Source organism: Ranitomeya imitator, chromosome 4 (genome assembly GCF_032444005.1).
Source record: "Ranitomeya imitator isolate aRanImi1 chromosome 4, aRanImi1.pri, whole genome shotgun sequence".
Classification (NCBI taxonomy): domain Eukaryota; kingdom Metazoa; phylum Chordata; class Amphibia; order Anura; family Dendrobatidae; genus Ranitomeya; species Ranitomeya imitator.
Window position 1 is genome coordinate 335,419,440 of NC_091285.1, and position 144,179 is coordinate 335,563,618.

The following is a 144,179-nucleotide window of genomic DNA, read 5'->3' on the forward strand; positions in this document are numbered from 1 at the left end:
GATTCGGATGGAGGGGAAGTGGAGGTGAGTATCTGGCAGCGGTGGTAATGATGGCGGCGGCAGCGCTGGTGATGATGGCGGCGGCGATCGTGGTGAGGGCAGCGAGCAGACACCTCGCTGTTCAGCTTCCACGGACGACATGAAGCTGGACAGCAAGGCAGTCATGGTTTTCTCCGCCCCTCCACATCTGAATGGAGAGCTAGCGTCACATGCACTCTAGCTCCAATCAGATCTGGGGTGGTGACAAAGTGGTCACCAGGGCGATCGTAGCCAAGGGGGAGCAAAGCCATCCCCCGGGCTAAAGTACAAGTCCTCCTGTTCCTGCAGATCGAGTGAAATTTCAGTTAACCCTTTCACCCGACCTGCAGGAACGCTCTCCTGCCATGACGCCACATAGGCGTCACAGGTCGGATTGGCACTGACTTTCATGATGCCTACATGGTGTCACAGGTAGGGAAGGGGTTAAGTTTCTCTATTTTACTGCTCCAGAAAAAAAGTAAAAACAAACTTTTCCACTCTTTTTATTTTTCTATTAGACGATGGAAAACTGTTGCAATAAAAAGTGAAATTGGAAGAATCACCGCTTTTATGATCAAAATTTTACCACACAAGATGGAGTCTCTCAGTCACCAAAAGTTTAACTTACGTTCTATGCACAATCCACACTTCTCCCAGCTCTCCTTACCTTCCAAGTCCTTATTAAATAATACTCCCAGTACTTTGATAGCACCCCTCACACTTTACCCCTCCATTTTAACCGCGTCATCCCCAAAACATTTAAAACTACATTTATTCCAATTCACTCGAAAGCCAGATGCACCACAGAAAAGCTCCAAAACCAACTTAACCCTACTCATAGACACAACACTTTCACTCACAGCCACAACATCATCCATATATCCAAGAACTTTCACATGCTTCCCACCACTCCCAGGTACCAACAAACCTTGCACCATTTTATCACGTTTCACCAAGCACAACAAAGGTTCAATCACACATACAAACAAGACGGGGACATGGGACATCCCTGCCTTACACCAGACATAATATTCACTTCCTCACTTAACCACCCATTATCAAGAAACTCACTTGATACACCATCATACAAAGACATTATCCCATTCACAAATTTTTTAGGAAATCTCATTCTCTCGGGGCAGTACCCCGAAACATAGTGTCAGCAAATAGAGATTCTGGTTATTGGCTATTATCCTAAGTCATGTGACAAGGCTCGTTAAAGGGTCGACATTGACTTGTAGGATTGTTAACTTCCAATAGGTGGCACTAGAGTTCTGGTTCTCTTCCTCTCTGAAGAGACAATATGTATCATTAGCATATTTCCCAGAGGAGCATTGCGGCTTTAAGTCTCCTCATCTCGGCATGCTTAGCATGTCAATCTCCGCAAGGAGAAATGATACTTCTTGGATATCGGTCGGAAGCCTCTCACACAGACAAACCAGATCTCCTCTTTGCACTGGCAAGGAGCAGTACCCCAATACACAGTATCTGCAAATTGAGATTCTGGTTTGGCTATTATTCTAAGTCATGTGATAAGGCTCGTTAAATGGTCGACATTGACTTGTAGGATTGCTACCTTCCAATACGTGTCACTAGAGTTCTAGTTCTCTTCCTCTCTGAAGAGACAATTTGCATAATTGGCAGAACTTTAAGTAAAAGCACATGCAAGACCCTATCAACTGCTTTCTCAAAATCAATTGTCAGAACCATACACTTCTGTTTCCTTCCCATGCAGTCTCCAATAAAATCCCTTAATAACAATAAGTTATCACTCATACTCCTTCCAGGCACAGCAACACTACCAATCACCTCACGCATGTGATTCACCAACAATTTGCTATAGATATTGTAATCTGAGTTCAGCAACGTTATAGGTCTCCAATTCTCTAAGCAGTGTCTCTCACCTTTCTTATACACAAGTACAATCACACCCCTCTTTCATTGATTCAAACAACCAGGGCTGCCACTAGAAATTTCAGGGCCCCAAACTGGCAAATTTTTCGGAGCCCCCTTGAGACTCCGCCCAGGCTCCACCCCTCAAACTGTCCACAGTCCCACCGCTCTCTCTTGGAAAAACTCCACTTCTCACCTATCACACATTAAGGCTATGTGCACACGTTGCGGATTAGGCTTAGGAATTTCTGGTGTGGATTCTGCCTCTCCTGTCAGAAAACGCACCTGTGGTTCCGCAGTGTTTTTTGTGCGGTTCCCCAGCATTTTTTGTGCATTTTTGCTGCGGTTTTCTTGCGGATTTGCTGCGGTTTTTACCCCTGCGGTTTTCTATAATGGAATGGGTACAAAAACGCTGCAGATTCACAAAAAAGAAGTGACATGCTACTTATTTTAAACGCAGCGTTTCCTCAGCGGATTTTCCGCAAAGTGTGCACAACATTTTTTTTTCTCATTGATTTACATTGTACTGTAAATCAATTGCGGATCTGCAGCGTTTCTGCACCTCAAAAAATGCTGCGGATCCGCAGAGAATCCGCAACGTGTGCACATACCCTAACAGATCCCATCACCAGATCACACATATAGCCGGCAGCTTTTGTTTTGGCCAAAGGATTTTTTAAGCCGCCACCATAACACGGTAGATACTTTTGGCCGGGCCCTACTCTGCTGTAACCTATTAAATATTTGCTAAGTTATGCAATACAATTTAGGTATATTTTTATTTATTTTTCAATATTTAAAATGACCAATAATATCGCATACAAGAAACAAATACTGCTACACCATGTCAAGACCACATATTACCGCCACAGTGATCGAATAGCATCACATACAAGGAATAAATACCACAACACCATGACCAGACACCATATTATTACCACATAGTGACCAAATAGCACATACAAGGGACAAATACCAACGCACCATGACCAGACCACATATTACCACCAGTGACCGAATAATATCACATACAAGGAACAAATACCACCGCACCATGACCAGACCACATATTAATTTACCACCACAAAGTGACCGAATACTAAAATACTGCTCAGTAATAAAAAAAAACACAATACCATCACCATATGTGCCATTATACACAGGAGATCTGTACTTAGTATGCAGTGTCTGTGTACAGGTAGTACAGTGATCACTGGTGATATTATACACAGGAGCTCTGTATATAATGTATAAGTAATACAGTGATCACTGGTGACATTATACACAGGAGCTCTGTATATACTATACAGTGAACCCAAAAAGAGACAGCACTATAAGGAACCAAGTAAAATGAAGTCAATTTTTATTAAGGTATAAGTACAAAAAACAGTAAAAACCAGTTTAAAACCAGACAAGGGAGAAGAACAGGAAAAGACAATGATCACCAAACTCAGGCAGTGTGGTATCCACAGGTAGTAACTATGTTAAAGACTATTATAATGGAGTAACATCTAAAGCATATCATAACACCGCAAACTGGCCCCAGTGCAAGAGTACATACCATCTAGGGGTTAAATAATGACAGTGCAGTGTATTGCCCATAACCTTGCACCGCAAAGCCAGTGGTGATGACAGCCAAAAGATATATAGCCAAAGAATTAGTATGTCATATTACCTGAGGGGGAGACCACACTGCCAGGAACCCCAACGCGCGTTTCGGCGCGGTGCCTTCTTCCGGGGATGTTCTATATACTATACAGTGTATAGTGTCAGTGTATAGGTAACACTGACTCACCAATGACATCTCTAGGTGAAGTCCTTCATCTTTCAACTTTCATCTAAAACAGACCGCCATGACTTCTTCCAGCCAGGACTTGTCTCTGCAGCAAATAACACAGTTATCTCGAGCTCCACTTGCAGAACACATTACTTAATTTTTCCCAACTTCTACATTACACCAAATGAAGAAAAAAAGGCGACATAGTATCAGTGTACACAATAACAGGACCGCCCCCCCCCCCCCATTTAAAACAGTATATTCAAAAAAATAAATAAATACGTCACTTCAGTAATAATATCCCTTAATTAGCCACTATGGTAATAATATCCCCCATCCTGGCCCCTGTGTGTCTCATTCCTGGCTCTAGCCATATGTTCTCGCATCCTGCCCTCATGAGTATCCATTCTGCCCCATATGATCTCCCCATCCTGCCCCATATGATTGCCCCATATGGTCTCCCATCCTGCCCCATATGATTTCCCCATCCTGCCCCATCTGTCTCCATCTTATCCATCCTGCCCCATGATCCTGCACGATCTGTCTCCAATCCTGCCTCCAGTGTCTCCAATCATGCCCCTATGTCTTTCATTCTGCCCCCAGTGTCTCCAGCTTATCTGCCCCCAGTGTCTCCAGCATTTCTGCCCCTGTGTCTCCAGCATTTCTGCCCCCAGTGTCTCCAGCATTTCTGCCCCAGTGTGTCCAGCATCTCTGCCCCAGTGTGTCCAGCATCTCTGCCCCAGTGTGTCCAGCATCTCTGCCCCAGTGTGTCCAGCATCTCTGCCCCAGTGTGTCCAGCATCTCTGCCCCTGTGTGTCCAGCATTTCTGCCCCATTGTGTCCACCATTTCTGGCTCAGTGTGTCCAGTATTTCTGCCCCAGCGTGCCCAGCATTTCTGCCCTAGTGTGTCCTGCATCTCTGGCCCAGTGTGTCCAGATTCTCTGCCCCAGTGTGTCCAGATTCTCTGCCCCCAGTGTCCAGTATGTCTGCCCCAGTATGTCCAGCATCTCTGCCCCTGTGTGTCCAGCATCTCTGCCTCAGTGTGTCCAGCATCTCTGCCCCAGTGTGTCCAGCATTTCTGCCCCAGTGTGTCCTGCATCTCTGCCCCAGTGTGTCCAGATTCTCTGCCCCAGTATGTCCAGATTCTCTGCCCCAGTATGTCCAGATTATCTGCCCCAGTGAGTCCAGACTTTCTGCACCTAATGTCCAGCATCTCTGCCCCAATGTGTCCAGCATCTCTGCCCCATTGTGTCCAGCATCTCTGCCCCAGTGTGTCCAGCATTTCTGCCCCAGTGTGTCCAGCATTTCTGCCCCAGTGTGTCCAGCATCTCTGCCCCTGTGTGTCCAGCATCTCTGCCCCAGTGTGTCCAGCATCTCTGCCCCAGTGTGTCCAGCATCTCTGCACCTGTGTTTGCAGCATCTCTGCCCCAGTGTGTCGAGCATCTCTGCCCCAGTGTGTCGAGCATCTCTGCCCCAGTGTGTCGAGCATCTCTGCCCCAGTGTGTCCAGCATCTCTGCCCCAGTGTGTCCAGCATTTCTGCCCCTGTGTGTCCAGATTATCTGCCCCAATGTCCAGCATCTCCACCCCAGTGTGTCCAGCATCTCTGCCCCTGTGTGTCCATCATCTCTGCCCCAGTGTGTCCAGCCTTTCTGCCCCAGTGTGTCCAACATTTCTGCCCCAGTGTGCCCAGTATCTCTGCCCCAGTGTGTCCAGCATTTTTGCCCCAGTGTGTCCATCATTCTGCCCCAGTGTGTCCAGCATTTTGGCCCCAGTGTGTCCAGCATTTCGGCCCCAGTGTGTCTTGCATCTCTGCCCCAGTGTGTCCAGCATGTCTGCCCCCAAAGTCCAGCATCTCTGCCCCCAATGTCCAGCATCTCTGCCCCAGTGTGTTCAGCATTTCTGCCCCAGTGTGTCCTGCATCTCAGCCCCAGTGTGTCCAGCATCTCTGCCCCCAATGTCCATCATCTCTGCCCCAATGTGTCCAGATTCTCTGCCCCAGTGTGTCCAGATTCTCTGCCCCAGTGTGTCCAGATTCTCAGCCCGTGTGTCCAGCATCTCTGCCCCTAATGTCCAGCATCTCTGCCCCCAATGTCCATCATCTCTGCCCCAATGTCCAGCATCTCTGCCCCAATGTGTCCAGATTCTCTGCCCCAGTGTGTCCAGATTCTCTGCCCCAGTGTGTCTAGCATCTCTGCCCCTGTGTGTCCATCATCTCTGCCCCAGTGTGTCCAGCCTTTCTGCCCCAGTGTGTCCAACATTTCTGCCCCAGTGTGCCCAGTATCTCTGCCCCAGTGTGTCCAGCATTTTTGCCCCAGTGTGTCCATCATTCTGCCCCAGTGTGTCCAGCATTTTGGCCCCAGTGTGTCCAGCATTTCGGCCCCAGTGTGTCTTGCATCTCTGCCCCAGTGTGTCCAGCATGTCTGCCCCCAAAGTCCAGCATCTCTGCCACCAATGTCCAGCATCTCTGCCCCAGTGTGTTCAGCATTTTTGCCCCAGTGTGTCCTGCATCTCAGCCCCAGTGTGTCCAGCATCTCTGCCCCAGTGTGTCCAGCATCTCTGCCCCCAATGTCCATCATCTCTGCCCCAATGTCAAGCATCTCTGCCCCAATGTGTCCAGATTCTCTGCCCCAGTGTGTCCAGATTCTCTGCCCCAGTGTGTCCAGATTCTCTGCCCCTGTGTGTCCAGCATATCTGCCCCTGTGTGTCCAGCATATCTGCCCCTGTGTGTCCAGCATCTCTGCCCCTGTGTGTCCAGCATCTCTGCCCCTGTGTGTCCAGCATTTCTGCCCCAGTGTCCAGCATTTCTGCCCCAGTGTGTCCAGCATCTCTGCTCCAGTGTGTCCAGCATCTCTGCTCCAGTGTGTCCAGCATTTCTGCCCCAGTGTGTCCAGCATTTCTGCCTCAGTGTGCCCAGCATCTCTGCCCCAGTGTGTCCAGCATTTTTGCCACAGTGTGTCCATCATTCTGCCCCAGTGTGTCCAGCATTTTGGCCCCAGTGTGTCCAGCATTTCGGCCCCAGTGTGTCCTGCATCTCTGCCCCAGTGTGTCCAGCATCTCTGCCCCAAAGTCCAGCATCTCTGCCCCCACTGTCCAGCATCTCTGCCCCAGTGTGTTCAGCATTTCTGCCCCAGTGTGTCCAGCATTTCTGCCCCAGTGTGTCCAGCATTCTGCCCCAGTGTCTCCAACATTTCTGCCCCAGTGTGTCCAGCATTTCTGCCCCAGTGTGTCCAGCATCTCTGCTCCAGTGTGTCCAGCATTTCTGCCCCAGTGTGTCCAGCATTTCTGCCCCAGTGTGTCCAGAATTCTGACCCAGTGTGTCCAGCATTCTGCCCCAATGTGTCCAGCATTCTGTCCCAGTGTGTCCAGCATTTCTGCCCCAGTGTTTCCAACATTTCTACCCCAGTGTGTCCAGCATTTCTGTCCCAGTGTGCCCAACATCTCTGCCCCAGTGTGTCCAGCATTTCTACCCCAGTGTTTCCAGCATTCTGCCCCAGTGTGTCCAGCATTTCTGCCCCAGTGTGTCCAGCATTTCTGCCTCAGTGTGTCCTGCACCTCTGCCCCAGTGTGTCCAGCATCTTTGGCCCAGTGTGTCCAGATTCTCTGCCCCAGTGTGTCCAGCGTCTCTGGCCCAGTGTGTCCAGATTCTCTGCCCCAGTGTGTCTAGATTATCTGCCCCAGTGTGTCCAGCATCTCTGCCCCAGTGTGTCCAGCATTTCTGCCCCAGTGTGTCCAGATTCTCTGCCCCAGTGTTTCCAGATTCTCTGCCCCAGTGTGTCCAGCATCTCTGCCCCTGTGTGTCCAGCATCTCTGCCCCCAGTGTGTCCAGATTTTCTGCCCCTAATGTCCAGCATCTCTGACCCAGTGTATCCAGCATCTCTGCCCCAGTGTGTCCAGCATCTCTGCCCCAGTGTGTCCAGCATCTCTGCCCCAGTGTGTCCAGCATCTCTGCCCCAGTGTGTCCAGCTTCTCTGCCCCAGTGTGTCCAGCATCTCTGCCCCCACTGTCCATCATCTCTGCCCCAGTGTGTCCAGCATCTCTGCCCCCAATGTCCAGCATCTCTGCCCCAGTGTGTCCAGCATTTCTGCCCCAGTATGTCCAGCATCTCTGCCCCAGTGTGTGCAGCATCTCTGCCACAGTGTGTCCTCCATTCTGCCCCAGGGCCCCCTGGATCGCCGCTCTCAAAAAAAACCATGAGTTATTACCTGGTCGCGCTCCTGTGGCGGGCGAAGCTCACTCCCTCCACGCAGGTGAAGCGCGCACTCACCGGCAGCTGACAATGACATCAGACTCCGGAGAAGTGTGCGCTGTGGCTCAAGTCAGCTGCCAGCCTCCCATTGGCTGGCGGCTGTTAACTATTGAAGTGCCGGCCCACACGTCAATAGCGTGCCGCAGCGCCTGTAGGGGAGCCCAGTGAGCAGATGAGACGGCCGATGTGGGCCCCCTCTGCCCATCGGGCCCCATACACCAGTCAGGGCAGTAATGCCCTGATGGCGGCCCTGCACACAACTTACTGCTCTCCCACATATACTTACATATCTCAGTCAAATCAGCACCCAGAAAATCCCATGCTTTCACATAGAATTCTACCAGCAATCTGTCTTTACCTGGTGCCTTATTCTTTTTGGCACTCTTCATAACGTAAAATATCACATTCCCCACTATCTAACTTGTTTTCTAACCCATTCAACACTTCTGAAACAAGACCAGAATCAATCCATTTTTTATCATATAACTTACCATAGAACCTATTCACCTCCTTTATCACATTCTCACCTGACACACGCAAACCGTTCCTATCTAGGACTTTATTCATATCAAACTTTCTCCCCTTCATTTTCTTAGAAAAGAACCTTTTACACTTTTCATCTTTCTCAAAATGTTCTATTTTGGTGCGATAGATGATTTCTTTCCCTTTTACATCCATAACACGCTTTAATTCATTCTTGGTCCAGTGTGTCCAGCATTTCTGCCCCAGTGTGTCCAGCATTTCTGCCCCAGTGTGTCCAGACTTTCTGCACCTAATGTCCAGCATCTCTGCCCCAATGTGTCCAGCATCTCTGCCCCATTGTGTCCAGCATCTCTGCCCCAGTGTGTCCAGCATTTCTGCCCCAGTGTGTCCAGCATTTCTGCCCCAGTGTGTCCAGCATCTCTGCCCCTGTGTGTCCAGCATCTCTGCCCCTGTGTGTCCAGCATCTCTGCCCCAGTGTGTCCAGCATCTCTGCCCCAGTGTGTCCAGCATCTCTGCACCTGTGTTTGCAGCATCTCTGCCCCAGTGTGTCCAGCATCTCTGCACCTGTGTTTGCAGCATCTCTGCCCCAGTGTGTCCAGATTCTCTGCCCCAGTATGTCCAGATTCTCTGCCCCAGTATGTCCAGATTATCTGCCCCAGTGAGTCCAGACTTTCTGCACCTAATGTCCAGCATCTCTGCCCCAATGTGTCCAGCATCTCTGCCCCATTGTGTCCAGCATCTCTGCCCCAGTGTGTCCAGCATTTCTGCCCCAGTGTGTCCAGCATTTCTGCCCCAGTGTGTCCAGCATCTCTGCCCCTGTGTGTCCAGCATCTCTGCCCCAGTGTGTCCAGCATCTCTGCCCCAGTGTGTCCAGCATCTCTGCACCTGTGTTTGCAGCATCTCTGCCCCAGTGTGTCGAGCATCTCTGCCCCAGTGTGTCGAGCATCTCTGCCCCAGTGTGTCCAGCATCTCTGCCCCAGTGTGTCCAGCATCTCTGCCCCAGTGTGTCCAGCATTTCTGCCCCTGTGTGTCCAGATTATCTGCCCCAATGTCCAGCATCTCCACCCCAGTGTGTCCAGCATCTCTGCCCCTGTGTGTCCATCATCTCTGCCCCAGTGTGTCCAGCCTTTCTGCCCCAGTGTGTCCAACATTTCTGCCCCAGTGTGCCCAGTATCTCTGCCCCAGTGTGTCCAGCATTTTTGCCCCAGTGTGTCCATCATTCTGCCCCAGTGTGTCCAGCATTTTGGCCCCAGTGTGTCCAGCATTTCGGCCCCAGTGTGTCTTGCATCTCTGCCCCAGTGTGTCCAGCATGTCTGCCCCCAAAGTCCAGCATCTCTGCCCCCAATGTCCAGCATCTCTGCCCCAGTGTGTTCAGCATTTCTGCCCCAGTGTGTCCTGCATCTCAGCCCCAGTGTGTCCAGCATCTCTGCCCCCAATGTCCATCATCTCTGCCCCAATGTGTCCAGATTCTCTGCCCCAGTGTGTCCAGATTCTCTGCCCCAGTGTGTCCAGATTCTCAGCCCGTGTGTCCAGCATCTCTGCCCCTAATGTCCAGCATCTCTGCCCCCAATGTCCATCATCTCTGCCCCAATGTCCAGCATCTCTGCCCCAATGTGTCCAGATTCTCTGCCCCAGTGTGTCCAGATTCTCTGCCCCAGTGTGTCTAGCATCTCTGCCCCTGTGTGTCCATCATCTCTGCCCCAGTGTGTCCAGCCTTTCTGCCCCAGTGTGTACAAAATTTCTGCCCCAGTGTGCCCAGTATCTCTGCCCCAGTGTGTCCAGCATTTTTGCCCCAGTGTGTCCATCATTCTGCCCCAGTGTGTCCAGCATTTTGGCCCCAGTGTGTCCAGCATTTCGGCCCCAGTGTGTCTTGCATCTCTGCCCCAGTGTGTCCAGCATGTCTGCCCCCAAAGTCCAGCATCTCTGCCACCAATGTCCAGCATCTCTGCCCCAGTGTGTTCAGCATTTTTGCCCCAGTGTGTCCTGCATCTCAGCCCCAGTGTGTCCAGCATCTCTGCCCCAGTGTGTCCAGCATCTCTGCCCCCAATGTCCATCATCTCTGCCCCAATGTCAAGCATCTCTGCCCCAATGTGTCCAGATTCTCTGCCCCAGTGTGTCCAGATTCTCTGCCCCAGTGTGTCCAGATTCTCTGCCCCTGTGTGTCCAGCATATCTGCCCCTGTGTGTCCAGCATATCTGCCCCTGTGTGTCCAGCATCTCTGCCCCTGTGTGTCCAGCATCTCTGCCCCTGTGTGTCCAGCATTTCTGCCCCAGTGTCCAGCATTTCTGCCCCAGTGTGTCCAGCATCTCTGCTCCAGTGTGTCCAGCATCTCTGCTCCAGTGTGTCCAGCATTTCTGCCCCAGTGTGTCCAGCATTTCTGCCTCAGTGTGCCCAGCATCTCTGCCCCAGTGTGTCCAGCATTTTTGCCACAGTGTGTCCATCATTCTGCCCCAGTGTGTCCAGCATTTTGGCCCCAGTGTGTCCAGCATTTCGGCCCCAGTGTGTCCTGCATCTCTGCCCCAGTGTGTCCAGCATCTCTGCCCCAAAGTCCAGCATCTCTGCCCCCACTGTCCAGCATCTCTGCCCCAGTGTGTTCAGCATTTCTGCCCCAGTGTGTCCAGCATTTCTGCCCCAGTGTGTCCAGCATTCTGCCCCAGTGTCTCCAACATTTCTGCCCCAGTGTGTCCAGCATTTCTGCCCCAGTGTGTCCAGCATCTCTGCTCCAGTGTGTCCAGCATTTCTGCCCCAGTGTGTCCAGAATTCTGACCCAGTGTGTCCAGCATTCTGCCCCAATGTGTCCAGCATTCTGTCCCAGTGTGTCCAGCATTTCTGCCCCAGTGTTTCCAACATTTCTACCCCAGTGTGTCCAGCATTTCTGTCCCAGTGTGCCCAACATCTCTGCCCCAGTGTGTCCAGCATTTCTACCCCAGTGTTTCCAGCATTCTGCCCCAGTGTGTCCAGCATTTCTGCCCCAGTGTGTCCAGCATTTCTGCCTCAGTGTGTCCTGCACCTCTGCCCCAGTGTGTCCAGCATCTTTGGCCCAGTGTGTCCAGATTCTCTGCCCCAGTGTGTCCAGCGTCTCTGGCCCAGTGTGTCCAGATTCTCTGCCCCAGTGTGTCTAGATTATCTGCCCCAGTGTGTCCAGCATCTCTGCCCCAGTGTGTCCAGCATTTCTGCCCCAGTGTGTCCAGATTCTCTGCCCCAGTGTTTCCAGATTCTCTGCCCCAGTGTGTCCAGCATCTCTGCCCCTGTGTGTCCAGCATCTCTGCCCCCAGTGTGTCCAGATTTTCTGCCCCTAATGTCCAGCATCTCTGACCCAGTGTATCCAGCATCTCTGCCCCAGTGTGTCCAGCATCTCTGCCCCAGTGTGTCCAGCATCTCTGCCCCAGTGTGTCCAGCATCTCTGCCCCAGTGTGTCCAGCTTCTCTGCCCCAGTGTGTCCAGCATCTCTGCCCCCACTGTCCATCATCTCTGCCCCAGTGTGTCCAGCATCTCTGCCCCCAATGTCCAGCATCTCTGCCCCAGTGTGTCCAGCATTTCTGCCCCAGTATGTCCAGCATCTCTGCCCCAGTGTGTGCAGCATCTCTGCCACAGTGTGTCCTCCATTCTGCCCCAGGGCCCCCTGGATCGCCGCTCTCAAAAAAAACCATGAGTTATTACCTGGTCGCGCTCCTGTGGCGGGCGAAGCTCACTCCCTCCACGCAGGTGAAGCGCGCACTCACCGGCAGCTGACAATGACATCAGACTCCGGAGAAGTGTGCGCTGTGGCTCAAGTCAGCTGCCAGCCTCCCATTGGCTGGCGGCTGTTAACTATTGAAGTGCCGGCCCACACGTCAATAGCGTGCCGCAGCGCCTGTAGGGGAGCCCAGTGAGCAGATGAGACGGCCGATGTGGGCCCCCTCTGCCCATCGGGCCCCATACACCAGTCAGGGCAGTAATGCCCTGATGGCGGCCCTGCACACAACTTACTGCTCTCCCACATATACTTACATATCTCAGTCAAATCAGCACCCAGAAAATCCCATGCTTTCACATAGAATTCTACCAGCAATCTGTCTTTACCTGGTGCCTTATTCTTTTTGGCACTCTTCATAACGTAAAATATCACATTCCCCACTATCTAACTTGTTTTCTAACCCATTCAACACTTCTGAAACAAGACCAGAATCAATCCATTTTTTATCATATAACTTACCATAGAACCTATTCACCTCCTTTATCACATTCTCACCTGACACACGCAAACCGTTCCTATCTAGGACTTTATTCATATCAAACTTTCTCCCCTTCATTTTCTTAGAAAAGAACCTTTTACACTTTTCATCTTTCTCAAAATGTTCTATTTTGGTGCGATAGATGATTTCTTTCCCTTTTACATCCATAACACGCTTTAATTCATTCTTGGTCCAGTGTGTCCAGCATTTCTGCCCCAGTGTGTCCAGCATTTCTGCCCCAGTGTGTCCAGACTTTCTGCACCTAATGTCCAGCATCTCTGCCCCAATGTGTCCAGCATCTCTGCCCCATTGTGTCCAGCATCTCTGCCCCAGTGTGTCCAGCATTTCTGCCCCAGTGTGTCCAGCATTTCTGCCCCTGTGTGTCCAGCATCTCTGCCCCTGTGTGTCCAGCATCTCTGCCCCTGTGTGTCCAGCATCTCTGCCCCAGTGTGTCCAGCATCTCTGCCCCAGTGTGTCCAGCATCTCTGCACCTGTGTTTGCAGCATCTCTGCCCCAGTGTGTCCAGCATCTCTGCACCTGTGTTTGCAGCATCTCTGCCCCAGTGTGTCCAGATTCTCTGCCCCAGTATGTCCAGATTCTCTGCCCCAGTATGTCCAGATTATCTGCCCCAGTGAGTCCAGACTTTCTGCACCTAATGTCCAGCATCTCTGCCCCAATGTGTCCAGCATCTCTGCCCCATTGTGTCCAGCATCTCTGCCCCAGTGTGTCCAGCATTTCTGCCCCAGTGTGTCCAGCATTTCTGCCCCAGTGTGTCCAGCATCTCTGCCCCTGTGTGTCCAGCATCTCTGCCCCAGTGTGTCCAGCATCTCTGCCCCAGTGTGTCCAGCATCTCTGCACCTGTGTTTGCAGCATCTCTGCCCCAGTGTGTCGAGCATCTCTGCCCCAGTGTGTCGAGCATCTCTGCCCCAGTGTGTCCAGCATCTCTGCCCCAGTGTGTCCAGCATCTCTGCCCCAGTGTGTCCAGCATTTCTGCCCCTGTGTGTCCAGATTATCTGCCCCAATGTCCAGCATCTCCACCCCAGTGTGTCCAGCATCTCTGCCCCTGTGTGTCCATCATCTCTGCCCCAGTGTGTCCAGCCTTTCTGCCCCAGTGTGTCCAACATTTCTGCCCCAGTGTGCCCAGTATCTCTGCCCCAGTGTGTCCAGCATTTTTGCCCCAGTGTGTCCATCATTCTGCCCCAGTGTGTCCAGCATTTTGGCCCCAGTGTGTCCAGCATTTCGGCCCCAGTGTGTCTTGCATCTCTGCCCCAGTGTGTCCAGCATGTCTGCCCCCAAAGTCCAGCATCTCTGCCCCCAATGTCCAGCATCTCTGCCCCAGTGTGTTCAGCATTTCTGCCCCAGTGTGTCCTGCATCTCAGCCCCAGTGTGTCCAGCATCTCTGCCCCCAATGTCCATCATCTCTGCCCCAATGTGTCCAGATTCTCTGCCCCAGTGTGTCCAGATTCTCTGCCCCAGTGTGTCCAGATTCTCAGCCCGTGTGTCCAGCATCTCTGCCCCTAATGTCCAGCATCTCTGCCCCCAATGTCCATCATCTCTGCCCCAATGTCCAGCATCTCTGCCCCAATGTGTCCAGATTCTCTGCCCCAGTGTGTCCAGATTCTCTGCCCCAGTGTGTCTAGCATCTCTGCCCCTGTGTGTCCATCATCTCTGCCCCAGTGTGTCCAGCCTTTCTGCCCCAGTGTGTCCAACATTTCTGCCCCAGTGTGCCCAGTATCTCTGCCCCAGTGTGTCCAGCATTTTTGCCCCAGTGTGTCCATCATTCTGCCCCAGTGTGTCCAGCATTTTGGCCCCAGTGTGTCCAGCATTTCGGCCCCAGTGTGTCTTGCATCTCTGCCCCAGTGTGTCCAGCATGTCTGCCCCCAAAGTCCAGCATCTCTGCCACCAATGTCCAGCATCTCTGCCCCAGTGTGTTCAGCATTTTTGCCCCAGTGTGTCCTGCATCTCAGCCCCAGTGTGTCCAGCATCTCTGCCCCAGTGTGTCCAGCATCTCTGCCCCCAATGTCCATCATCTCTGCCCCAATGTCAAGCATCTCTGCCCCAATGTGTCCAGATTCTCTGCCCCAGTGTGTCCAGATTCTCTGCCCCAGTGTGTCCAGATTCTCTGCCCCTGTGTGTCCAGCATATCTGCCCCTGTGTGTCCAGCATATCTGCCCCTGTGTGTCCAGCATATCTGCCCCTGTGTGTCCAGCATCTCTGCCCCTGTGTGTCCAGCATCTCTGCCCCTGTGTGTCCAGCATTTCTGCCCCAGTGTCCAGCATTTCTGCCCCAGTGTGTCCAGCATCTCTGCTCCAGTGTGTCCAGCATCTCTGCTCCAGTGTGTCCAGCATTTCTGCCCCAGTGTGTCCAGCATTTCTGCCTCAGTGTGCCCAGCATCTCTGCCCCAGTGTGTCCAGCATTTTTGCCACAGTGTGTCCATCATTCTGCCCCAGTGTGTCCAGCATTTTGGCCCCAGTGTGTCCAGCATTTCGGCCCCAGTGTGTCCTGCATCTCTGCCCCAGTGTGTCCAGCATCTCTGCCCCAAAGTCCAGCATCTCTGCCCCCACTGTCCAGCATCTCTGCCCCAGTGTGTTCAGCATTTCTGCCCCAGTGTGTCCAGCATTTCTGCCCCAGTGTGTCCAGCATTCTGCCCCAGTGTCTCCAACATTTCTGCCCCAGTGTGTCCAGCATTTCTGCCCCAGTGTGTCCAGCATCTCTGCTCCAGTGTGTCCAGCATTTCTGCCCCAGTGTGTCCAGAATTCTGACCCAGTGTGTCCAGCATTCTGCCCCAATGTGTCCAGCACTCTGTCCAGTGTGTCCAGCATTCTGTCCCAGTGTGTCCAGCATTTCTGCCCCAGTGTTTCCAACATTTCTACCCCAGTGTGTCCAGCATTTCTGTCCCAGTGTGCCCAACATCTCTGCCCCAGTGTGTCCAGCATTTCTACCCCAGTGTTTCCAGCATTCTGCCCCAGTGTGTCCAGCATTTCTGCCCCAGTGTGTCCAGCATTTCTGCCTCAGTGTGTCCTGCACCTCTGCCCCAGTGTGTCCAGCATCTTTGGCCCAGTGTGTCCAGATTCTCTGCCCCAGTGTGTCCAGCGTCTCTGGCCCAGTGTGTCCAGATTCTCTGCCCCAGTGTGTCTAGATTATCTGCCCCAGTGTGTCCAGCATCTCTGCCCCAGTGTGTCCAGCATTTCTGCCCCAGTGTGTCCAGATTCTCTGCCCCAGTGTTTCCAGATTCTCTGCCCCAGTGTGTCCAGCATCTCTGCCCCTGTGTGTCCAGCATCTCTGCCCCCAGTGTGTCCAGATTTTCTGCCCCTAATGTCCAGCATCTCTGACCCAGTGTATCCAGCATCTCTGCCCCAGTGTGTCCAGCATCTCTGCTCCAGTGTGTCCAGCATCTCTGCCCCAGTGTGTCCAGCATCTCTGCCCCAGTGTGTCCAGCTTCTCTGCCCCAGTGTGTCCAGCATCTCTGCCCCCAATGTCCATCATCTCTGCCCCAGTGTGTCCAGCATCTCTGCCCCCAATGTCCAGCATCTCTGCCCCAGTGTGTCCAGCATTTCTGCCCCAGTATGTCCAGCATCTCTGCCCCAGTGTGTGCAGCATCTCTGCCACAGTGTGTCCTCCATTCTGCCCCAGGGCCCCCTGGATCGCCGCTCTCAAAAAAAACCATGAGTTATTACCTGGTCGCGCTCCTGTGGCGGGCGAAGCTCACTCCCTCCACGCAGGTGAAGCGCGCACTCACCGGCAGCTGACAATGACATCAGACTCCGGAGAAGTGTGCGCTGTGGCTCAAGTCAGCTGCCAGCCTCCCATTGGCTGGCGGCTGTTAACTATTGAAGTGCCGGCCCACACGTCAATAGCGTGCCGCAGCGCCTGTAGGGGAGCCCAGTGAGCAGATGAGACGGCCGATGTGGGCCCCCTCTGCCCATCGGGCCCCATACACCAGTCAGGGCAGTAATGCCCTGATGGCGGCCCTGCACACAACTTACTGCTCTCCCACATATACTTACATATCTCAGTCAAATCAGCACCCAGAAAATCCCATGCTTTCACATAGAATTCTACCAGCAATCTGTCTTTACCTGGTGCCTTATTCTTTTTGGCACTCTTCATAACGTAAAATATCACATTCCCCACTATCTAACTTGTTTTCTAATCCATTCAACACTTCTGAAACAAGACCAGAATCAATCCATTTTTTATCATATAACTTACCATAGAACCTATTCACCTCCTTTATCACATTCTCACCTGACACACGCAAACCGTTCCTATCTAGGACTTTATTCATATCAAACTTTCTCCCCTTCATTTTCTTAGAAAAGAACCTTTTACACTTTTCATCTTTCTCAAAATGTTCTATTTTGGTGCGATAGATGATTTCTTTCCCTTTTACATCCATAACACGCTTTAATTCATTCTTGGTCCAGTGTGTCCAGCATTTCTGCCCCAGTGTGTCCAGCATTTCTGCCCCAGTGTGTCCTGCATCTCTGCCCCAGTGAGTCCAGCATCTCTGGCCCAGTGTGTCCAGCATCTCTGGCCCAGTGTGTCCAGCATCTCTGGCCCAGTGTGTCCAGATTCTCTGCCCCAGTGTGTCTAGATTATCTGCCCCAGTGTGTCCAGCATCTCTACCCCAGTGTGTCCAGCATCTCTGGCCCAGTGTGTCCAGATTCTCTGCCCCAGTGTGTCTAGATTATCTTCCCCAGTGTGTCCAGCATCTCTGCCCCAGTGTGTCCAGCATTTCTGCCCCACTGTGTCCAGCATCTCTGCCCCAGTGTGTCCAGATTCTCTGCCCCAGTGTGTCCAGTATCTCTGCCCCTGTGTGTCCAGCATCTCTGCCCCAGTGTCCAGATTTTCTGCCCCTAATGTCCAGCATCTCTGCCCCAGTGTGTCCAGCATCTCTGCCCCAGTGTGTCCAGCATCTCTGCCCCAGTGTGTCCAGCATTTCTGCCCCAGTGTGTCCAGCATTTCTGCCCTAGTGTGTCCAGAATCTCTGCCCCAGTGTGTCCAGCATTCTGCCCCGGGGCCCCTTAGATTGCCGCTCTCAAAAAACCCCACGAGTTCTTACCTGGCCGCGCTCCTGCGGCGGGCGAAGCTCACTCCCTCCACGCAGGTGAAGCGCGCACTCGCCGGCAGCTGACAATGACATCAGACGCCGGAGAAGTGTGCACTGCGGCTCAAGTCAGCTGCCAGCCTCCCATTGGCTGGCGGCTGTTAACTATTGACGTGTCGGCCCACACGTCAATAGCGTGCCGCAGCGCCTGTAGGGGAGCCCGGTGAGCAGATGAGACGGCCGATGTGGGCCCCCTCTGCCCACCGGGCCCCATACGCCAGTCAGGGCAGTAATGCTCTGATGGCGGCCCTGCACACAACTTACCGCTCTCCCACATATACTTACATATCTCAGTCAAATCAGCACCCAAAAAATCCCATGCTTTCACATAGAATTCTACCAGCAATCTGTCTTTACCTGGTGCATTATTCTTTTTGGCACTCTTCATAACGTAAAATATCACATTCCCCACTATCTAACTTGTTTTCTAACCCATTCAACACTTCTGAAACAAGACCAGAATCAATCCATTTTTTATCATATAACTTACCATAGAACCTATTCACCTCCTTTATCACATTCTCACCTGACACACACAAACCGTTCCCTCTTACATACTCTCCACTCTTTATACTTTATTTTTAATTCATTCATCATATCCTCATCTTTTAACAATCTTAAATTCAGCTTCCAAACCCCACCTCCATACACACGGTCATCAACTGCACTAAACACGCCTCCCAAACATTCATGATCAGAAAAGGGTACAGGATTTTGTTCAAAATTCATACACAACATATTTTTGGAAAACAATATTTTATCTATCCTGGATGCAATACCATCCTTATCAGCATGGTATGTTGGTGGTGGTGGGATGCCAAATTTCAGAGCAGCAGCATCTAGAAGGGAAAAAAACAGAAATAAGATTGGATAACTTTTCACCAGTTATGTCACAATTCCCTTCTATGATGCAATTAAAGTCTCCAACTAACACTGTAGGCATTTTGCCCAGAAGAAACAAACTTAACTTTCCCAAAAGAGCCAGCCCCTTCTTTTTTCTGTCATTTCCCGATAGACAGTACACAATAATTCTAGCCTGCCAACCCCTATAGCTAACATATGCAATTATACATCTACCCACCTCTACCACTATGTAGTTACTAATCTCCTTGTTACCCAATAATATCCCTACCCCATCATTCCTATTAACACATGAGCTGGACCATGCATGGTGTCTGTAAGGCCAGTCCTTATCGCTTGGAGGCTCCACAATCTCACATTCCTGAAGACAAAAGATATGAGCATTCATCTGTTTGATATAATCTAAGATGATTACCCTCCTGGATTCGGATCTAATTAGCCTGACATTCAAGGACGCAATGCCCCAACAAGCTGGGGAAGCCATAACATGATGGTGTTATTTTCATGATGATATACAGGCCACTTCTGCTTCAGCCGTTTTTGCCTTTCATCTGGAACTGCAATACCCTGAAACTGTTTACGTCTGCGGGAATGCCTAAAAAAGCATTGGTGTCAGGAGAAAAAACATTCTGAGGGTAACTACATTCACTCACCGGACTTAAACAATCTTCTACGGCGTCTGCCCAATCCATTCTGAGCTTCTTACAGGAAGTTCCAGGCTCCTTGTCCTCAGAGGGCCTCGTAAAAGTGAGGTCACCTTGATCTCCACAACTAGCCAACTCCTCCTCAATGGCTATTAAAGATAAACAGGGGGAACTACCCAGAGAACCATCCAACTCCATCACTCCACAAACATCAGACTGATGAGGGAGCTCACATTCAACTTCAGCAAGTTCCAAAACTGCCACCTCTGGGCTGGGAGACTCCATTTGGGGCAGGGCCTCCTCATGTGCAGCCATGATTTAAGGTTCCTCAATAACATCAATATAACAGCCTGTAACCTGTGGAACAGCAACAGGGGGCACAGCTGCCCCACCTGAGACCTCAGCGTAAGACCTAGGACTAATTCTGGCCTTACTGCCTCAATACTTATGGCCCTCCTCACCACAAGCATTACACATAGCAGGATTTGTGCAGTATTTTACCATATGGCCAAAACCATTGCAATTCCTGCAAGTTGGCATCTCCCCGCAACTATCCTGGGTATGCCCTAAATTTTTACACCTCCTGCAGTACATCGGGGCATCCCGGAATAAAATCAAAATACTATTTTTCCCAATCGAAAAATTAAGAGGGGGTAATGGATGCCTCCCGGGCCTTTGGGATCCATCCCATATTTCACAAAAAATTTGTACTTCCAGGTCCAGAGCCCTTCTCTATTCAGGACACTGTTGGAGTACTGAACATAAATGCAATGTCTCTTCAAAAGTAATATCATCCAGGAAAACAAAAGGGTTGTGCATGAAAACTACAAGTGGGATATCATCACACTAGTACAGTAAAGATAAGACCTTCCAGCAAAGGAATTGCAATTCCATTTTTCAGAGCAGTTAACAAATTCTGGCAAACAGCCATAGAAAATAGCACCAGTACATACCGGCCTTCCCTCCTGAACTCCTTTAGGCATATTATATCAGACTTCCGAATCTTCAGGATGTCATAAAACACCATGTTGACCAAATATCCCCAGAGAAAAATACAACTTATCTTCAGCGATGTCAATCCTGAATCCATTTTTGACCCGGGTATCTCTGGTTCCAGAGAATTGGAGTTAGACTCCCATCGTCCACAGCTCATAGGATCTCCTACCCAAATCCTCCTGCTATCTCCCAAAAGCAGCGACCGGCTTAAGCCACTGAACTGGCGATGCCGGAAGGCCAAGAGACAGTACTCAAGGTATTCAGAAGACTTTGCTCCTTGTCAGTGCAAAGTGTGAGATCTGGTTTGGCTGTATGAGAGGCATCTGACTGGGATCCAAGAAGTATAATTTCTCCTTGCAGAGAGTGACATGTTAAGCATGCCGAGATGAGGAGACTTAAAGCTGCAATGCTCCTCTGGGAAATATGCAAATTGTCTCTTCAGAGAGGAAGAGGACTAGAACTCTAGTGCCACCTATTGGACATAGCGATCCGAAAAGTTAATGTCATCCCTTTAACGAGCCTTGTCACATAACTTATGATAAAAGCCAAAAGAGAATCTCAATTTTCAGACACTGTGTTTCGGGGTACGGCCCATCGTCAGTGCAAAGTGAGAGAAAAAAGCCAAACCAGAATCTCAATTTGACTTTTAGGATTGCTACTTCCAATAGGTGGCACTAGAGTTCTAGAGCTCTTCCTCTCTAAAGAGACAATTTGCATATTTCCTAGAGGATAATTGCGGCTTTAAGTCTCCTCATCTCGGCATGCCTAACATGTCACTCTCCGCAAGGAGAAATTATACTTCTTGGATCCCTACAGGAAAGATGATAACTTATAGATCAGTGGTGGTCTGTCTCATTGTACCATTGGAAGAATTTGAAACTTCTATCCCCAATGGGGAACTTTTGTCCCCTTTAGAATGCAGTGGCGATGTCCATGCTCAACTGCCGCTCTATTCATTTTTTATGGGGCTGCTGGAAAAAGTCAAGTGCAGCCCTAGACACAATGAATGGAGTGGTGATCCATCAGGGGATAAACATTCCATGATCTTCTGATCGGTGTAGATCCCAGTGGATAGGTGATAACTTATCTTGGAAGGAGAACCCCTTTAAAAAAGTATTAAAGCTATTTTTTAACAAACTAGAGATTTATTACTAATAGTGGCTAAGTAATATTGGTCGAACAGCATATTATACAATTAATTTAAATTTAAATGAGCTATCTAGAACTGTATTGGAAAAATGTTTCAAGACGGTGTTTTGCATTTAACAAAAATACAGTTTCTATAATATGATAGAAGACTAGAGTGTCCGATTATAATAGATGAAAGGCTCCAATAAAGTTTCAATGTCTTTATATAGACCGGATTATGCTTGTTACAGTCTTAGCTTTAAATAAACCTTGTCATCATATGTGATGAATTGTAATAAATATTATGTGATCAAGTTTCTATATTTGTAACAAGGTTTAACATTCTTTCCAGGATAATTTACTATTCAGTCTTTTCATCCCAGCAGGAATCATTTTATTAACATGTTGTATCTTGTTCGCAAAGGAAACGTGATTACCTTTTGTGAAGCGATTGTGGAATTTCAATATGCATTGTGGCTCTTAAAGGGAGTCTGTCATCCCCAAAACCCGATTCTAACTATGTATGCAGTACTAAAGGGATTGTTGACTTAATTCGTTCGATTTAGGCAATTATCCAATCATACTCCCTAGAAATATAATATATATATATAATATACTGCCAAAGCGAGGGTGAGACCTATGATATTTAGCAGTAAATAAAAACATTCCTGAGAATTCAAGAACATTTTAGGTAAATGTTCTCCTTTTTTAAGAATTAAAAAAGTGAAATCTATACTGCAGATAGGATGTTTATGGAGTGCTAAAGCCCCTATAGTACTGAAGCAGTAATTTAAAATTGGTTTTTGGGGTAACGGACTCCCTTTAAGAAATTCTACCTATTCAATCGCTGGTGTTATTGTGATGCAAACCAGTGTTAGGAGTCCTCTGTTCCCCATATCTAGATTTATTTCTCATGAGAGCATGCTCATTAAATACTTCAATAGAATTTAGAAGGGTCTGAGTCAGTATATTGGACCTAATGGTTACCTGCCCAACAAGAACTAGAAGTCTGGTTTTAGGCCTAATGGCAACTACGAAAATTGTAAAGTTTTTTTTCTTTTTAATATAGATAGTAATCTGAGAATTAAAAAATAAATTCATAAAATACATTTAACATAAAATCTGATTCTTAATATTGGTCATTTTCTGATGACACCTCGCTTGCTTTGAATAATTGTTTTTGACACAACCCCAATAATTGGATTGGAAATACAAAATGAAATTCCTACATCCAAGGCTGAAAGTGTTGGCACCCTTGAAATTGTTCCAGAAAGTGAAGTCTTTTTGTCTGAAAATATTCGCAATTACATCTTTTCTTATACACATTTATTTCCTTTGTGTGTATTGGAACAACACAAAAAAACATAGAGAAAGGCAAATTGGACATTTCACATAAAAGACCAAAAATGGGTATGACTAAATTGTTGGCACCCTCAACTTAATAGAATTAAAACACAGAAAGTACCAAATGATAACTAGAGATATATTATATAACTATTTCACATAAATCATATATCAGTCCCAGGTACTCTGTGCAATTGTGTGATTACCATCACCACGTGGAGTAAATAATCCCAGGCACCCTGATTACAGACACACCAGAGTCCAGCACCACACAAGGAATAATAATTAAAAATTTGCCTTTATTACATAATTCAAAAATGGCAACAAATATTCATAAAAATATATATCATATAAAATCACAAATTAGTACGTACCATAGGACAATGAAAGAATGTTAAGATAACAGCGTACCTAATATTGCATCAATAGGTCCCCACCAAAATAAACACAGTGCAATATAACATACAAGATTCACACAATAAAAGTTGAAAAATTATCTAAATGTTATAAGAATTACATAAATCTAAAAAGGTTCAAGTGTATGACTAGCAAATTTAAGCCTTAATACAAAGTGCTATGTGCCAAAAAAGAATCAAAATAAACTACATATGCTCCTACAAGTGCTTGCTTGTTCCACAGATACTGAAACTCAACAGGTGCTAAGTGCTATGCAAATGGGCAGCTATCATAGGCCTAATGATAAAGTGCTATGTGCGAAAAATGCTGCTAGAAGTGCTGGTGTACACCAACAAATCTCAGCCTGCCAAACTAAGTGTGCAAAGTGCTATATATATGGTCAGCAAACAGAAAAACCAAACAATGAAGTGCTAAGTGCAAGGAGTAACAAATGCACATATGAGTACATATATGCACCCTGTGGCAGAGTGTACATAGAGTGCACAGAGGGGACCTATAGTAATAGTATTAATACCGGTATATACCTTGGGTAGCTGTGTCCGATGGTAACGCACCCCGACGCGTGTTTCGGATAATTCCTTCGTCAGGGGAAGGTTAATATTTGGTTAATATTTGGTTGCACACACTTTGGAATATATAACTGCAATAAATCGCTTCCTATATTTGAAGGATGTCTTCTCCCAAAAGCAATTTTTAGATCTCTCCACAGGTGTTCAATAGGATTTAGATCAGGATTCATTCCTGGCCCCTTCAGAAATTTTCAGTGTTTTGTTTCCATCCGTTTCTGGTTGCTTCCTGAAGTATGTTTGGGGTGGTGGAAAACCCATGACATAGGACACAAACCCAGCTTTCTGATACTGGGTACTTCATTGCCACTCAAAATCCTTTGGTAATCTTTAGATTTCATGATGCTTTGTACACAGTCAAGGCACCCAATACGAGAGGCAGCAAAACAACCCCAAAACATCTTTAAACTTCCAAAATATTTTACTTTAGGTATGATGTACTTTACTTTAGGTACTTTCTAGGCCTCAGTTTTCAGTAAACAGGGAATGTTGTGCTTTACCAAAATGCTCTATCTTTGTATCATCTGTCCAAAAGATGCTTTCCCAGAAGGATTTTGGCTTACTCATGTACATTTTGGCAAACTGCAGTCTCCTACGTCTCCTGTCATAGCTGTCATGCTGCTGCAGTGCAGGTAGGTGCAGGCTTCAGTAGATGGCAGTAGAGAGGAAGCAGGTCTGCACCTAACGGAGCTAACCTGCAGTGCAACAGAGAGGCTACCACAGGTGGCAGCAGCATAGTCAAAACAAGTAGGGTCAAATCCTAGACTGTAGCGCAGTACCAAAGCAAAAAGCAAACTCGAAGTCAGAGACAAGCCAGGGGGTCAGTAACTGGATCGGATAAGCCAAAAGCCAATGACAGAAGCAGGTCAGGATACACGCTAAGTCAAACCGGATTGTCTGCACACTAAAGGGAAACACTGAGTCAAGATGGGAACAAGAGAAAACAGATCCCAAATATGCATTTTCAGACCGCAAATACAGTAGGACAAATCGGAGCAATCAGAGTCAGCTTACAGCAGCACTAAGCAGAAACTATAACTGACATGATATGCAGGACACAGCGGCGGCTAAATATCAAACCTGAGACCAGACTGAGACTGAGAAAAGTTAACCTCTGACATGATCAGAGAAAATGGAAGACAGGACTCAAAACCTGGTCTGGGTCATGACAATAGCGTTTAACTTTATTCAAATGTCTATGGATAGTTCACACAATTTTCACTATATCCAACAAATATTCCTTCCATGGATCTGTTTTGAAGTTTGGAACGTTTTTCTGTTGGAATGAATATGAAAACTTTACATCCAAAAACTTTTAAATGATTGACACTTGGTTTCATACCTTGCCACAGTTCATATGGAGTTTTTGTCAGTTTTCTGGAAAAAAGTCGGTTCTGTAGATAAGTAGCTGTCATTGCTGCCTCACCCCAATATTTCTCTGGTAGTTTGGAATCTGTCAGCATACATCTTATCATCTCTGTTAGAGTTCTGTTTTTCCTTTCTGCTACTCCATTTTGTTCAGGTGTGTATGGAACCGTTTTCTGGTGTTCTATCCCATTTTGTCTTAAGTAGTCTTCTATTCTGTGACTTGTAAATTCACCTCCATTATCACTTCTGATGACAATTGGCTTCCTTTGAAATTTGTTACTTGATCTTGTTACATAGTCTACAAGTTTATCAAAAACTTCACTTTTGTTTTTAATTAAGTATGTGACTGTGTATCTTGAGTAATCGTCTATAAAAGTCAACATGTATCTATTGCCTCCTGATGTAGTCACTTTCATGGGTCCACATACGTCAGTATGCACCAAATCAAGTGGTCTTTCGCTTTTCATCTCACTTTCTTTTGGAATAGATATCCTTGTGGCTTTGGATTTTATACAACAATCACATCTTATGGTAATTGAGCAATCTGATATCTTTAAATCTTTTGTCAATTCTTTTCTCTGTAGTTCCCTTATTCTGTCAGGGTGTCTATGTCCTAGACGTCTATGCCACATGTGAATACAGTTTTTGTGATCATGTGTACATACCTTCATCTGTTCCTTTGGTGTGTCAAAATGATATAATTGTTCATCTGCCTTGACTTTGGTTATCACCTTGTTTCCTGCAATAATTGCACACTCATTGTCTTTGAATTTCACTGTAAGTCCTTTTGCGGTTAAACGTTTCACAGATAATAATCCGCCTTCCAATTTTGGAACATACAACACATCTTGTACAAGTATCTTTGAATCTTGTCCGAACTTGTTTGAACAATTTAGCATACCTTGTCCGATACCTTCTGCGGTTATTTTGCTTCCATCTGCGAGATAAATGGCTTCTTTCTTATCTAAATCAAGATCAGTAAAGAAATTCTTGTCACTTGTCATATGACTCGTTGCTCCTGAATCAATAAACCAACCAAGTGATGATTTCTTGTCTGTTACTTTAAATGTGCCATTCCAATTATTCTCACATGAATCGGAAATTGTGTTTTTTACTTTCTCTGTATGCTTTTTATGTTGTAATTTTTGTTGTTCTGCTTTCCATATGGTACAGTCTTTCTTTAAATGACCTTTTTTCTTACATCTGAAGCATTCTCTTGTCTCTTTATTATAGGGTTTTTTTAATTCTGTAGCTTTAAGAGCGTTTTCACTGTCCTTTTCAGTAGAAGAATCATTTCTTTGTTCTTTTCTTCTCTGATATTCATCTATTAGTCTTGTTTTCACAAAATCTAATGTAATGTCAGTTTCTGGTCTCGTTTCAAGGGCATTTATCAAGGCTGTATACGAATCTGGTAAACTGCACAACAATATAGCTGCTACATGACTTTCTTTAACATCTTCACCAATAGATCTTAGCTGTGATATCACTTCCATCATTGAGAATATGTGCTTCTGCATATCGTCATTTGCACTCAATCTCATACTGTACAGCTTTCTTAATAAAAATAACTTGTGATTCAAGCTAGGTCTTTCATACAGTTTTCTTAATGCTTCCCACATTCCCTTAGCTGTTTCTTCATTTCTTATATGTATTAATTGAGCATCATCCACTAATAAGCTAATGGTGGCTCTCGCTTTTATATCCTTCTTATCCCATGTCTGATTATCTTGATCTGGTCTTGCTGTAACAATTACTTCCCATAGATCATCCTTAGATAACAACATCTCTACTTTGAATTTCCATAACTGATAATTTTCACTATTCAGTTTAGCTACTGTAAATTTCAGTTCTGTGTTACTCATCATCTTTATGTAGTCTTACTTGTTTAGAGAGTTGTACTGAAGATATTCTCCTGTATGTCTGCCTGTGAATTCTCTGCAATTATATCCAGCTCCTGGGATGCTGAATTCCTCTGTCACTCTGTATCTGGATTTAGTTCCTTCTGTTTACAGAGCTTATCTGTGTGCTCCGTTATCTGGGCTATAAACCAGGATCCTTCTGCCTTAGCTTGTAGTGCAGACCTGTAGTGTCTGGGGTGCCTGGGTTTATCTGGGGTGCCTGGGATGTCTGGGGTTATCTGGGGTGCCTGGGGTTATCTGGGGTGCCTGGGCCCATAACCTGTTGCAGAGTGCGTCTTCTTGCAGTCACCGCTGTACTTAGGAGAGCTTCAATCAGCAAGATATCTTGAGTAAACAGTATTTACTTCATACTGGATAAACATGAGATACAATTCAGTGTCACACAGTCCGTGCACTGAAGACAACACATTCATGAAGAAAAGCAAAACCGAAAGTAAGAAAACAAAACAACCACTGAGAGCTTCCCTCCCCACATTACAGCAAGTATATGACTTTACACACTATCGCCATCTGCTGTCTGGTTAGTATAAAGTCCTCCTTTCACTTATAATAAGTCCTAATCTGTTGCATATGCCAACACTTATAGCACCCTCAGGTGGGTAAAAATGCCTCAGAGGAGAAGCACCAGCTCAGCCCTCAGGAAGAAATATTGAGAATTACCAGAGGGACAGCCTGAGAAGGAATAAATTGATAAGACAAGTATCCCACAAAGATCTGCCTGTCTGCATGTCAACCTTCAACTGTGAGTGTAAATTTGACCACCAATTGCCTACTATTTGTATACAGTCACTTACCCCATTATCTTTACTAAAGAGACAGTTCTTTTCAAGTTAATATTGCTTCTTACGGTACCGTCACACAGTGGCATTTTGATCGCTACTACGGCACAATTTGTGACGTTCCAGCGATATATCCGTGACGTTCCAGCGATCTCGCTGTGTCTGACACGCTCCTGCGATCAGGGACCCCTCTGAGAATCGTACGTCGTAGCAGATCGTTTGAAACTTTCTTTCGTCGTCTAGTGTCCCGCTGTGGCGGCATGATCGCATGGTGTGACAAAGGTGTGCACGATATTGTATACGATGTGCGCATAGTAACCAACGGCTTCTACATCGCACATACGTCATGAAATTATTGCTCCAGCGTCATACATTGCAAAGTGTGACAGCAGTCTACGACGCTGGAGCGATATTGTTACAATGCTGGAGCGTCACGGATCGTGCCGTTGTAGCGATCAAAATGCCACTGTGTGACGGTACCCTTAGAGACTAGGGATTAGCAGCATGAACAACCATCACCACCATCATACTCTACTTAAAGAGGCAGTTATTGTGCAAATCATCGTTCTCCAAATTCCACTCTCTGCTGTGTGCATATTTGGGATAGTTATCAGCCCTGTGTCCAGAAGCCTATCTCCAACTGTCCAATACACACCTGGTGTTGTATCGCCCAGAGCGGGGCAGCGTTGAATTCCGGGGGTCACGGGGATGGCAGCCGTGCCCAGTGCCTGTGCTCTGGGGCAGTGAAATTTGGATTAAAAATAAAAAGATAAAAAGGAAAACAAAAATTAAAATGAACAGTTTGTGACGCCAGTTGGAGTGTTCAGCTGTAAGATGCCGGCACTGCAGGTGATCCCTGGGGAGTAGGTGATGATGGCAGTGCAGGTGTTTAACCCCCTCCAACTAGGGCTGAGCCCCAGGGATAGTGATGGAAGTAGATGGTGCAGAGTAATAAGGCAGAAGACAGGGAAAGTCACGTTACCATTTACTGAAGTGCAGATGCAGTTTCAGAGGATGGAATACAACTCTCACCAGGTGTACAGTCTGCTCTGCACGATGGGAATTATCTCACTCTGCTGTGATTCAGTATAAATTTCCTGCTGCTCTAATCCCTTCTGGAACAAAGGTTTCCTGGAGTCTAAAACTTCCAGTACAGCCACCTACTCACTGTGTTTTCTCCCCCGGCAGCCCGCAGCGTGAATCCTATGTGAAGCACCTGTTTGTTCTTGCACAATCCCTCACTGATAGAGTTGGGCAACTTTTACATTTTTAGGATCGAGTTGGGTTTCGCGAAACCCGACTTTGTCAAAAGTCAGGTCGGGTGACATCGGCCGATTATTACGAAAAGTCGGGGATCGGCCGAAACACGAAACCCAATGCAAGTCAATGGGGAATCAAAGTCGTCAGTGAGTGGAGGACAGGAAAACACCTACAGTGCCCATTTTAATGCCAAAAACATCAATTCTTGTTACTTATGCTTGTCAATCTTAATTTACCTTATAATAATAGTTAGTCATTGAAAATTGGGGGTCATTTGGCTAAAGTTGTGGGGGGGTAGGGCTGGTTCAAGTTTTTCGTGGGCCCAGGAAACGCGGACTACGTCACGGTGGTGGAGCAGGGAGAGGTAAGTATTTAAACTTTGCAAGTGCTGTGATCCTGAGCAATCAGGGGGGGGGGGCACTCATTCGCATTGGCAAACTGGCACAGGGCCCCCCAAAGTATGGCGGTGTGTTTGACGGTGGGGGCGCCTCCCACCAGCAGAGACACTTTTGCGTACTATGAGGGGCCCTGTGCCAGTGACGTCGCCAACGAGTATGCCCCCCCACCTGATGAAGGAACCTGCACTTTCATCTGCACCTTCCTCTTTGTCCCCGTGTAAAGTGGTATAGTATGCGGGAAGGGAACCTGACTTTCAGCAGGGTCAGATTCTGGCTGTGTAGAATGCAAGGGGAATGTAGTGGTCTGGGTCAATGTACCAGCAGACTCATCTAGCAGTGGCTGGGCAATGGGCAGGATAAGAAGGAAACACAGTTAGTAGGCCCAAATAATAAAGTAGGCTAAATGCAGTTCAAAAGTGGTAACAGGAGTAAACAGGCGGCATTGCTTTGTTCAGTGGAGAACAACTGTAATGAGTGGCAGACACAGTTAGTAGGCCCAAATACAAAAGTAGACTAAATGCAGTTCAAAATTGGTAAAAGGACTAAACAGGCGCCATTACTTTTTTCAGTGAAGGACAACTGTAATGAGTGGCGCAGACACAGTTTGTAGGCCCACAATAAAAAAGTAGGCTAAATGCAGTTCAAAATTGGTAACAGGACTAAACAGGCGGCATTGCTTTGTTAATTGGAGGACAACTGTAATGAGTGGCGCAGACACGGTTAGTAGGCCCAAATACAAAAGTAGGCTAAATGCAGTTCAAAATTGCTAGCAGGACTAAACAGGTGGCATAGCTAGGTACTGGGGTGGGCTCCTTTGCTGAGTAGCAGACAGTGGTAGTAGGCGCAAAGTATTAACTGGTCTAAATGGAGGCCAGGGCCCCTGTATATTTTAACTATAATCTATCATTTCAACAAATTTGTATTGGCAGTGCCAATGAAGGATTTAACAGCACAGACTACACAGTGGTGGAGCAGGGAGAGGTAAGTATTGCAAGTGGTAGAGCACTGTTCGAGCTGGGGGGGAACACTCTCTCGTGGGCGGCGGTACTGGCACAGGGCCCCTCGTATTACGACGGTGTGTCTGACATTGGTTGTGCACCACCACCGTCAGAGACACTTCATTGTACCATAAGGGACCCTGTGCCACTGTCGTCGCTCAAGAGTGGGCGCACCCACCCAGGGCCGGCTCCAGGTTTTTGTGGGCCCCGGGCGAAAGAGTCTCAGTGGGCCCCCCTTTAACACATACCACGATTCATGATCGCATATAAACACAGCCATGTAGTATATAACTGTTGTGAATTCTGCTCTTGGGTTCCCTCCAGTGGTTGTAGGTGGGAATGCAGTTGTCTCTGAGTCGCAGTCTTGGCCAGGTGTATCGGATGATTACAATTCTGACTGGGATATTTGGGTGTGCAGGATCCTTTAGCCCTTGCCAGTTGTCAATGTTCCTTGTGAAGTGTTGGATCACTTTCTGGCTTCTCCTGCTTGCTGCCAAATTCAGCAAAGATAAGTGTTTGGTTTTTGGATCTGTGGCACACTGCTGTGTGCTTGTTTCAGTTTTATTCCTGCTCTGATTGTAGGATTCACTGGAGTTGCACATTTACGCTCCTACATCTTTTAGTTAGATGTAGGAAGTTTTTGTATATTCTGCTATGGATGTTTTTGAAGGGTTTTAATACTGACCGCACAGAACTCTGTCCTATCCTGTCCTATCTAGCTAGAGTGGCCTCCTGTGCTAAATCCTGTTTTTCTGCCTATGTATGTTTTTTCCTCTCCGACTCACCGCCAATATTTGTGGGGGGCTGTCTATCCTTTGGGGATTTTCTCTGAGGCAAGATAGTATTCCTATTTCCATCTTTAGGGGTATTTAGTCCTCCGGCTGTGACGAGGTGTCTAGGTGTGTTAGGTACACTCCACGGCTACTTCTAGTTGCGGTATTAAGTTCAGGATTGCGGTCAGTATAGTGGCCACCTTCTCCAGTGAAAGTTCTCATGCAGCTCCAAGGTCACCGGATCATAACAGTACAACTGGCCAACAGTGAGTTAAATGCATCTCAGAAGAAGGGAAGGAAGCTCTTGAGCTATTTTTTTTTCTCCAGTCTGTTTTGTGTTCTCTTCCCTCTTAATATCTGGGTGGCTGAGGAGCCTGGTGCAAGCATGAATGTTCAGGAATTAGCTTCTCGTGTAGACCAGCTTGCTGCTAGGGTGCAAGGTATCCTGATTATATCGTTCAGACTCCTGCTTTAGAACCGAAGATTCCTACTCCTGATTTGTTTTCTGGTGACAGGTCTAAATTTTTGAGTTTTAAAAACAACTGTAAACTGTTTTTTGACCTGAGACCTTGATTCTCTGGTGATTCCATTCAGCAGGTAAAAATCGTAATCTCCCTGCTGCGTGGCGACCCGCAGGATTGGGCGTTTTCCCTGGAATCTGGGAATCCAGCTTTGCTTAATATTGACTCCTTTTTTCAGGCTTTAGGACTATTATATGATGAACCTAATTCTGTGGATCAAGCTGAGAAGACCTTGTTGGCCCTGTCTCAGGGTCAAGAGGCGGCAGAATTGTATTGTCAGAAATTCAGAAAATGGTCTGTGTTGACTAAATGGAATAATGATGCTTTGGTGGCAGTTTTCAGAAGGGGGCTTTCTGAATCCGTTAAAGATGTTATGGTGGGGTTTCCCACGCCTTCCGGTCTGAGTGATTCTATGTCTCTGGCCATTCAGATTGACCGACGCCTGCGGGAGCGCAGAACTGTGCGCGCTGTGGCGTTATCCTCAGAGCAAATTTCTGAGCCTATGCAATGTGATAGAATTCTGTCTAGAACGGAACAACAAGGTTTCAGATGTCAAAATAGGTTGTGTTATTATTGTGGCGACGCTTCTCATGTCATTTCTGTCTGCCCTAAGCGGACAAAGAGGATCGCCAGTTCAATTACCATCAGTACTGTACAACCTAAATTTCTGTTATCTGTGTCCTTGATCTGCTCATTGTCATCATTTTCTGTCATGGCGTTTGTGGATTCAGGCGCCACTTTGAATTTAATGGATTTTGAGTTTGCCAAGCATTGTGGTTTTCCCTTGCAGTCTTTGCAGAACCCTATTCCTTTAAGGGGCATTGATGCTACACCCTTGGCTAAAAATAAGCCCCAGTTTTGGACACAGGTGACCATGCACATGGCACCAGCCCATCAGGAAGATTGTCGATTTCTGGTGTTGCATAACTTGCATGATGTTATCGTGCTGGGTTTTCCATGGTTGCAGGTACATAATCCTGTGTTGGACTGGAAGTCCATGTCTGTGACTAGTTGGGGTTGTCAGGGGGTTCATAATGATGTTCCTTTGATGTCAATCTCCTCTTCTTCACCTTCTGAAATTCCAGAGTTTTTGTCTGATTTTCAGGATGTATTCGATGAGCTCAAGTCCAGTTTCCTTCCACCGCACAGGGACTGCGATTGTGCTATTGACTTGATTCCAGGCTGTAAGTTTCCTAAGGGTCGACTTTTTAATCTATCTGTGCCTGAACATACCTCCATGCGGAGCTATATTAAGGAGTCTTTGGAGAAAGGGCATATTCGGCCATTTTCTTCACCGTTGGGAGCGGGGTTCTTTTTTGTTGCTAAAAAAAATGGTTCCTTGAGACCCTGTATAGATTATCGCCTCTTGAATAAAATCACGGTCAAGTTTCAATACCCTTTACCTTTGCTTTCCGATTTGTTTGCTAGGATTAAGGGAGCTAGTTGGATTACCAAGATTGACCTTCGAGGGGCATATAATCTTGTTCGTATTAAGCAGGGTGATGAATGGAAAACTGCGTTTAACACGCCCGAAGGCCAGTTTGAATACCTTGTGATGCCATTCGGACTCTCTAATGCTCCATCTGTTTTTCAGTCCTTCATGCATGATATCTTCCGGACTTATCTTGATAAATTCTTGATTGTATATTTGGACGATATTTTGATTTTTTCCGATGATTGGGAGTCTCATGTGCAACAGGTCAGGATGGTATTTCAGATCCTTCGTGACAATGCCCTGTTTGTGAAAGGGTCTAAGTGTCTCTTTGGGGTGCAGAAAGTCTCTTTTTTGGGCTTCATTTTTTCTCCTTCGTCTATAGAGATGGATCCGGTTAAGGTTCAGGCCATTCATGATTGGATTCAGCCCACATCCGTGAAGAGCCTTCAGAAATTTTTGGGTTTTGCAAATTTTTATCGCCGTTTCATTGCTAATTTTTTCAGCGTGGTTAAACCCTTGACCAATTTGACGAAGAAAGGCGCTGATGTGGCGAATTGGTCCTCTGCGGCTGTCTCTGTCTTTCAGGAGCTTAAACGTCGATTTACTTCTGCTCCTGTGTTGCACCAACCGGATGTTTCTCTTCTGTTTCAGTTTGAGGTTGACGCTTCTGAGATTGGGGCAGGGGCCGTTTTGTCTCAGAGGGATCCTGTTGGTTCCTTAATGAAACCGTGTGCCTTCTTTTCCCGTAAGTTTTCACCTGCTGAACGCAATTATGATGTCGGCAATCGGGAGTTGTTGGCTATGAAGTAGGCGTTTGAGGAGTGGCGACATTGGCTTGAGGGAGCTAAGCACCGTATTGTGGTCTTGACCGATCATAAGAATTTGATTTACCTCGAGTCTGCTAAACGGCTGAATCCTATACAGGCTCGATGGTCCTTGTTTTTTTCCCGTTTTGATTTCGTGGTCTCGTACCTTCCGGGTTCTAAGAATATTAAGGCTGATGCCCTCTCTAGTTTTTTGCCTGATTCTCCTGAGGTCTTAGAGCCGGTAGGTATTCTGAAAGAGGGGGTGGTCCTTTCTGCCATTTCCCCTGATTTACGACGGGTTCTTCAGGAATTTCAGACTGACAAACCTGACTGCTGTCCTGTGGGGAAATTGTTTGTTCCTGACAGATGGACTTGTACAGTGATTTCTGAGGTTCACTGTTCCATGTTGGCCGGTCATCCTGGCATTTTTGGTACCAGAGATTTGGTTGGTAGGTCCTTTTGGTGGTCTTCATTGTCACTTGATGTGCGTTCTTTTGTGCAGTCCTGTGGGACTTGTGCGCGGGCCAAGCCTTGTTGTTCCCGTGCTAGTGGGTTGCTTTTGCCATTGCCAGTCCCTGAGAGGCCCTGGACGCATATTTTGATGGATTTTATTTCTGATCTTCCGGTCTCCCAGAAGATGTCTGTTATCTGGGTTGTTTGTGACCGGTTCTCTAAGATGGTTCATTTGGTGCCCTTACCTAAATTGCCTTCCTCTTCAGATTTGGCTCCGTTGTTCTTTCAGCATGTGGTTCGTTTGCATGGCATTCCGGAGAATATTATGTCCAACAGAGGTTCCCAGTTTGTTTCTAGGTTTTGGCGGGCCTTTTGTGCTAGGTTGGGCATTGATTTGTCTTTTTCTTCTGCATTTCATCCTCAGACAAATGACTCGGATCGAGCGAACTAATCAGACCTTGGAGACTTATTTGAGATGCTTTGTGTCTGCTGATCAGGGTGATTGGGTGGCCTTCTTGTCATTGGCCGAGTTTGCCCTTAATAATCTGGCTAGTTCTGCTACCTTGGTTTCGCCTTTCTTTTGTAATTTTGGTTTTCATCCTCGTTTTTCTTCTGGGCAGGTTGAGCCTTCTGACTGTCCTGGTGTGGATTCTGTGGTGGACAGGTTGCAGCAGATTTGGGCTCATGTGGTGGACAAGTTGGTGTTGTCTCAAGAGGAGGCTCAACGCTTTGCTAATCGTCGTGGGTTTGTTGGTTCCCGGCTTCGGGTTGGGGATCTGGTCTGGTTGTCTTCACGTCATGTTCCTATGAAGGTTTCTTCTCCTAAGTTTAAGCCTCGGTTTATTGGTCCTTACAGGATTTCTGAGATTATTAATCCGGTGTCTTTTCGACTGGCGCTTCCGGCCTCTTTTGCTATCCATAATGTCTTCCATAGATCTTTGTTGCTGAAATATGTGGAGCCCGTTGTTCCCTCTGTTGATCCTCCGGCCCCTGTGTTGGTTGATGGGGAGTTGGAATATGTTGTTGAGAAGATTTTGGATTCCCGTTTTTCGAGGCGGAAGCTTCAGTACCTGGTCAAATGGAAGGGTTATGGCCAGGAGGATAATTCTTGGGTTTTTGCCTCTGATGTCCATGCTGCTGATTTGGTCCGTGCCTTTCATCTGGCTCGTCCTGATCGTCCTGGGGGCCCTGGTGAGGGTTCGGTGACCCCTCCTCAAGATGGGGGTACTGTTGTGAATTCTGCTCTTGGGTTCCCTCCAGTGGTTGTAGGTGGGAATGCAGTTGTCTCTGAGTCGCAGTCTTGGCCAGGTGTATCGGATGATTACAATTCTGACTGGGATATTTGGGTGTGCAGGATCCTTTAGCCCTTGCCAGTTGTCAATGTTCCTTGTGAAGTGTTGGATCACTTTCTGGCTTCTCCTGCTTGCTGCCAAATTCAGCAAAGATAAGTGTTTGGTTTTTGTATCTGTGGCACACTGCTGTGTGCTTGTTTCAGTTTTATTCCTGCTCTGATTGTAGGATTCACTGGAGTTGCACATTTACGCTCCTACATCTTTTAGTTAGATGTAGGAAGTTTTTGTATATTCTGCTATGGATGTTTTTGAAGGGTTTTAATACTGACCGCACAGAACTCTGTCCTATCCTGTCCTATCTAGCTAGAGTGGCCTCCTGTGCTAAATCCTGTTTTTCTGCCTATGTATGTTTTTTCCTCTCCGACTCACCGCCAATATTTGTGAGGGGCTGTCTATCCTTTGGGGATTTTCTCTGAGGCAAGATAGTATTCCTATTTCCATCTTTAGGGGTATTTAGTCCTCCGGCTGTGACGAGGTGTCTAGGTGTGTTAGGTACACTCCACGGCTACTTCTAGTTGTGGTGTTAAGTTCAGGATTGTGGTCAGTATAGTGGCCACCTTCTCCAGTGAAAGTTCTCATGCAGCTCCAAGGTCACCGGATCATAACATATAACACAGCCCACGTAGTATATAGCACAGCCACGTAGCATATAACACAGCCATGTAGTATATAACAGCCCACGTAGCATATAACACAGCCACGTAGTATATAGCACAGCCCACGTATCATATAACAGCCCATATAGTATATAGCACAGCCACATAGTATATAACACGGCCTACGTAGTTTATAGGACAGCCATGTAGTATACAGCACAGCCCACATAGTAGTATACAGCACTACCCACACAGTAGCATATAGCACAGCCCACACAGTAGTATGTAGCACAGCCCACACAGTAGTATATAGCACAGCCCACACAATAGTATATAGCACAGCCCACACAGTAGTATATAGCACAGCCCACACAGTAGTATACAGCACTGCCCACATAGTAGTATACAGCACTGCCCACATAGTAGTATATAGCACAGCCACACAGTAGTATACAGCACTGCCCACATAGTAGTATACAGCACTGCCCACGTAGTATATAGCAGCCCACATAGTATATAACACTGCCATCGTAGTATATAACACTGCCCACGTAGTATTTAACGCAGCCCACGTAGTATATAGCAGCCCACGTAGTATATAGCAGCCCAGCCGACATAGTATATAGCAGCCCATGTAGTATATAGCAGCCAACGTAGTATATAGCAGCCCAGCCCACGTAGTATATAGCAGCCCATGTAGTATATAGCAGCCAACGTAGCATATAGCAGCCCATGTAGTATATAGCACAGCCCACGTAGTATATAGCAGCCCACGTAGTATATAGCAGCCCAGCCCACATAGTATATAGCAGCCCATGTAGTATATAGCAGCCAACGTAGTATATAGCAGCCAATGTAGCATATAGCAGCCCACGTAGCATATAGCACAGCCAGCATACTATATAGCAGCCCAGCCCACGTAGTATATAGCAGCGCAGCCCATGTAGTATATAGCAGCCCACGTAGTATATAGCAGCCCACGTAGTATATAGCAGCCCAGCCCATGTAGTATATGGCAGCCCAGCCCATGTAGTATATAGCAGTCCACGTAGTATATAGCAGCCCAGCCCACGTAGTATATAGCAGCCCAGCCCACGTAGTATATAGCACCCCACGTAGTATATAGCAGCCCGCGTAGTATATAGCAGCCCAGCCCACGTAGTATATAGCAGCCCAGCCCACGTAGTATATAGCAGCCCAGCCCACGTAGTATATAGCACCCCACGTAGTATATAGCAGCCCGCGTAGTATATAGCAGCCCAGCCCACGTAGTATATAGCAGCCCAGCCCACATAGTATATAGCAGCCCAGCCCATGTAGTATATAGCAGCCCATGTAGTATATAGCAGCCCACGTAGTATATAGCAGCCCAGCCCACGTAGTATATAGCAGCCCAGCCCACGTAGTATATAGCAGCCCAGCTGCCCATTTAGTATATAGCAGCCAACGTAGTATATAGCAGCCCACGTAGTATATAACACAGCCCAGCCAGTATATAAGAGCCCATGCCTTGTCCTCCCAGCCAGGCTCTGCATCCCCCCGCAATCCTTTGTTCCAGCCAGGTGGCAGGTGCTGCACACTTCTTGCTTGGGGACGCTCAGCTCATTCTCTGGGCACTGGATGGTCAGAAGTCATTCTGCTCTGCTCTGCGTATCCATGGCGATGGTTTGTGGGCGGCCCTCCAGCAGCTGCAAAAGTCCCAGAGCTCCGTGCTGCCTCCTCTCTTCAATCGTGCACCTCGGACCGCAGATGCCTGCCTCAGGGGCCGCATGCAGGCAGCTTGCCCCTAACGCCAGCCCTGAATGGGCCCCCCTGTCTTGCCAGGGCCCCAGCATTTGCCTGGGTACGCCTGGTGCTGACGCCAGCCCTGCACCCACCTGTCCAGGCAAACGGTACTCGCACGGGTGCTTGCGCCAGGTGGTGACCACGGCCCTGTGGGGGGAGTCAGCCCATTAAGGGAGGTATAAAAATGGCCTATGGTGGACATACAACAGCTGCAAAATGCGGAATTGGAAAAGTCAGTAAGAGGAGGCCAAAAGCAAGACATTTTTCAGGCAAGCTACATGTTAGCAGTAGAAGGTGGGGCAAAATAATTTGAAATCCAAGATTGGTTCATTTTAATGAAGGTTAGATCATCAACTTTCTGGGTAGCCAGACGTGTCCTTTTTTCAGTCAATATTGAACCAGCAGCACTGAAGACTCTTTCTGATAGCACACTAGAAGCAGGGCAAGCAAGCTCCTGTAATGCATATTCTGTCAATTCAGGCCAGGTGTCCATTTTAGATGCCTAGTAATCAAAGGGGAATGACCTGTGAGGGAGAACATCGGTAAGGGAGGAAAAGTAGTTCATAACCATACTGGACAAATGCTGTCTCCTGCCACTTTGAATCGATGCAGCACTACCTGTCGTGTCAGCGGTCATTGTGAAATCACTCCACTACCTGGTCATAAAACTCTTCTGTCCAACGCCACTTCAGATTTGTGCACCTCTAACACCTCTGCCATGTTGTCCCCTACGGCTCGTGTGAGAACCATCACCGCCGCTTTGTGCTGGGAATGCCTGAACCAAACGGTCTACAAGACTTGCTTGTTTGGTAGCCAATATTTGCTCAAGGTTGTCATGTGGCATGATATTTTGTAATTTTCCTTTATATCGTGGATCCAGGAGGCAGGCCAACCAGTAATCGTCATCGGTCATCATTTTGATAATGCGGGGGTCCCTTTTTAGGATACGCAATGCGGGGGTCCCTTTTTAGGATATGCAAGGCATACTCAGCCATGTGGGCCAATGTTCCAGGTGTCAATTCACTGCTTGTGCTGGGTTGTATAGCACTTTCTGGCAAATCAATATCACTTGTGTCCCGCAAAAACCCTGTACCTGACCTTGCAACGCCACTAGTTTCTATTGCCCCCTGTGAAGCATAATCCTCCCATAAATATTCATCCCCATCATCCTCCTCCTCCTTCTCTTCGTCCGCCATCTCATCCAGGAGAGTTCCCTGAGCAGACAATGGCTGACTTTCATCAAGGTTTCCCTCCTCCTCAGCTGCAGACGCCAGCTCCATAATGTGCATCAAACTTTGCATCAGCAGATGCATTAGTGGAATACTCATGCTTATGATGGCATCGTCTGCACTTACCAGCCGTGTGCATTCCTCAAAACACTGAAGGACTTGACAGAGGTCTTGGATCTTCGACCACTGCACACCAGACAACTCCATGTCTGCCATCCAACTGCCTGCCCGTGTATGTGTATCCTCCCACAAATTAATTACAGCACGCCTCTGTTCGTACAGCCTCTGAACCATGTACAGTGTGGAGTTCCACCTTGTTGCAACGTCAATAATTAGGCGGTGCTGGGGAAGATTCAGCGATCGCTGATGGTTCAGCATACGGCTGGAGTGTACGGGCGACCGGCGGATGTGCGAGCAAAGTCTTCGCACCTTCAGGAGCAGGGCTGGTAACTCCAGATAATTTTTGAGGAAGCACTGCACCACCAGGTTCAAGGTGTGAGCCAGGCAAGGTATGTGTTTAAGTTCTGAAAGGGCTATGGCAGCCATAAAATTCCTTCCGTTATCACTGACTACCTTGCCTGCCTCAAGATGTACACTGCCCAACCATGACTGAGTTTGTTGCTGCAAGTACTCAGCCAGTACTTCCGCGGTGTGTCTGTCACCCAAACACTTCATTTCTAACACAGCCTGCTGACGCTTACCACTAGCTGTTCGATAATGGGACACCTCGTGTGCAACACTGGCAGCTGCGGATGGAGTGTTCGTGTGACTGCGCTCTGTGGACGAGCTTTCGCTTCTGGAGGAGAAGGGGTGTCGAACGCCTATAGCCAACTGTTTCCTAGACCGTGGGCTAGGCAGAACTGTCCCACTATGGCTGTCCACTGTGGACCCTGCATCCACCACATTAACCCAGTGTGCCGTGATGGACACGTAACGTCCCTGGCCATGCCTACTGGTCCATGCATCTGTTGTGAGGTGCACCTTTCTACTGACTGATTGCTTCAGTGCATGGACAATGCGGTCTTTGACATGCTGGTGGAGGGCTGGGATGGCTTTTCTCGCAAAGAAGTGTCGACTGGGTAGGTCATAGCGTGGTACTGCATAGGCCATCAGGGCTTTGAAAGCTTTGCTTTCAACCAACCGATAGGGCATCATCTCTAACGAGATTAGTCTGGCAATGTGGGCATTCAAACCCTGTGTATGCGGATGAGAAGATGAGTACTTTATTTTCCTAACGAGAGTCTCTTGTAGGGTGAGCTGGACTGCAGAGGTGCATATGGTGGAACTAGCGGTGGTGGTGGTGACCATGGCAGATTGAGAGAGGGTTAGTGATGGTATTCTCGATGTTGGCCTACATACAGTGTTTCCTACCAATAATCTTGTGATTCCCTGACTGCTTTGGCCTTGCAACGATACCTCCACATTTGCTGCTGGTGGTGTCCTAACCGGTGGGCTTACAGTGAGGGAAGCAATGAAGTGTTGCTGACTACCTTCATTCTGAGCAGGTGCACCAACAGAACGGGACGTTTGGTAGTTAGTCCAGGCTTTCAAGTGCATGCTGGTTAAATTTCTACGCATGCATGTTGTATTTAAATTTTGAAGATTCTTCCCTCCGCTAAAAGTCTTTGAGCATTTCTTACAGATAACTTTTGACTGATCATTCGGATCTTGGATAAAAAATTTCCACACTGCACTCTTCCTACTATGGATTACCTTTTCAGGCATTGCACGCTGTGCTACTTTCACTGGATGGCCATGCTGTCCTAAAACTGTTTTTGTTTTTGACAAACGTTTTTGGCCTGATACGGGCCTGCCAGATGACAGCTGTTGCGATGTAGATGGCTGCTGCGGATCATCCTCCTTCGCTTCTGAGCTACTGGCAGCGGCACCCTCTTCCCCCAATGGCTGCCAATCTGGGTTAACAACTGTGTCATCTATCACCTCCTCTTCAATGTCATGTGCACCTTCCTCTGTGTCACCATGTAAGGTGCTGTAGCGTTCGGGATGGGGCACCATAGTCTCATCAGGGTCAGATTCTGGCTCCGTACACTGCGAGGGCAATGTAGTGATCTGAGTCAATGGAACAGCATTATAATCTAGCTGTGGCTGTGCATCAGTGCAGTCTGATTCATCTTGCAATGGGCAGTTAACAATTTCCCGTTCTAACCCAGGCACAGTATGTGTAAAGAGCTCCATGGAGTAACCTGTAGTGTCGCCTGACGCATCCTTCACTTTTGGTTTGGGTGAAGGACACAAGGAAACGTCTTGCTCCTGACCGGGAGCATCCACTGACGACTCAATGCTTTTATATTTGGAACTTTCTGAAGAGGAGGCGAAAGAGCAAGAGGCTGAGTCAGCAAGGAAAGCCAAAACTTTTTCCTGCTGCTCCGGCTTTAAAAGCCGTTTTCCTACTCCCAGAAAAGGGAGCCTTCGAGGCCTTGTGTAGCCAGACGATGATGCTGACTCAACACCTCCAGCCTTAGGTGCTATTGGGCTTTTGCCACTACCACCAGATGCACCGCCACCACCATCAGTACCAGCTCGCAACCACCGTCCACGGCCTCTTCCACCTGACTTCCTCATTTTTTGGAAAATCTAACCAAAATAACAACCGTTATATGGTACTGTAAAACATGGTAGAAGGTGTATATAAACGTGTTGAGATTTTAAATCTCCCTTTTTGGGGGGGAGACTGAACAAAAAATCAGGCCCTGTGCAAAAAACAACACAATGTAAGTGGTTGAAAGTGGCTGGCTGATATACGACAAACTAACAGGACAGAAGTATATCCACTTTGTGAGAATTTGAATCTCACTTTTTTGGGGGGAGACTGAACCAAAACTCAGGCCCAGTGTAAAGCAACACAATTTAAGTGGCAGAAAGTGGCTGGAAGATATATGAAAAAATACAAGGACTGTAGTACAATTTCAATCTCCCTACAATGATCTCAGGAAAAGTATGGCAGCAATAAACAGGACTGCTGCACACAAAAGTGTGGACAAATAAACAAGATAACTGTGCAGAAAGGAGCAACAGGATTTGTGCTTTGAAAAAAGCAGTTGGTTTGCACAGCGGCGTGCAAACAGCAATGCAGCTATCAGGGAGCCTTATAAGGCAGACTAATAAGCTACAGAGCTGATGTGCAAACATATAGCCTCCACTGTCCCTGAAAACAAATGGTGGTGTTGGACAGTGGAAATCGCTACAGCACAAGCAGTTCCAGGGCTTAATCTTCCCTCCCTAACTAGATCTCTTCTTCTGATGAAGCTGCGGCAACCTCTCCCTATGCTACGATTGGCAGAAGTAAGATGGCGGTCGGCGTGCACGCCCCTTTATAGCCCATGTGACACCGCATAAATCAAGCCAATCACTGTCATGCCCTTCTCTAAGATGGTGTGTTATGATCTGGTGGTTTAGGAGCAACATGGGACGAGCTCTGAAGGAAGTGGTACCTGTACTGACCGCAGTCCCTAAGCTCAACACAACACTAGAAGTAGCCGTGGGATGCTCCTGTCACTCCCTAGGCACCTCGTCACAGCCTGAGAACTAACTACCCCTAAAGATAGAAACAGGAAAACTATCTTGCCTCAGAGAAAATCCCCAAAGGATAGATAGCCCCCCACAAGTAATGACTGTGAGTGGAGAGGGAAAAGACATACACAGAATGAAACCAGGATGAGCACAGGAGGCCAGTCTAGCTAGATAGATAGGACAGGATGGAATACTGTGCGGTCAGTATAAAACACTACAAAAAATCCACACAGAGTTTACAAAAATCTCCACACCTGACTAAAGGTGTGGAGGGTAAATCTGCTTCCCAGAGCTTCCAGCATCACTGAATTAATTCATACTGACAAGCTGGACAAACATAGAAAGCACAGAACGGATAAGTCCACAACCTGTGGACAGAAAAGAGCAAGCAAGGACTTAGCTTTGCTGAACTGGTCAGGATAACAGGGAAATCCAAAGAGATGTGAATCCAACCAGGAACCATTGACAAGTGGCACAAGCTGAAGGAAAGAGACAGGCTAAATAGCCGAGCAGAATAGACAATCAGTGGAAGCAGCTGCTGACAGCTAAATCCAAGGAGCAGCCATTCCACTTAAAACCACCGGAGGGAGCCCAAGAGCAGAACTCACAAAAGTGCCACTTACAACCACCGGAGGGAGCCCAAGAGCAGAATTCACAACAGTGGTGGGGACCGAGTCCTATGTCATCACGCTGCCCACACTCTGCGTCCTCCTTCATTGGCTGAAAAATGGCGCTGGACGCATCATACAAAACACGACTTTGGCGCGAAGATCGCCGACCTCATGGCCGATCCCACACTAGGATCGGGTTTCATGAAACCCGACTTTGCCGAAAGTCGACGATTTTTGAATTTGTCCGATCCGTTTCGCTCAACCCTACTTAGAACCAAATAGGTTTTGAGGGGTTGATATCTTTTTCTATGGTTGACTCTTGAGCAAGTGATACCACACATGCTGTCAGTGTACGGGGATCAACAGTGCCTGGAAGCTCTGGTTGTGGTGCTGGCGAGTTATATGTGCTGGAGTTCATTTGTGCATTTTTGGTAGATGATTCCTTGATGCTCTGCAGATGCTGTACAGTCATGGACAAAAATTTTGAGAATGAGACAAATATTAATTTTTCCAAAGTCTACTGCTTCATTTTTTCTAATGGCAATTTGCATATACTCCTGAATGTCAGAGTGATCAGCTTAACAGCAATTACTGTACTTGCAAAGTCAATATTTGCCCAGAAAATGAACTTTAGCCCCCAAAACACATTTCAACATCATTGCAGTCCTGCCTTAGAAGGAGCAGCTAACATCGTTTTAGTGATTGATCCATTAACACAGGTGTGGGTGTTGATGAGGACAGGGCTGGCGATCAATCAGTCATGATTAAGGTCCATGGCCTGGAAACTCCCCAGATCTTAATCCCATTGAGAACTTGTGGTCAATCATCAAGAGACGGGTGGACAAACAAAAACCAACAAATTCTGGCAAAATGCAAGCATTGATTATGCAAGAATGGACTGCTATCAGTCAGGATTTGGTCCAGAAGTTGATTGAGAGCATGCCAGGGAGAATTGCAGAGGTCTTGAAGAAGAAGGGTCAATACTGCAAATATTGACTTGCTGCATTCACTCATTCTAACTGTCAATATAACCTATTGGTACTCATAATATGATTGCAATTATATTTCTGTATGTGATATAAACATCAGACAAACACTAATAAAAACCAGAGGGCAGCAGATCATGTGAAAATATAATTTTGGTGTCATTCTCAAAAATTTTGGCCATGACTGTATGTGGAAAATGAGCAGTGAATGGCCCTAACTTGATAGAGAATTTAAAAAACTGAAGATTGCTTGTATTACAGTCCTGGATAGGGCGTGTGAGGAGGTGGGTATTGCGGCAGAACTATGGTACTTAGAACAGTGATGCCAACTTGAGTGAAGCTCTTTAGATTAGAAAAAGGATTTCTAATCATATTTCCTAAGTTCTATCTATAAACATCTCCAAATTCTAACTTTTTACTGTATCATACTAAAATTTTCCAGTTCATTGCCTTTCACTCACAAGTGTCATCAGTGTCCTCAAAAAGAGTAACATTTGAAATTATATAAATGCTTTTCCAAATAAAAATGTTCCAAAAAAAAATATGAAAAATCAACCATTTAAGTAGCATTGTAACAAAAAGAAAATGTTTGTTTTATTGTTTACATAACACAGAACACATTAACCCCTTACCGACATTGGGCGTAATAGTGAGCCCACATCTTTTCCAGGACATGTCAGCTGTTTTGAACAGCTATGTGCTCGCAATAGCCGCGGGTGGAATCGAGATCCACCTGTGGCTACTAACTAGTTAAGTGCCGCTGTCAAACTCTGGCAGCTGCGTTTAAATCGCGCTTCTGGCCATGGGAAGGGTGTCATTAGTTTGTCGGCATGACAACCACAGGTCTCCTTGAGACCTCTATGGTTGTCAGTGCCGGATTGCTGAGAGCCACCCAGTGGTCGGTGCTCATAGCAAGTCAGCAATTCAGCTACATAGAGGCAAACTGATCATCGCCTGTATGTAGCAGAGCCAATCGGGCTATGGCAGCTTCTAGTCTCCTATGGAGACTATTGAAGCATGCCAAAAGGTAAAGAAAAATGATTTTAAAAATATAAAAAAATAAAAAATATATAAAAGTTCAAATCACCCCCTTTTTGCCCCATTCAAAATAAAACAATTAAAAGAAAAATCAAACATACACATATTTGGTATTGCCGCATTCAGAATCGCCCGATCTATCAATAAAAAAAAGGATTAACCCGGTCGCTAAACAGCGTAGCGATAAAAAAAGTAAAAACGCCTGAATTATTTTTTGGTCGCCACAACATTGCATTAAAATGCAATAATGGGCAAACAAAAGAATGTATCTGCACCAAAATGGTATCATTAATAACGTCAGCTCAGCACACAAAAAATAAGCCCTCACCAGACCCAACATCACAAAAAATTGAGATGCTACGGGTATCAGAAAATTGTACAATTTTTTTTCTAGTAAAGTTTGGAATTTTTTTCACCACTTAGATAAACAATAACCTAGACATGTTAGGTGTCTATGAACTCGTAATGACCAGGAGAATCATATTGGCAGGTCAGTTTTAGCATTTTGTGAACCTAGCAAAAAAGCCAAACAAAAAACAAGTATGGGATTGCACTTTTTTGGCAATTTCACCGCACTTGGAATTTTTTCCCGTTTTCTAATACACAACATGGTAAAACCAACGGTGTCGTTCATATTACATAGTTACATAGTTATTAAGGTTGAAGGAAGACTTTAAGTCCATCTAGTTCAACCCATAACCTAACCTAACTTGCCCTAACATGTTGATCCAGAGGAAGGCAAAAAAAAACCCATGTGGCAAAGAGTAAGCTCCACATTGGGGAAAAAAATTCCTTCCCGACTCCACATACGGCAATCAGACTAGTTCCCTGGATCAACGCCCTATCAAGGAATCTAGTGTATATACCCTGTAACATTATACTTTTCCAGAAATGTATCCAGTCCCCTCTTAAATTTAAGTAATGAATCACTCATTACAACATCATACGGCAGAGAGTTCCATAGTCTCACTGCTCTTACAGTAAAGAATCCGCGTCTGTTATTATGCTTAAACCTTTTGTCCTCCAAACGTAGAGGATGCCCGCTAGTCCCGGTTTCAGGTCTATGATTAAAAGATCATCAGAAAGGTCTTTGTACTGTCCCCTCATATATTTATACATTAACATAAGATCACCCCTTAAAGCCCCGTCACACTGGACAATATCGCTAGCGATCCGTGACGTTGCAGCGTCCTGGCTAGCGATATCGTCCAGTGTGGCAGCGATCAGGCCCCTGCTGTGATATCGCTGGTCGGGGCAGAAAGGCCAGCACTTTGTTTCGTCGCTGGACGTCCCGCTGACATCGCTGAATCGGCGTGTGTGACGCCGATTCAGCGATGTCTTCGCTGGTAACAAGGGTAAACATCGGGTTACTAAGCGCAGGGCCGTGCTTAGTAACCCGATGTTTACCCTGGTTACCATCGTTAAAGTAAAAAAAACAACCACTACATACTTACCTACCGCTGTCTGTCCCCGGCGCTCAGCTTCTCTGCACTCCTCTGCTCTGGCTGTGAGCGCTGGGCAGCCGGAAAGCAGAGCGGTGACGTCACCGCTCTGCTTTCCGGCCGCTGTGCTCACAGCCAGAGCAGAGAAGCACAGCGCCGGGGACAGACAGCAGTAGGTAAGTATGTAGTGGTTGTTTTTTTTACTTTAACGATGGTAACCAGGGTAAACATCGGGTTACTAAGCACGGCCCTGCGCTTAGTAACCCGATGTTTACCCTGGTTACCCGGGGACCTCGGGATCGTTGGTCACTGGAGAGCTGTTTGTGTGACAGCTCTCCAGCAACCAAACAGCGACGCTGCAGCGATCCGGATCGTTGTCGGTATCGCTGCAGCGTCGCTTAGTGTGACGGTACCTTAAGTCTTCGTTTTTCCAAACTAAATAGCCCCAATTGTAATAACCTATCTTGGTATTGCAGACCCCCCAGTCCTCTAATAACCTTGGTCGCTCTTCTCTGCACCCGCTCCAGTTCAGCTATGTCTTTCTTATACACCGGAGACCAGAACTGTGCACAGTATTCTAAGTGTGGTCGAACTAGTGACTTGTATAGAGGTAAAATTATATTCTCCTCATGAGCATCTATGCCTCTTTTAATGCATCCCATTATTTTATTTGCCTTTGTAGCAGCTGCCTGACACTGGCCACTGAATATGAGTTTGTCATCCACCCATACACCCAGGTCTTTTTCATTGACGGTTTTGCCCAGAGTTTTAGAATTAAGCACATAATTATACATCTTATTACTTCTACCCAAGTGCATGACCTTACATTTATCCCCATTAAAGCTCATGGCTCATTTGCCATTTATCAGCCCAAGCTTCTAGTTTACATAAATCATCCTGTAATATAAAATTGTCCTCCTCTGTATTGATTACCCTGCAGAGTTTAGTGTCATCTGCAAATATTGAAATTCTACTCTGAATGCCCCCTACAAGGTCATTAATAAATATGTTAAAAAGAAGAGGGCCCAATACTGACCCCTGTGGTACCCCACTGCTAACCGCTACCCAGTCCGAGTGTGTTCCATTAATAACCACCCTTTGTTTCCTATCCCTGAGCCAGCTCTCAACCCACTTACACATATTTTCCCCTATCCCCATTATTCTCATTTTATGTATCAACCTTTTGTGTGGCACCGTATCAAAAGCTTTTGAATAGTCCATATACACTACATCTACTGAGTTCCTTTGGTCCAGTCCGGAACTTACCTCTTCATAGAAACTGATCAAATTAGTCTGACATGAACGGTCCCTAGTAAACCCGTGCTGATACTGGGTCATGAGGTTATTCCCCTTCAGATACTCCAGTATAGCATCCCTTAGAATGCCCTCCAGGATTTTACCCACAGTAGAGGTTAAGCTTACTGGCCTATAATTTCCGAGTTCAGTTTTTGTCCCCTTTTTGAATATTGGCACCACATTTGCTATACGCCAGTCCTGTGGTACAGACCCTGTTATTATGGAGTCTTTAAAGATTAAAAATAATGGTCTATCAATGACTGTACTTAATTCCTGCAGTACTCGAGGGTGTATCCCATCAGGGCCCGGAGATTTGTGAATTTTAGTGATTTTTAGACGCCGCCGCACTTCCTGCTGGGTTAAGCAGGTGACATTTAATGGGGAATTTTTATCACTAGTCATTTTGTCTGCCATGGGATTTTCTTGTGTAAATACTGATGAAAAACAGCCATTTAGCATATTGGTTTTTTCCTCATCCTCATCCACCATTTCACCCAGACTATTTTTAAGGGGGCCAACACTATCATTTTTTAGTTTCTTACTATTTATGTAGTTAAAGAATATTTTGGGATTATTTTTACTCTCTCTGGCAATGAGTCTCTCTGTCTCAATCTTTGCTGCCTTGATTTGCTTTTTACAGAATTTATTTAATTTTTTGTATTTATTTAATGCCTCCTCACTACCTACTTCCTTTAATTCTCTAAATGCTTTCTTTTTGTTACTTATTGCGCCCCTTACAGCTCTATTTAGCCATATTGGTTTCCTCCTATTTCTAGTATGTTTATTCCCTTATGGTATATACTGTGCACAGGTCCTATCCAGGATGTTAATAAACGTCTCCCATTTTTTTTGTGTATTTTTGTGCCTCAGGATATCGTCCCATTTAATTGCACCAAGATCCTCTCTCATCCGTTGGAAATTTGCTCTCCTGAAGTTTAGCGTCCTTGTAACCCCTCTATTACACATCTTTTTAAAGGATACATGAAAACTTATTATTTTGTGATCGCTATTTCCCAAGTAACCCCCAACCCTTATATTTGCTATGCGGTCTGGCCTGTTGGTTAATATTAGGTCTAGCAGTGCCCCCCTTCTTGTTGGGTCCTGAACCAGTTGTGAAAGGTAATTGTCTCTCATAGTTGTCAAAAACCGATTACCTTTGCTGGAACTGCAGGTTTCTGTTCCCCAATCTATTTCAGGGTAGTTGAAGTCCCCCATAATAATGACTTCTCATTGAGTCGCAGCTTCATCTATTTGCTTTATGAGGATATTCTCCATTGCTTCCATTATTTTTGGAGATTTATAACAAACCCCTATCAGTAATTTATTATTTTTCCCCCTCCCCTTTTCTCCACCCACAGGGATTCTACATTTTCATTAAATTCACCTATATTATCACGCCGGATGGGTTTTAAGGATGATTTTACATATAGACACACCCCACCCCCTCGCTTATCTGTACGGTCATTTATGAACAGGCTATAACCCTGCAAGTTAACAGCCCAGTCATGGCTCTCATCCAGCCATGTTTCAGATATCCCCACAATGTCATAATTATGCTCCAACAACATTAGTTCAAATTCGTCCATTTTGTTGGCGAGGCTTCTGGCTTTAGTATACATGCACTTGATGTTCCTCTCTGTACCTCTATTCTTTCTTAAATTATTAACTGTTCTAACCCCACCCCCCATGCCACCGCCACCCCCAACTTCCTTATTTGTGCCCAGGTCTCTGTCTGCTCTATCTTCCCCTCCTATAAATTGAATACCCTCCCCCCCAATCCCTAGTTTAAACAATCCTCCAACCTTCTAGCCATTTTCTCCCCCAGCACAGCTGCACCTTCCCCATTGAGGTGCAGTCCATCCCTAGCGTAGAGCCTGTAGCCAACTGAGAAGTCGGCCCAGTTCTGCAGGAACCCAAACCCCTCCTTCCTACACCAATTCTTGAGCCACTTATTAACCTCCCTAATCTCCCGTTGCCTCTCTGGCGTGGTACGTGGTACAGGCAGTATTTCGGAGAATACCACGTTGGAGGTCCTTGCTTTCAGCTTGCAGCCTAATTCCCTGAAATCATCTTTAAGGACCTTCCACCTACCTCTAACTTTGTCATTTGTGCCAATGTGCACCATGACCGCTGGGTCCTCACCAGCCCCTCACAGTAATCTGTCCACCCGATCAGCGATGTGTCGGACTCGAGCGCCAGGTAGGCAGCACACCGTTCGACGATCCCTGTCTTTGTGACAGATTGCCCTATCTGTTCCCCTAATAATTGAGTCCCCCACTACCAGCACCTGTCTGGCCTGCCCTGCTCTCCTATTTCTTTCCTTACTGGAGCAGTCACTCCTCCGGCTTTCAGAGGACATGCCTGGCTGCAGCAGTGCTACCCCTGTACTGGCACCCCCCTCATCTGCCAACTTAGCAAACTTATTGGGGTGTTCCAGATCAGGACTAGCCTCCCTGGCACTCTTCCCTCTACCCGCTTCCTAACTGTCACCCAGCTTGCTACTTCACCGTCCTGCAGCTCCATCCTACCATACCCCCCTCATCTATCCCATTGAGCGTCTGCTCGGTGAGCTGAAGACTCCTCTCCATATTGTCTATGGATCTCAGTGTTGCCAGCTGCACATTTAGAGTCAGAATCTGGGTTTCCAAATGCACAACGTGCTCACATCTCGCACAGCAGTATGCACCCTCGATCAGCTGCTCAAGGACTGCATACATGTGGCAAGATGTGCACTGGATGGCATTAACAATAGTGGAGCACATTTCCTAATGGGGATTGCACCAGACAGAAAAGTTAAATAATATAAAAAAAAAAAAAAAAATACAAAGTATTAATACAAAACAGACAGCAATTCAGTAATTCCTCCCTTGGAAACTCCCTGACTCCAAAGTCACTGAATCACAAGTCACACTTACCGCCGTTCACACTTACGCTCTGGTCACACTCAGCTCGCTCACACTCGCTATGCTGAAGATTTATAGATTTTTTTTTCTCTAGTTCCCTTAACAGCAATCCACCTTGCTGTTCAAATGCACTTCCAAAAAGGAATATTGATGGAAAAATAAAAAAAAGTTATAGCTCTGGGAAGGAGGGGAGCGAAAAACGAAAACAAAACAAGAAAAAGCTCTGAGGGTGAAGGGGTTAAATTGCAATGGAGAGATTAAAAACAGTAGTCCCTGTATAAAAGACAAATCTCAGTTTAGACTGGGGGAAACAATTGAAGATAAACCAAAAGTTTAAACGTTCTCTACAGCTATGACATTGAGGATGTTTCATTTTGTCAAGATATTGGGGACCATGACAATCACCACAGTGAAGAAGTTACAGCACCATTCACTTGAGTGAGATTAAAGGGAACCTGTCAGCAGATCTTTCCGCTATAAGATGCTTTTCAGGGCTTATCTACAGCATTCTATAATGCTGTAGATAAGCCCCCGATCCAACCTGCAAGTGAAGAAAAACAAGTTAGAATGTAAGCCCGCAAGGGCAGGGTCCTCGCCCCTCTGTATCAGTCCGTCATTGTTAGTTTGTTTACTTATGTGATATTTGTAACTTGTATGTAACCCCTTCTCATGTACAGCACCATGGAATCAATGGTGCTATATAAATAAATAATGATAATAATATTATGCTCATCCGGGGGGCGGTCTGTCCTGATGGGTGTCACAGGTCTGGGTCCGGCGCCTCCCATTTTCTTGCTACGCTGCCCTCCTGCTTCTTCATTTCTCCCTGGCATCGGCGCTCCTGCTCAGGTGTACTTCTCTGCCCTGTTGAGGGCAGAGTACAGTACTGCAGTGCACAGGACCTGGGCCTCTCTGACCTTTCTCAGCGCCTGCGCACTGCAGTACTTTACTCTGCCCTCCACAGGACAGAGAAGTACACCTCTGCGCAGGAGTGCGATGCCGGAGAGCAATGAAGAAGCAGGAGGGTGGCATCGCAAGAAGATGGGAGGCTCCGGACCCGGACCTGTGACACCCATCAGACCGGACCGCACAGGACTGCGATTCCGGGGTGAGTATATTATAACTTATTTTTCTTCCCTTGCAGGTCGGACCGGGGGCTTATCTACAGCATTATACTCCTCACCACAGTTATAAAAGTGATTTTTGGCACATGCAATACTCAATATGACTATGAAACGGCCTTGCTAGGAAGGGTAAAATAGTTCCAATAAATACATGGTGGCAGTTTGTGGGCATGGGGAAAAGGTCAGGTTCCCTTTATACATCTGCTCTGTCTATATATTTAGAAAGGCTTTCTAACACAGAGTGTTAACGAAGTCTAGAAATATCGAGATCTGAAATGTTGTAAGGGTTCATCAGATATTTTACTTAATATTGGATAAGCATGTTGAAATGGAATAAAATGTTTTTAACCATAATATTAATAAATATATACTTCATTGATATTGTGCATGTATGGCGTAATGCTGATCTAATACAAATTTCTGCTCTGCGCTCTTTTAGCTGACTTGGCTTTCCCTCTATTATAAAGGATTTAACTGTTGATTCATCACATTACTTTCAGTCTAATCCTCTTGTGACATCACCCTTATTATTGACACTGTATAAATTGGACATTGCCAGGCTTTGACGTTGGCTTTAGATGTGAGACTCTCCACAAAGTAAATATTCTGATTTACTATCAACATTTAACAAAGGTTTTTTTTTTATAAAACTGTTATGTTTACTGCATTAGAAAATAGTGATTTACTGTTGAATAATTATATCAACTGTTTTGCAAATGTTTTCTAACAGTACATTTGTTCACTTGTGGTCGTAATACAGATACAGAGAGCTGAACCACATCAATATAACATTTATTGTGATTTTATTTTCTCCAATTGTACGTACAATCTTGAACAGATACACTAGTGCAGAAACACTCTACTCCATCATTTCTGTCTATGGGTCCTAAGACTCTTCTTTAATATATGCTGGGAAATGTAAGGAGTTTTGCCAATTTTGTAAGTAATCCCCTATCTATGGGACATGGGATGACTTCCTGATCCCTGGGTGTCCAACGCCTGCCGCAAATTTCGAGAACAAAGTTTTGAGGATCCCCAGGGGAATTTGATCTGATGTTGATATGCTCACCTCTGCTCCATCAATTCTTAATGTTAGTACTGGTGACCAGACTAAATCTCAGCTATCTACAGCGGTCCCATTGGGATCCACATTCTCAAGATTGCTGAAGCTCCCAGAGGTAGTAAGCAGGATTTGTAACTGGAGCAATTACTAAGAAAAACTAAGCTTTACGCATGAACTACATGAAGACTTTTTGTAGCTCTAATGATAGTTGATTTCATATATTGAGTAGTGCACAGTCAAAAGGAATATATATCAGGATGGGGCCGATATATAACAGGATGGGGTACATGTCTACCAAGATGGGGTAGATGCCAGGATGGAGGATATTTCAAAACTGCACTTTGTTTTTACTTGTTATCTTTGTCTAATATGTTTGTTGATCTGTGACAAACATATAAAAGGATAGGGAATCAAGAAGGGGCAAACCCCTTTTTCACACAACTGTATATATACAGTGGGGCAAAAAAGTATTTAGTCAGTCAGCAATAGTGCAAGTTCCACCACTTAAAAAGATGATAGGCGTCTGTAAGTTACATCATAGGTAGACCTCAACTATGGGAGACAAACTGAGAAAAAAAAATCCAGAAAATCACATTGTCTGTTTTTTTAACAATTTATTTGCATATTATGGTGGAAAATAAGTATTTGGTCAGAAACAAAATTTCATCTCAATACTTTGTAATATATCCTTTGTTGGCAATGACAGAGGTCAAACGTTTTCTGTAAGTCTTCACAAGGTTGCCACACACTGTTGTTGGTATGTTGGCCCATTCCTCCATGCAGATCTCCTCTACAGCAGTGATGTTTTTGGCTTTTCGCTTGGCAACACAGACTTTCAACTCCCTCCAAAGGTTTTCTATAGGGTTGAGATCTGGAGACTGGCTAGGCCACTCCAGGACCTTGAAATGCTTCTTACGAAGCTACTCCTTCGTTGCCCTGGCGGTGTGCTTTGGATCATTGTCATGTTGAAAGACCCAGCCACGTTTCATCTTCAATGCCCTTGCTGATGGAAGGAGGTTTGCACTCAAAATCTCACGATACATGGCCCCATTCATTCATTCATGTACCCGGATCATTCGTCCTGGCCCCTTTGCAGAGAAACAGCCCCAAAGCATGATGTTTCCACCACCATGCTTTACAGTAGGTATGGTGTTTGATGGATGCAACTCAGTATTCTTTTTCCTCCAAACACGACAAGTTGTGTCTCTACCAAACAGTTCCAGTTTGGTTTCATCAGACCATAGGACATTCTCCCAAAACTCCTCTGGATCATCCAAATGCTCTCTAGCAAACTTCAGACGGGCCCGGACATGTACTGGCTTAAGCAGTGGGACACGTCTGGCACTGCAGGATCTAAGTCCATGGTGGCGTAGTGTGTTACTTATGGTAGGCCTTGTTACATTGGTCCCAGCTCTCTGCAGTTCATTCACTAGGTCCCCCCGCGTGGTTCTGGGATTTTTGCTCACCGTTCTTGTGATCATTCTGACCCCACGGGGTGGGATTTTGCGTGGAGCCCAGATCGAGGGAGATTATCAGTGGTCTTGTATGTCTTCCATTTTCTAATTATTGCTCCCACTGTTGATTTCTTCACTCCAAGCTGGTTGGCTATTGCAGATTCAGTCTTCCCAGCCTGGTGCAGGGCTACAATTTTGTTTCTGGTGTCCTTTGACAGCTCTTTGGTCTTCACCATAGTGGAGTTTGGAGTCAGACTGTTTGAGGGTGTGCACAGGTGTCTTTTTATACTGATAACAAGTTTAAACAGGTGCCACTACTACAGGTAATGAGTGGAGGAAAGAGGAGACTCTTAAAGAAAAAGTTACAGGTCTGTGAGAGCCAGAAATCTTGATTGTTTGTTTCTGACCAAATACTTATTTTCCACCATAATATGCAAATAAATTGTTAAAAAAACAGACAATGTGATTTTCTGGATTTTTTTTTCTCAGTTTGTCTCCCATAGTTGAGGTCTACCTATGATGTAAATTACAGACGCCTCTCATCTTTTTAAGTGGTGGAACTTGCACTATTGCTGACTGACTAAATACTTTTTTGCCCCACTGTATATATATATATATATATTTTTTTTTTTTTTTTTTTTTTTCACTTTTTCACACATGGCCCTGTAGGTTTGGATTTCTTTTTCCCCTTAATAATAAAGACCATTTAAAAACTGCTTTTTATGTTTACTTGTGTTATCTTTGTCTAATAATTAAATTTGTTTGGTGATCTGAAACATTTAAGTGTGACTAACATGTAAAAGAGTAAGAAATCAGGGCCGGGCAAACATTTTTTCACACAACTGTATTATATATACATTATATATATATATATATATATATATATATATATATATATAATATTATATATGTATTATATATAATACAGTTGTGTGAAAAAGTGTTTGCCCGGCCCTGATTTCCTCTTCTTTTACAGGTTTGTCACACTTAAATGTTTCAGATCATTAAACAAATTTAATTATTAGACAAAGATAACACAAGTAAACATAAAATGCAGTTTTTCAATGGTCTTTATTATTAAGGGGAAAAAGAAATCCAAACCTACAGGGCCATGTGTGAAAAAGTGAAAATGCTATTATCCTGTATATATAGGGTTAATCTGCAGGATAATAGCATTCTAAGGCTGCCTGGTGCCCAGACTGAGAACCCTGTTGTCGGGAACAAATTAATTAATTCCTCCTAGGAACCTTCAGCCTTCAGACATAGCAGAACAGCAGTGCAACTTCAATCATCACTCAGTGCATAGTGATTGACTGTAACCATGCCCCTGGCACTGATTGACAGCCAACTCATGAATAGAGCCAGCTGTCAGTCAATGCCAGGGCGTGGTTTCCTCCTGGCAGTGGGGCATTCAGTGCTGGCTCCAGGCAGCTTCAGAACGCTATTAACCTACAGATTAGCCGCGTATCGGCAGGTTAATAATTTTTTTTACATGACAGGTTTTTTTTAAGGCTTTAAGTTAAAAAAAAATTGCATCAAAAACTTTTTTCTAAAAACTATTAGTGCGAAACCATCCTAAAAAGTGCTAAGCAGACAATTACATGTGAATATCATTACAACATGTACACGTTTATTATTTACCCTCATTTTTCATTGCTAATTTTAAACACTCAGTTGAATATTTTTAATGGGAAAATTCACAGACTAGAGATGAAGATTCTGTGATTAAAATGTCAGAAAATCAACATGGAAGAGAATTTTTCAGATTCACTCATGTTTAGTCTTCACAAGGCTGTATGTTTTATGCATGCAGTTTTGTTTACCGCTACCTGTCATTTGGTTATGTGATGTATTTTATTTTCTCACTCTATCGGACATTAGTTTCCTAATTTATATGCTTTACTGGCCAGCTCTATGGAGAATCGGACAGTTATTACAGAAAGCGGACAATCCAGGTATAAAATTATGCATAGACTGCATCCTTGAATTACAAGATTGAAAAAACAGAATTAGAAGAAATAAAATATAAAACCACAGTACCACCAAAAGAATATTTAGAGGAAACATTATATACAAAAGTAAAAGAACACAAATCAGTAAATATTGCATAAATATAATATTATATAAGAATTACATGCTTTTATCAAGCTGTCATATCTGTGAAGTAGCGAAATAAAAGTATGCAAAAATAATTCTCATACTGCTCCGCGTATATTAATCTAAAAATGCTGTATGTTTATTTTATTTTTTTTCATAAATATGTTTGGTGCATTTCTTATTCACTAGAGAAATCTTGGTTAATTAAAAGGCAATAATATCTACAGCATTTAGCTCTTACTATTTCAATAGTGCACACATTGTTTATTTTAACAATCAGATGTAAGGAAGTAAATGACAATTAAGGCTCCGGTCATGGTCACAGTGACATGCAGTTTGCAGTATACCTTTGCTTTGTCAGCAAATTTTAGAAATTCAAATACATAAAACTTATCCGCAGGGCGATAACACACAGCAAACAGAGGAGGCACGCTGACCTGCTTAGCTTTTTTGGCAGGCTGAGTGTTTTTTTCTGAGACAATAATTGTCTGTGTCTGCCGAGCGGTAAATGGCAAAATGCTGAGTGTTAGTGACATCTACTGGAATAAATGGAACCAGTGGGAAAGGGAAAAATGAAATAACTTGTTAACTGGAGAGCATCATTACTCATATTTACCTCTGATCATAGCAAAACTTAGTAAGACACTGTTTAGTGTTTGGTTTTAGTTGTATATTATTTTTTTTTAATTATTAGATTGCTATATTTTTGTAAAGAGAAACATGTTTGATTGACTGAATCTCATCAGTCCTGTGGTTCCTGTATGGTCCACAGTCTGACGATGGCTGAAAAGAACAACTCCCAGTATCTCCTTACCATTGTTAAAGACATACTGGGAGTTGCAGGGTCACGTAATACAAGTGTATATGGGGCAGATCTGAAACTGCAATGTATCACTGTACTAAGCTTGGTGATGCATTTCGGTACTGATGGTGGTTCTGGTGCTGCATTTATGTACTGACGGTGGTTCTGATCATGTAGCAATCCATAACGTACTTCTTGTTATAACTGAAGAATCCTCGAAATTTAATTTTGAGATTAGGACAAGGATTTGGTTGAGTTTCTGCTCCAAAACTCAGTAAGTTTAGATGATCACACTGATTTTTTGGAACAGAAACTCTCCAAATCCTTCTCAAATATTGAAATCTTGGTTCTGCTGATGTATTCAAATAAGTACCCCTTTAAAAAAAATGTTGCTGCCCCTGGATTGGTTCAGAATGACAATGTAGCCCTTAGACAAATCATTTTTGTACACCCCTGTCATAGATAGTGCTAGTATGGAACATACAGAATGCCCCAGATTAAGAAATGCCTTATGCAGGTTGTAGTTGGGTAGCAACTTATGAGTCTGAAGCACCACCAGTAATAGGTAAGATTTTTGCATTGTGTCCAACAGAGTTAATGTGCACTAAGTTAAAAATAACATGGCTGAGTGATGGCTTTGCTTTGGTTAATACTGTGGAGGGAAGAGAAAGTGAGGGGTTGTGACTAGCAATGGAAGTGTGTACTGACACATGTACTGTTGTAGAGTGATGGAGCTACTGTTTAAGAAATATTTTTGTCAATGAGGAAATTGTTAATGTTAACCAAGTTTCAACTGTCTATGTCTCTTCAAGTAACCTGTTGCCTCGTCAAGCTTGCTGCCTCCTTTGAATAAAGCAATTGAACTAAGATTTGTGTACACCTTTAACTTTCTACCGTTACTGTATGAAGGTGAGACAAGAATAACTAGTGCTGAGCAGCATTTGTGCAAGAAGACTGCCATCTACTGTTCATAGGAAACCCTGTGGAACCAATCAGAAGAGAGAGAGTTTCAGGGAGGAAGAGTATGACTAAAGCACCAGATCAGGTGACCTTAATGACACAGTTCCCTTATATAAAAGGCCAGAGCACCAAATGGTAGGAGATTTGATGCGAGGAGATCAAGTGAAGGAAAGGGCAGAATGCATATTATATATATATATTTTTTAGGGTGCAGTTGGGCCCAAATGGTTCTGTAAACTGTGGCCTCTGTTCACACAAGATGCATTATCGTTAGCACTGGGCAGCCCACCATAGGGCGTCATTAATAGGCTGAGAACCAGATGCTCTTCATTCCTTGTGTGAACATTGCCACATACAGAGTATAATTTTTTGCACTGGTGTGCCACACCACACGGCCTATCACTGATTGAAGGCTGGCTGTCTCATTTGGTATTATTGCACATGTGCAGTTGCCATTTTACTTGGATCCGCTGCACCCTATTAGTGCATTTGTATTGAGGCCTAGTTAGACAGGTAAGCATCTCTGCCTGTTTTGGTTAATTCTTGAATATTGGAGGATTTTTTTCCTCTTTTTTGTAGTTTTTCAGGATGAGTATCAAGGAAGACACTGATGCCGAGATGATAGGTTGCAGCAGAAGGCATGAGGTAGTGGGCTGTGGCATGCTTGAAAGAAGAACTAGGGCAATGTCAAATGAGTTCAGAATGCAGGCGACGCCGGTCAAGACCCAAAGGCCTGATCCATACCAGGCAAGTTCTGGAGTCCAGAAGACACCAGTCAAGGCCCAAAAACCCAGTCTGCATTAGTCAAGACCTGCAGTCTAGACTATGCCAGTCAAGAGCCAAAGTCCAGCCCTTATTTCATAGGGTACAAAAGATGTCCGCCATTGGTCATGCACTCAAGATCCATGAAAAGACTCCGCTTGGGGTGGACATCTGTGGTGATAAACAGGAGATGTGAGAGAGACGGGCCGTTGCATTCAGCAACAATGTACCGGAAAAGGTGTTGGTCTGGGTTATTACAACAGACAGGGTGGAGGCCGATTAAAGCAAAGGTGGCCCAGGGAGCCATGTTAGATTTTGTCAGAATGACTTGCAGCCTAGCAGGAAGAACCGGAGACCCCCACTAGGGCCTGTGTAAGAAGAAGAGACAAAGGCGTAGCTAGGGGTTCAATTAAGGGAGGAGGAGGGCAAAACTTCTTAGTGGGCACCTAACCAGGTGACACTTATTACAACTACTGTGGGGCACCCTAATTGTGGGTAGAGTGGAACCTCAACAGATGACCAAAATACATCTCTATTCAAAGACCAGAATTATATCACTACCATATAGTGGAAACAGGAACACATGGGCTACTTGCACAGTGAACAAGTCTGTAAGAACATGTTCACACACCACCAAGAAACCTGTCATGAGAGAGTTGTCATGATGGTCTGGGGCAGATGGAAATGACAGAAAAAGAGAACGACTCCATTAGAAAGAACGGCAGCTATAAGTCACTATCTGTAACTGCACTGTAATCTCTTTCATGTTCTGCATCACTGGTATCTACCACTATATGGTAGTGTGAAGACACAAAAGAGAATGGTAAAACCAAAAACACTCAGTTTGAAAAAATGTTTGCAGTAATCCGCAAGTGCTAGTAAAAGATGTAAATAACAGGGTATTTGGTTGATACGTTTTTTGCAAAAAATGTATACTAAGCTGCTCTACCAATCTTCACGGTATACCCATATCAGAGCAGTCCTAACTAATGTATGCAATCCCTATCTGATGTATTTAAAAACCTGATCATCTGTATATTACCTGTGTGAACAGGGTTCAGAGAGGAAAAATACATGTGTGCATACAGGGCAGAACAGCTTTTGTGCAGCTAGCCCAAGAGGAGTGGTGGAACTCCCCAGTCTTGTAGACACAAGAGAACAATCATGGAAACAGGAACACATGGGCTACTTGCACAGTGAACAAGTCTGTAAGAACATGTTCACACACCACCAAGAAACTGGCAATCCCTATCTGATGTATTTAAAAACCTGATCATCTGTATATTACCTGTGTGAACAGGGTTCAGAGAGGAAAAATACATGTGTGCATACAGGGTAGAACAGCTTTTGTGCAGCTAGCCCAAGAGGAGTGGTGGAACTCCCCAGTCTTGTAGACACAAGAGAACAATCAGATAGGGATTGCATACATTAGTTAGGACTGCTCTGATATGGGTATACCGTGAAGATTGGTAGAGCAGCTTAGTATACATTTTTTGCAAAAAACGTATCAACCAAATACCCTGTTATTTACATCTTTTACTAGCACTTGCGGATTACTGCAAACATTTTTTCAAACTGAGTGTTTTTGGTTTTACCATTCTCTTTTGTGTCTTCAGGTTTCTTGGTGGTGTGTGAACATGTTCTTACAGACTTGTTCACTGTGCAAGTAGCCCATGTGTTCCTGTTTCCATGATTGTTCTCTTGTGTCTACAAGACTGGGGAGTTCCACCACTCCTCTTGGGCTAGCTGCACAAAAGCTGTTCTGCCCTGTATGCACACATGTATTTTTCCTCTCTGAACCCTGTTCACACAGGTAATATACAGATGATCAGGTTTTTAAATACATCAGATAGGGATTGCATACATTAGTTAGGACTGCTCTGATATGGGTATACCGTGAAGATTGGTAGAGCAGCTTAGTATACATTTTTTGCAAAAAACGTATCAACCAAATACCCTGTTATTTACATCTTTTACTAGCACTTGCGGATTACTGCAAACATTTTTTCAAACTGAGTGTTTTTGGTTTTACCATTCTCTTTTGTGTCTTCAGGTTTCTTGGTGGTGTGTGAACATGTTCTTACAGACTTGTTCACTGTGCAAGTAGCCCATGTGTTCCTGTTTCCATGATTGTTCTCTTGTGTCTACAAGACTGGGGAGTTCCACCACTCCTCTTGGGCTAGCTGCACAAAAGCTGTTCTGCCCTGTATGCACACATGTATTTTTCCTCTCTGAACCCTGTTCACACAGGTAATATACAGATGATCAGGTTTTTAAATACATCAGATAGGGATTGCATACATTAGTTAGGACTGCTCTGATATGGGTATACCGTGAAGATTGGTAGAGCAGCTTAGTATACATTTTTTGCAAAAAACGTATCAACCAAATACCCTGTTATTTACATCTTTTACTAGCACTTGCGGATTACTGCAAACATTTTTTCAAACTGAGTGTTTTTGGTTTTACCATTCTCTTTTGTGTCTTCACACTACCATATAGTGGTAGATACCAGTGATGCAGAACATGAAAGAGATTACAGTGCAGTTACAGATAGTGACTTATAGCTGCCGTTCTTTCTAATGGAGTCGTTCTCTTTTTCTGTCATTTCCATCTGCCCCAGACCATCATGACAACTTCTCCAGCCACAACTCATCTGCAGAAATTACAACACAGACACATTAGACTTCTCACATTTCCAGCACTGTCCCCATCTATTCCCAGCCTGAGCAAACAATATGTTGCCCTATTACTGCACCCACTGTGTTGTACAATAACATTGTCCCTCTTATTGCCCACCACTGTGCTCCTTACAAAGTAAAGTGACTCTTTTGTGCCCTATAGATGGTAAAATTTCCCTCTAGAGAAAAATAATACCCTGTGTAAGTGCCCTAGATAATAGTGGCCATATTTTGCCCCTAGAATGTAGTGATGCCCTCCTATGTGCCCCTTTGATGGTCACAAATCCTCAGTATCCCTATAACAATAATGCTTGTAGTGCCCACTTAACATTTAATAGCATAAGCACCATAAACTCCAAACGAGGACTTGCTGAGAGGAGAAGGCTACATTGAAGTACAGAGCTGCAGGTAAGTACATAGTTAAACACAGTATCATAGTTTAAAGCAAGAGTATAGTTTGATGTAGGGTTGAGCGACCTTGACCTTTTTAGAGTCGAGTCGGGTTTTGCGAAACCCGACTATCTCAAAAGTCGAGTCGAGTGGAATCGGCCGATTATCGCGAAAAGTCGGGGGATCTACCGAAACACGAAACCAAATGCAAGTCAATGGGGGAGCATAGTCGGCAGTGAGTAGAGGCCAGGAAAACATGTACAGAGCCCATGTTAATGGCAAAAACATCCATTCTTGTTACTGAAGCTTGTCAATCTTAATTTAGCTTAGAATAATTGTAAGGCATTTGAAATTGGGGGTCATTTGGCTAAAGTTGTGGGGGGTAGGGCTGGTTCAAGTAATTAGTGTGCCCAGTAAATCTGGACCACGTCACGGCAGTGGAGCAGGGAGAGGTAAGTATTTCAACCAGAGGCGTAGCTAGAGCTTTTGCCGCCCGGGGCTGCTCCCGAGTTTGGCCCCCAGTGTGTCCAGAAATCTGCCCCAGGGTCTCCAGCATTGCCCCAGTGTGTCCAGCATATTGCCCCCAGTGTGTCCAGCAATCTGCCCCAGTGTGTCCAGCAATCTGCCCCAGTGTGTCCAGCATATTACCCCCAGTGTGTCCAGCATATTACCCCCAGTGTGTCCAGCAATCTGCCCCAGTGTGTCCAGCATATTACCCCCAGTGTGTCCAGCATATTACCCCCAGGTTGTCCAGCAATCTGCCCCAGTGTGTCAAGCATATTACCCCCAGTGTGTCCAGCAATCTGCCCCAGTATGTCCAGCAATCTGCCCCAGTGTGTCCAGCATTGCCCCAGTGTGTCCTGCATTGCCCCCAGTGTGTCCAGCATTGCCCCCAGTGTGTCCAGAAATCTGCCCCAGGGTCTCCAGCATTGCCCCAGGGTGTCCAGCATTGCCCCCAGTGGGTCCAGCGATCTGCCCCAGTGTCCAGCATTGCCCCAGTGTGTCCAGCAATCTGCCCCAGGGTCTACAGCATTGCCCCAGTGTGTCCAGCATTGCCCCCAGTGTGTCCAGCAATCTGCCCCAGTGCCCAGCATTGCTCCAGTGTGTCCAGCAATCTGCCCCAGTGTGCCCAGCAATCTGCCCCAGTGTGCCCAGCATTGCCCCAGTGTGTCCAGCATTGCCCCCAGTGTGTCCAGCATTGCCCCCAGTGTGTCCAGCAATCTGCCCCAGTGTCCAGCATTGCCCCAGCGTGTCCAGCAATCTGCCCCAGTGTGTCCTGCATTGCCCCCAGTGTGTCCAGCATTGCCCCCAGTGTGTCCAGAAATCTGCCCCAGGGTCTCCAGCATTGCCCCAGTGCGTCCAGCATTGCCCCCAGTGTGTCCTGCGATCTGCCCCAGTGTCCAGCATTGCCCCAGTCTGTCCAGAAATCTGCCCCAGTCTGTCCAGAAATCTGCCCCAGTCTGTCCAGAAATCTGCCCCAGGGTCTCCAGCATTGCCCCCAGACAGACAGAGTCAGACAAAGAAAAAAAAAAAGTAAAATCCTCACCTCTCCCGTTCCCAGCGCAGGTCCGGTGCACTCAACGTCTCTCCGGCTCTGCAACGCTCAGGACAGAGAGGCTGAGCGCGCAGTGATGACGTCATCGCGCCCTCTGCCCTGAGACGTCGCAGACTCAGAGAGCGCTGAAGACGCTGCAGCTACCGCGCAGCCGCAGGAACCAGGAGAGGTGAGTATTAGCGCTGACACGGGGGGGGGGGGGGGATTGGGCGCCCGAAGATTTAAAGGGCACACATTTTTTTTTCCTTCCTCCTGCAGCGCCTGCCGCGGCCCGGTGACCTGCCCCCCGCAGTGTGCCGCCCGGGGCGGCCCGCCCCCCCGCACCTCCCTTCCTACGCCACTGATTTCAACTTTGCAAGTGCTGTGATCCTGAGCAAGCAGGGGGGCCCACTCGGCATTGGCACTGGCACAGGGCCCCACAAAGTACAGCGGTGTGTTTGCACGGCGGGGGCGCCTCCCACCGGCAGCAACACTTTTGCGTACTATGAGGGGCCCTGTGCCAGTGACGTCGCCAACGAGTATTCCTCCCACCACCTGATGAAGGAACCTGCACCTTCATCTGCACCTTCCTCTTTGTCCCCGTGTAAGGTGGTATGGTATGCGGGAAGGGGGACCTGACTTTCAGCAGGGTTACAATCTTGCAGTGTAGCGTGCACGGGACATGTTGCATTATGGGTCAATGTACCAGCAGACTCATCTATCACTGGCTGGGCAATGGGCAGGATGAGGGGGAAACAGATATGGGCCCAAAGAATAAAGTGGGCTAAATGCAGTTCAAAATTGGTAACAGGACTAACCAGGGGGCATTGTTTTGTTCACTGTAGGAGAACAGCAAGGAGCGGCAGACACAGATAGAAGACCCCAGACCCAACTTGTAGGCCGAATGCAGTGTTGTTTTCAACAACTACTAAACGAGAGCCAGAAGATTAAAGCAATGGAGAGGCAACCTGGGGAACACCTTGGAGTGGAACACACCGTCTCTACACCCCAGACCCAACTTGTAGGCCGAATGCAGTGTTGTTTTCAACAACTAATAAACAAGAGCTTTAAGATTGAAGCAATGGAGAGGCAACCTGGGAAACACCTTGGAGTGGAACACACCGTCTCTACACCCCAGACCCAACTTGTAGGCCGAATGCAGTGTTGTTTTCAACAACTACTAAACGAGAGCCAGAAGATTGAAGCAATGGAGAGGCAACCTGGGGAACACCTTGGAGTGGAACACACCGTCTCTACACCCCAGACCCAACTTGTAGGCCGAATGCAGTGTTGTTTTCAACAAGTACTAAACGAGAGCCAGAAGATTGAAGCAATGGAGAGGCAACCTGGGGAACACCTTGGAGCGGAAGACACCGTCTCTACACCCCAGACCCAACTTGTAGGCCGAATGCAGTGTTGTTTTCAACAACTACTTAAGAAGAGCCAGAAGATCGAAGCAATGGAGAGGCAACCTGGGGAACACCTTGGAGTGGAACACACAGTCTCTACACCCCAGACCCAACTTGTAGGCCGAATGCAGTGTTGTTTTCAACAACTACTAAACGAGAGCCAGAAGATTGAAGCAATGGAGAGGCAACCTGGGGAACACCTTGGAGTGGAACACACCGTCTCTACACCCCAGACCCAACTTGTAGGCCGAATGCAGTGTTGTTTTCAACAAGTACTAAACGAGAGCCAGAAGATTGAAGCAATGGAGAGGCAACCTGGGGAACACCTTGGAGCGGAAGACACCGTCTCTACACCCCAGACCCAACTTGTAGGCCGAATGCAGTGTTGTTTTCAACAACTACTTAAGAAGAGCCAGAAGATCGAAGCAATGGAGAGGCAACCTGGGGAACACCTTGGAGTGGAACACACAGTCTCTACACCCCAGACCCAACTTGTAGGCCGAATGCAGTGTTGTTTTCAACAACTACTAAACAAGAGCTTTAAGATTGAAGCAATGGAGAGGCAACCTGGGGAACACCTTGGAGTGGAACACACCGTCTCTACACCCCAGACCCAACTTGTAGGCCGAATGCAGTGTTGTTTTCAACAACTACTAAACGAGAGCTAGAAGCTCTAAGCTATGGAGAGGAAACCTGAGGAACACCTTGGAGCGGCAGACACCGTTAGTAGGCCCTACCGAAGTAGTAGTAGTAGCCCCAATGCAGTTTTCAAATTCCTATAGGCTGAAAACCAGACTATTGACGCTCAGCTTTTTTAAAAGGAGGACAGCTGTATTGAGTGGCGCAGACAGACACAGGTAGTAGGCCTTAAACACAACATTTGGCTCAATGCAGTTTAAAAAAGGTTACAGGGGTACACAGGCAGCATTGGTCTGTTCAGTGGAGGACAATTTCAATTATGGACCACAGACAGAGTTTGTATGCCTACTATTAAAAAAGGATGCTCTATGCAATATAAAATAGGTTCCAGGGGTACACGGGCAGCGGTGGTCTGGTCAGTGGAGGACTAGTGGAAGGAGGGACCGCAGACAGGCGTAGTAGGCCTAACATAACAAAATTTGGCTGTAGGCACTTTTAAATTGGTTCCAGAGGTAAACGGGCAGCAGTAGACAGGTCACTGGAGGACTAGTGGAAGGAGGGACCGCAGACAGGCGTAGTAGGCCTAACATAACAAAATTTGGCTGTAGGCACTTTTAAATTGGTTCCAGAGGTACACGGGCAGCAGTAGACAGGTCACTGGAGGACTAGTGGAAGGAGGGACCGCAGACAGGCGTAGTAGGCCTAACATAACAAAATTTGGCTGTAGGCACTTTCAAATTGGTTCCAGGGGTACACGGGCAGCAGTAGACAGGCCACTTGAGGACTAGTGGCAGGAGGGACCGCAGACAGGGGTAGTAGGCCTAACATAACAAAATTTAGCTGTAGGCACTTGCAATTCTCTTGCAGGGATACGCAGGCAGCATTGGTGTTGTCAGCGGAGGCAGATTGTAATGAGTGTCTGCCAGTTAGTACTCCAAAAAAATAAATAGATGTTAATGTCTCGCATTACAACAAAACCAAAACACAAAAGGGTGGAATACTTACGTACAGGGGTGGGCTCCTCTACTGAGTTTTAGACCTAGTAATTTGGCGCTAATTATTTACCAGTGTAAATATAGGACACTGCCCCTGACTACGTTAAGTACCATCATACATGTCAACACATTGGTATTGTCAGTGCCAGGCATTGAATGATGTCAGCGCATAGACTAAACATCGGTGGAACTGTGAGAGATAATTGTGCAAGTGGTAGAGCAATGTTTGAGCTGGGGGGGGATCTCTCTTGTGGCCGGCGGTACAGGCCCAGGGCCCCTCATGTTACAACAGTGTGTCTGATGTTGGGTGCGCACCACCACCGCCAGAGACACTTTATTGTACTATGAGGGACCCAGTGGCAGTGCCGTAGACCAAAAGCGGGCACACCCACCTCTTCAGACAAACGGCACTCTCACGGGTGCTTGCGCCAAGTGGCGAGACCACGGCCCCGTGGGGGGGATTTTGGCCATTTAGGGAGGTGTAAACATGTCGTATGCTGGACAATCAGCTGCTGCAAATTACGCGATTGGAAAAGTCAGTCAGAGTAGTCCACAATCAAGACCTTTTCATAGGAAAGCTAGGTGTCTGCCGGGCAAGGTGGGGCAAAAGAATTTGAAATCCAGTTGTGGTTCATTTTAATGAAGGTTAGATCATCAACATTTTGGGTAGCCAGACGAGTCCTTTTTTCGGTTAATATTGAACCTGCAGCACTGAATACTCTTTCTGATAGCACACTAGCTGCCGGCAAGCAAGCTCCTGCAATGCATATTCTTCCAATTCTGGCCAGGTGTCTAATTTTGATGCCCAGTAATCAAATGGGAATGACGGTTGAGGGAGAACATCGATAAGGGATGAAAAATAGTTAGTAACCATACTGGACAAATGTTGTCTCCTGTCACTTTGAATTGATGCTGCAGTACCTGTCCTGTCTGCGGTCATAGCAAAATCACTCCACAACCTGGTCAGAAAACCCCTCTGTCCAACACCACTTCTGATTTCTGCACCTCTAACACCTCTGGTCTGCTGGCCCCTGCAGCTCGTGTAAGAACGATCACGGGCGCTGTGTGCTGGGAATGCCTGAAGCAAACGGTCAACAAGAGTTGATTGTTTGGTTGCTAATATTAGTTCCAAGTTCTCATGTGGCATAATATTTTGCAATTTGCCTTTATAGCGAGGATCAAGGAGGCAGGCCAACCAGTAATTGTCATCGTTCATCATTTTAGTAATGCGTGTGTCCCTTTTGAGGATACGTAAGGCATAATCCGCCATGTGGGCCAAAGTTCCAGTTCTCAAATCTGCGGTTGTGCTGGGTTGAGGGGCTGTTTCAGGCAAATCTACGTCACTTGTGTCCCTCAAAAAACCAGAACCCGGCCTTGCCACGCCACCAATTTCCCGAGGCCCCGGAAAAGCTTCCTCATTAAAAAAATACTCATCCCCATCATCCTCCTTGTCCTCCTCCTCCTGTTCGCCCGCTACCTCGTCCTGTACACTGCCCTGACCAGACAATGGCTGACTGTCATCAAGGCTTTCCTCTTCCTCTGCTGCAGACGCCTGCTCCTTTATGTGCGTCAAACTTTGCATCAGCAGGCGCATTAGGGGGATGCTCATGCTTATTATGGCGTTGTCTGCACTAACCAGCCGTGTGCATTCCTCAAAACACTGAAGGACTTGACACATGTCTTGTATCTTCGACCACTGCACACCTGACAACTCCATGTCTGCCATCCTACTGCCTGCCCGTGTATGTGTATCCTCCCACAAATACATAACAGCACGCCTCTGTTCGCACAGTCTCTGAAGCATGTGCAGTGTTGAGTTCCACCTTGTTGCAACGTCTATGATTAGGCGATGCTGGGGAAGGTTCAAAGACCGCTGATAGGTCTGCATACGGCTGGAGTGTACGGGCGAACGGCGGATATGCGAGCAAAGTCCGCGCACTTTGAGGAGCAGGTCTGATAACCCCGGATAACTTTTCAGGAAGCACTGCACCACCAGGTTTAAGGTGTGAGCCAGGCAAGGAATGTGTTTCAGTTGGGAAAGGGAGATGGCAGCCATGAAATTCCTTCCGTTATCACTCACTACCTTGCCTGCCTCAAGATCTACAGTGCCCAGCCACGACTGCGTTTCTTTCTGCAAGAACTCGGACAGAACTTCCGCCGTGTGTCTGTTGTCGCCCAAACACTTCATAGCCAATACAGCCTGCTGACGCTTGCCAGTAGCTGCCCCATAATGGGACAACTGGTGTGCAACTGTGGCAGCTGCGGATGGAGTGATTGGGCAACTGCGATCTGTGGACGAGCTCTCGCTTCTGCAGGAGGACGAGGAGGAGGAGGAGGAGGGGGTGCGAACGGCTACAGCCAACTGTTTCCTAGACCGTGGGCTAGGCAGAACTGTCCCAAAATTGCTGTCCCCTGTGGACCCTGCATCCACCACATTCACCCAGTGTAACTTGATGGACACGTAACGTCCCTGGCCATGCCTACTGGTCCATGCATCTGTTGTCAGGTGCCCCTTTGTACTCACAGATTGCCTGAGTGCATGGACGATGCGCTCTTTAACATGCTGGTGGAGGGCTGGGATGGCTTTTCGCGAAAAGAAGTGTCGACTGGGTAGCTCGTAGCGTGGTACAGCGTAGTCCATCAGGGCTTTGAAAGCTTCGCTTTCAACTAACCGGTAGGGCATCATCTCTAACGAGATTAGTCTAGCTATGTGGGCGTTCAAACCCTGTGTACGCGGATGCGAGGCTAAGTAATTCCTTTTTCTAACCAGAGTCTCATGTAGGGTGAGCTGGACTGGAGAGCTGGAGATCGTGGAACTAGCGGGGGTGCCGGTGGACATGGCAGACAGAGACGGTTGGAGACGGTATTGTTGCCGCCAGTGCCCTAGATGCAGTGTTTCCTACTACGAAACTGGTGATTCCCTGACCCCGACTGCTTTGGCCTGGCAAAGAAACCTGCACAGATGCTGCAGGTGATGCGGAAAATGGTGGCCTTACACTGACGGAAGGGATGTAGCGTTGCTGACTAGCTTCATTGGCCGAGGGTGCTACAACCTTAAGGGACGTTTGGTAGTTAGTCCAGGCTTGCAAATGCATGGTGGTTAAATGTCTATGCATGCAACTTGTATTTAAACTTTTCAGATTCTGACCTCTGCTTAAGATAGTTGAACATTTTTGACAGATGACTTTGCGCTGATCAATTGGATGTTGTTTAAAAAAATGCCAGACTGCACTCTTTCTAGCATCGGATCCCTTTTCAGGCATTGCAGACTGAGCTTTAACCGGATGGCCACGCTGTCCTCCAACAGGTTTTGGCTTTGCCATGCGTTTTGTGCCATCTACGGGCCCGGCAGATGGAACCTGTTGCGATGTTGATGCCTGCTGCGGCCCCTCCTCCTCCGCTTCAGAACTACTGCCGCCTGCACCCTGTTCCCCCAATGGCTGTCAATCGGGGTCAACAACTGGGTCATCTATAACCTCCTCTTCTAGCTCGTGTGCAACTTCATCTGTGTCACCGTGTAAGTCGGTGGTATAGCGTTCGTGACGGGGCAACATAGTCTCATCAGGGTCTGATTCTGGATCAGTACCCTGCGAGGGCAATGTTGTGGTCTGAGTCAAAGGACCAGCATAGTAGTCTGGCTGTGGCTGTGCATCAGTGCACTCCATGTCAGATTCAACTTGTAATGGGCATGGCCTGTTAACTGTTTCACTTTCTAAGCCAGGGACGGTATGTGTAAAGAGCTCCATGTAGTAACCCGTTGTGTCGCCTGCTGCATCCTTCTCTGTTGCTGTTTTTGCTGAAGAGGACAAGGAAGCGACTTGTCCCTGACCGTGAACATCCACTAACGACGCGCTGCTTTTACATTTACCAGTTTCAGAAGAGGAGGCAAAAGAGCTAGAGGCTGAGTCAGCAAGGTAAGCCAAAACTTGCTCTTGCTGCTCCGGCTTTAAAAGCGGTTTTCCTACTCCCAGAAAAGGGAGCGTTCGAGGCCTTGTGTAGCCAGATGACGAACCTGGCTCCACAGCTCCAGACTTAGGTGCTATATTGTTTTTCCCACGACCACCCGATGCTCCACTACCACTACCATCATTACCAGCTGGCAATGAACGCCCACGGCCACGACCTCTTCCACCAGACTTCCTCATTGTTTTAAAAACGTCACCAAACTAACGGTATTTGTTACTGTCAAACAACTTACAAGGTGAACTCTAACTTCTGTATGATTTAGATATCCCTTTATAGGTGGGTGAGACCGCAAGGAAAATCAGGCACGATGTTACACACTGTTTTCTGTGGCACCAAATGAGAGAGATGCCACACACGCAGGACTGTCACTCAAGCACAAAGGCCAATATTAATCTCCCACTGTTTTTTTCAGGGAGAATTTAGATACCAAATTTTTTTAACAAAACAACTTGGCTTTCTAGGGCCCACTATTTAAGAGAGATGGCACACTCAGGACTGGCAGACAAGCAGAAAGGCCAATATTAATCTCCCACAGGTTTTTTTTTATTTTTTCAGGGAGAATTTGGATACCAAATTTTTAAAAACAAAAAAAATTGGCTTTCTATGACCCACTATTTAAGAGAGATGGCACAATCAGGACTGGCAGACAAGCAGAAAGGCCAATATTAATCTCCCACAGGTTTTTTTTTTTTTCAGGGAGAATTTAGATACCAAATTTAAAAAAAACAAAAAACTAGGCTTTCTATGGCCCACTATTTAAGACAGATGGCACACTCAGGACTGGCAGACAAGCAGAAAGGCCAATATTAATCTCCCACAGGTTTTTTTTTTTTCAGGGAGAATTTAGATACCAAATTTAAAAAATAAAAAAACTAGGCTTTCTATGGCCCACTATTTAAGACAGATGGCACACTCAGGACTGGCAGACAAGCAGAAAGGCCAATATTAATCTCCCACAGGTTTTTTTTTTTTCAGGGAGAATTTAGATACCAAATTTAAAAAAAAAAACTAGGCTTTCTATGGCCCACTATTTAAGAGAGATGGCACAATCAGGACTGGCAGACAAGCAGAAAGGCCAATATTAATCTCCCACAGGTTTTTTTTTTTCAGGGAGAATTTAGATACCAAATTTAAAAAAAAAACTAGGCTTTCTATGGCCCACTATTTAAGAGAGATGGCACAATCAGGACTGGCAGACAAGCAGAAAGGCCAATATTAATCACCCACAGGTTTTTTTTTATTTTTTCAGGGAGAATTTAGATACCAAATTTAAAAAAAAAAAAAAACTAGGCTTTCTATGGCCCACTTTTTACGATAGATGGCACACTCAGGACTGGCAGACAAGCAGAAAGGCAAATATTAATCTCCCACTTTTTTTTAATTTTTTCAGGGAGAATGTAGACACCAAATTAAAAAAATAAATAAATAAAAGGCTTTCTATGGCCCACTATTTAAGAGAGATGGCACACACAGGACTGGCACTCTAGCAGAAATGCCAATCTTAATCTCCCACAACTTATTTTTTTAGGGAGAATTAAAAAAAAAAAAAAAAAAAAAAAAAAAAAGGACTGTCCTACAATTACTATCTCCCTGCAGTAATCTCAGCCAGGTATGGCAGGCAGCAATAAGAAGGAGTGGACTGATGCACAAATTACATCAAAAGTGTGGACAAACAAAAAAGATAGCTGTGCAGAAAGGAAGGAACAACAGGATTTGTGCTTTGAAAAAAAGCAGTTGGTTTGCACAGCGGCGTACACACAGCAATGCAGCTATCAGGGAGCCTTCTAGGGCAGCCCAATGAGCTACAGCGCTGAGGAAAAAAAATGTAGCTTCCACTATCCCTGCAAACAAAAGGTTGTGTTGGACAGTGGAAATCGCTACAGCACACGCGGTTTGGTGGTTAATGGGCCATGCCTAACGCTATCCCTGCTTCTGACGAAGCGGCAGCAACCTCTCCCTATGCTCAGATCAGCAGCAGTAAGATGGCGGTCGGCAGGAACGCCTCTTTATAGCCCCTGGGACGCCGCAGTCAGCAAGCCAATCACTGCAATGCCCTTCTCTAAGATGGTGGGGACCAGGACCTATGTCATCACGCTGCCCACACTCTGCGTCCACCTTCATTGGCTGAGAAATGGCGCTTTTCGTGTCATTGAAACGCGACTTTGGTGTGAAAGTCACGTACCGCATGGCCGACCCCACACAGGGATCGGGTCGGGTTTCGTGAAACCCGACTGTGCCAAAAGTCAGCGACTTTTGAAAATGAACTATCCGTTTCACTCAACCCTAGTTTGATGTTTTTCTTGCATTTATCAGTACGGTTTATCCCCATTGAATATGTGCTCCATGGACAGTGCTACCAGGTGTGCATCTTGTGAGATGTATGCATGCGTTTAACAGCCGCTTGAGGGTGAATATGTCTGCACTCGATGTTAGCAAGTTTCATGTTTGGAAGCCCAGGTAATGGATCTAAATGTGCAGCTTGCAACACTCAGGAGCATTGCAAACCTGTAGAGGAGTTTAGAGCTTATTGAGCTTGTGCCAGTAATATGGAGGAGGGTGTAGGTGGGGAAGATCAGGACAGAGAAGTACATAGCTGGGTAACTGTTACAAGAAGGGGTAGGGGAAAAAGTTCCAGGAGCTCAGTTCTGATCTGGCACAAACTAGTAAACATGCCTATTTGGCTGATATTAGGAATGCAAGCATGGGACTGGGATCACTACAGCAGGATCTTGCTCCTAGCAATCAGGAAAACGATTTCTGTAGGAAGAAGAGACATACAAGTGCAGCAAAGGCCAGACAGATGTTGGTGGCAGAGTAGTCTATAATTAGGCAGACAGACACGGTCATCTGCTAAACAGACTGTGAATGCCGAGCAGTGTGTTATCTGCCGGGTGCTCAGGTAAGCATATGCGGATCAGATAGATTGCTGGGAGGGGCTGGAAAAAACCCAGCGGTCATGAAACACATCGGTACTAATGACATATTTAGAGGGAGGTGGAAGATCTTCAAAAATGATTACAGGGAACTAGGAGAGAAGCTGAAGGCCAGGACTTCCAAGTTGGTGTTTTCAGAAATAGTGCCGATGCCACAAGCATCACTAGAAAGACAGCGGGAGCTTAGGGAGATAAATTAGTGGCTTAGAAATTGGTACAGGAAGGGTTTGGGTTCATTGAGAACTGGGCTGAATTCTGTGTCGGCTACAGGCTCTACGGTAGGGACAAGTTGCACCTCAACGGGAAGGGTGCAGCTGTGCTTGGGGAAAAAAATGTTAGACAGATGGAGGAGCTTTTAAACTAGGATCTGGATGGAGGGAGAGTAGATGTGATAAAAAGGGGATAGATAGAGTAGATAGAGCTGGGTCATTGAGAATTTAGAGGGGGCTGGGACATGCAAGGAACAAAGGAACAAGAGAAGGAGTAATAAATGTGCTAATAGTATTAAATGTCTACTGGCAAATGCAAGAAGTTTTGCAAGCAATAGGAATGAACTGGAGACTCTTAGGGTACCGTCACACAGTGCAATTTTGATCGCTACGACGGCACGATTCGTGACGTTCGAGCGATATAGTTACGAGATCGCAGTGTCTGACACGCTCCTGCGATCAGGGACCCCGCTGAGAATCGTACGTCGTAGCAGATCGTTTGAAACTTTCTTTCGTCGTCTAGTGTCCCGCTGTGGCGGCATGATCGCATGGTGTAACATATCGTATACGATGTGCGCATAGTAATCAACGGCTTCTACATCGCACATACGTCATGAAATTATCGCTCCAGCGTCGTAGATTGCAAAGTGTGACAGCAGTCTACGACGCTGGAGCGATATTGTTACGATGCTGGAGCGTCACGGATCGTACCGTCGTAGCGATGAAAATTGCACTGTGTGACGGTACCCTTATGTCAGCCACAGATTATGATGTGGTGGGCACTATGGAGACCTGGCTGGACACTACATTTAGAAAGGACAGGAAAGACAGAAAAGGTGGAGGGTGTATATTTTTATTAAATCTATCTTAAGACAAATGCTCAATGATGACATTGGGGGAGCTGCAACAATGTAGTATGGGCAAATGTAAATGGGGACGTCTATAATAGAAAGCTGCTAATTGGAGTTTGCTATAAGCCTCCTAATAAAGCTGAACAGGTAGAGGAGGAAATGCTGCAGCAAATAAAACAGGCAGCAAATAATAATAGGGTCCTTATTATGGGGGACTTTAACTATCCATTCTATGGGACATAGAATCTTCTATTCGTGCTGAAAGCTGCTAGTTCCTATACACAATTCAGAACAATTACCTCTCTAAGCTGGTAGATGAACCAACCAGCGAAGGTCATCTGCTGGATCTGGTTCTGTCAAATGAACCAGATACAATTTTAGATCTACAGGTCAGGGAGCATTTGGGATGCAGTGACCATAATAGAGTAAGTTTCTAAGTAATTTTCAATCTAACATTCAAAATTGGAAATGCAAAAACCTGGAACTTTAGAAAGCTGATTTCAGCAAATTAAGGGAAGAGCTTAAAGGGAATGTACCGCATTTGTAGATCATTAATAAATCAAGGTAATGTAGCGTAACATGCTGTTATAACCAAGTTTTGAATGCATGTGAAACATTTATCGTGTGTTATATGAGTTTAAAGAAGGCACTGGGGGCTGACATCTTGTTTTCACAGCAGCAGCACGACACTATCAGTGTCATAATATGGCACCCCATGGAGACAACAGACTGCCGCTGACCCTATCTCTAAAGGTACCTTCACACTCAGCGACGCTGCAGCGATATCGACAACGATGTCGATCGCTGCAGCGTCGCTGTTTGGTCGCTGGAGAGCTGTCACACAGACAGCTCTCCAGCGACCAACGATCCCGAGGTCCCCAGGTAACCAGGGTAAACATCGGGTTACTAAGCGCAGGGCCGCGCTTAGTAACCCGATGTTTACCCTGGTTACCAGTGTAAAAGTAAAAAAAACAAACCGTACATACTTACCTACCGCTGTCTGTCCCCGGCGCTGTGCTTCTCTGCACTCCTCCTGCACTGGCTGTGAGCACAGCAGCCGGAAAGCAGAGCGGTGACGTCACCGCTCTGCTTTCCGGCTGACCAACGCTCACAGCCAGTGCAGGAGGAGTGCAGAGAAGCTGAGCGCCGGGGACAGACAGCGGTAGGTAAGTATGTACTGTTTGTTTTTTTTACTTTTACGCTGGTAACCAGGGTAAACATCGGGTTACTAAGCGCGGCCCTGCGCTTAGTAACCCAATGTTTACCCTGGTTACCAGTGAAGACATCGCTGGATCGGTGTCACACACGCCGATTCAGCAATGTCTGCAGGGAGTCCAGCGACGAAATAAAGTTCTGGACTTTCCTCAGCGACCAACGATCTCCCAGCAGGGGCCTGATCGTTGGTCGCTGTCACACAGAACGATTTCCTTAACGATATCGTTGCTACGTCACAAAAAGCAACGATATCGTTAACGATATCATTATGTGTGAAGGTACCTTAACATTGCAGCCACATTAGCAGTGAAATGGGCACGCCTCTGTGGGCTGCACAATTCACAGTAGTGGGAGTGTTCTGCTGCCATATTCATGGAGCCCTCGAATCTGCTAAGTAAACATAAGCAGTACTGCTTCCAACTGAACATATTCTAGATTGAGGGCTGACAGTAGTAAAATGCCAGAAAAGCCTGGCAGAATAGCGGAGACATCAAGGGGGAACAGTGTTCCTTTAGCATTATAGGAGCAGGAGCTGTCAGCTGCTCTGCAGGATTTGTGATTCATCCCTTTGTAAGATAAGATAAGCTGCAGTGAATGGCCAGGCCTTGTGGAGGGGGGTGAGAGAATCATGTCATCTGGGTGAGAGAGACTGTTGGGAGAGAGAAAAACAGTAATGGTACCGTCACACAGTGCAATTTAGATCGCTACGACGGCACGATTTGTGACGTTCGAGCGATATAGGTACGATATCGCAGCGTGTGACACGCTCCTGCGATCAGGGACCCCGCTGTGAATCGTACGTCGTAGCACATCGTTTGAAACTTTCTTTCGTCGTCTAGTGTCCCGCTGTGGCGGCATGATCGCATGGTGTGACAAAGGTGTGCACGATATTGTATACGATGTAAAGGGCGGAGGAGCTGGCTACGTAGGAGCGCTGAATTCTCCACCTCCCGTGTGCTGATTGGGCGGTACAATACTGTGCGCTCATTCGACAAAGGACTATTGTTCCCAGCGGATAAAACCGGAGCTCTCGAGCGCGCTATTCATTTCTCTCTGTAGCACGTGCTGTGAACAGAACTCCTAAATTCGCTGGATTCCCTGGACTTTTAACTACTAGACTTTTACCGCAAAAGGTATGTATAACGCTACAGCGTAGCATATGTTGCGCTTCAACGGGGATAAACGCTGGAGTGTGGTTGATTGTTCCTTTGAGTAGGGTAGGCCTGAGAACCTCAGGTACACAGCTGTTGCGTGGCCCAATTAATTAATCCTTTTACAGATCGAGATGGTTGACTGCCCCATTTAATACCAGTAGTAACATATATAGTTATTAGATCAATGGTCAGAACATTGTTTTGTAAGCACGTGTATTTATTGTACGTTTGTTTTCTTTTTAGGAACTATGCTCACTTCCGATGAGAGTTCTGTTGTTGCTGCTGCCCTGGTGTTTGAGGCAGCACGTCTCCAAGAGGAGAGACGTCCTAAACGAAAACGTCGCATGTGGACCCGGAGCTGGCTGCAGAAAAGATCCACATTGTCACACATGGGTCTCATAAGAGAGTTACGTGACAATAACCCTCAAGATTTCCGAAACTACCTTCGGATGTCCGAGGAATCCTTCAAAATAATACTGTCTGCTGTTACGCCACTCATACAAAGGTGTGATACGCCGATGCGTGCAGCCGTGCCCGTGGAGGAAAGGTTGGCGGTGACACTGCGCTTCCTGGCAACAGGAAGGTCTCTTCAGGATTTGCAGTTTTCCGCAGCTGTTTCCAGACCTTTCCTGAGCGTTGTGATTCCGGAGACATGCGAGGCCATTGTGCAGAGCTTAAGGCATTATATGGAGGTACTACTATTTTTTTTTGGCTGCTGTGTTATGTCGATATATTATACTAGCTATTGAACCAGTTCTACGCCCTGATGGCGAGCATTTCTATAGGTATATGTTCTACATCCTATCATGTGCTGCTCCCATCCTGCGCCCCCATTCAGACATGTGCTGCTGTGATCCTGCGCCTCCATTCTGACATGTGCTGCTACCATTTTGCGTCTCCATTCTGATATGTGCTGCTCCAACCCTGCGCCACCCTTTTTTATTTGCTGCTCCCAACGTAATTTTATTGATTCTATTATTTAGATATATTGTTTAGCACCCCCTCTGAGTGACCGAAGCCATCTGTAAAAAAAATGGCTGCCTGCATACTCTGTGTTGTTGACTTTGTTATACTAATCCATACTGCGCCTCAATCGCTGTAGGATGTCCACATGAGAGTGTATGTGCATAATATATTTGACCAAATTTGTACATGTTTCCTTCTCATCTTGCAGTTTCCCAAGACGGCGGATGACTGGAAGAGGATTGGTTCCGATTTTGATGAGCTGTGGCAGTTTCCAAACTGCGGTGGTGCATTAGATGGAAAGCATGTGCGCATCACGCAACCAGCCAACTCTGGATCATTTTTTTTCAACTACAAAGGATATTTCAGTGTGATCCTCATGGCCCTTGTCAATGCAAACTATGAGTTTGTCGATGTGGATGTTGGCATGAATGGTCGAGTCTCCGACGGTGGTGTTTTTGAACACACTTCATTTGGGGAAAGCTTGAGGAACAATGAACTGCTGTTGCCACTAAATGAAGACACAAAAGCAAACCTAAATTTTGTCTTCATCGCTGATGAAGCTTTCCCTCTTCATCCACATTTGCTGAAGCCATTTGCACAGAGAACACTCACACCGGAGCGCAGAATCTTTAATTACCGGTTGTCGAGGGCCCGTCGTGTGGTTGAAAATGCCTTTGGGATAATGGCAAATCGGTTTAGAGTGTTCCACACAGCTATCAACTTGAAGCTGCCGTCTATAGACATTGTGGTTTTGGCATGCTGTGTGCTCCATAATTTCCTGAGACGTCATGATACGAACTCCTATTCTCCTCCTTCGTTTATTGATGCAGTGGACGCACGAACCGGAGATATTGTGCCCGGGGAATGGCGTACACAACCTGAAAATTTTACAGCTCTTCAAGCTCTTGGATCTGGCAGACAGGCAGACGATGCAAGGGACTGTCGCGAAAAATACTGTCAGTACTTTAATGGTTCTGGAGCTGTACCGTGGCAGGATCGCGCCGTATAACATAAAAATTTGTTTTTTTGCTTTGCTGTCATATAAACCTCGCTAAATAACTTTAAATGTGATGCCTATACAATGTTGCTGTTAACCCTTATAGCTTGGTAAACATTAAAGAAAGAATGCGAAGATTTTTGTTTTTTTTTGTAACACTTCTTGGTTTTAAATTATTTTACAACAAAATATAACATAACCCCCCCACCAAAAAAAATATTATCTCCTGCCCAAGAGGTGTCGCAGCGTCACGCCCTGCTGCTCCACTTGACTCTGGAGGAGCGCTGCTGTCTGCTGCAGGAGCGCTGCTGTCCGCTCCAGTCGCAATTGTCTCGCCAGGAGCTCTCTTACGGTGGCCGTTTCTGTGGATAGAAGAGGTTGGAGAACCAACGTTGATTCCTCTGAAAATACATCTCGACCTCTGGGGCAGGACCGAATTTTCTGTGTTGTAAATTTCTATTTGGTCTGGCACCACAGGGCGATGTAAATTTTAATATATTTTACAGTTTTGGTTGTCTATGGTGACATCCAGCAGAAAACCACTCGCATTATCTTGATACTTACGGAGAAGGGACGCCGGTTCCTCATTGCCAGAACCAGAGCTGCTAATGTCCCATCCCAGCGATCTGGCCACTGCTGCAGCACCTAAAAGCAAATAATAACAGATCTGGTTAACTATGGAACACGCCGTTGGGAAGCGCTCGCAGTTTTGGTCACTTACGTATGTTAGCTTCTGGGGAGAATGCCGCCGACCCGGGGGAGGAAGAGGAGTGTCGAAAGGGAGGTGTTGAGGGTGGTGTAGGGGTGCGAGGCCGTCTGCTCTCTGGTGGTGGCGTGGTAGGCCGCTGGGTCATTACTGCGTCTGTAATGTATTCAAATATTTCCGCTACCCTCTTATGTCCCGTATGCAGTTGAAAAATTGTAATCTATGATTGTTAACTTACGTGACGTCACGGACTGTGGGCTCCCGCTGGTGCTGGATGCTGTGGTGCTGCTGGCAATGGCAGGTACCTGTTGCTGCCGCTGTCTCTCTACACAGAAAGTTTACAAACGCAATCTTTAAAAACACATGTAGAGTGCTGCAGATCAAAGCTAACAATATACTGAAACATAAAATTTATATCACACTTCACAGGGGTGCGAGGGTGCATGGTCGCAACAGATGGTGGAGGTGTGGTAGGCCGCTGGGTCATTACTGCGTCTGTAATGTCTTCAAATATTTCAGGTACCCTGTTATGTCCCGTGTGATGTTAAAAAAAATGCAATAAATGATTGTGAACTTACGTGATGTCCCGGACTGTGGGCTCCCACTGGTGCCTGAAGATGGGGTACTGGTGGCAATGGTGTGTCTGACTTGCCGCCGCTGTCTCTCTACACCTAAAGTAAAGAATCACAATGTTTACACACAAATGTTGAGTGCTGCAGAGCAAAGCTAGTACTAGTACTTGCCTCGCCTTGCCTCCGCACGCAACTCCGCAAACATTTGTGGCGTTTTATAGCGGAGGTCAGCCCATTTTTTACGCAGCTGAAGCTGACTGCGGCAGACACCAAACCTCCTTTCCATCATTCTTGTTATTTGTCCAAGCACTTCTCGCTTGTGGATGTGTGGGTGGGCAGGGCGGCTCTCCAGACCCTCGTAATCCATGGCATCCATCTGGGAAATAAAAAAAAGGAGTTCTGGCTGCCCCAGAGGAGCAGAACGCATTCTCGCCGCCATTTTAGATGGAATGACCCTGAAGAGCAACGCCCAGAGGAGGAGCTGCGCTCCGCCGTCCTGCCGCGCCATTGGCATCGCAATAGCGTTGCCGTTTATGAACAGCGTCACATTTGTGACGACTGAGCGTTAAGAAAGGAACGCACATAGTAAATGCCGTTCGAAGTATCGTTATATAACGCCGGAGCGGCACGTTAAGTACGCTCGTGGTCTATGACGGCGTGATGACGTTACAGCGTTCCTGCGTGCCTGCCCTAGCTTGTTTTTGTCCCCTGACATCGTGATAATGGCTGCCAGTCGCCGTGGTCCACCTATGGGCATCCCAGAGCTCAAGTTCCTTATTGGAACAATGGATAGGATGCAGTATGAAACCACAGGGATGGTGCTGCACCGCAACCAGCACAAGGAGGAAGTTGTCCGTGTGGTGTCTGAGGGCCTCAGGAAGCGGTTTGGGATAACTCGGACCAAGGCCCAGATTGTTAAAAAATGGGGCGATCTCAAGTCGAAAAGCCCAGAGCGCCTGCAGGAGCTTCGCCAGGAGATTAGCAGAGGTTAGTACTCAGGTACCCAAAAGTATGTTGGACAGCTATGGGACAGTTTGAATGTTGCAGAGCCACTATGTGCCACAGCTATGGGACAGTATGAACGTTGCAGAGCCACTATGTGCCACAGCTATGGGACAGTTTGAACGTTGCAGAGCCACTATGTGCCACAGCTATGGGACAGTTTCTACGTTGCAGAGCCACTATGTGCCACTGCTATGGGACAGTTTGAACGTTGCAGAGCCACTATGTGCCACAGCTATGGGACAGTTTCTACGTTGCAGAGCCACTATGTGCCACTGCTATGGGACAGTTTGAACGTTGCAGAGCCACTATGTGCCACTGCTATGGGACAGTTTGAACGTTGCAGAGCCACTATGTGCCACAGCTATGGGACAGTTTCTACGTTGCAGAGCCACTATGTGCCACTGCTATGGGACAGTTTGAATGTTGCAGAGCCACTATGTGCCACAGCTATGGGACAGTTTGAATGTTGCAGAGCCACTATGTGCCACAGCTATGGGACAGTTTGAACGTTGCAGAGCCACTATGTGCCACAGCTATGGGACAGTATGAACGGTGAAAAGTACTATGTGGCACAGCTAACTGCTGACCGAACTTTTTTTTTCCTTCACAGAGGCAAAGAGACAGCGCCGCCGTAGACACGAGGCATCACACACCGCCTCTGAAGTCCCAGAGAAGACAACTGATCCTAGTAGGTTCCCACAATAATGTGATTTGGGTTTGGTTGCAGGTCCCCTCCTCCCCCCCCCCCCCCCCGGCAGCCAGTGTTGCCATATATGCTGACAGACCTTTTTTTTTTTTTTTTCCCTTCACAGAGGCAAAGACACAGCACCACCGCCGCCACGAGGCATCCCGCCCAGCCTCTTCTGGCTCTGTGCCCTCAGGGTCAACTCCTCCAGATCCTAGTAGGTTCCCACAAAAATGTTATTTGGATTTTGTTTCTGGTCCCCTTCCCCCCCCCGGCAGCCAGTGTGGCCATATATGCTAACAGACCTTTTTCAAAAATTTTTTTTTTTTTTTCTTCACAGAGGCAAAGACACAGCACCGCCGCCGCCACGAGGCATCCCGCCCAGCCTCTTCTGGCTCTGTGCCCTCAGGGTCCAATGTCCCGGAGCCCTCCGGGTCAACTCCTCCAGATCCTAGTAGGTTCCCACAAAAATGTTATTTGGATTTTGTTTCTGGTCCCCTTCCCCCCCCCGGCAGCCAGTGTGGCCATATATGCTAACAGACCTTTTTCAAAAATTTTTTTTTTTTTTTTTTTTCTTCACAGAGGCAAAGACACAGCACCGCCGCCGCCACGAGGCATCCCGCCCAGCCTCTTCTGGCTCTGTGCCCTCAGGGTCCAATGTCCCGGAGCCCTCCGGGTCAACTCCTCCAGATCCTAGTAGGTTCCCACAAAAATGTTATTTGGATTTTGTTTCTGGTCCCCTTCCCCCCCCCGGCAGCCAGTGTGGCCATATATGCTAACAGACCTTTTTCAAAAATTTTTTTTTTTTTTTTTTTTCTTCACAGAGGCAAAGACACAGCACCGCCGCCGCCACGAGGCATCCCGCCCAGCCTCTTCTGGCTCTGTGCCCTCAGGGTCCAATGTCCCGGAGCCCTCCGGGTCAACTCCTCCAGATCCTAGTAGGTTCCCACAAAAATGTTATTTGGATTTTGTTTCTGGTCCCCTTCCCCCCCCCGGCAGCCAGTGTTGCCATATATGCTAACAGAACTTTTAAAAAAAATTTTTTTTTTTTTTTTTCTTCACAGAGTCAAAGACACAGCACCACCGCCGCCACGAGGCATCCCGCCCAGCCTCTCCTGGATCTGTGCCCTCCGGGTCAACTCCTCCAGATCCTAGTAGGTTCCCACAATTATGTGATTTGGATTAAGTTGCAGGTCCCCTCTTAACACCCCCCCCCTCCCCCGGCAGCCACTGTTGCCATATATGCTGACAGACCTTGTTTTTTTTTTTTCCTTCACAGAGGCAAAGAGACAGCGCCGCCGCCGACAGCACGAGGCATTCAACAGCGACTCAGATCCAGAAGTGCCCTCCGTGCCTCAACATTCTAGTAGGTTCCCACAATTAAGTTATTTGGATACTGCTGGTGAGAGCAGATCACAGGGCAGTCTCCCACAAAATGGCACTGCCCTGTGATGCTACTCTTCATTCTGTCCCAGGGATATTAGACCACCCAAAAGTTGAGGGAAATGGTGATGCCAGCAGTTACTGCCCCAAGTTTGCTGCTAACAGTAAAGCTGGTAAGTCTTACTATAGCTGCTTGAGGTCAAAAATTGAAAATGCTCACCTTGGGGTAAATATATATTTGAAAGAAAATATAAAAAAAAATTCATATAGAAATGTTTGCAAACAGTGCAAACATTGCATTAATACATTTTAATTACTATTTTAAGATTAATTTCACACAAAAAAAAAAAAAAACTACAAGAAAACTGGTGGCACCTTCCCTTTAATCATGTAGACTGAGACCATCTCCTGGTAACTGGGGATACCGAACATAAATAGGGCATGTTTAAGGATATACTACTAGAATCCTGTAGAAATCTTATGCCCTTTGGTAACAAAATGTCCAGGAGTAAATATAAACCATTATGGATAAATAAGACAGTACAAAGTTTAATCAGACTAAAACAGATGGCATTAAAAAAAAAAAAAGAATTCGGACCTCTTTAAATTTTTCACTCTTCATTGCAACCATGTGGTAAATTCAACAAAGTTCATTTTTTTCTTATTCATGAGAACTCTGCACCCCATCTTGACTGAAAAAAACAGAAATGTAGTAATTTTTGCAAATTTATTAAACTGAAGAAAAACTGAAATATCACATGGTCATAAGCAGGCCTAGGCAAACTGCAGCCCATGGGCCACATCCGGCCCCCTGACTGTTCTTGTGCGACTCACTGACACTCAGGCCGACAGCTGGAGAAGAACTGTTCTTTCTCAGAATCGTCATTGCAACTGTAGCCCCACCCCCATCTTTTCATTGGTGGATGCGGGGCTGCTCAGTTCCTGGCTTGCAGAGCTGCTGAAACCTGTGCAGGAGGCAGAGCGGTCAGGACAGGAGGAGGGAAGCATGACTACAACACCCATCTGCTGTAGATAATGGGCAGGTAGCTTCTAAGTGGAGCCCAGATGCCACCTGGGAGGCAGACACATGCACCTGCGTTGCCTTCTTCATTCCTCCCAACTTTTGAAGAAGGCAAAGAGACAAAGTTTGCGTCGCGCTCAGCACGCCGTGGCAAATTTTAGGCCACGCCTATAACCACACCCATTTCACAACTAGTCACACCCATATTCATGCCCCAATCACACCCATATAGTACTGCTGTTCACACTGTTTCATAAACAATAATTATAAGCAAAAAAATATGGCCACACATGATGCTCAATACTGTATAATGGCCATCTGGATCTGGGACGGTTGGGAGGTATGCACAATGTGGAATGAAAGTTGTGGAACTACAGTTTATGTTCAGGGAGAGCAGCTTATTAGTAGCAGCTGCATCTCACTGGATCTTCCTGGCAGCTGATAGGAGATAAAACACTGGGGCTGAGTGTTCCTACTAAATACAGGGTCCAGCAATGAAGTGCCCCCTCACCTCCACTACATACATCCTGCAGATGGGATATTCTATGTGCTCCCCAAACTGCTCTTCTGCCCCACCATGCACTCTGAAGTCTCCTAACCTTTGTATGTGAGGGTTAAGGCCCCTTCACATTAAGCGACGCTGCAGCGATACCGACAACGATCCGGATCGCTGCAGCATCGCTGTTTGGTCGCTGGAGAGCTGTCACACAGACAGCTCTCCAGCGACCAACGATCCCGAAGTAACCGGGTAACCAGGGTAAACATCGGGTAACTAAGCGCAGGGCCGCGCTTAGTAACCCGATGTTTACCCTGGTTACCAGCGTAAAAGTAAAAAAAAACAAACAGTACATACTTACCTACCGCTGTCTGTCCCCGGCGCTGTGCTTCTCTGCACTCCTCCTGTACTGGCTGTGAGCACAGCGGCCGGAAAGCAGAGCGGTGACGTCACCGCTCTGCTTTCCGGCTGACCGACGCTCACAGCCAGTACAGGAGGAGTGCAGAGAAGCAGAGCGCCAGGGACAGAGAGCGGTAGGTAAGTATGTAGTGTTTGTTTTTTTTTACTTTTACGCTGGTAACCAGGGTAAACATCGGGTTACTAAGCGCGGCCCTGCGCTTAGTTACCCGATGTTTACCCTGGTTACCAGTGAAGACATTGCTGGATCGGCGTCACACACGCCGATCCAGCGATGTCCACGGGAGATCCAGCGACGAAATAAAGTTCTGGACTTTGTTCAGCGACCAACGATCTCCCAGCAGGGGCCTGATCGTTGGTCGCTGTCACACAGAACGATTTCCTTAACGATATCGTTGCTACGTCACAAAAAGCAACGATATCGTTAACGATATCGTTATGTGTGAAGGTACCATTAACCCTTTCCTCTCTCTTTGCTCCCAGCCTCTACTGTTGTATATCTTGTGCAGGAGAGATAAGGGTTAAGTCCCCCATAGTGCTCCCCCTATGATCTGTGGCTTATCACCTCCATTCCATAGACTGCAGTAAGGCTGGTTTCACATTTGCGTTTTTTGCCGCTGCGTTTGTAACGCATATAAACGCATGCATTGTGTTTTCCTATATTTAACACTAAAAACGCATGCGTTTTTTTTGTACGCGTTTTGCCGCGTTTGACGACGCATGCGTCTTTTCGATGCTTGCGTCTTGGCGCGGAAATGCAACATGTAGTAATTTCTAGAGGCGTTTTTTTGCCGCAAAAAAACGCATGCGTTCGATTGCGTAAAAAAAACGTATTGCTGTCTATGTAAACGCATGCGTTTTTTAACACATGCGTTTCCATAGAGAAAAACAAGTCTAGACACTGATAATCCACCCCCCACCATCAAGGTGATAAAGGGATCCAAACCCTAACCCTAACCTTAACCCTAGCCCTAACCCTAGCCCTAACCCTAAGCCACTATCAAGATGAAAAAGGGATCCAAACCCTAACCCCAAAGGGATCTAAACCCTAGCCCTAATCTTAACCCTAGCCCTAACCCTAACCCTAAGCCACCATCAAGAGGAAAAAGGGATCCAAACCCTAACCCTAACCCCAAAGGGATCTAAATCCTAACCCTAACCCCAAAGGGATCCAAACCCTAACCCTAACGGGAAAATGGAAATAAAAACATTTTTTAAATTTTTTAATTTTTCCCTAACTAAGGAGTTGATGAAGGGGGTTTGATTTCTATTTATAAGGGGTTTTCTGGTGGATTTTTATGATTGGCAGCTGTCACACACTGAAAGACGCTTTTTATTCCAAAAAATATTTTTTGCATTACCACATTTTGAGAGCTACAATTTTTCCATATTTTGCACCACAGAGTCATGTGAGGTCTTGTTTTTTGCGGGATGAGTTTACATTTTTATTGGTAACATTTTCGGGCACATGACATTTTTTGTTGCTTTTTATTCCGATTTTTGTGAAGCAGAATGAACAAAAAGCAGCTTGTGAAATTTCTCATCATGCGTACCAAAAGCGCAAATGCAGGAAAAAACGCATGTAAACGCGTACAAATGCGGCATTTTTTTAACCGCATGCCACAACGCATGCGTCTAAAAAACGCAGCGTTTGTACGCGTTTACATGCGTTTTTTTCACCACTTGCAGATGCGTTTAAAAGCTGCGGATTTAAACGCAAATGTGAAACCAGCCTAAGGTTTTCTCACCCCCTGTCTGTCAGCTCCTGCACCATATATGATGTTGATGTATGCATGTGGAGCAGAGGTGGGGAACAACATTTTTCCAATGTTCCCATTTTATTGCTTGATCAACAGTTATTACTTGTTATGATAAGCTTTATTGCAGCAAGTATTGTCAGGCTATGTTCACACTACTGTAAGATTTGTCCAAGTGCTGTCTGTGAAAAAAAAATAAACCCGACCTCAGACAGAGCACTAGGAGCAATATTATGCTATTGAGTTATCCAGATTACAATCAGAAAATGTCTGTGTGAGAAAGATCACAGCAAAAAGATTAAAAAAATGGATCAAATAAGAATCATCTGTACAGCATCTATTTCTTAATAATAATACTTTTTATTTTTATATAGCGCTAACATATTCCGCAGCGCTTTACAGGTTGCACACACTATCATCGCTGTCCCAGATCGAGCTCACAATCTAAATTCCCTATCATTATGTCTTTGGAGTGTGGGAGGAAACGCAAGCAAACACGGGGAGAACATACTAACTCTTTGCAGATGTTGTTATTGGTGGGATTCGGTGATCCGAAAACAAAGGTGACTTTCATATTAAATTGAATTCAATAATCTAATCACTTTTCTAATATATTTGAGTTGAAAATTTTCTACCTTTCCCTCCCTGCTTTTTTTTTTTAATTTACTTCCAATGACTTTTTTTTTTAGAATCCCAGTGTATTTTGGGGTACTCACACGTATGTCATTAGTGGGCAAAGGCTGCGGTCACTGCCACAGCTGCTTGTAATATATAATGATTAGAGCTGTCTCTTTAAGAAAGTGAGGGCGGAAGTTTATTTGCAGTTTCAGTTCTAGTCTAGGGAGAAAATGTTATGCTGCTGTTATGCTGTGTGCTGGAGGAAAAGAGGAGACGAATAAACTACAGTTAAAGCTTACTCTCTTAAATTCCTTGCACCGTGTGGACATTACACTGCTTTCCCCACCATGAAATAAAACTTCATCTGTTTCAGAGACTGGACAGGTTCCTGCAGGGTCAACACTTCTCTTTAGAGCCAGCAAGGGAGCGCACTGTCACTGTGCATTCAAAGGAACATATCACAGGGAGCTCATACTGAGTATGCGTCAGAATTTACAGCCGATGCATTATCAGGTGAGCAGGACTAGCACAGCTTCCAAAATAGACATCACTTGATGGCGTCACATATCAGAGAGGGCGCAGATGATGGCTATTTCGAGTATCCCAGCATGCACTGGTGAATTTCAAGCAAAATGTCACGAACATTAAAAAAAAATAAAATTAAAAACAAGAAGTCAGAATGTAGAGGGTACATTAGGAAATTTTTCATTGAAATATATTAGAAAACAAGATTAGATTATTACACTGAATAGATATACATTTAATATGAAATTCACCTTTTGTTTCGGACCGCCCCTTTAATTTCAGCCGATTAGTTTGGCCCGTCATAGCAGTGCCAGTTTCTCATGCGGCCCCTTTGGAAAATTAATTGCCCACCCCTGGTCATAAGTATTCAGACCCTTTGCTCAGTATTGAGTGAAGCACCCTTTTGAGCTAGTACAGCCATGAGTCTTCTTGGGAATGATGCAACAAGTTTTTCACATCTGGATTTGGGGATCCTCTGCCATTCTTCTTTGCAGATCCTCTCCAGTTCAATCAGGTTGGATGATGAACATTGGTGGACAGCCATTTTCAGGTTTCTCCAGAGATGCTCAATTGGGTTTAGGTCAGGGCTCTGGCTGGGCTAGTCAAGAATGGCCACATCATTGTTCTGAAGCCACTCCTTTGTTATTTTAGATGTGTGCTTAAGGTCATTGTCTTGTTGGAAGGTGAACCTTTGGCCAAGTCTGAAGTCCAGAGCACTCTGGAAGAGGTTTTTGTCCAGGATATCTCTGTACTTGGCCACATTCATGTTTCATTCAATGACAACCTGGGGTTCTTTACCTCTCTCACCAAGGCTCTAATCCCACGATTGCTCAGTTTGGCTGGATGGCCAGGTCTAGGAAGACTTCTGGTGGTCCCAAACCTCTTCCATTTAAGGACTATGGAGGCCACTGTGCTATTAGGAACCTTGAGTACTGCAGAAATTCTGTTGTAACCTTGGCTAGATCTGTGCCTTGCCAGAATTCTGTCCATTACCTCCTTAGCCAGTTCCTTGGACCTCATGATTCTCATTTGGTGTGACATACACTGTGAGCTGTAAGGTCTTATGTAGACAGGTCTGTGCCTTTCCAAATCAAGTCCTATCAGTTTAATTAAACACAGCTGGACTCCAATGAAGGAGTAGAACCATCTCAAGGAGGTTCACAAGGAAATGGACAGCATGTGACTTAAATATGAATGTCTGAACAAAGGGTCTGAATACTTATGACCTTGTGATATTTCAGCTTTTATTTTTTATTACATTTGCAGACTTGTCTACATTTCTATTTTTTTTTCAGTCAAGATGGGGTGCTGAGTGTAAATTAATGTGAAAAAATTAACTTTTCAAAATTACCAAATGGCTGCAATGAAACAAAGAGTGAAAAATGTAAAGGGGTCTGAATAATTTCAGTACCCACTGTAAATCCCCAAAAATGTTATAAATACATCAATGCCAAAAAGACAAAAAAAGTTGGTATAGTCCCCTTAAAAGACTATGATAACAAGATAATAATAGAGGACAAAGAAAAGGCTGAGATATTGAACAGGCATTTTAAATCTGTGTTTACCAATGAACTGTTCCAGGGATCTGCATCTGAGCAAATCAAGCATTGACAAATCCCCCAGCCCAGATGGCATTCATCCACGGTGTAGCGTGGCTAAAGGATGTCTAATCGATGGGAGATATGTGTCTTATAGATGGCTTGCTGCTGTGATGTAACCATAGCTACCTATATGTGTTTCAGGACCTGTGGTGATGTCACAACCACATGTCTGGTCATGTGATGGGTTCTGGGTGTGGTTAGACATATAAAAGAAAGCCTAATGCTTAACACAGGTAGATATGTGAGGAGGTGAAACCCTCCTGTGTGTGTCAAGGCTCCAGGACTGAGCCGGAAGGACTGGACATTTGTTTTCTTTTCCTGAGCCAAAGGCTATTTGTTTTCTGTTATTTCGGCACGTGGTTTATGATGCAATAAACCCTATGAACTTTTCAAGAAACGTGCCTCCTGAGTCTCAGACGTCGCACCCGAGTGAGTGAAATTCCTACAATTGGCGGTAGACGTGCGGGCAGCGTTCCCAGCGGAGACGAAGAGTCTGTTATTGGATGTCCTGGGTCAAGTCTGTGGTAAGCCAGCAAGCTTTGCCGGGGAAAATGGAGGACCTGCTGAAACACTTGCTCCAGTCGCAGCAAGAGAGCAACAGGCTGTTGACGCAGCAGCTACAACAGAGCCAGCAGGAGCAACGGCAGCAGATGCAGCTTCTGGCAACCGCCATCCAGGGCAAGACGAGTGCCCCAACACCAGGTCTGGCTGATGACGCCCACGTCCGGAAGACGGTAAGACGCGCATTGCAGAAAATGACCCCCGGGGATGATGTTGAGGCCTTCCTGACAGTGTTTGAGAGGGTCGCTGAGAGGTAAAAACTTCCGCCAGAGCAGTGGGCAGAGGTATTGGCGCCATACCTGACGGGAGAACCCCAGAAGGCGTAATATGACTTGACCTTGCAGGATGCCAAGGAGTATCACAAGTTGAAAGCCGAGATTCTCGCACGTTTGGGGGTGACACTGACTGTCAGGGCACAGCGAATTCACTGCTGGGCCTATCACCGGGACAAACCACCTCGTTCCCAAATGTTTGATCTGTTGCACCTGGTCCAGAAATGGCTGCAGCCAGAGTCATCTACACCTGCACAGATGGTAGAACGGGTGATGATGGATCGGTTTGTCCATTCCCTCCCAAGGCCTATACAGTCTTGGGTTGCCCAGGGTGATCCCCAGAATGCCGACGAGCTGATCGGACTGGTTGAGAGATACCAAGGGTTGGAAGGCTCCTTCGGGAGGCAGCCCATGCCGTACTGGGGGTCCCAGAAGGGAGCTGAGTCCCAAAAAGGGGTGGTGCGTCCAAGGTCACAAAGGGCGGGGGAGGTGGTGCCCAAGGTCCCTACGGGTGATATTATTTGTTGGAGGTGCCACGGGCCGGGACATATAGCTGCCCGTTGTTACCAGACCACTGAGCAGATGGACTGCAGCATGGGACGCCGTTGTTCATACTATGCGTATCCAGCCTGTAGTGTGAACTCTCCATCCAACGAGGGACCTCAAGCGTGTCCCGTAAAGGTGAACGGTCGAGCAGTAACGGCACTGTTAGACTCGGGGAGCCTAGTGACCCTGGTGAGGGCCATTTTTCCTCTCCACCTGCTCCCAGGAAAGAAGGTCGGTGTGCGGTGCATACATAGTGATGCAAAGGACTACCCTATGGCCAGGGTGGACATTGAAACGGCATGTGGCACTGAGTCCCACATAGTCGGCGTCGTTCAGGACTTGTTGCACCCTATAATTATTGGCCGGGATTTCTGTTTGTTTTGGGATTTGTGGGGGAAAGGTTCTGGGCTGCCTAGCAAGAGTAGGGAACCAATGAACCCTGGAAAGGTGTCGCCACACCCAGAGTCAGACAGGTTTCCTTTTTGTGTCCTGGTTGGAGATGAGGAGGAAGTGTCCCCTGCATCTGACATTCTGGAATTAGAGGTGTCCGGTGAAAATTTTGGGACTGCCCAACATAGGGACCCCACTCTGAGGGAAGCCTTTAATAATGTCACAGTTATTGACGGGGTGGTACAGGAGCCGGGGGCAGACACAAGATTTCCCCATTTTCTAATGAGCAGGGAGTTGTTGTACCGGGTGACGAAAATAAGGGAGGGGTTGGTAGAGCAGTTGGTAGTGCCGGGTCCATATAGACGGAAGGTGTTGGACATGGCCCATTCACACATCTTGGGTGGACACCTAGGGGTGGAAAAAACGCAGGAACGGGTTGTGCAGAGGTTCTATTGGCCTGGGTGCCACCGGGAAATAGTGAACTATTGCAGGTCCTGCCCTACATGTCAGCTAACTGCTCCCACTCCTCATTTCCGGAACCCCCTTGTGTCACTGCCCATTATTGAGGTGCCATTCGAGAGAATTGCCATGGACTTGGTCGGTCCCTTAGTTAAATCAGCCCGGGGCCATCAGTATATATTAGTCATCCTGGACTATGCCACACGCTATCCTGAGGCAATTCCCTTGAGAAATTCTTCTTCAAAGAGTATAGCTCGCGAGTTGGTCCATGTCTTTTCCCGGACAGGTCTGCCGAAGGAGATCCTGACTGACCAGGGGACACCTTTCATGAGCAAGGTGATGAGGGAGTTATGCAAAGCCCTGAAAATCTCCCAGTTGAGGACCTCGGTGTACCATCCCCAGTCAGATGGCCTTGTTGAGAGATTTAACAAGACACTGAAGAGCATGCTGAGAAAAGCTATAGAGAAAGACGGTAGAGACTGGGATTGTTTCTTACCCTATTTGATGTTTTCCATTCGTGAAGTTCCACAGGCCTCCACAGGTTTCTCACCGTTTGAGCTTCTGTATGGCCGACATCCACGAGGACTCCTGGATATAGCCAAGGAAACCTGGGAAGCCGAAGTCACGCCCTACAGAAGCGTCATTGAGCATGTGGCCCTGATGCAGCAGAGGATTGCAAAGGTGATGACAAGAAGCTCAGGCCAGGGTCTACAACCGGTCTGCAAGAGTGAGGCAATTCAATCCGGGAGACCGAGTTCTTGTGTTAGTTCCGACAGTGGAAAGCAAGTTCTTGGCCAAATGGCAAGGGCCATATGAGGTTGTCGAGAAACTTGGTGAAGTAAACTATAAAATTCACCAGCCAGGAAGACGGAAACCATTCCAAGTATACCATGTCAACCTTATCAAGCCGTGGCAAGATAGAGAGCCGACAGTAACTCCATCGTTGCTAAGCAACCCAGAAGATGAGGTTGGAGCGGTTACTATAGCCGAGACGCTATCGGAGTCCCAGAAACAGCAATGCCGGGAGTTACTCCAGAAAAACAGGGACCTGTTTTCCGAGTTGCCTGGGTACACGAAGGTCATAGAGCATGAGGTCCTGACAGAGCCCCATGTGCGCGTGAATGTGAAGCCCTATAGAATTCCTGAGGCCCGTCGAGAAATAGTCTCCAAGGAAGTGGAGCGTATGTTGAAGCTTGGAGTCATTGAGGAATCCAAGAGCGGTTGGTCGAGCCCAATTGTCCTGGTCCCAAAACCTGATGGGGAGTGGAGATTTTGCAACGACTATAGGAAGTTGAATGAGGTCTCCAAGTTCGACGCATATCCCATGCCCCGCGTTGATGAGCTCATCGAAAGGCTTGGGCCCGCCAGGTACATAACCACCTTGGATTTGACGAAGGGGTATTGGCAGATCCCCATGGCACAGGAAGCCAAGGAGAAGACGGCGTTTTCTACACCAGATGGATGCTTCCAGTATGTCCGGATGCCATTTGGCCTACAGGGAGCTCCGGCCACCTTCCGAAAGGGTTATGGATAGAGTCCTTGCACCCCACAAGGCATACGCTGCTGCGTACCTAGATGATATCGTCATCTTTAGCCCGGACTGGGAGAGTCATCTGGAGAAAGTCCAAGCGGTGTTTGATGCTATAAGAGAGGCCGGATTTACAATAAACCCGAAGAAGTGTGCATTGGGTAAAGAAGAAGCTAAGTACCTTGGATATATAGTGGGTCATGGAGAAATAAAACCCCAAATCAGTAAAGTGGAGGCAATTCAAACATGGCCAAAACCAGTTTCCAAGAAGCAAGTTAAAGCCTTCCTGGGAATCGTGGGATATTTGTCATGATCCCAATGGCAGGGGATCACAAAAATGACAAGCACAGATACCAACAAGCTCTAGGGCGATGGAACCTGAGCTGACCGCGACCCTAAACCTAACACACAAATAAAAGTAGCCGGGGAACGTGCCTACGATGATCCTAGACGTCTCGCTCCAGCCGAAGATCTAACTTCCCCTATCAGAAGAAACACAGACCTCTCTTGCCTCCAGAGAAATACCCCACAGCAAATAGCAGCCCCCCACATATAATGACGGTGAAATGAGAGGAAAGCACATACGTAGTATGAAAACAGTTTCAGCAAAATGAGGCCCGCTAAAGCCAGATAGCAGAGGATACAAAAGTGAACTGCGCGGTCAGCGAAAAACCCTTCAAAAAACCATCCTGAAATTACTTGAACTCATGTGCCAACTCATGGTACATGAAAAGCAATTTCAGCCCACTAGAGCAACCAGCAGCAGAGAATCACATATCTGCAGGCTGGACTAAAACCCAAATTAAGCAAAACACAAAACAGGAAAATCCAAACTTAGCTTGTCCAGAAGGTTCTAGGAGCAGGGAGCAGAGGTAACAAGACACACTGGATACATTGATAACCGGCGAGGAAATGCCAGCAAAGCCAGGTTAAATAGGAAACTCCCATATGCTGATGGAACAGGTGGAACCCAGAAACCCAGGAAAGACAAGTCACCCAGTACCATCAGTAACCACCAGAGGGAGCCCAAAAACAGAACTCACAACAGTACCCCCCCCTTGAGGAGGGGTCACCGAACCCTCACGAGAACCACCAGGGCGACCAGGATGAGCCCTATGAAAAGCGCGAACCAAATCATCAGCATGAACATCCGAGGCAACCACCCAAGAATTATCCTCCTGACCATAACCCTTCCACTTGACCAAATACTGGAGTTTCCGTCTGGAAACACGAGAATCCAAGATCTTCTCCACAACATACTCCAATTCTCCCTCCACCAGCACTGGAGCAGGAGGCTCAAGCAAAGGAACAACAGGTACCTCATACTTCCGCAACAACGACCGATGGAACACATTATGAATAGCAAACGATGCCGGGAGATCCAAACGAAACGACACAGGGTTAAGAATTTCCAAGATCCTATAGGGACCGATGAACCGAGGCTTGAACTTAGGAGAAGAGACCTTCATAGGAACAAAACGAGAAGACAACCACACCAAGTCACCAACAAGAAGTCGAGGACCCACGCGGCGACGGCGATTAGCAAACTGCTGAGCCTTCTCCTGGGACAACTTCAAATTGTCCACCACATGACTCCAAATCCGATGCAACCTATCCACCACCATGTCCACTCCAGGACAATCAGAAGGTTCCACCTGACCAGAGGAAAAACGAGGATGAAACCCCGAATTACAAAAGAAAGGAGAAACCAAGGTAGCAGAACTAGCCCGATTATTAAGGGCAAACTCGGCCAGCGGCAAAAGGGAAACCCAGTCATCCTGATCAGCAGAAACAAAACACCTTAAATAAGTTTCCAAGGTCTGATTAGTTCGTTCAGTCTGGCCATTCGTCTGAGGATGGAATGCAGACGAAAAGGACAAATCAATGCCCATCTTAGCACAGAACGTCCGCCAAAATCTAGACACAAACTGGGATCCCCTGTCAGAAACGATGTTCTCAGGAATCCCATGCAAACGAACCACATTCTGAAAAAACAGAGGGACCAACTCAGAGGAGGAAGGCAACTTAGGCAAGGGTACCAGATGAACCATTTTAGAAAAGCGATCACACACAACCCAGATGACGGACATTTTTTGAGAGACAGGGAGATCCGAAATAAAGTGCATGGAAATGTGCGTCCAAGGCCTCTTCGGGATAGGCAAAGGTGACAACAATCCACTGGCCCGAGATCAGCAAGGCTTAGCCCGAGCGCAAACCTCACAAGACTGCACAAAAGAACGCACATCCCTCGACAAGGAAGGCCACCAAAAAGACCTGGCCACCAAGTCTCTAGTACCAAATATTCCAGGATGACCTGCCAACGCAGAAGAATGGACCTCGGAGATGACTCTACTGGTCCAATTATCCGGAACAAACAGTCTCTCAGGTGGACAACGATCAGGTTTACCCGCCTGAAACTCCTGCAAAGCACGTCGCAAGTCTGGGGAGACAGCAGACAAAATCACCCCATCCCTAAGGATACCAGAGAGCTCAGAATTTCCAAGGGAGTCAGGCACAAAACTCCTAGAAAGAGCATCCGCCTTCACATTCTTTGAACCTGGCAGGTATGAAACCACAAAATTGAAACGAGAGAAAAACAGTGACCAACGAGCCTGTCTAGGATTCAGACGCCTGGCAGACTCAAGGTAAATCAAATTTTTGTGATCAGTCAAGACCACCACACGATGTCTAGCACCCTCTAGCCAATGACGCCACTCCTCAAATGCCCACTTCATGGCCAAAAGTTCCCGATTACCAACATCATAATTCCGCTCAGCCGGCGAAAACTTTCTAGAAAAAAACGCGCATGGCTTCATCACTGAGCCATCGGAGCTTCTCTGTGACAAAACCGCCCCCGCTCCAATCTCGGAAGCATCAACCTCAACCTGAAAAGGGAGCGAAACATCTGGCTGACGCAACACAGGAGCAGAAGAAAACCGGCGCTTAAGTTCCTGAAAGGCCTCCGCAGCCGCAGGAGACCAATTAGCAACATCAGCACCCTTCTTAGTCAAATCCGTCAAAGGCTTAACAACACTAGAAAAATTAGTTATAAAACGACGATAGAAATTAGCAAAGCCCAAGAACTTCTGTAGACTCTTAAGAGATGTAGGCTGCGTCCAGTCACAAATAGCCTGAACCTTGACGGGATCCATCTCAATAGTAGAAGGGGAAAAAATATACCCCAAGAAAGAAATCTTCTGGACTCCAAAGAGACACTTTGAGCCTTTTACAAACAAGGAATTGGCCCGCAGGACCTGAAACACCTTCCTGACCTGCTGAACATGAGACTCCCAGTCATCAGAAAAAACCAAAATATCATCCAAATACACAATCATAAATTTATCCAGATATTCACGGAAAATATCGTGCATAAAGGACTGGAAGACTGAAGGAGCATTAGAAAGTCCAAAAGGCATTACCAAATACTCAAAATGGCCCTCAGGCGTATTAAATGCGGTTTTCCACTCATCACCTTGCTTTATTCGTATAAGATTATACGCACCTCGAAGATCAATCTTAGTGAACCATTTAGCCCCCTTAATGCGAGCAAACAAATCAGTCAACAATGGCAAAGGATACTGATATTTTACGGTAATCTTATTCAAAAGACGATAATCTATACAAGGCCTCAAGGAACCATCTTTTTTGGCCACGAAAAAAAAACCTGCTCCCAAAGGGGACAAAGATGGACGGATATGTCCCTTTTCCAAGGACTACTTAACATAATCCCGCATAGCAGTATGCTCTGGCACTGACAGATTGAACAAACGACCTTTAGGAAATTTACTGCCTGGAATTAAATTTATAGCACAATCGCAATCCCTGTGAGGAGGAAGCGAACTGAGCTTAGGCTCCTCAAAAACATCCCGATAGTCAGACAAAAACACAGGAATCTCAGAAGGAGTAGATGAAGCGATAGAAATCGGAGGTGCATCATCATGAACCCCCTGACAACCCCAGCTTAACACAGACATTGATTTCCAGTCAAGGACTGGATTATGAGTTTGTAACCATGGCAGACCAAGTACTAGAACATCATGCAAATTACACAGTACCAGGAAGCGAATCACCTCCTGATGAACGGGAGTCATACGCATGGTCACTTGTGTCCAGTACTGAGGTTTATTCATAGCCAAAGGTGTAGAGTCAATTCCCTTCAAAGGAATAGGGACTTCCAGAGGCTCCAGACTAAACCCACAGCGATTGGCAAATGACCAATCCATAAGACTCAGGGCAGCGCCTGAATCCACATAGGCATCGACGGAAATGGATGATAATGAACAAATCAGAGTCACAGACAGAATGAACTTAGACTGTAAAGTACTAATGGCAACAGACTTATCAACCTTTTTTGTGCGTTTAGAGCATGCTGATATAACATGAGCTGAATCACCACAATAAAAGCACAACCCTTTTTTCCGCCTATACTTTTGCCGTTCACTTCTGGACTGAATTCTATCACATTGCATTATCTCAGGTGACGGTTCAGACGACACCGCCAAATGATGCACAGGTTTGCACTCCCGTAAACGCCGATCAATCTGAACAGCCATAGTCATAGACTCATTCAGACCAGCAGGCGCAGGGAACCCCACCATAACATCTTTAATGGCCTCAGAAAGGCCATCTCTAAACTTTGCAGCCAGAGCGCACTCATTCCACTGAGTAAGTACCGACCACTTCCGAAATTTTTGACAATAAATTTCTGCTTCATCTTGCCCCTGAGAGAGGGCCAACAAAGCTTTTTCAGCCTGAATCTCTTGGTTAGGTTCCTCATAGAGCAAACCCAATGCCAGAAAAAACGCATCCGCATTAAGCAACGCAGGGTCCCCTGGTGCCAATGCAAATGCCCAATCCTGAGGGTCACCCCGCAGGAAAGATATAATTATCTTGACTTGCTGAGCAGGGTCTCCAGAGGAGCGAGATTTCAAAGAAAGAAACAACTTGCAATTGTTCCTAAAATTCAGAAAGCGAGATCTATCTCCAGAAAAAAACTCTGGGACAGGAATTCTAGGTTCAGACATAGGAGCATGTACAACAAAATCCTGTATATCTTGAACCTTAGCGGCAAGATTATTCAGGCTGGAAGCCAAACTCTGGACGTCCATGATAAACAGCTGAGATCAGAGCCATTCAAAGATTAAGAGGAGGAGGAAGTAGCCAGGCTGCAATAAGGCTAGGCAGCAAACTCTGAGGGAAAGGGGAAAAAAAAAAAAAAAAAAAAACTTCCTCAGACTACTTATCCTCCTACTTCAGCCAATACAATTAACACTTTGTGGGCCGGTTATACTGTCATGATCCCAATGGCAGGGGATCACAAAAATGACAAGCACAGATACCAACAAGCTCTAGGGCGATGGAACCTGAGCTGACCGCGACCCTAAACCTAACACACAAATAAAAGTAGCCGGGGAACGTGCCTACGATGATCCTAGACGTCTCGCTCCAGCCGAAGATCTAACTTCCCCTATCAGAAGAAACACAGACCTCTCTTGCCTCCAGAGAAATACCCCACAGCAAATAGCAGCCCCCCACATATAATGACGGTGAAATGAGAGGAAAGCACATACGTAGTATGAAAACAGTTTCAGCAAAATGAGGCCCGCTAAAGCCAGATAGCAGAGGATACAAAAGTGAACTGCGCGGTCAGCGAAAAACCCTTCAAAAAACCATCCTGAAATTACTTGAACTCATGTGCCAACTCATGGTACATGAAAAGCAATTTCAGCCCACTAGAGCAACCAGCAGCAGAGAATCACATATCTGCAGGCTGGACTAAAACCCAAATTAAGCAAAACACAAAACAGGAAAATCCAAACTTAGCTTGTCCAGAAGGTTCTAGGAGCAGGGAGCAGAGGTAACAAGACACACTGGATACATTGATAACCGGCGAGGAAATGCCAGCAAAGCCAGGTTAAATAGGAAACTCCCATATGCTGATGGAACAGGTGGAACCCAGAAACCCAGGAAAGACAAGTCACCCAGTACCATCAGTAACCACCAGAGGGAGCCCAAAAACAGAACTCACAACAGATATTACAGGAGGTTCATCCCAAACTTCGCCACAATGGCGGCGCCTCTGACTGACCTGCTAAAAGGGACAAAATCAGTAATGGTTAAGTGGTCCGAAGAAACAGATTCAGCCTTTCAAGAAATGAAAGAGGCTTTATGTAAGCAACCCGTTCTGATGGCCCCAAACTTCAAGAAGGAGTTTATTCTTCAGACAGATGCCTCAGATGTTGGGGTGGGAGCAGTCCTTTCCCAAGAACTACATGGAGAGGAGCATCCTGTTCTCTATCTGAGTAGGAAGCTGTCCTCGTCTGAAAAGAACTACTCAGTCGTTGAAAAGGAGTGCTTGGCCATAAAATGGGCAGTCGACACTTTACGGTACTATTTGCTGGGACGTAAATTTAGACTGATATCCGACCATGCCCCACTTAGGTGGATGAGGGAAACGAAGGGTAGAAATGCTAGGGTCACCCGTTGGTTCTTAGCCCTGCAGGACTTCTGTTTCCATGTGGAACATAGGGCCGGAAAGCTGCACGGTAATGCTGATGCCCTGTCAAGAATCCCTTGTCTAGTGGGGGAAAGTGCCAAGCCCCACGGCTTTAGGCAGAGGGGGGAGGTATGTAGCGTGGCTAAAGGATGTCTAATCGATGGGAGATATGTGTCTTATAGATGGCTTGCTGCTGTGATGTAACCATAGCTACCTATATGTGTTTCAGGACCTGTGGTGATGTCACAACCACATGTCTGGTCATGTGATGGGTTCTGGGTGTGGTTAGACATATAAAAGAAAGCCTAATGCTTACCACAGGTAGATATGTGAGGATGTGAAACCCTCCTGTGTGTGTCAAGGCTCCAGGACTGAGCCGGAAGGACTGGACATTTGTTTTCTTTTCCTGAGCCAAAGGCTATTTGTTTTCTGTTATTTCGGCACGTGGTTTATGATGCAATAAACCCTATGAACTTTTCAAGAAACGTGCCTCCTGAGTCTCAGACGTCGCACCCGAGTGAGTGAAATCCCTACAATGGATACTGAGGGAATTGAGCTCAGTAATTGACAGACCACTGTATCTTATATTCTTAGACTCTCTTTTACCAGGGTTGGTGCCACAGGATTGGAGGATGGCTGATGTGGTACCGATATTTAAGAGAGGTAAGAATATGAAGTCAGGCAACTACAATCCGGAAAGTATGACATCAGTAGTGTGCAAAATTTTTGAGGGCGTAGTTAGAGATAACCTGTAGAAATATATTGTAGATAAAAATGTAATAACTGACGAACAACATGGATTCATGAAAGATAGATTGTGTCTAACTAACATGTTGGGTTTTTATGAGGAGGTAAGTGCCTATCTGGATGTTGGTAAGGCAGCTGATGTGATTTATCTGGACTTTGCAAAGGCATTTGATACTGTACCACATAACAGTCTTATAATGAAACTACAGATTCAAGGACTGGGGGAAACTATATGCAGATGGGTAAGGAATTGGCTAAATGACAGGAAAAAAAGAGTCGTCATTAATGGTACTTTCTCCAAATGGGATATAGTCAGAAGTGGGGTACCGCAGCGATCCGCGCTAGGACAGATTCTTTTTAACCTAATAATAATAATAATAATCTTTATTTTTATATAGCGCTAACATATTCCGCAGCGCTTTACAGTTTTGCACACATTATCATCACTGTCCCCAATGGGGCTCACAATCTAGAATCCCTATCAGTATGTCTTTGGAATGTGGGAGGAAACCGGAGTGCCCGGAGGAAACCCACGCAAACACGGAGAGAACATACAAACTCTTTGCAGATGTTGTCCTGGGTGGAATTAGAACCCAGGACTCCAGCGCTGCAAGGCTGCTGTGCTAACCACTGCGCCACCGTGCTGCCCTTTATTAATGACCTTTTGGATGGGATTGAGAGTAAAATGTCAGACGACATCAAACTATACATGAGATACAAAAGACCAGCCACAAGATAATGCAACTTTTCTCAATATACTGACTCTAATATAACATTTAGAAAATAGAAGAACCTGAGTCTTCGTATATTAAAAAACAACATTTATTGATACCAAGACATAAAAAATAAAAAAGTGTGTGATCCTGAAAGGTGAAAATATTGAGTGGCCGCTAACCTGGACCCATATGATGCAGCACTGAAAACAATGTCAAAATGGACATGTACTGTATATATAGCCATATGGTAGTAACAAGGCAAGATCATAAACCCTTAGCCCACATATAGTGCTTACAAAAAAGGTAAGGCGATCCCAGTCAAAACATATGGCTAAAATAGGCTATTAGAGCCGCATTTAAATCATACTGGAGCGCTGCACCAGAAAAGCATATGGAGCATGAAATTAGTAAAGGGTTGATTACCCATGGTAATAGTGTCTCTAATCCAGTCCAGTGGCGACCACTCACCCCGATGTGCGTTTCGCAAATGTAACTGTCGCTTCCTCAAGGGGGCCAAACTATGTAGAATGCTAAAATCTGATCTTGATATTACAATTTTGCAAAACAATCTGGACAGGGTTTTTGGGCATAAAAAGAGAGACAAATTTCCATGATCCAAACATATTGATACTTCATTATAAAACGACATGAAGCGTTTGATACGCTTAAAATTGTTAATGAAACAATACAAAGTCTTATAGACACCCATTATATGTCAAATGTCTATTATAATATGGAATATTATATGTTACCTAATGACAAACAATGCCTTCAAACTTGAATCTTGTTATGTTGCTAAAATGAAAATAAAAACATTGGAAAAGATACTTCATTATAAATCACTGGTGAGGCCACATCTAGAATATAGGATCCAATTTTGGGCTTCACATTTAATAAAGGACATTCAGAAATTAGAGTCAATTCAAAGACGGGCAACTAAATTATTACAAGGGATGGAAGGTCACTCATATCATGAGAGGTTGAAAAAGTTGGGCTTGTGTCATGATCTAGCCTCCATCCTGGCCAGGGTAAATTGAGTTGCCTCTTTCTGGTTCTGGGGTAGCTATTTAATTCTGGTGGTTCCTGGGTCTGGTTTCAGTGATACTTCCATGTTCTTGGTTAGTGGTTACTGCCCCAGGTTACTCGTCTGTAATCGTTGTGCCTCTGCATGCGAGCTTTGTTATGTATGACCCGCTTTTGCCCCCTGACTTCTGCCTCTGTTTTCTGCTTGGTACTTATCTGTCTCCTTCCTGTTTCTCTGACCCCCTGGCTCGTCTCGGTTTTCTCTTCGCTCTTGTCTGGCTTTTGACCCCTGGCTCACCCCTGACTACATTATTGTTCGGTGCCCAGTGATCCGCCCCTTGCTTTCATGTGACTGTCCAGTCTCAGGTCCTGTACTTACTGCGTGCCTTATCATCAGGTCCTGTGTGCACAGCCTACCCTGCTGCTTTTGCTCCTGGCTCTCGGTCTCGTGCCCACTGTTTGCCCCATCTGGGCTTTCCACAGTGACACTGTCATAACATTATCACCGACCCACTTGCAGTTTTGGAGGGGTCTTGTGACTCATTGTGTATTATGGACCCGCTGTGTGTGCTAACCTGACCGAGATGATGCAGAACTTGTCAGTTGAGCAGAGAGCGTTGGTCGCTTCTCAGTTTGTGTCTGTATGTGAAGTTTGTGCCCACGCTAAGAGCTCTCATAACCGTCCGGCAGGGGAATTGGTACATTTGTCAGTTCCCGATAAACCATGGACACATTTGTCCATGGATTTTATCACCAATCTTCCTCCTCCCAAGGTTAATTCAGTCATTTGGGTGGCGGTGGACAGGTTTACTAGGCAGGCACACTTCATACCTTTGGGGGCATTGCCCTCCGCGGAGACCTTGTCTAGGTTGTTTATTCTGCATGTGGTTTGATTGCATGGTGTGCCTTTGAGTTTGGTGTCTGACCGTGGAGTGCAGTTTGTGTCCAGGTATTGGAGGGCATTTTGTAAAAGGTTGGGTATTATGTTGTCCTTTTCATCTGCACACCATCCTGAGACCAATGGTCAGACGGAACGGACCAACCAGTCCTTGGAGCAAATTTTATGCTGTTATGATGAATGGTCCGATGCCTTGCCCTTAGCAGAGTTTGCATTCAATAACCATGTTAACCAATCCACAGGTACCTCCCCTTTCTTTTGTAATTATGGGTTTAATCCACACTTCGGGGAGTCTTCTAGGTTGGACTCAGGCTGCCCTGGGGCCGATATAGCTGCACAGCAGTTGGGAAATTTGTAGCGGGAGGTCGAGAAGAATATTAGGGAAGATTAGAGGAGGTTTAAGGTCTTTGCAGACAGAAGATGGACTGTAAGACTTACCCTTCGGGTTGGTGATAAAGTGTGGCTGTCCACTCGGAACATCAGGCTTAGGGTTCCTTCGGTGAAATTGGGGCCTAGGTTTATTGGTCCTTATGAGATCATGGAAGTGGTTAACCCTGTGGCATTTAGTTTGAGTCTTCCATTTTCTTTTAAGATCTCCAATGTATTCCATAGGGCCCTGCTGAAACCATTGGGGGCTGTGGAAGAAGGGTTGTTGGATCCCTCGCCACCTGTATTGGTGGATAGTCAGGAGGAATACAAGGTTGAATGCATCATGGATTCATGGTTTGTCCGTATTTCCCTCCTGTATCTTGTGCACTGGAAGGGGTATGGTCGGGAGGACCAATCCTGGGTTCCTGCCCGGTCAGTTCACTCTGATCATCTGGTGCGGTCCTTTCATGCCCGATTTCCTGGGAAACCTGGGGGTCCAGTGGCCCCCCGTGGAGTGGGGGGGTACTGTCATGATCTAGCCTCCATCCTGATCAGGTTAGGGTTAATTTGAGTTGCCTCTTTCTGGTTCTGGGGTGTCTATTTAATTCTGGTGGTTCCTTGGTCTGGTGTCAGTGATACATCCATGTTCTTGGTTAGTGGTTGCTGACCAAGGTTACTCATCTGTAATCGTTGTGCCTCTCTGCGTGTGAGCTTTGTTGTGTATGACCCAGTTTTGCCCCCTGATTTCTGCCTGTTTTCTGCTCGGTACTTATCTGTTCTTCCTGGTTCTCTGACCCCCTGGCTCGTCTCAGTTTACTCTTCTGTCTTGTCCCTAGTGCTTTGCTCTCATCTGGTTTTGACCCCTGGCTCCCCTCTGACTATGTTATTGTTCGGTGCCAAGTGCTCTGCTCTCGGCTGATTCCCCTTCCTCACTCGCGCTGGCTCTGACCCTCTGCAGTCACGTGACTGTCCAGTCTCAGGTCCTGTGCTTACTGCTTGCCTTAGCATCAGGTCCTGTGCGCACAGCGTGCCCTGCTCCTTTCACTCCCGACTCTTGGTCTCGTGCCCTCTATTTGCCCCATCTGGGCTTTCCACAATGGCATTATCTGTGTCATTACAGCTTGTTTAGCTTAGAAAAAAAGACGCCCAGCCGGCCGCGACCAATCAGCGATGCGGGATTTCCGCTACAGACAAACAGACAGACAGAAGTGGTCCTTAGACAATCTAATATATAAAGCTGAATGTGTGTGTATGTGTGTATGTATGTATGTATGTATGTATGTGTGTATGTCCGGCATTGGCATCTGCATCGTCGCAGCTACAGCCACAAAATTTTGCACAGTCACACGTCTGGACCCCGAGAGCGTCATAGGCTATGTTGTGAGGTGAAATTTTAACCCTGCGCTTTCCAATTCACCAAACAATTTTGCCCCTATCTACATAATGGGGAAAAAGTGAAAGGAAAAGTGTTGGAGGCAAATTGACAGCTGCCAGATGTGAACAAGGGGGACTTAAAGAATGGCGCCAAAGAGTATATACCGTACAGTTGCTAAGGTGGGGCCCCGATATGGGATACTCGCCACACACGGGGATATGAACACACACACAAAAGGCGCCACAAACTACCACGTGCTTGAACACATATACCACCCTCAGCAAACATTTCACCACACATACACCAACCTCGCCACATAAAAGTCGAAACACAAAAGTCGCCGCTCAAAACTCGCTACGCGCAAAACTCGCCACATGCAAAACTAGTCTCACACAAAACTCACCACACGTGCAAAAGTCAACTCATGGAAAACTCGCCACACGCAAAACTTGCACATGCGGAAAAATTGCCACATGCACAAAAGTTGCAACACATGCAAAAGTTGCCTCACACAAAACTTGCACATACTCAAAATGCACCACACATAAAACTCACCACGCGCAAAACTCGCCATGCGCAAAACTTGCTGCACACAACTTGCTAACCTGTCACATGCAACTCGACACAAAAAATTGCTACACGCATGTCGCCACACAAAACTCATCTCACAAAAGTCGCTACATGCATGTTGCCACACGCAACTCAACACACACAACTTGATACATGAAACTCGCCCTAAAACACACACAAGTCTGGTATTATCCTTCAAAAATTAAAATCTGATTAATAAGCAGACAAACTACAAGAGCAACAAATGTACCATATAGGAAATACGTCAGCTGTCAGTCAAATGACCTGTCTATTATGTGTATGTGTGAGCTAATATATACTGCCAAGGGGGAGGGCTTCCTGTTGGCTGGGGATTTATCAGGCTGCCAATTTAGTTTACAAATACTGAGGTAAAAATACTGACCAAATAACATGTGAACGCGGTCTAATACAGGAGGAGATGACACACAGATATATCTAATATATAAAGCTGAATGTGTGTGTATGTGTGTATGTATGCATGTATGTGTGTATGTCCAGGATTGGCATCTGCACCATCGTAGCTACAGCCACAAAGTTTTGCACAGTCACACGTCTGGACCCCAAGAGCGTCATAGGCTATGTTGTGAGGTGAAATTTTAACCCCGCGCTTTCCAATTCACCAATCAATTTTGCCCCTAGCTACATAATGGGGAAAAAGTGAAAGGAAAAGTGTTGGAGGCAAATTGACAGCTGCCAGATGTGAACAAGGGGGACTTAAAGAATGAGAGCGATGGCGCCAAAGAGTATACACACAGGTTTATACTATATACAGGAGCAGATGACAAACAGGTATATACTATATACAGGAGCAGATGACACACAGGTATATACTATTTACAGGAGGAGATGACTTACAGGTATATACTATATACAGGAGGAGATGACACACGTATATACTATATACAGGAGGAGATGACATACAGGTATATACTATATACAGGAGGAGATGACACATAGGTATATACAGGAGGAGATGACACACAGGTATATACTATATACAGGAGGAGATGACACACACATATATACTATATACAGGGGAGATGATACACAGATATATACTATATACAGGAGGAGATGACATACAGGTATATACAGGAGGACATGACACACACATATATACTATATACAGGGGAGATGATACACAGATATATACTATATACAGGAGGAGATGACAACCTGGTATATACTATACACAGGGGCGATGACACACAGGTATATATTATATACAGGAGGAGATGACATACAGGTATATACTATATACAGGAGGAGATGACACACAGGTATATACTATATGCAGGAGGAGATGACTTACAGGTACATACTATATAAAGGAGGAGATGACACACGTATATACTATATACAGGAGGAGATGACATACAGGTGCCTGTATGTCGATGTTCGATGTCTACCATCGAAACCTTCAAAAAGAACCTGAAAACCCACCTCTTCCGACAAGCCTACAACCTGCAGTAACCACCGATCGACCAAACCGCTGCATGACCAGCTCTACCCTCGCCTACTGTATCCTCACCCATCCCTTGTAGATTGTGAGCTTTCGCGGGCAGGGTCCTCTCTCCTCCTGTACCAGTTCAAGATTATTGTACTTGTTTTTATTATGTATACCCCTACTCACATGTAAAGCGCCATGGAATAAATGGAGCTATAACAATAAATAATAATAATAATAGTATATACTATATAAAAGAGGAGATGACACATAGGTATATAGGGAAGGAGATGACATACAGCAGGTATATACTATTTACAGGGGAGATGACATACAGATATATACTATATACAAGAGAAGACATACAGGTGTATACTATATATAAGGGAGATGACAAACATGTATATACTGAGGTGAAAATGAGGTGTGTGAGGTGAAAATGAAAAGGTGTGAGTGCAAAATGAAAGGAGTGAGAGAAAATAGTGGAGTGATCGGAAAATGACAGATGTGAGGTCGAAATGACAAGTGTTAGGGGGGAATGAGAGGAGTGAGGGAGAAAATAAGAGGCGTGAGGGGGAAAATGAGAGGTATAAGGGAGAAAATGAGAGGTGTAAGGGAGAAAATGAGAGGCATGATGGGAAAATAAGAGACGTAAGGTGCTATAACTAACCACAGATATTTACTATGCCCAGGCAACACCGGGCTCTTCAACTAGTTATATATATAGATGGGCAACCCCAAGCCATGTTTTTCTTTTATTCTGTTTGGCCTGTGAATTTACTGCACTTGGCTGATGAAATGTTAGCTTTCCTATGAGATGGGTGCGTAAAAATCACACGAGTCTCTTACAATATATGCAGCCACTCACAGCATGCTGCGATTTTTTTCTCAGTTTGATCCGAGATGAGAAAAAAATAGCAGATGAACACACACTCATTTATTAACACTAGTCAGAGTGCAATCCGATTTTTTATTAGATTGCAATTGTCCATTTTAAATGCAGATGAGTATGAGCCCTAAGGCAGAGGATGGCGGATATTTGCTTCTATGTTCATCTTACAAAATTACGAAGAATGAAATCCATAGCAACTTTACAATCCCCATGTAAGTCTTGTAATTCTTATAATAGATTTGTGGCAATACTTGGAAAAATCCTGTGAGCTTACTATAAAGTTTTTTATAGTATCAACTGAACTATTTATCATACTAAACAACATAGAATTGCATTGCTCCAATACGTCATGTTCTGAGAACTCGAGTTTACAAATGTGCATGATCTTAGTAAGATAACATTGTTGGTATGCCCATAAATAGAGAACATGACAAAATGATGGATTTTCCTCCCCACGTCCCATCCCAGAAAAACTACATGTGTATTTCTCAATGTGCCGTACCGGAGCTTGCTATGTAGCACAATGTGTTCTTTCTCAGCTGCAAACAGTCATATTAAATATATAGTCTGGGTATTTTAGCACTATCTTTGTACATTAGGTAACTTTACATCATTCTATCAACCTAAGAAGATTCCATTGTATTAAAAGCTAACGTATCAGCTTCCCAATATAATAAGAATTGGATTGTGGGGGCCAAATTACAAAGCTTTTGACCATATAGTTAAACTTTAATCTCATTTTTGACATCTTTATAAAGAATGAATAGGTGAATAGAATGTTTTAAATCCTTGGTTCATATACTGCAGATGCCATGTACTGTATATCCATTTGATCATCGCAGGTACTGATTTACAACTACTTAAATGCCATTAGGGTACCCTTCTGCTTAATGGGAACATATGTCAGCTGTTAAATTATAAAATCCAGTGGTAATGTAGCTTGGCTTTCAAATACTGAGGTCAAATACTGACAAAATACTGAAGGTGTGAATATGGCCTTAATTGTAAAGTCACTGCTGCAGCCATATCAACAAAATGGGAGTAAGCCGCGGAGGTGCAGTGTAAGGCAGCCGTCACACACTATCAGTATTTGGTCAGTATTTTACATCAGTATTTATAAGCCAAAACCAGGAGTGGGTGATAAATACAGAAGTGGTGCATATGTTTCTGTTATACTTTTCCTCTATTTGTTCCACTCCTGGTTTTGGCTTACAAATACTGATGTAAAATCAGGCAATGAAGAGAAAATTGTGGCGCTGCACAGCCTGTGAATAAGATACTAATAAACTGCAGTCACTTGTGGGTGTTTAGACTTCAGTAGCTGGAGGTACTCGCATGAGGAAAAACAGGCATTCCAATATGAATACAACGAAGAAAAAAATGCGGCAGCACTCACCAGATGGCGTGGTTCAATCCTTTATTGGAGATACACAATCCATAGTAGCGTGTTCACGGCTCGGGGGAGTGCGGACATAGTGGAAGTGAGCAGGGAAAGACAACAGCTGTTTCGCGCTATACCAGCGCTTCTACAGGTCTAGCAAACTGGGAAGTGACGCCGGCAGAAGTAGGTGAGTCCCAAATGGACCCTCCCACTTAAACCACACACACCTGACCCAGTATTGCCAGGTACACCTTGTGCAAAGACACACAAACATGAATAAATGAATTACATCATGTTACAAACCACATTTAAAATAAAAACAATAGTACAGAGGACCCCTGGACAATATTAATACAAAAAGGGCCAACTAGTGAAAAATCATCGTTCCCTATAGAACAGTCTGAGAGTGGATCCAAATTGATTATAAGCATTACAAAAAACAACTTGGATGCAAAGAACAATCTTTCTCCTGAATAGCCTAATTTCAACAAACATCCCATAAAGATGCATCACAGGGACGTTATTCATTTAGTAGCAGACATATATATTTACCTGCTTATAAGAAAACAAAAAAGGCAAAATAAACAAAGCAAAGCAAGCGAAAAAAAAAAAAAAAATTAAAAAAATTAAAAAAATTCCAAAAAAAAACTTTCATCCTCACTCACAATGCTTTTACTTTTTTGGAGACTTGGTATCTCCAGACCACTGGGACTGCCATGGGGACCCCGGTTGCATGTACTTTCGCCAATTTATATTTGGCGTTTTTTGAGGAAGATTTTGTTTATTCCGAAAGAAATGCCTTCCTTAAACATATAAAACTCTTTTTAAGATATGTCGACGACGTCTTCCTGGTGTGGGACGGGACCGAGGAGGTTTTTGGAGAATTTGTAGATTATCTCAATGTCACCAACAATATGGGGATGTGCTTTACCTCCGTATTTGGGGTAGATAAATTAGAATTTCTAGATGTGTCTGTCACAATTCAGGATGGGGATATATGTACATCCATCTATCGAAAACCAACTGCCTCCAATGCTCTTCTGCACTATAATAGTTATCACCCTGTGCACACTAAACGTGCCCTACCCTTAAGCCAACTACTCCGGACACGGAGAATAAATAGCACACAAGAAGGTTTCGAACAACAGTCTGAGGAATTATGCCAAAGATTCCGGGAAAGAGGCTATCCTGAGTCTCTATTACAAGACGCTAGGAGCCGGTTACAGGAGGGCCCACAAGCTCGTAATAATAAAAAAACTAATGAACCACGGTTTAATTTTTGCTTTAGGTATGGCCCACTAGATCAAGCATTACGAGCCTCTTTCCGTAGACATTGGCATATTCTAGAACGAGATAAGGATCTTGCAGGGAGGGCTGCAGGGGGCCCTCTGATCTCGAATAGAAGGAGCACTCGGATCAGAGATGTTTTGGTCCGTAATCGGTTGTCGGATACACGGTCAAATTGGTTGGAGCAATTGCCTCCTAAAGGCAATTTTCGTTGTGGCCATTGCAATTATTGCAGTTGTCACATTACTGGGCGATTTCTTAATGTGGGTCCGGTACAACACACAGTTCAGCAGTTTATCTCATGCAGGACAGACTATGTCATCTACGCTGTTTTCTGTCCTTGCAAGAGATTTTATGTAGGAAAAACTAAACGCCAGATGTTTGTACGTTTTACAGAGCACCTTAGATCTATTCGTACAGGAAAGGGGGTACCTCGACTTATTAATCATATTAAGGATACACATGATGGCAGGTCTGATATCCTCACGTTTGCGGGGATAGAGAGGGTTAAATTACCCGCACGAGGTAGTGATCTTCATAGACTTCTCCTGAGACGTGAAGCGTGGTGGATTCTACAGACACAAGCAGCAGGCGCTGCCGGTTTCAATGAGAGGACTGACATGTCGGTGTTTTTATGATCGGTGCCGTCTATTCCATTCTAATGTGTTTTTCTCTCCCCCCTTTCTTTGCCTTTCTTGCTGCTTTTTGTGATGAAAAGAATTTTTTTTTTTTTTTGGAATTTTTTTTAATTTTTTTTTTTTTTTTGCTTGCTTTGCTTTGTTTGTTTTGCCTTTTTTGTTTTCTTATAAGCAGGTAAATATATATGTCTGCTACTAAATGAATAACGTCCCTGTGATGCATCTTTATGGGATGTTTGTTGAAATTAGGCTATTCAGGAGAAAGATTGTTCTTTGCATCCAAGTTGTTTTTTGTAATGCTTATAATCAATTTGGATCCACTCTCAGACTGTTCTATAGGGAACGATGATTTTTCACTAGTTGGCCCTTTTTGTATTAATATTGTCCAGGGGTCCTCTGTACTATTGTTTTTATTTTAAATGTGGTTTGTAACATGATGTAATTCATTTATTCATGTTTGTGTGTCTTTGCACAAGGTGTACCTGGCAATACTGGGTCAGGTGTGTGTGGTTTAAGTGGGAGGGTCCATTTGGGACTCACCTACTTCTGCCGGCGTCACTTCCCAGTTTGCTAGACCTGTAGAAGCGCTGGTATAGCGCGAAACAGCTGTTGTCTTTCCCTGCGCATTTCCACTATGTCCGCACTCCCCCGAGCCGTGAACACGCTACTATGGATTGTGTATCTCCAATAAAGGATTGAACCACGCCATCTGGTGAGTGCTGCCGCATTTTTTTCTTCGTTGTATTCATACTGATGTAAAATACTGACCAAATACTGCTAGTGTGACGGCAGCCTTAGACTGGAGTGATTTTAAAATCAGTCCGATTTTGTTCCTCCAAAGTCAGACGAGTGAATTGCAAGTGTCATGCGTTTTTCATGCTGGTACAATCCGATTTTTCACACCTAACATCTGATTTATATTCAAATGCAGTGCACTTTTAACATGAGCTTTTACGTAGAGAAATTTACACATCGTTTTCAAAGGAAATATGGGTCCCCACGCTTGTGAGTCCTATCACTAAACTTAGTAGCAAAGCCACAAAAGAGGACTAAAAATCCTCCAAAAATTCAAAAATACAGCTGAAAAAAGGGCAGCACCACTTACCTGCACAGGTCTCTGAACAAATGCACTACAGGATGCAGCCAGCCCATATAGCAAAAATGTTGGTGCAAAATACTAAATAGACAGCAACTCACAGCCTACCAGTTCAGTTTCCATGGACGGAATAGTACGTCATACGCGATCAGCAGCACTCACAAAGGGAGCGCGGCCAATCGTGGCCTGATGTCAACTGATTCTCACAGCTGACACTCGGCACTAAGTGCAAGGAGCGGTCACGGACCGCTCCCGGCACTTTAACCCACGGAACACTGCGATTAATGTCATGATTCCAATGGCAGGGAATCACAAAAGGACAAGCACAAACGAGCTCTAGGGTGATGGAACCTGAGCTGACCGCGACCCTAAACCTGAACACACAAATAACAATAGCCGGGGAACGTGCCTACGTTGATCCTAGACGTCTCGCACCAGCCGAAGATCTAACTTCCCCTATTAGAAGAAACACAGACCTCTCTTGCATCCAGAGAAATACCCCACAGAAATAGCAGCCCCCCACATATAATGACGGTGAAATGAGAGGAAGGCACATACACAGTATGAAATCAGATTCAGCAAAATGAGGCCCGCTAAAACTAGATAGCAGAGGATACAAAAGTAAACTGCGCAGTCAGCAAAAAACCCTTCAAAAAACCATCCTGTAATTACTTGAACTCATGTTCCAACTCATGGAACATGAGGAGCAATTACAGCCCGCTAGAGCAACCAGCAGCAAAGAAACAATTATATGTAAGCTGGACAAGACAAAAATAAATCAAAACGTGGAACAAGAAAATCAAAAAACTTAGCTTGTCCTGAAGATTACTGAAGCCAGAAGCTGAGGTAACAAAACACTCTGATAACCTTGATAGCCGGCGGGGAAATGACAAGAAAGCCCGGTTAAATAGGAAACTCCCAAATCCTAATAGAACAGGTGGACACCAGAGACAGCAGAACACAAATCACCCAGTACCATCAGTAACCACCAGAGGGAGCCCAAAAACAGAACTCACAACAGTACCCCCCCCCCCTTGAGGAGGGGTCACCGAACCCTCACGAGAACCACCAGGGCGACCAGGATGAGCCCTATGAAAAGCGCGGACCAAATCATCAGCATGAACATCAGAGGCAACCACCCAAGAATTATCCTCCTGACCATAACCCTTCCACTTGACCAAATATTGGAGTTTCCGTCTGGAAACACGAGAATCCAAGATTTTCTCCACAACATACTCCAATTCTCCCTCCACCAGCACCGGAGCAGGAGGCTCAGGCGAAGGAACAACAGGTACCTCATACCTCCGCAACAACGACCGATGGAACACATTATGAATAGCAAACGATGCCGGGAGATCCAAACGAAACGACACAGGGTTAAGAATTTCCAAGATCCTATAAGGACCGATGAACCGAGGCTTGAACTTAGGAGAAGAGACCTTCATAGGAACAAAACGAGAAGACAACCACACCAAGTCCCCAACACGAAGTCGAGGACCCACGCGGCGACGGCGATTAGCAAACTGCTGAGCCTTCTCCTGGGACAACTTCAAATTGTCCACTACATGACTCCAAATCTGATGCAACCTATCCACCACCATGTCCACTCCAGGACAATCAGAAGGCTCCACCTGACCAGAGGAAAAACGAGGATGAAACCCCGAATTACAAAAGAAAGGAGAAACCAAGGTAGCAGAACTAGCCCGATTATTAAGGGCAAACTCGGCCAGCGGCAAAAAGGTAACCCAGTCATCCTGATCAGCAGAAACAAAACACCTCAAATAAGTTTCCAAGGTCTGATTAGTTCGCTCCGTCTGGCCATTCGTCTGAGGGTGGAATGCAGACGAAAAGGACAAATCAATGCCCATCTTAGCACAGAACGTCCGCCAAAATCTAGACACAAACTGGGATCCCCTGTCAGAAACGATGTTCTCCGGAATCCCATGCAAACGAACCACGTTCTGGAAAAACAGAGGGACCAACTCAGAGGAGGAAGGCAACTTAGGCAAGGGTACAAGATGAACCATTTTAGAAAAGCGGTCACACACAACCCAGATGACGGACATTTTTTGAGAGACAGGGAGATCCGAAATAAAGTCCATGGAAATGTGCGTCCAAGGCCTCTTCGGGATAGGCAAAGGTGACAACAATCCACTGGCTCGAGAACAGCAAGGCTTAGCCCGAGCACAAACCTCACAAGACTGCACAAAAGAACGCACATCCCTAGACAAGGAAGGCCACCAAAAAGACCTGGCCACCAAGTCTCTAGTACCAAATATTCCAGGATGACCTGCCAACGCAGAAGAATGGACCTCAGAGATGACTCTACTGGTCCAGCTATCCGGAACAAACAGTCTCTCAGGCGGACAACGATCAGGTTTACCCGCCTGAAACTCCTGCAAAGCACGTCGCAAGTCTGGGAAGACAGCCGACAAAATCACCCCACCCCTAAGGATACCAGTGGGCTCAGAATTTCCAGGGGAGTCAGGCACAAAACTCCTAGAAAGAGCATCCGCCTTCACATTCTTTGAACCTGGCAGGTATGAAACCACAAAATTGAAACGAGAGAAAAACAGTGACCAACGAGCCTGTCTAGGATTCAGACGCCTGGCAGACTCAAGGTAAATCAGATTTTTGTGATCAGTCAAGACCAGCACACGATGTCTAGCACCCTCCAGCCAATGACGCCACTCCTCAAATGCCCACTTCATGGCCAAAAGTTCTCGATTACCCACATCATAATTCCGCTCAGCGGGCGAAAATTTTCTAGAAAAGAACGCACATGGCTTCATAACCGAGCAATCGGAGCTTCTCTGTGACAAAACCGCCCCCGCTCCAATCTCGGAAGCATCAACCTCAACTTGGAAAGGAAGCGAAACATCAGGCTGACGCAACACAGGAGCAGAAGAAAACCGGCGCTTAAGTTCCTGAAAGGCCTCCACAGCCGCAGGAGACCAATCAGCAACATCAGCACCCTTCTTAGTCAAATCCGTCAAAGGCTTAACAACACTAGAAAAATTAGTTATAAAACGACGATAGAAATTAGCAAAGCCCAAGAACTTCTGCAAACTCTTAAGAGATGCAGGCTGCGTCCAGTCACAAATAGCCCGAACCTTGACGGGATCCATCTCAATAGTAGAAGGGGAAAAAATATACCCCAAGAAAGAAATCTTCTGGACTCCAAAGAGACACTTTGAGCCCTTTACAAACAAGGAATTAGCCCGCAGGACCTGAAACACCCTCCTGACCTGCTGAACATGAGACTCCCAGTCATCAGAAAAAAACAAAATATCATCCAAATACACAATCATAAATTTATCCAGATATTCACGGAAAATATCGTGCATAAAGGACTGGAAGACTGAAGGAGCATTAGAAAGTCCGAAAGGCATTACCAAATACTCAAAATGGCCCTCAGGCGTATTAAATGCGGTTTTCCACTCATCACCTTGCTTTATTCGTATAAGATTATACGCACCCCGGAGATCAATCGTAGTGAACCATTTAGCCCCCTTAATGCGAGCAAACAAATCAGTCAACAAAGGCAAAGGATACTGATATTTTACGGTAATCTTATTCAAAAGACGATAATCTATACAAGGTCTCAAGGACCCATCTTTCTTGGCCACGAAAAAAAAACCTGCTCCCAAAGGGGACGAAGATGGACGGATATGTCCCTTTTCCAAGGACTCCTTAACATAATCCCGCATAGCAGTATGCTCTGGCACTGACAGATTGAACAAACGACCTTTAGGAAATTTACTACCAGGAATTAAATCTATAGCACAATCGCAATCCCTGTGAGGAGGAAGCGAACTGAGCTTAGGCTCCTCAAAAACATCCCGATAATCCGACAAAAATACAGGAACCTCAGAAGGAGTAGATGAAGCGATAGAAATCGGAGGTGCATCATCATGAACCCCCTGACATCCCCAGCTTAACACAGACATTGTTTTCCAGTCAAGGACTGGATTATGAGTTTGTAACCATGGCAGACCAAGTACCAGAACATCATGTAAATTATACAACACCAGGAAGCGAATCACCTCCTGATGAACGGGAGTCATACGCATGGTCACTTGTGTCCAGTACTGAGGTTTATTCATAGCTAAAGGTGTAGAGTCAATTCCCTTCAAAGGAATAGGGACTTCCAGAGGCTCAAGACTAAACCCACAGCGGTTGGCAAATGACCAATCCATAAGACTCAGGGCAGCGCCTGAATCTACATAGGCATCGACGGAAATGGATGATAATGAGCAAATCAGAGTCACAGACAGAATGAACTTAGACTGTAACGTACTAATGGCAACAGACTTATCAACCTTTTTTGTGCGTTTAGAGCATGCTGATATAACATGAGCTGAATCACCACAATAAAAGCACAACCCATTTTTCCGCCTATAGTTTTGCCGTTCACTTCTAGACTGAACTCTATCACATTGCATTGTCTCAAGTGCCTGTTTAGAAGACACCGCCAAATGGTGCACAGGTTTGCGCTCCCGTAAACGCCGATCAATCTGAATAGCCATAGTCATAGACTCATTCAGACCCGTAGGCGCAGGGAACCCCACCATAACATCTTTAATGGCCTCAGAAAGGCCATCTCTGAACTTTGCAGCCAGGGCGCACTCATTCCACTGAGTAAGCACTGACCATTTCCGAAATTTTTGACAATATATTTCTGCTTCATCTTGCCCCTGAGAGAGAGCTAATAAAGCTTTTTCAGCCTGAATCTCTTGGTTAGGTTCCTCATAGAGCAAACCCAATGCCAGAAAAAACGCATCCACATTAAGCAACGCAGGATCCCCTGGTGCCAATGCAAATGCCCAATTTTGAGGGTCACCCCGCAGGAAAGATATAATAATCTTAACCTGCTGAGCAGGGTCTCCAGAAGAGCGAGATTTCAAAGAAAGGAACAGCTTGCAATTGTTCCTAAAATTCAGAAAACTAGATCTATCTCCAGCAAAGAACTCTGGAATAGGAATTCTAGGTTCAGACATAGGAGCATGTACAACAAAATCTTGTATATTTTGAACCTTAGCAGCAAGATTATTCAAGCTGGAAGCTAAACTCTGGACGTCCATGATAAACAGCTAAGGTCAGAGCCATTCAAGGATTAAGAGGAGGAAAGAAAAAAAAAAAAAATCAGCCAGGCTGCAATTAGGGCTAGGCAGCAACCTCAGAGGAGAAAAAAAAAAAAAAAAACTTCCTCAGACTACTTTTCCTCCTACTTCAGCCCAAACATTTTTGGCCGGCTATACTGTCATGATTCCAATGGCAGGGAATCACAAAAGGACAAGCACAAACGAGCTCTAGGGTGATGGAACCTGAGCTGACCGCGACCCTAAACCTGAACACACAAATAACAATAGCCGGGGAACGTGCCTACGTTGATCCTAGACGTCTCGCACCAGCCGAAGATCTAACTTCCCCTATTAGAAGAAACACAGACCTCTCTTGCATCCAGAGAAATACCCCACAGAAATAGCAGCCCCCCACATATAATGACGGTGAAATGAGAGGAAGGCACATACACAGTATGAAATCAGATTCAGCAAAATGAGGCCCGCTAAAACTAGATAGCAGAGGATACAAAAGTAAACTGCGCAGTCAGCAAAAAACCCTTCAAAAAACCATCCTGTAATTACTTGAACTCATGTTCCAACTCATGGAACATGAGGAGCAATTACAGCCCGCTAGAGCAACCAGCAGCAAAGAAACAATTATATGTAAGCTGGACAAGACAAAAATAAATCAAAACGTGGAACAAGAAAATCAAAAAACTTAGCTTGTCCTGAAGATTACTGAAGCCAGAAGCTGAGGTAACAAAACACTCTGATAACCTTGATAGCCGGCGGGGAAATGACAAGAAAGCCCGGTTAAATAGGAAACTCCCAAATCCTAATAGAACAGGTGGACACCAGAGACAGCAGAACACAAATCACCCAGTACCATCAGTAACCACCAGAGGGAGCCCAAAAACAGAACTCACAACAGATTAAACAAGATTGCAATATTCAGGTGGCATAGAGAAGCATCGCACAGGGAGGGGGCTCCCTGCGTGCTTCCCTGGGACCCTCAGAACAACGCGATGTGATTGCGTTCTGAGGTTCTCCCTGCCTGCAGACCCCCAGATCAAAGATGGCCATGGGTCCTTCCGGATCCTTCAGGAAGGTGGCTTGTCAGTGCCTGCTGAGAGCAGAACATGAGAAGCCTCCTTCACTGCCTGTCAGATCGCTGATCTGACACAGTGCTGTGCAAAGTGTCAGATCAGCAATCTGACCCTGGGACAATGTAAAAAAGTAAAATAAAAATATACTATGTAAAAATATATATTTTTTAAATTCCTAAATAAAGAAAAAATAAATAAATATTGTTCCAATAAATACATTTCTTGATGTAAATAAAAAAATACAATAAAGGGTACACATATTTAGTATTGCCGCGTCTGTAACGACCCGACCTATAAAACTAGTTACCCCTTCAGTGAACACCGCAAAAAAAAACGAGGAAAAAAATGCTTTATCATCATATCGTCACACAAAAAGTGGAATAAAACGCGATCAAAAAGACGGATATAAATAACCATAGTACCGCTGAAAACATCATCTTGTCCTGCAAAGCACGAGCCACCATACAGCATTATCAGCGAAAAAATTTAAAAGTTATAGCCTTCAGAATAAAGCAATGCAAAAATAATTTTTTTTATATAAAATTGTTTTTATTGTATAAAAGCGCCAAAACGTAAAAAAAAGTATAAATGAGGTATCACTGTAATCGTACTAATTCGAAGAATAAAACTGCCTTATCAATTTTACCACATGTGGAACGGTATAAACGCCCCACCCAAAAGAAATTCATGAAATGAATTCATTCTGCCTCTCAAAAAATGTAATAAAAATCGATCAAAAAAAGTCATGTGCCCAAAAATGGTACCAATAAAAACGTCAACTTGTCCCGCATAAAACAAGTCCTCATATGACTCTGTGGGCCAAAATATGGAAAAATTATAGCTCTCAAAATGTGGTGATGCAAGAACTATTTTTTTGCAGTAAAAGGCGTCTTTTAGTGTGTGACAGCTGCCAAACATAAAAACCCTCTATAAATAGTAAATCAAACCCCCCTTTATCACCCCCTTAGTTAGGGAAAAATAATACAATAAAAAATTTTATTTATTTCCATTATCCCATTAAGGTTAGTGTTAGGGCTAAAGTTAGCGTTAAGGTTGGGGCTAAAGTTAGGGTTAGGTTTGGGGCTAAAGTTAGAGTTGGGGCTAGAGTTGGGGTTAGGGTATGGATTAGGTTTATGGTTAGAGTTAGGGTTGGGATTAGGGTTAGGGGTCTGTCAGGGTTAGGGGTGTGGTTAGGGTTATGGTTGGGATTAGGGATGTGTTGGGGTTAGGGGTGTGCTGGGGTTAGAGGTGTGTTAAGGTTAGGGGTGTGGTTAGGGTTGGAATTAGGGTTAGGGGCGTGTTTAGGTTAGGGGTTAAGGTAATGGTTAGGGTTAGGATTAGAGTTAGTGGTATATTCGGGGTGTTAGAATTTTGTGGTTTCCACTGTTTAGGCACATCAGGGGCTTTCCAAACACGACATAGCATCCGATCTCAATTCCAGCTAATTCTGCTTTGAAAAAGTAAAACAGTGCTCCTTCCCTTCTGAGCTCTGCTGTGCACCCAAACAGTGGTTTCCCCCCACATATGGGTATTCAGGACAAATTGCACAACAAAATTTGGGGTCCAATTTCTCCTGTTACCCTTGGGAAAATAAAAATTTGGGGGCTAAAAAATCATTTTTGTGGGAAAAAAAATATTTTTTTGTTTTCACGGCTCTGCATTATAAACTTTAGTGAAATACTTGGCCGTTCAAAGTTCTCACAACACATCTAGATAAGTTACATGGGGGTCTAATTTCCAATATGCGGTCACTTTTGGGGGGATTTCTACTGTTAGGTACATCAGGGGCTCTGCAAATGCAACGTGATGCCAGCAGACCATTCAATCAAAGTCTGCATTCCAAAACGGCGCTCCTTCCCTTCCGAGCTCTGCCATGCGCCCAAACAGTGGTTTACCCCCATATATGGGGTATTTGGCGTACTCATGACAAATTGCAGAATAACTTTCGGGATCCAATTTCTCCTGTTACCCATGGGAAAATAAAAATTGGGGGTCGAAAAGATAATTTTTGTGAAAAAAATGATTTTTATTTTTACAGCTCTACGTTATAAACTTCTGTGAAGCACTTGGGGGTTCAAAGCACTCACCAAACATCTAGATAAGTTCCTTTGGGGGTCTACTTTCCAAAATTGTGGCACTTGTGGGGGGTTTCCACTGTTTAGGCACATAAGAGGCTCTCCAAACGTGACATGATATCCAATCTCAATTCCAGCCAATTTTGCATTGAAAAGTCAAACGGCGCTCCTTCCTTTCCGAGCTCTGCAATGCGCTCAAACAGTGGTTTACCCCACATATGGGGGATCAGTGTACTTATGACTAGTGTTGAGCATTCTGATACCGCAAGTATCGGAATTCCGATACCGAGTTTCGATACTTTTGTGGTATCGGGAATCGGTATCGGATCCATATTAATGTGTAAAATAAAGAATTAAAATAAAAAATATTGACATACTCACCTCTCCGGAGGCCCCTGGACATCACCGCTGGTAACCGGCAGCCTTCTGTGCTTAAAATGCGCGTGTTTAGGGACTTCCATGACGTCACGGCTTCTGATTGGTCGCGTGCCGCTCATGTGACCGCCACGCGACCAATCACAAGCCACGACGTCATTCTCAGGCCCTAAACTCCTCATTCTAGGAATTTAGGACCTGAGAATGACGTCGCGGCTTCTGATTGGTCGCGTCCCGCCACGTGACCGCCACGCGACCAATCAGAAGCCGCGACGTCATTCTCAGGTCCTAAATACCTAGAATGAGGAGTTTAGGGCCTGAGAATGATGTTGCGGCTTGTGATTGGTCGCGTGGCGGTCACATGAGCGGCACGCGACCAATCAGAAGCCGTGACGTCATGGAAGTCCCTAAACACGCGCATTTTAAGCACAGAAGGCTGCCGGTTACCAGCGGTGATGTCCAGGAGCCTCCGGAGAGGTAAGTATATCAATATTTTTTATTTTAATTCTTTATTTTACACATTAATATGGATCCCAGGGCCTGAAGGAGAGTTTCCTCTCCTTCAGACCCTGGGAACCATCAGGATACCTTCCTATACTTGGTGTCCCATTGACTTGTATTGGTATCGGGTATCGGTATCGGCGATATCCGATACTTTTCGGGTATCGGCCGATACTATCCGATACCGATACTTTCAAGTATCGGACGGTATCGCTCAACACTACTTATGACAAATTGTACAACTTTTGGGGTCCAATTTCTCCTGTTACCCTTGGTAAAATATAACAAACTGGATTTGAAATACATTTTTTTGTGACAAAAAGTTAAATGTTCATTTTTTTTTCAACATTACAAAAATTCCTGTGAAGCACCTGAAGGGTTACTAAACTTCTTGAATGTGGTTTTGAGCACCTTGAGGGGTGCAGTTTTTAGAATGGTGTCACACTTGGGTATATTCTATCATATAGACCCCTCAAAGTGACTTCAAATGAGATGTGGTCCCTAAAAAAAAAATGGTGTTGCAAAAATGAGAAATCGCTGGTCAACTTTTAACCCTTATAACTTCCTAACAAAAAAGAAATGTTGGTTCCAAAATTGTGCTGATGTAAAGTAGACATGTGGGAAATCTTACTTATTAAGTATTTTGTGTGACATATCTCTGTGATTTAAGGGCACAAAAATTCAAAGTTGGAAAATTGCTCAATTTTCTAAATTTTCGCCAAATTTTCATTTTTTTCACAAATAAATGCAAATCATATCAAAGATATTTTACCACTATTGTGAAGTAAAATATGTCACGAGAGAACAATGTCAGAATCACCAGGATCCATGGAAGTGTTCCAGAGTTATTATCTCATAAAGGGACAGTGGTCAGAATTGTAAAAAATGATGCTATCATTAACATGCAAACCACCCTTGGGGGTTAAATGGTTAACTCAGGAAGAGTTTAGAAATCAATATTTTGTGGAATAACCATAATTTTTAATTACAGCTTTCATGCGTCTTGGCATGTTTTCCACCAGTCTTTCACACTGCTCCTGGCGCAAACATGTAAGCAGTTCTTTGTTTGATGGCTTGTGACTATCCATCATCCTCTTGATTACATTCCAGAGGTTTTCAATGGGGTTCAGGTCTGGAGATTGGGCTGCCCATGACAGGGTTTTGATGTGGCAGTCTCTTAATTTTTGCCAGAGCTGTATATATATATATATATATATATATATATATATATATATATATATATATATATATACATACATATGTGTGTTTTGAAGAATATTTCCTTGATAATGATCTGTAAAGGACATAGAGAATTGCTCTATGTAAAAGCTCATGTTAAAATCGCATTGCAATCGGATGTAAATTGGATGCTAGGTGTGAAAAATCTTATTGTACTCGCTTGACAGTCAATAAGGCTGCCGTCACACTAGCAGTATTTGGTCAGTATTTTACATCTGTATTTGTCAGCCAAAACCAGGAGTGGAACGATTAGAGGAAAAGTATAATAGAAACATATGCACCACTTCTGCACTTATCACCCACTCCTGGTTTTGGCTTACAAATACTGATGTAAAATACTGACCAAATACTGCTAGTGTGACTGCAGCCTAATACTGAGTTTATTATTTTATTTCTACACAGAAAAGTCATCTGTAATTGCAGTCTACCTGGAGAACCTTCTCAACTGTTTCTCAGCAGAGGCAGTATGAGCTCCTCCGTGGCACTATGGTGGTCTCACACTTTCTACTGTATTGCGTGAGGGGGAGCTGCTCATCTCTTGTAATCTCACTCACTGGTTTACTTCTCTTTTGGGATCTAGTAAAGCTGCATTTACACTGAAAGATTATCATTAAATGAATGTTTTCAAGAAAGCTCGTGTCACAATAATCTTTCAGTGTAAACATGCTGCCATTTGTCATTATTGGCAGTGGATTGTCCTGTGTGAACAGGACTTGCACCACTAAGAACAATGGCAGCCTATACACATTGTTTACTAGGTCTGCCTGGCTACTAATGACTATTGGCTTCCCAATCGACAGTAGTTCGGTTCTGGTTGGTCCATATATATATACGGACCCTAAGGCCACATTCACACGTTCGGTTTTTTACATCAGTATTTGTAACTCAAAACCAGGAGTGGGTCAAAAATACAGAAGTGGTGACGTGTTATACTTTTCCTCTGACTGTTCGTCTCCTGGTTTTGTCTTACAGATAATGAGGTAAAATACTGACCAACTACTCAATGTTGAACATGGCCTAACTCTCAAAATGATATATATTATCTTGAACATTCATGCCATGTGTAGCTGATTAAGCCAGTATGGAAATGGTAATTATACTATGTGAGAAGACCAGTAAGCATTAGCAATTGTTTTTATGCCAGAAACAAATGCCCTTTACTGACTGAAACTCACCGTGAACTTATGCCAGTGACACACATCTGGGAGAGATGCTGAGAATCTTACCATGGCTATGTATGTGGATTTGATTAATAAAATAGCCAGATGCCATTTTTTCATTTATCCTTTTCTCGAAATAGGTTATTCATCTTTAATGCACTGGCCATAGGAAGGAAGCAGTGCAAAATTTGTTCATTAAACCCAATTGCTAAAATTATTTTTAGTCTCAAATACATGCATTTAAGTAAAACAAAATGTTACCAATGTCGGCCAATCAGCATTAATGCAAATTTTAATGTTAATCTAAATTATAAAGTGGGGTCATACCATTTCCAGTGTCATGTGTTTTTTTTTGTTCTCACTGTGATATCCCTTCAGTCAGGACTTCTCAAGATCTCTGACCCAGCAGAGGACAGCATTCAGTGGGAATTTTTATAACCATTCTAGAAGCACAGATCTACATTTTTCATGTCCACGACTCTATTAGGACAAATACACATATGTCCCTAGGGAAAAAGTTTCAATTCTCACAGCAGGGCCATTTCCTGGAACCCGCTAACTTGGATTTGAAAAGCATTCTCATGAAAAGGCTATTTACCAGCTGCACAAGGTGCACTGAGTTATATCAGTGTTTCTCTGAATCCTTCCAGCAAGGGAACACTGTGCTTTCAATCTTGTGCATTTCAACTTTCTAATACATATTGTAGACGTAAGTGAAGAAAATGCAATGTCCGTGACTACTGTGCATATTCTACAGGAAAGTAACATTTCTCTCCCTGTTTATAGCTTAACTAGATGGTGGCCCGATTCTAACGCATCGAGTATTCTAGAATATGTATGCGCAGTACATTGCGCAGCCCACGCAGTACATTACGCAGCCTGCGCAGTACATTGCGCAGCCCACGCAGTACATTGCGCAGCCCATGCAGTACACGTTGTATATTGCGCAGCCCACGTAGTATATTGTGCAGCCCACATTGAATATTGCGCAGCCCACTTAGTATATTGCACAGCCAACGTAGTATATTGTGCAGCCCACGTTGTATATTGCGCAGCCCATGTTGTATATTGCGCAGCCCATCGTTGTATATTGCGCAGCCCATGTAGTATATTACCCAGCCCACGTAGTACATTGCGCAGCCCACGGTGTACATTGCACAGCCCACATAGTATATTGTGCATCCCACGTTGTATATTGCGCAGCCCACGTAGAATATTGCGCAGCCCACTTTGCATATTGCACAGCCCACATTGTATATTGCGCAGCCCACGTAGTACATTGCGCAGCCCACGCAGTACATTTCGCAGCCCACACAGTACATTGCGCAGCCCACATAGTACATTGTGCAGCCCACGCAGTACATTGCGCAGCCCACGCAGTACATTGTGCAGCCCACAAAGTACATTGCGCAGCCCATGCAGTGCACGTTGTATATTGCGCAGCCCACGTAGTATATTGCGCAGCCCACGTAGTATATTGCCCAGCCCACGTAGTATATTGCGCAGCTCACGTAGTATATTGCGCAGCCCATGTTGTATATTGCGCAGCCTACGTTGTATATTGCGCAGCCCACGTAGTATATTGCCCAGCCCACGTAGTACATTGCGCAGCTCATGGTGTATATTGCACAGCCCATGTAGTATATTGTGCATCCCACATTGTATATTACGCAGCCCACGTAGAATATTGTGCAGCCCACGTTGTATATTGCGCAGCCCACATAGAATATTGCGCAGCCCACGTTGTATATTGCGCAGCCCACGTTGTATATTGCGCAGCCCACATTGTATATTGCGCAGCCCACGTAGTACATTGCGCAACCCACGTATATTGCACAGCCCACGTAGTATATTGTGCAGCCCACGTTGTATATTGCGCAGCCCAGGTAGTATATTGCGCAACCCACGTTGTACATTGCACAGCCCACGTAGTACATTGCACAGCCCACGTTGTATATTGCGCAGCCCACGTTGTATATTGCACAGCCCATGTAGTATATTGCACAGTCCATGTAGTATATTGCACAGCCCATGCAGTGTATAGAAATGTGGGCACCATATCCCTGTTAAAAAAAAAAAGAATTAAAATAAAAAATAGTTATATACTCACCCTCCGGTGGCCCCCCGGATCGAAGCGGTTACCGACGCTCCTCTTGCTCTCCGGTCTGAAGAGTGCATTGTGGTCTCGCGAGATGATGATGTAGCGGTCTCGCGAGACTGCACGTCATCATATCGCGAGATCGCAATGCATGGGGCGGTCACCGGGGCGTCGCGAGGAGCGTCGGTAACCGCTTCGATCCGGGGGCCACCGGAGGGTGAGTATATAACTATTTTTTATTTTTTTTATCATTTTTAACATTAGATCTTTTTACTATTCATGCATAGGCAGCATGAATAGTAAAAAGTTGGTCACACAGGGTTAATAGCAGCGTTAACTGAGTGCGTTACACCGCGGTCAACGCTGCCATTAACCCTGTGTGAGAGCTGATTGGAGGGGAGCATGCGGGCGCCGGGCACTGACTGTGGAGAGGAAGGAGCGGCCATTTTCTTCTGGACTGTGCCCGTCACTGATTGGTCGTGGCTGTTTTGCCACGACCAATCAGCGACTTGGATTTCCATGACAGACAGAGGCTGCGACCAATGGACATCCGTGACAGAAGGACAGACAGACGGAAGTGACCCTTAGACAATTATATAGTAGATAGATGAATATGCAGCATTTTAATTAGTACATTTACTAATGTGACCTTTAGTGACTATAAATACCTAGGAAAAAATACTTGGATTGTAAGCCACCATGAAGCTGACATATTGGAAGCCACCATGGGAGTAATTGGCAAAGTTGTAGGCAAAGCAACAGCTATGGGGTCGAGCAACTAAATGCACCCATCACCACTTGGAAGAGAGGTACAATAAGTGATAATCAATGAAGATTACTAGAGACCATAAAAAAATAACCCTGTCTTGGAGTGGCCCAAGTTCAAAGTTTTACTTAAGTACCCCATAGTAACATAGTAACACAGTTAGTGAGGCCGAAAAAAGACATTTGTCCATCCAGTTCAGCCTATATTCCATCATAATAAATCCCCAGATCTACGTCCTTCAACAGAACCTAATAATTGTATGATACAATATTGTTCTGCTCCAGGAAGACATCCAGGCCTCTCTTGAACCCCTCAACTGAGTTCGCCATCACCACCTCCTCAGGCAAGCAATTCCAGATTCTCACTGCCCTAACAGTAAAGAATCCTCTTCTATGTTGGTGGAAAAACCTTCTCTCCTCCAGACGCAAAGAATGCCCCCTTGTGCCCGTCACCTTCCTTGGTATAAACAGATCCTTAGCGAGATATTTGTATTGTGTCCTTATATACTTATACATGGTTATTAGATCGCCCCTCAGTCGTCTTTTTTCTAGACTAAATAATCCTAATTTCGCTAATCTATCTGGGTATTGCAGTTCTCCCATCCCCTTTATTAATTTTGTTGCCCTCCTTTGTACTCTCTCTAGTTCTATTATATCCTTCCTGAGCACCGGTGCCCAAAACTGGACACAGTACTCCATGTGCGGTCTAACTAGGGATTTGTACAGAGGCAGTATAATGCTCTCATCATGTGTATCCAGACCTCTTTTAATGCACCCCATGATCCTGTTTGCCTTGGCAGCTGCTGCCTGGCAATGGCTGCTCCAGGTAAGTTTATCATTAACTAGGATCCCCAAGTCCTTCTCCCTGTCAGATTTACCCAGTGGCTTCCCGTTCAGTGTGTAATGGTGATATTGATTCCTTCTTCCCATGTGTATAACCTTACATTTATCATTGTTAGACCTCATCTGCCACCTTTCAGCCCAAGTTTCCAACTTATCCAGGTCCATCTGTAGCAGAATACTATCTTCTCTTGTATTAACTGCTTCACATAGTTTTGTATCATCTGCAAATATCGATATTTTACTGTGTAAACCTTCTACCAGATCATTAATGAATATGTTGAAGAGAACAGGTCCCAATACCGACCCCTGCGGTACCCCACTGGTCACAGCGACCCAGTTAGAGACTATACCATTTATAACCACCCTCTGCTTTCTATCACTAAGCCAGTTACTAACCCATTTACACACATTTTCCCCCACACCAAGCATTCTCATTTTGTGTACCAACCATGTTTGAGAGAAGAGCATGCTACTAGCAGGGTCGGGACGTTGGCTACCGGGGCAGGGTCAGTGGTCTTACCAGCTGATGCGGCGTCTCCAGTGCCGGCCTCCTCCTCTGCAGGCTGGGGCTCCGGCGGCTGGCTGCATCGCTGCTCCTCATTGCTGGCGGTCGTGCGATACCACAAGCTCCGGAGCTGACGACACAGCTCTTCCACCTCCGCTCCAAGAACCTCCGGGTTCATGCAGTCTGGCAGGGTCCTGCTCTGCTCCCATTGGTCGTGACAGCTGCGGGATTTCTCTCCCTCCTCCGGGCGACCTCCGCTCGCCATGTTGCCAACCAGGTTCTGCTCAGCGTCTTCCTGTTGTTTCTGCTCCTCCTCTTCTGGAGGGCAGTTCCTTCTTCTCCCTCCACCATCCCAGACCAGGAGGCGGATCTTTCTTGTTGATGGGCATATCTCCCAGACAAAGTAGTATCTGTGAGGGGCTGGCTCCACTTTCGCACCATTTTTCCAGGCTACTCCCACGATGACACGCCCCACTTCTCCTGCATGCCACATGGCGCTGTAATGGTGGTGGTTTTGGTGGCAAATCACGGTTCATCAGTCAGACAGTCTTTCAGCACAAATCACGGTTAGGCACGGTTCTGGCACAGTCTCTAGGCGGGCTCGAGTAGATCCTGTTCGTGACGCCAACGTTGGATCGCCCCCATGGGGCCGTGGGGTACTCGGTACCGGGTCCTGCGGTTCACAGGGGGATGTCACAGGGGCTGACCCGGTCCGTAGCCCTGGGACGTCTGTGTAAAGGGGAAAGGTCTTTAAAGGGATAAAGTTTGTGATGCCACCTGTGGTATTCGGTCAGGGTGGCCGACGCTGCTTTAAGGGGTCCGCTGGGGTGATGTTATGGCAGCTAAATGATATACCTTCCCACGGGTGACGTATATCCCCAGGACTTCCCGGTGTGTAGATGGTGGTATGGTGAGAGGCGCAGAGAAGAACGAGGACACATGGTTGCAGTCTCTTTACCTTTACCGAAGACTTCAGTATCCACAGTCCAGGACACCAGATCAAAGGGCAGGCAGAGTCTGGCCGCTTTGGAGGCAAGTCCAGAGTCCCCTTTGTCCCGGCGGAAATCAGTAGCCTTCCCTTGCGCTGCAGTGGTGTAGTCCCTTATTGCCTATGGCTTCACATAAGGGTCTCACAGATGTAGTGTCTTTCTCTCTGTCCCCCATATAGGATAGGACAAACCCGTATGACTGGTGGCTTGAGGCTGTTTAGAGGGACTCTAGCATGCCCCGACCTTCATGGGTTGCCACTGGGCCTCATGTGTGTAGGTGCGGACAGGTAACTTGCAATTAGCTGTCCTGCCGGTCTCTGGAGCAAAGCATAAAGGTCCTTACTCAGTGTGCCGGCTACCGGGATTCTGCGCCTCAGAAAGAGGAAGCCTATGCAGGGCTGGTCCCCTTCTGGTATCCTCTCCTTTGCTATGACTTCCTTCACGCTCACTGCAATACAGTTCTGCCTTCTGAAGTGTCTCTTTCTGGGAGCTGCAGCTCTGAGGGCATGCACAGCTCCTTTAGACCCTCTGTCCACCTCAGACTACTCTCTGGAACTGACTAATTTCCCCTACAGACTACCAGTTATATATATGGGGAGTGACCTAATAAATAGGAACAGAAGCTCCCCCTGGTGGCCTGGAGAGTGAAATGTGTTGCATGTTTGTGACACCTGGATACAGTTATCCTTCCTTGCCTCCAAACGTAGCATCACTCTCCCCGAGAGGAAAACAATACCACTGCAATGACCAGGCCCCTGGGTCGCCGCAGAGGCAGCAGATACAGGTATAATGTCGCGCAAACCCACCAACAACACTCAATTTCCTGGAGCTGGCGCCAACGTGGCAATGATGGAACACTCACATGACTACCACCGAGAAAGAGTTTACACATCAAGGAAAAAGTTCTAACGCCAAAGCCAGCATGTCAAAAAGTATTCTGAATGCATGGTGGTACTTTAGTGGTGCTCTATACTCTCTTCCTTGTTCTTGCCTGCACCTGTTTAAATTTTGGTATTGCTCTAATATTGTAGTGTGTAAAACTTATCAATCAACAAGGAGTATTTTAAATCGATAGCATACCAATATATATACAGTTGTGGCCAAAAGTGTTGACACCCCTGCAATTCTGTCAGATAATACTCAGTTTCTTCCTGAAAATAATTGCAAACACAAATTCTTTGGTATTATTATCTTCATTTAATTTGTCATAACCTTTAGCCAAAATAACTGCTTCCGGTAACCATCAATGAGTTTCTTACAATGCTCTGCTGGAATTGTAGACCATTCTTCTTTGGCAAACTGCTCCAGGTCCCTGATATTTGAAGGGTGCCTTCTCCAAACTGCCATTTTTAGATCTCTCCATGTTCTATGGGATTCAGGTCTGGACTCATTGCTGGCCACCTTAGAAGTCTCCAGTGCTTTCTCTCAAACCAATTTCTAGCGCTTTTTGAAGTGTGTTTTGGGTCATTGTCCTGCTGGAAGACCCATGACCTCTGAGGGAGACCCAGCTTTCTCACACTGGGCCCTACATTATGCTGCAAAATTTGTTGGCAGTCTTCAGACTTCATAAAGCCATGCACACGGTCAAGCAGTCCAGTGCCAGAGGCAGCAAAGTAATCCCAAAACATCAGGGAACCTCCACCATGTTTGACTGTAGGAACCGTGTTCTTTTCTTTGAATGCCTCTTTTTTTCTCCTGTAAACTCTATGTTGATGCCTTTGCCCAAAAAGCTCTACTTTTGTCTCATCTGACCAGAGAACATTCTTCCAAAACATTTTAGGCTTTTTCAGGTAAGTTTTGGCAAACTCCAGCCTGGCTTTTTTATGTCTCGGGGTAAGAAGTGGGGTCTTCCTGGGTCTCCTACCATACAGTCCCTTTTCATTCAGACGCCGACGGATAATACGGGTTGACACTGTTGTACCCTCGGACTGCAGGGCAGTTTGAACTTGTTTGGATGTTAGTCGAGGTTCGTTATCCAACATCCGCACAATCTTGCGTTGAAATCGCTTGTCAATTTTTCCGTCCACATCTAGGGAGGTTAGCCACAGTGCCATGGGCTTTAAACTTCTTGATGACACTGCACACGGTAGACACAGGAACATTCAGGTCTTTGGAGATGGACTTATAGCCTTGAGATTGCTCATGCTTCCTCACAATTTGGTTTCTCAAGTCCTCAGAGAGTTCTTTGGTCTTCTTTCTTTTCTCCATGCTCAATGTGGTACACACAAGGACACAGGACAGAGGTTAAGTCAACTTTAATTCATGTCAACAGGCTGCAAGTGTGATTTAGTTATTGCCAACACCTGTTAGGTGCCACAGGTAAGTTACAGGTGCTGTTAATTACACAAATTAGAGAAGCATCACATGATTTTTCGAACAGTGCCAATACTTTTGTCCACCCCCTTTTTATGTTTGGTGTGGAATTATATCCAATTTGGCTTTAGGACAATTCTTTTTGTGTTTTTTCATTTAAGACAAATTAAATGAAGATAATAATAACAAGAATTTGTGTTTGCATCATTTTCAGGAAGAAACTGAGTATTATCTGACAGAATTGCATGGGTGTCAATACTTTTGGCCACAACTGTAATTACCAATAACATATCTCTACACCTCTGTATACCACTGCAGAGTAAATAAACTGGACAACTAAACTGTTACAAAATAAAAACACTATAAAAAGACCAATATTATACTGAACATATAGCAGTAGATGCTAATTTTGCAGTGCAGATATTTATATTGACGTAGAAGTCACATTTTTTGTGATTGGAGTAATTTACTTTTGCCATATTTTCCATTTGGCCCAGCGACCATGGACACTTCTTGACAACTTGTGTCAGTGCGGCACCCCAGGGTCCTGGTCGTCGCAGTGATATTGCTTTCCCCTCGGGGAGAGTGATGCTACGTTTGGAGGCAAAGAAGGATAACTGCATCCAGGTATCACAAACATGCAACACATTTCACACTCCAGGCCACCAGGGGGAGCTCTTGCTACTATTTGTTAGGGGAACTCCCCTATAGGGGATCTGGAGGAAAATGGTTCAGTTCCTGTCAGGGAGACAGAGGGAAAGGAAGCAGAAGAGCCGTGTAGTCTGAAGTGCTGCAGCTCTGTTGTGGATTCTGTTTTTGGGCTCCCTCTGGTGGTTACAGATGGTACTGGGTGACTTGTGTTTTCTGCGGTCTTTGGTGTCCACCTGTTCTATCAGGATATGGGAGTTTCCTATTTAACCTGGCTTTCTTGTCATTTCCTCGCCGGCTATCAATGTAATCAGTGTGTCTTGTTACCTCTGCTTCCCGCTTCTGTAATCTTCAGGACAAGCTAAGTTTTTTATTTTCCTGTTCCACGTTTTGCTTAATTTTTGTCTTAGTCCAGCTTGCAGATATGTGATTCCTTTTTGCTGGTTGCTCTAGTGGGCTGATATTACTCCTCATGTTCCATGAGTTGGCACATGAGTTCAAGTAATTTCAGGATGGTTTTTTGTAGGGTTTTTCGCTGACCGCGCAGTTCACTTTTGTATCCTCTGCTATCTAGCTTTAGCGGGCCTCATTTTGCTGAATCTGTTTTCATAACTACGTATGTGCTTTCCTCTCATTTCACCGTCATTACATGTGGGGGGCTGCTATTTCTGTGGGGTGTTTCTCTGGAGGCAAGAGAGGTCTGTGTTTCTTCTAATAGGGGAAGTTAGTCCTTCGGCTGGTGCGAGACGTCTAGGAATCATCGTAGGCACGTTCCCCGGCTACAGCTAGTTGTGTGTTTAGGTTCAGGATCGCGGTCAGCTCAGTTTCCATCACCCTAGAGCTTGTTTTGTTTTTTGTGCTTGTCCTTTTGTGATCCCCTGCCATTGGGATCATGACAGTATAGCCGGCCCAAAAGTGGTAATCGTATTGGCTGAAGTAGGAGGAAAAGTAGTCTGAGGAAGTTTTTTTTTTTTTTTTTTTCTCCCCTCAGAGTTTGCTGCCTAGCCTTAATTGCAACCTGGCTGCGTCTTACCTCCTCTTAATTCTTGAATGGCTCTGACCTCAGCTGTTTATCATGGATGTCCAGAGTTTGGCTTCCAGCCTGAATAATCTTGCTGCTAAGGTTCAAAATATACAAGATTTTGTTGTACATGCTCCTGTGTCTGAACCTAGAATTCCTATCCCAGAGTATTTTTTCTGGAGATAGATCTAGTTTTCTGAATTTTAGGAACAATTGCAAGTTGTTTCTTTCTTTGAAATCTCGCTCCTCTGGAGACCCTGCTCAGCAAGTCAAAATTGTTATATCTTTCCTGTGGGGTGACCCTCAGAATTGGGCATTTGCATTGGCACCAGGGGATCCTGCGTTGCTCAATGTGGATGCGTTTTTTCTGGCATTGGGTTTGCTCTATGAGGAACCTAACCTAGAGATTCAGGCTGAAAAAGCTTTATTGGCTCTCTCTCAGGGGCAAGATGAAGCAGAAATAAATTGTCAGAAATTTCGGAAATGGTCGGTGCTTACTCAGTGGAATGAGTGCGCCCTGGCTGCAAGATTCAGAGATGGCCTTTCTGAGGCCATTAAAGATGTTATGGTGGGGTTCCCTGCGCCTACAGGTCTGAATGAGTCTATGACTATGGCTATTCAGATTGATCGGCGTTTACTGGAGCGCAAACCTGTGCACCATTTGGCGGTGTCTTCTGAACAGGCACCTGAGACAATGCAATGTGATAGAATTCAGTCCAGAAGTGAACGGCAAAACTATAGGCGGAAAAATGGGTTGTGTTTTTATTGTGGTGATTCAGCTCATGTTATATCAGCATGCTCTAAACGCACAAAAAAGGTTGATAAGTCTGTTGCCATTAGTACTTTACAGTCTAAGTTCATTCTGTCTGTGACTCTGATTTGTTCATTATCAGCCATTTCCGTCGATGCCTATGTGGATTCAGGCGCTGCCCTGAGTCTTATGGATTGGTCATTTGCCAACTGCTGTGGGTTTAGTCTGGAGCCTCTGGAAGTCCCTATTCCTTTGAAAGGAATTGACTCTACACCTTTGGCTATGAACAAACCTCAGTACTGGACACAAGTGACCATGCGTATGACTCCCGTTCATCAGGAGGTGATTCGCTTCCTGGTACTGTATAATTTACATGATGTCTTAGTGCTTGGTCTGCCGTGGTTACAAACTCATAACCCAGTCTTGGACTAGAAAACGATGTCTGTATTAAGCTGGGGATGTCAGGGGGTTCATGATGATGCACCTCCGATTTCTATCGCTTCATCTACTCCTTCTGAGGTTCCTGTATTTTTGTCTGATTATCGGGATGTTTTTGAGGAGCCTAAGCTCAATTCGCTTCCTCCTCACAGGGATTGCGATTGTGCTATAGATTTGATTCCTGGCAGTAAATTTCCTAAAGGATGTTTGTTCAATCTGTCAGTGCCAGAGCATACTGCTATGCGGGATTATGTTAAGGAGTCCTTGGAAAAGGGACATATCCGTCCATCTTCGTCCCCTTTGGGAGCAGGTTTTTTTTTCGTGGCCAAAAAAGATGGTTCCTTGAGGCCTTGTATAGATTACCGTCTTTTGAATAAGATTACAGTCAAATATCAGTATCCTTTGCCATTGTTGACTGATTTGTTCGCTCGCATTAAGGGGGCTAAATGGTTCACTAAGATTGATCTTCGGGGTGCGTATAATCTTGTGCGGATAAAGCAGGGTGATGAGTGGAAAACCGCATTTAATACGCCTGAGGGCCATTTTGAGTATTTGGTGATGCCTTTTGGACTTTCTAATGCTCCTTCTGTCTTCCAGTCCTTTATGCACGATATTTTCCGTGAATATCTGGATAAATTTATGATTGTGTATTTGGATGATGTTTTGGTTTTTTCTGATGACTGGGAGTCCCATGTTCAGCAGGTCAGGAAGGTGTTTCAGGTCGTGCGGGCCAATTCTTTGTTTGTAAAAGGTTCAAAGTGTCTCTTTGGAGTCCAGAAGATTTCTTTTTTGGGGTATATTTTTTCCCCTTCTACTATTGAGATGGATCCCGTCAAGGTTCAGGCTATTTGTGACTGGACGCAGCCTTCATCTCTTGAGAGTCTACAGAAGTTCTTGGGCTTTGCTAATTTTTATCGTCGTTTCATAACTAATTTTTCTAGTGTTGTTAAGCCTTTGACGGATTTGACTAAGAAGGGTGCTGATGTTGCTGATTGGTCTCCTGCGGCTGTGGAGGCCTTTCAGGAACTTAAGCGCCGGTTTTCTTCTGCTCCTGTGTTGCGTCAGCCAGATGTTTCGCTTCCTTTTCAGGTTGAGGTTGATGCTTCCGAGATTGGAGCGGGGGCGGTTTTGTCGCAGAGAAGCTCCGATTGCTCAGTGATGAAGCCATGTGCGTTCTTTTCTAGAAAGTTTTCGCCCACTGAGCGGAATTATGATGTTGGTAATCGGGAGCTTTTGGCCATGAAGTGGGCATTTGAGGAGTGGCGTCATTGGCTTGAGGGTGCTAGACATCGTGTGGTGGTCTTGACTGATCACAAAAATCTGATTTACCTTGAGTCTGCCAAGCGTCTGAATCCTAGACAGGCTCGTTGGTCACTGTTTTTCTCCCGTTTCGATTTTGTGGTTTCATACCTGCCAGGTTCAAAGAATGTGAAGGCGGATGCTCTTTCTAGGAGTTTTGTGCCTGACTCCCCTGGAAATTCTGAGCCCACTGGTATCCTTAGGGATGGGGTGATTTTGTCGGCTGTCTCCCCAGACTTGCGACGTGCTTTGCAGGAGTTTCAGGCGGATAAACCTGATCGTTGTCCACCTGAAAGACTGTTTGTTCCGGATAATTGGACCAGTAGAGTCATCTCCGAGGTCCATTCTTCTGCGTTGGCAGGTCATCCTGGAATATTTGGTACTAGAGACTTGGTGGCCAGGTCTTTTTGGTGGCCTTCCTTGTCGAGGGATGTGCGTTCTTTTGTGCAGTCTTGTGAAGTTTGCGCTCGGGCTAAGCCTTGCTGTTCTCGCGCCAGTGGATTGTTGTCACCTTTGCCTATCCCGAAGAGGCCTTGGACGCACATTTCCATGGACTTTATTTCGGATCTCCCTGTCTCTCAAAAAATGTCCGTCATCTGGGTTGTGTGTGACCGCTTTTCTAAGATGGTTCATCTGGTACCCTTGCCTAAGTTACCTTCCTCCTCTGAGTTGGTCCCTCTGTTTTTTCAGAACGTGGTTCGTTTGCATGGGATTCCGGAGAACATCGTTTCTGACAGGGGATCCCAGTTTGTGTCTAGATTTTGGCGGACGTTCTGTGCTAAGATGGGCATTGATTTGTCCTTTTCGTCTGCATTCCATCCTCAGACGAATGGCCAGACGGAACGAACTAATCAGACCTTGGAAACTTATTTAAGGTGTTTTGTTTCTGCTGATCAAGATGAATGGGTTACCTTTTTGCCGCTTGCCGAATTTGCCCTTAATAATCGGGCTAGTTCTGCTACCTTGGCTTCTCCTTTCTTTTGTAATTCGGGGTTTCATCCTCGTTTTGCTCTGGTCAGGTGGAGCCTTCTGATTGTCCTGGAGTGGACATGGTGGTGGATAGGTTGCATCAGATTTGGAGTCATGTGGTGGACAATTTGAAGTTGTCCCAGGAGAGGGCTCAGCAGTTTGCTAATCGCCGTCGCCGCGTGGGTCCTCGACTTCGTGTTGGGGACTTGGTGTGGTTGTCTTCTCGTTTTGTTCCTATGAAGGTCTCTTCTCCTAAGTTCAAGCGTCGGTTCATCGGTCCCTATAGGATCTTGGAAATTCTTAACCCTGTGTCGTTTCGTTTGGATCTCCCGGCATCGTTTGCTATTCATAATGTGTTCCATCGGTCGTTGTTGCGGAAGTATGAGGTACCTGTTGTTCCTTCGCTTGAACCGCCTGCTCCGGTGCTGGTGGAGGGAGAATTGGAGTATGTTGTGGAGAAGATCTTGGATTCTCGTGTTTCCAGACGGAAACTCCAATATTTGGTCAAGTGGAAGGGTTATGGTCAGGAGGATAATTCTTGGGTGGTTGCCTCTGATGTTCATACTGCTGATTTGGTCAGTGCATTTCATAGGGCTCATCCTGGTCGCCCTGGTGGTTCTCGTGAGGGTTCGGTGACCCCTCCTCAAGGGGGGGGTACTGTTGTGGATTCTGTTTTTGGGCTCCCTCTGGTGGTTACAGATGGTACTGGGTGACTTGTGTTTTCTGCGGTCTCTGGTGTCCACCTGTCCTATCAGGATATGGGAGTTTCCTATTTAACCTGGCTTTCTTGTCATTTCCTCGCCGGCTATCAATGTAATCAGTGTGTCTTGTTACCTCTGCTTCCCGCTTCTGTAATCTTCAGGACAAGCTAAGTTTTTGATTTTCCTGTTCCACGTTTTGCTTAATTTTTGTCTTAGTCCAGCTTGCAGATATGTGATTCCTTTTTGCTGGTTGCTCTAGTGGGCTGATATTACTCCTCATGTTCCATGAGTTGGCACATGAGTTCAAGTAATTTCAGGATGGTTTTTTGTAGGGTTTTTCGCTGACCGCGCAGTTCACTTTTGTATCCTCTGCTATCTAGCTTTAGCGGGCCTCATTTTGCTGAATCTGTTTTCATAACTACGTATGTGCTTTCCTCTCATTTCACCGTCATTACATGTGGGGGGCTGCTATTTCTGTGGGGTGTTTCTCTGGAGGCAAGAGAGGTCTGTGTTTCTTCTAATAGGGGAAGTTAGTCCTTCGGCTGGTGCGAGACGTCTAGGAATCATCGTAGGCACGTTCCCCGGCTACAGCTAGTTGTGTGTTTAGGTTCAGGATCGCGGTCAGCTCAGTTTCCATCACCCTAGAGCTTGTTTTGTTTTTTGTGCTTGTCCTTTTGTGATCCCCTGCCATTGGGATCATGACACAGCTCCTTGGAAGGGATATTCAGAAGGCAGAACTGTATTGCAGTGAGCGTGCAAGGAAGTCAGAGCAAAGGAGAGGATACCAGAAAGGGACCAGCCCTGCACAGGCTGCCTCCTTCTGAGGCGCAGAATCCCGGTAGCCGGCACACTGAGGGAGTAAGGACCTTTATGCTTTACTTCAGAGACCGGCAGGACAGCTAATTGCAGGTTACCTGTCCGCACCTACAACCAGGAGGCACGGTGGCACCCTTCAGAGGCCGGGTCATGCTAGAGTCCTTACAAACAGCCTCAAGCCACCAGTCATACGGGTATTGTCCTATCCGACTACGGGAGAGAGAGATACACCACATCTGTGAGACCCTTATGTGAAGCCATAGGCAGTAAGGAACTACAACACTGCAGCACAAAGGAAGGCTACTGATTTCCACCTGGACAAGGAGACTCTGGACTTGCCTCCAAAGCGGCCAGACTCTGCCTGCCCTTTGATCTGGTGTCCTGGACTATGGATGCTGAAGTCTTCAGTAAAGGTAAAGAGACTGCAACCTTGTGTCCTCGTTCTTCTCTGCGCCACTCACCATATCACCATCTACACACCGGGAAGCCCTGGGGATATACTTCACCTGTGGGAAGGTATACCATCTAGCTGCCATAACATCACCCCAGCGGACCCCTTAAAGCAGCGTCGGTCATCCTGACCGAATACCACAGGTGGCGTCATGAACACAAACTTTATCCCTTTAAAGACCTTTCCCTTTTACACAGACGTCCCAGGGCTACAGACCGGGTCAGCCCCCGTGACATCCCCCTGTGAACCGCAGGACCCGGTACCGAGTACCCCATGGCCCCATGGGGGCGATCCATCAGCAGAGTGTGTAACACATTTTAATTCATACAATTCCAACTCAGTCTTCATGTATTCCCAAACTAATTCTGTGGCTCAAGTTATAAAGCCCCCTAAGTGTTTCTCCAGTAACTATGCCCCCCTCTAGTAGTAATGTCCTCTGATTGTCACTCCATTAATAATACTCCCCTCCCCCCAGAGTGCACCTCTAAGTAATGCCCCCATAATGTCTCTTCACTGTAATAATACACGCTTTCTCTTCAGCAGTAATGCTTATTGTCTAGAGTGCTCCCGTCAGTACTAATGAGACCCACGTTCAAAAAATATAAAGTTTCTACTCTCCTGATCTTGCCCACCCTAAGTGCCCCTCTGCACTGCAGTCAAGAGTAGGTCGGTGTAGTGTGATAATTGTGCTGCTTGCACTGGGACATCAAAATCTTATAGGCTGACAGCCTACATCTACCTTTGGTCTTCGAGACAGAGAGTGGTAAGGCAAGAAGTCATTGCTCTTTGCTTCGTAACAGGATGGAACTGTATCAGCATCATGAAACAGGTCATAGTGGCGCTTGCCAGAGATCTGGGGCACCGGACAAGAAGTCTGGGGACTCTGCACTGGATATTTAGCATCAGTGACACAATGACACAACAGACAAAGAGTAATAATGGCATGAAGCGGTAAGAAACCACTCGCATGAAAGATTTTACAGGAATGAAGACAAATTCCCTAATATAGTGAGATCTAAAGTTTCAATGACTTCGATGTTTCAGAACTTTTCCAAATAATTTTTGTCTATCTATACATTATTTGTAGAAACTGCGTTTTAGAAAAAAAGTGTCTCTTTTCAAAATAAAAGTATATTTAAAAAAAAGATGCTCCATGAGTATTTGTTATATTCAGTACCTGATCGTCACTGTCATCTCTACAACACCAAAACTTGTTCTACTGACATTGGTGTATTAGAGAAGTGCGGTATATTGCAAATGGACTTAAAATAGATAGCTAGAGGTGTGTGAAGAGCCGATTATGCGTGAAAGGGCTCAGGAGAAGGCTGCCCGCATTGCTTCTATGGCATTCTATGTAGGACAAGGGCAAGGCAATGGAGGCGTCACATAGGGTTAAATTTATAGACTTAAACAGAAAAAAAGTACAAATCTTACTAAAATAAAAACAAAACTCGCCATTAGCAAGAAAAGGTGTAAAAAGTTGCAATTATGTGCAAAATTATCAATAAGATAATGATCAGGGTTAAGTAGAACCTGTCAGCACGATTTTGTAATGTACAGTAGAGACATGGCTGTAATGGGGCTCTAATACTGATTACATTGGTAGCTTTGGGGAAGAAATCCGCTTTGTTGTTCATTAATCATCATTTGAGTTTTTCTACTAACTAGATTTGGGTGCACAGGGGCCGGACTGTACACGGGGTCTTCTCCCCCCTATCAGGGATTAATCGGCCCCTTCACCTGCCTCCAAACTGTGAAAGACCTGCATCTTCTGTCGGAACTCTCAGCAATGACCTGTCCTTCAAAGAAAACAAGCAGGGGCCGGGGCATCATAAATAATTATCTTATATTTTTGTCACTTTGCCCAGTTCTGTGCAGCACAGTTTTTTTTATACTGCCGCGTTCTTATGTCTCTGTTCAGACAAAATGTGAATGGCGCAGCTGATTAGGTGCTTCCATGACAGCCTTGCCAGATGATGCAGGCTAAGTATAGAGGAACAGGGCCAGTCCGGGAGGGGACTATTGGGTTTTGGTCTTTTTTTTTCAGTTTTTCATCTCCCTGTGCAGATTTACAAGGGGTTGTCATTGGGGCTGTACTGATGACCTTTATTCTTTCACTGACAGAAGCAATTACTAAAAAAATAGCAACCTGCTGCAATTTCACTCTGAAATCGGATGCCACTCACCCATTCAAGTCTATGAGTGCGTGAAAACATCAGACTGCACTCGGATGACGCATTGGAGAAGATGGCAAAATGTGGCTCTCCATCTTCTCCTCGCAGTGTGCTCCGATTGTGTCATCCAAGAGAATCAGATCACACTATGCTCACACTGAGAAATCTCGGATCTGAGTTTGATCAGAGTGTCATTAGCACAATCGACCCCATTCTCTCGAATGAGAGTATTTACGGTGCTGTGACCCTGGCCTAAATGTTAATCTTCTGCGGTAACCATTGTCAGCCAGGATACCTACAACGAACAGCATTAAAAGAAACAAATAATGTGGTGGTGGTCCAAAATTCAGAAGATGTGTTGCCTTTGAGGGCATAATAATTTCTAGCATAGTAGTAAAAGCATATCCATAAAGTACTACTTGCAGTCCATTGGAAATTATAACTAGTGTGCTTGTGTTTTAGTACTAGAATTTTGGCCAAATATAAAACAAGTTCCACAATGTTTATCTATATATGCAAAATAAATGATTCTTCCATTAGAATAGTCCCAAAATAGCTAACTAAACGGTCTGACATCACTACTTATGTCATGGTTTGCAGATTTAATTGAGGTTTATTGTAATTATCTAAAACTGTAAATGCTGTCATTTCAGATTTGTTTTTGAATAATGAATGAAATGTGTCACTGCAATAACTCCACGTTTCCTCTTTCAGGCTGGCAAAGTAAACCTGTGTGTAATACCCGCCAGCAGTGTTCATCACTAGTTAGAACTTCGCATTATGAAATCATTATTTTTCCATTCTTATATCAGAGCAGAGTTAGTTTATATGTTGATATTGATAAACCTTCAATAGATAACTAATACTGCCCTGGTCGATCCTGCAAACTGCAGTCTCTCTCTCAGCGGGCATCATGCCAACATAGCTGTGCTGTGTTTAGAACTGAGCTGCTGTGAAGGATGAAGGATTGTCTTCAATACATTGTGGACACTCATAAGAGAAAGCAATGGCGCCTTGTATGCTGGTAGCCAAGAGGAGAAATGTAATGCAGGATGAGCTGTATATAGAGATGACAGAAAGGAGAGATATACAGAAGAATTATCTTTATATACAGAGAAAATGAATGATATCCTGCAGGATGGGCTGTATATATAGGTGACAGAAAGGAATGATGTACTTCATGATGGTATGTATAGTGAGGGGGCAGAAATGAGTGGTATACTACAGAATGGGCTATATGTAGAAGGAACAGAAAGGAGCAATGTACTGTAGGAAAGCTGTATATAGAGGGAACAGAAAAGAGAGATATACTGCAAGATGAGTTGCATATAGAGGGGACAAAAAGGACAGATACACAGCTATATGTGGTTTTGCGTAGACAGGCAGAGATTAGTTATTCTGTGTTTTTTTTTAACGCTACTGAGAAATCGGTGATGCGAGACTGCAAATATTGCTCTAATGATGCATATTACACAGGATTATCTTCTGCTATATTCATCAACAGTGCAGCATTTCCAGTTTCACATTCACATATGTTTCTGCAGCAGACGATGCAACTCAGCACTGGCTTTGTGGAAAAGTGCAAAACATTAACTAGAACTAGCGTAATGATGTAAAACCTTAAAGGCACCTACACTAACGTAGTTCAGAGAGTATAAAATTAGCTAGGCAGGGTAATGTACATTCTGTTATGTGACGCTAGCTGAGCCGAAGAGCAGAGGGAGATGAAAAAAGACAAAGGTACGGGAAGGGAACTTTATGTTAGGCTTAGACTATGTTAAACGGGTGTTCTCCAGTTCAGAAGTTACTACCTGTTCATTGGATTGGGGACAACTTCCCGATTGCACGGAAGTTGTACCCAGTCTGACCGCTGGGACCTCCACCAATCCCAAGAACCATGGCTCTGCCACTCCATTCATTCTTAATGGGACCGGAGGTGATAGCCAAGCACTGCTTTCAGAGCCCCGGTTCTCAGGATTAGTGGGGTTCTCAGTGGATCTAGAAGTTATCCCCAATCCTAACAATAGAGGATGAGTTTCAAACTTGAAAATACCTCATTTAACAATACCTTTGTATTTACTGTACTTACTTTACTGTAAAAATAATATGATTCTAGGATTAACCCTTGAGTATTTCTAACTAAAAGTTGTTGACATGCCAGAAATTAAAAATGTTGTGCAATTTGCTTCCTTTTGGATGTTTTCATGTTTTTGGGGGGCTTAGATTATGCCAAAAACTGGCATGAACTGTTTGATAAATGTGGACCTATTGATGTTCTAGAGCTTGAAGCCAGGGCTGGGACAAGGGGGAGGCCCACACCTAGGTTGCCACCTCATACCAGATAATATAAAAATAATGTACCTAGCTAAAATCATGCAGCCGGAATCTGATTTATGCTGCCAGTGGTTTAGGCCCAGGAGGATCCCACTGCTAACACAGAGACATAGAAAAAATGTATGTGGTTAAGCCAATATCCTTGGAAAGCGTCTTGTGGACAGATGAGACCAAGATAGAGCTTTTTGGTACAAGCACATCATTTTACAGTTTACTGAAAACAGAATGAGGCCTACAAAGAAAAGAACATTGTTTTGGGGTTGATTTACTGCCTCTGGCGCTGGATTGACTATCTGGACTATGTGCAAGGCATCATGAAATCTGAAAAATACCAAAGGATTTTGGGTGGCAATGTACTGCCCAGTGTCAGAAATCTGGGTTTGCATCCTAGGTCATGGGTCTTCCAGCAGCACAATGACCCTAAAGACATTTCAAGAAGCACCCAGTCCTGTTCTAAATCCAATTGAACACCTGTGGTGAGATCTTAAAGCTGCTGTTGGGAGAATGCACCATTCACATATGAGAGACCTGGAGCAGTTTGCAGAAGAGTTGTCAAAAAAATCCAGTAGAGATGTACAAGAAGCTTGCTGATGGTTTTAGAAAATATTGATTGCAGTTATTTATTCTAAATGGTGTGCAACTAAATATTAAGTTGAGAGAGCCAAC